Here is a 144,179-nt window from a genome sequence, read left to right on the forward strand (position 1 = left end):
TCCAGTTGACGGCCCTTGGCTTTGAGTTGGTGAAGATGGTCGGTGTACCAGGGGGCGGAGTGTGTGAAGGAGACGGGTTTGGTTTTTATGGGGGCAATTTCATCAAGACAGGAGGAGAGTGCGTCATTGTAGGAATTGACCAGGTCAACGGGGGAGACGTTCGGAGTGAGGGCAGAGTTTGAGATGGTGTTGGCCAGGATGGAGGAAAGAGAGGAGGGGTTGATGGACTTGAGGTTCCGGAATGTTATAGTGCGTTTCTGTTTGACAAGGGGGGTGGGGATGTCTATGTCCAGGGTGATAGCCAGATGGTCGGAGATGGAGAGGTCGGTGCTGGTTAGGTTACTGATGGTGATGCCAGAGGTGCAGACCAGGGCCAGTGTGTGTCCTTTCCTGTGGGTGGGGGAATCTATGTGTTGGGTAATATTGAAATAGTGCAGAATATCCAGGAGTTCTGTTGTGGTATTGGAGTCTGTGGAGTCGACATGGATATTGAAGTCACCTAGAAGCAGAACAGATGGTGAAATGGCACAGAGCTGAGTTAGAAATTCAGACAAGTCAGAAGGAAATGCAGGATTTGGCTTGGGGGGGCGATAAATGACAGCAGTGACCAGAGGTTTGGGACCAGGCAGTTTGAAAGCAAGGTGTTCAAATGAGGAAGGGGTGGGGATGGATATTGCAGTTGTTTTGATAGCTTGTCTGTGCAGTGTGGCTATTCCGCCACCATGCCCATCCTGGCGTGGTTTTTCCATGTAGGTGAATCCAACAGGTGCAGTCTGGTTGAGTGAAACGTATTCTGAGGGTTTTTGCCAGGTTTCAGTGAGGCAGAGAAAGTCAAGTTTGTTTTCCGTAATAAATTCACTGAGGATGAGGCCCTTGTTATTTAGGGATCAGGTGTTGAAAAGTGTAAATTTGAGATGGGATTGTTTCTGAGTGGGCTGGTTTGCTTTGACCAATGTTCATAGACAGGCGGAGTGCACGTGTTGTTTGTTGTGATGACGTAGTGGAGTTGCGACACTGCACCCACTGGACCACATGGACGGGATGTCATGCTCCGACCCAGAGTAAACAAACTTTCGCCGGGAGCCTCTATGGATGTAGCTGGATCTACGTAACAGCCCAACATTTTTGATGGCCGAGATGCATGGAGGTGGAGTGAAGTGGTTGCTGAGGTTGAGAAGTTGTGAGGTGGAATATTTAAGCATCATGTGAGCCGGGGAGGACGATTAGCACGATGCTAACTGCCTAGCTGCTGGCCAGCTGAGAGACGGCAGTCCCAGCCAACATGGGCTAACCGCACCGGGACAGCTGAAAGGCTGTCCGGGAAAGAAATCTCAGTAGTGGACAGCACTGAGCAGAGACGGAAGAATCCAGAAGTGCCGGTTTAAGGCTGAGGAGCGTGTGCTGTGGAGGGTAGCTAGAGTCCCAGCCAGGGCGGGCTAACCGTAGCAGGGACAGCTGAAGAGGCTGCTAGCTGACCAGCTAGCTGAAGAGGCAGCGGTCTCAGCCAGCAAGGGCTAACCGCACCGGGGCAGCTGAGGGCTGTCCGGGATAGAGCTCTCGGTGGCAGTGATAGTGCTGGGCAGAGATGGGAAGATCCAGTAGTGCAGGCTTTTGAGAGAGTCTCCAACAGCAACGGCAGCAGCGGCGGCCGCAAAGTGGCAGCCAGTGAGACGGAGGTTGAGTAGTCCAAAGTCGGGACCCACGGGAGAGTCAAGACGGAGCAGTCGGGCTGTGCTCGGATGGGGCGGGTGCGGCAGCAGAGTCCAAACACTTTGCCTGGAGCGGGAGCTGGTATAGCTGCTACATTAGCTGGTGTAGCAGGCTTGTGCAAGCAGGTATGTAACCACCAAATCCGTTGAAGTAGCGATCGGGTGGAGAATGAGTCCAGACAGAACGTGGTACAAAAAGGTACAAAACGGTTGACTCTGCGGCAGAATAAAAAGTCAGACAATAAAGCTAGCTAAAAGATAAGATATGTAGCCTTTTTGCCGTCTACGAGTGTTTGGCCTGCTCCTATTTTCATCTACCCCACACAGCCCATCTGTGTTTTGTTTTTGTTGATTTCTGCATTGGGCTTTCTTAATTTATAGGAAATTGCTTCTCTATGTGAGGATGTATAGGCTTGTACATTTGGATACGTGGGCTATTAAAATCCACCGCTCTCCTCACGTTAACTGTTATACCCTAGTGGACTGGATCCACGGATGTAGGGCGCGCAGTTATTATTTTCTTTATCATTATTATTATTATTATTTTCCCCTTTTTAATTTATTATTTTTATTTTTATTTATTTTTTTTTTGTGTATGTGCATTTTAGCTGAAGGATGTTTAGTCTGGTACAAATACAGCCCCTACACATTTCATGTTAACTGCAATTTGTATGTTTTTATCTTTTTTTTTTCTTTCTTTCTTTTCTTTTGGTCTTAAAACATTATCAGAGTTCAGTCTGCCTATTCTAATTCTGCCTGCTTTTCAATTCCTGTTGCAATGTGTTTCTAGTTAACTGTTACAAGTGTTCATATGGCGTATGTTCTGGACTGTCAGGAGGCGAAATCCACTGCATAGTAAACTGGTTGTGTGTAATCCACTCCTGCAACTCGTCTTGTTCTGTTATGGCGAGTTTACGAAACAATTTACTGATTTGTTTTGAGTTAAGTTATTGTCAAAATTTATGTTCGTGTTTTTGGGGGAACGTGTTGATTATTGCTGTGCACTGGGAGGCTTTTCATGTTTTTTATCCGATGATAATATTCTCTGGATGCTACCGGGATGCTCACTTCATTTCTACTCTTGTCATTGATATTTTCTCTACTCTACATGTGATCGATGGTTAATCCAAATATATCCCAGAGAGGAACAGATGGGTCTTCTATTAGGCTGGTGAGTTGGAACGTCCGTGGACTAGGGGGCCCAGTAAAGCGGTCCAGAGTGTTTTCGCACCTTAAGGGTCTTAACACTGACATTGCTTTCCTTCAAGAGACCCATATGCGTATGACTGATCATAACAGAATGCGTAAACCTTGGATTGGGCAAATATTTCATTCAGCTCTTGATAGCAAATCCAGGGGCGCTGCTATTTTGATTAACAAACATATCCAGTTCTCCCCTACACAGTTTATATCTGACCCCGGAGGGCGCTATGTCATAGTAAGTGGTGCTTTATATCAGACTTCAGTTGTATTGGTTAGTGTTTATGCCCCTAACTGGGGCAACCCAAATTTCATGACCTTTTTTCCAATATCCCAAATCTGGATACCCATCGTCTTATTTTAGGAGGGGACCTGAATTTAGTGATAGACCCCAAGCTTGACCGCTCGCACCCTAAAACACTCACACTCTCTGCCATGTCGAAGACACTGTCATCCCTCACGAGTCAGTTAGGTTGCATAGATCCCTGGCGCTTTCTCCACCCGGTCACAAAAGACCTTTCCTATTTTTCTAAGGCACACCAAGCTTATTCTCGTATTGATTATTTTTTTGTAGACAGGGCTCTTCTACCAGCTGTGAAATCTACTGAATATTCTGCTATTGTTATTTCCGATCACGCCCCACATATCTTGGATTTAGTGCTCTCGCCTCATACTAAGAGACAATGGAGGTTCAATACAGGGCTACTAGCTAATGAGGAGTTTTGCGATTTCATCTCAAAAATAATTAGTGTCTTCCTTGAGATTAACAGGATTGAGTCAACTTCACCCTCTTTGTTATGGGAAACTTTAAAAGCTGTAATACGGGGAGAGATTATCTCGTATAGCTCACATTTGGCCAGGAAAACTAAACAAAAACAGCAAGAGCTGATTGATGCAATTCTCATTTTAGATAGAGACTATTCCACCTCTCCCAATCCAGACCTGTATACCAAAAGGGTTAAACTACAATTTGAATTTGACTTGCTCTCCACAGGCAAAGCAGAATACCTTTTAAGACGGACTACAGGGACATACTATGAATATGGCGATAAGGCCAGCCGCCTCTTAGCTCTCCAACTTAAACATCAGTCAGCCCCTCGCCTCATATCCCAAGTCTATGACCCCTCCCACTCCCTAACTACCGATCCAACTGAAATAAACTCTTTTTACTCTAATCTCTATAAATCGGAACGCCCTGTAAATAAGACTACAATGGATAATTTTTTAGATAGCTTAGATATCCCTACAATAGATCACAAGATTTTGGATAATCCTATTCAGTTAGAGGAGATAGCCGCTTGTCTTAAATCAATGAAAAATAACAAAGCACCAGGCCCAGACGGATTCCTAGTTGACTTTTACAAGACGTTTTCCCACCTACTTGCCCCTTTATTGTTAGATATGTTTAACGATTCATTGGAACGTGGTTCCCTCCCCCCAACCTTAAATCAGGCTTCAATTTCGCTTATACTCAAGAAAGACAAGAACCCTGAAGAATGCAGCAGTTGGAGACCAATAAGTTTGTTAAATTCGGATGTAAAGCTTCTAACCAAGATCTTGGCATGCCGCTTAGATCCTTGCCTGTAAGACATCATTTCTGAAGATCAAACAGGGTTTGTCAGGGGACGGCAATTATTGTCTAACATTAGAAGGCTTTTAAATATTGTGCTTTCTCCTGGCACCTCTCAAGCTGCTGAAATGGTTATATTGTTGGATGCAGAGAAGGCTTCTGACCGGGTTGAGTGGGATTATTTGTTTTCTGTTCTGAGGAAATTTGGCTTTGGGTCTAAATTTATTTCATGGATACGACTTTTATACTCTGCCCCTACTGCTTGTGTGACAACTAACTCTCTAAGGTCTGACTACTTTCCTCTAACAACAGGAACCCATAGAGGTTGCCCAATCTCCCCACTGCTTTTTGCTGTAGCGATGGAACCTCTCTCCATTGCTCTCAAATCCTCCCCACGCTTCACTGGTATTTATAGGGCTGGACTGGAGCATTGTGTATCTCTTTATGCTGATGACCTCTTGCTCTATGTCACAGACCCAGGTAATTGTGTAGACGATATTTTGCAAATCTTGACCTTTGGGTCATTTTCAGGCTATAAGTTAAACATCAGTAAAAGCGAGTGTTTCCCTATTAATGAGGCAGCTAAACAAATTCCACTAGGTACCCTGCCATTCCGACTGGCCCACACTAGTTTCCGTTATTTAGGCGTTAACATTGCTCACTCCCTCCCCTCTCTCCATAAACATAATTTTACAAAGTTGGTTATGGAAATTAAATCTGATCTGGGGCGCTTATTATTGGGCGGCCAATCTTCAAAAAATTCATGCCTGGTGTAACTCTCCCAACCTCGATTGGTGTATAATGGAGGACAATTCTTTACGTCCATCATCTCTGGCGGCTTTGGTCTGTGCCCCTTTGACTTTGTGTTGTCCCAAATATATTAGAAACCCAATTGTACTGAAAACTTGGAAACAATTCAGGCAACATTTCAAGCTTTCTGCCCCCACCCCATGCAGCCCCATTTGTAATAACCACCTGTTTCCTCCCTCTAATTTAGATGCAGATTTCACTTCGTGGAAGTGAGTGAGTTTTGTTGTGTCTTGAGCTTTGACACTTGTGATTACTAATAATGATAATGGTACTTGTTTGAGTGAGTAATCTGAGTTGCTGTAGTAGCTGATGGGTAGTATCTAGGTCTACTTTTGTTTATGGTTAACAGCCATTGTTGGAGAGAGCATTTGAGTCATGCCGCCATGGAGCAGCTGTAGGCTACTTTAGTATGGACACTTAGATTTGTGCAGTGGTTCCTCCTTAAGTAAGCACACCTGTAGTAATGATGTGGCCATTTGCCTTTGGTTGTGAACTGACATGTCATTTAGTTTTTCAAGTGCTGTAGGTCGGGGTACTCTGCCAGACAGGGACATTCAGGTCTCTTTTGTACTTTCATTGTAACCTGTGATTGAGTTTTTGCATTGAGTGACTTGCTTAAGTCCCTCTTTGAAATGGCAACTATTGAAGATTTCATTCGTGACCCTTCTGAAGAGTTGCTAGAGCATCTCACTAAGGAATAGCTCCTAAAACTGGCAGCTCATTATGAGATAGAGATTACTAGCAGCGAGCGGCGCCTTAAAGAGAGCGTTAAAGAAGCTCTTAAGGCTTCAGGTAGTGTTTGAGCATCTGACTGCTGTAAACTTGATAGTGAATATTGCTAAATGCGAATTTGGACAGGCCACGGTGACTTATTTGGACAAGGTTGTTGGTTGTGGGAAAGTGTGCCCCATAGAGGCCAAGGTCGAGGCTATTGTGAATTTCTCTACTCCCTCTACTCGACGAGAGCTCAAGCGCTTCTTGGGCATGGCAGGTTACTACAGGAGCTTCTGTAAGAATTTCGCTTCTGTAGCTGCCCCTCTAACTGGCCTGCTCAGTCCAAAGGTCCCATTTGTTTGGACAGAGACTTGTGTGCAAGCTTTTGAATGTTTGAAGGCACTTCTGTCTAATGCTCCTGTTCTTGCAGCTCCTGACTTCAGCCGTCCCTTCAAGTTGGTTGTTGATGCAAGTGATGCAGGTGTTGGTGCTGTCCTTCTCCAGGATGGTCCTTTGGGGGTAGAGCATCCTGTGGATTACTTCTCCAAGTCTTCTCCAATTCTTGCCTCATGCGGTGGAATTTGTTTTTCAGGGGTACAACCTTGAGGTCTGCCACATCCGTGGGAAGGACAACGTCCTGGCTGATGCCTTGTCTAGGTCGTAAGTTGCCTTACAGTCCTGGCTGATACTGTTAGGTACTGTTGATACAGTTTAGGTCATAAGTTGCATTCAGTACAATACTGTAAATCATTGTTTTTCTTCATTTGTATTATATTCGTGCTTGATGTGAACAACCCTTTTAAGGGTGGGGGTGTTATGAATAGGACAGTTGGGTTGTGGAGTTTGTGTTGTTGTTTCAGGTGTCCTGGAATGGTGCCGCCCTAATTGGAACGCCTGACCAGGAAGGCTATAAAAGCCCCTCCTCCACCTCCAAACTCTCTCTCTTTGTCCGTGCAGCCGACACTGCAGCAGCAGGGTCTCCAGCCTCCACCATCCTCTCCTATATATATATATATATGTGTGTGTATATATGTGTGTGTGTATATATGTATATGTATGTATGTATGTATGTGTGTGTGTATATATATATATGTGTGTGCGTTACAATAAACAACTATTTTTTCTACCACTTAAATGGGTTTGACTCTATGTTATTGCCCTTGAGCTGGGGTTGTAACATCCGTCTAAGTTTATTTCAGTTTAAGGTCCTGCATAGGGTTCATTCAACTCACAATGTCTTCATAACTTTCCACAGTACACGGCGGGTCAGGTTCTGTCACAGCACAATCTGACAACTTCCAGAAGGTTTTAAAAGCGTGACGCTTAGCCAACGAAGCCATTTTTACCGCTGGAGGACAATTAAACCCGGGGAAAATCAAACATGTCAGTGTCACCATATATATATTCCGGTTCCGGTTCATCGATGACAACTTGAAGTATATATAAAACAAAGCTCATAAGCGGATTTTCAGTTTTTGGTACATTTTAAACCATTTATAAATGACGGGTGCTAGATTGAACTATAGAACGGGCGATGGAGCGTGCGCAGGGACAGCAAACAAGAGGTTACATCAGACCTACAGTAGCTGAGAAAAAAGACAAGAGGATATATTTCAGTTGCTCTTTGAATCATCGAGACCAGTAATATTATTACAGTACTTACAAAAGTAACTGTAATATTATTACTTGATTTAAAAAAGTAACTCGTTACACTACTTTGTAACTCAGATAAGTAATAATATTACGTAACGCATTATATTACGTAACTGTTACCCCCAACACTGGTTACAATACACAACTAGATGGCACTCAGTAGAGCGCATACCTCCGCCAACGCTATGCAGCCAGTTCCACATGTGTGCATGTGTAATTTTGTGCAATTTCACCAATTGGATTAGGAGATACAGTTTTCTGGCCTTTGTGGCACCCTTATTGGTCAATATTTGAATGGCTTTACACACATGTTCACTCATTATGAACATGTTGTCCAAATTTCATGATGATTGGACAATCTATCACAAAGTTATCACAATGTAGCTTATAAGCCACACCTCCTTCATAAAATTAAGAGTTAATATCTTCAAAACTATAGTAGATATCAACAATCTATGAACAAAATTTAAAGAGCATGGGACCATAGATGCTACTAACCGATTTTGGTGGTAATCGGTCAAACGGTGTAGGAAATGTTAAACATTTGTTTTTAAAATAATTCAAAATATCTCAAAAATGTTCCAGGCAAATCTTGAGGGTCCTTATGACAAATTTGTAGAGTACAGTTAGGTGGACATGTGTACCAAGTTTCATGTAAATCGGACAAACGGTGTGGGAGATACAGCCCTTTAAACATTTTATTTTTGACCGTTACTTAAAGCGCCACCATCTGGCCGATGGCAGTCATATTCGTTGTGCGTCTAATTGAAGCCATACTAGACCGTGGTGCAAAGTGTCATGGCTCTAGCATTTACCATCTCACAGGAAATTGAGCCCAAAGAGAAAAACGATAATAATAATAATAATAATAATAATAATAATAAAGTACCAGTACAAAAATTAATTAATTAATTTATTAATAATAATCACAGAAAGTGCAAACTTCAACAAAGTATGTTCATTGTGTTAAACATGTAATGAGAGTTGGAGCTCTCCTCACAGGTCAACTCATGAGCATTGTCTAGATACTTCCCAACTTTAACTATATATTACACTCAGAATTCTGTTTCTAATTTTGGTCAATTTGAAACCATATATGAGGGGATCGATAATTGGAGGAATGAAGAGAAACACATTGTGTAACTACTGTAAATGAATTAACATTATGCTAGTAGATGTCCTCTAATTGTCAACAGTCACAGATTATTCAACTGAAGTTTTGACATGAATAACCATGAACAACTATGTGGGTTTAAAATATTTTGGAATAACAAATGCATTTGATTTTAACGTGTATAGGCAATCCATATTATTACGTTTGTGGAAATTATATATGAAGTACACAGCATCTACCTGAACTTATATGGTTTGTTTAATTTTATTATCTGTTTGCTTGTAAAGGTTCATTCAAAGATATATCATCACACAAAAAACTCACTACAACTCTAACCAGAAATTTTCTGAAGCTGCAAAATATAGCTTTGGGATAGAATTACTGATGTATGGAATAATAATTTTCATCTTATGATGTACTTTTAAGTGTAGTACAAATGAGCAATGAGTTAACAATTGTTCTATTTTTTTATTTGAATATGTTGCATAATAAGATGTCCAGTCAACATGAACTGTAGAAATCGTAGTCTATAATAACAATGGATAAATCCTGATGCAGTTTTGAAACACAAAAATTAGAAAATTTTAGAAATCTCAGATGCAAGGTTTGGGCATAATGAATTCCGAAGTCAACAAACATAAATCAGAAATACATTTTGTAAATGAATACTATCCATGTCACAGAAGTGTCAGAAGACACTGAAACAAATATGAATACAGTGCATAACTGTGCAGGGCATAGAGGTATTCATTAAAGAGTGTAGTCCTTATACCCCTTGTTACCATATAACATACATTCCAATTATAAATTTTAGAAAAACATGTTTGGGGAAATTAAGGATTTGCAAGCATTTATTTTCTAACATTAGTAGGTTGAGAGTTGGAGCTGTCATCTCTGTTGATCTGCCTTGTCTAGACACTGCCCATCTTTTCTTTTATCTTGAATAAAACCCAGAATTCTGTTTCGAATTTTGGTCAATTTCAGCCCATATATTAGAGGATTCATAACTGGAGGAATAAGGAGAAATTCTATTGCGATGAAGTTCTGGAGACTCTGAGAAAAATCTCTTGAACCAAATCTCATGTACATTAAATCCAAAAGCACAACAACAGAATAAATGAATAAAGAGATTAAATGTGGCACACAAGTTTGCATAAACTTCCCCTTGTTCTTTTGGGATTTTACACATGTTCTGATCAGATATATATAAGACCAAACAATAAAAACAGCATGGGCACAATAAAAAAATATGTTAACATACGCAATAATACTGCTTGCTATAGAGGTTGAGCAAGCTAGTTTACCAATCAGCCAGTTGGAACAGTAGAGTTTATGTATGTGTGAGCCACATAACTTGTACTGAGATATTGCTATTGTGTTAATGAGCATGCAATAAAGTGGTAAGACCCAGGAGAAAAACACCAACAGAGAGACTCTTTGTTTAGTCATAACAGAGTGGTACATCAGAGGTCGACATATAGCCACATATCTGTCATAGGCCATTACAGCTAGAGTTGATAGGTCACCACCAGTAGAGGAGTGTATCACAAAACTCTGCAGCACGCATCCAGCGTAAGAGATGACATGAGAAGGAGACAGTAGATCCATTAGGAATTTGGGATAAAAGCCCGCCGTCCCATAAAGTCCATTGATACACAAATTACACAGGAAGATATACATGGGTTCATGAAGGCTTCGGTCCACAATGATGGTTAGAATGAGAATAACATTTAATATCCAAATTATTAAATAACACAGTAAAGTGAGAGAGAAGAGTGTGATTCTGTGTTCCACTGTGTAATTTAACCCTGAAAGAGTAAACAGTGTTACAACAGAAACATTTTCCATTATATGTAAGCTGACAACATTTTGTTCCTATAAAATGTAGTTCAAAAACATTTTAAATTTAAATCTTGGGCATGTCCAGCCCACACAGTGTCACTTCAGAAAAAAACATCTGACAAAGCTTCCTGGAGGGATGGTGAACATCCTGTTTCTGTGTCTCTAACCCTTCCAGAGTGTTTGTTCTTCTGTTTAAATCTTCTCTCTGACGACAACAACACAAGCTGGGAATTCAAACAGACCAATCAGTGGTCTAGTAGAAGTTGAATAGAAGTAGCTAAAACATTACTCAATATGTTGGCTTGAGTATTTGGTGGATCAGAACTGAACATATTCCAACATATTGTTTATTACAGCTAAAGTAACAATGGCAGTTCAGCATTTGGTATTACGGTACTGAAACGAATGAGAGAAACTATAGAAACCAAGAGTAGAGAAATCTTTATTATGCCCAGTGGCTCAATTCGATTCACAGCAAGCAGTTACAATCAGTGTTGGGGAAATTACTTTCAAAATGTAATATATTATTTATTACTTATTACTCCTTATTAACAGTAGTGTGATTAAATTACTTTATTACTTTCTGTATATGTTAACTAGTTATATTACTTTAGTACTTTCACTCAAGGCAGTTATGCTGATAAATCTAACCGGTGGTAGGGTACTGCAAATCGGAGACAAGCCCAAAATAATGTCTTTCAACTCTTCATTTAAAGAGATAAAACAACCTCTTCACTCCTAATTACGAACTTATGATTGGCAGCAAATGTAAACAAACAATAATAAAGTAAAATAAATAGAAAAAGTGCCTAAATGAGGATTAAGTAGCATAATGCCTAGAAGCTCACAGTGAGCTCTTGAAAAATTAAACAACATTGTGTGTAGGCAAAATAATTTTCAAAGCTGCTTTTTTAACCTTCCAGACCCCAGTAGAATTCTAGAATGTTGCTGCATTTTCTTGCTCACTCCAAACAAACAGCTATAACTCAAAAATAAAAGAAATTGGCAATCACAAGTTTTTCCATGTAAAAAAACACAACTTCCCCTTTAATTTGGTGCCAAATACATGGCAAAGTATTGGCGATTCAGGGTGTCTCCTTACTTCAGTCAGTGTCAACATTCACAGCATGACAACAAAACAGATCCTTCCTATCTTGGCTAACGATAAGCTTTCAAAATACATACAAAACCTCCAGCACTGCAACCTCCCACACAGTAATAAGATCAGACAATAATAGTTGCCAAGCAAATATGGAAAAAGTTGCCAAACTTATATGGAGAAAAGTGGCCGCAACCCGGTCAGTCCTCCTACCGACTCTTGGGCGTACTGCCTCCCAGAAAACACCGTCCGTCTGCGGCGGTGAGAGCCAGGTAGGTGCCGCTGTTTAGTGAAGGTGATCTTGTGTCTTGTTTTATCGAACAAGATCAAGCGATTTCGATCAAAGGACTTCAACTCACAATGTCTTCATAACTTTCCACAGTACACGGCGGGTCAGGTTCTGTCTCACAGCACAATCTGACAACTTCCAGAAGGTTTTAAAAGCGTGATGCTTAGCCGGCGAAGCCATTTTTACCGCTGGAGGACAATTAAACCCGGGGAAAATCAAAGATGTCAGTGTCACCATATATATATTCCGGTTCCGGTTCATCAATAACAACTTGAAGTATATATAAAACAAAGCTCATAAGTGGATTTTCAGTTTTTGGTACATTTTAAACCATTTAAAAATGACGGGTGCTAGATTGAACTATAGAACGGGCGATGGAGCGTGCGCAGGGACAGCAAACAAGAGGTTACATCAGACCTACAGTAGCTGAAAAAAAAGACAAGAGGATATATTTCAGCTGCTCTTTGAATCATCGAAACCAGTAATATTATTACAGTGCTTACAAAAGTAACTGTAATATTACTACTTGATTTAAAAAAGTAACTCGTTACACTACTTTGTAACTCAGATAAGTAATAATATTACGTAACGCGTTATATTACGTAACTGTTACCCCCAACACTGGTTACAATACACAACTAGATGGCACTCAGTAGAGTGCATACCTCCGCCAACGCTATGCAGCCAGTTCTACATGTGTGCATGTGTAATTTTGTGCAATTTCACCAATTGGATTAGGAGATACAGTTTTCTGGCCTTTGTGGCACCCTTATTGGTCAATATTTGAATGGCTTTACACACATGTTCATTCATTATGAACATGTTGTCCAAATTTCATGATGATTGGACAATCTATCACAAAGTTATCACAATGTAGCTTATAGGCCACGCCTCCTTCACAAAATTAAGAGTTAATATCTTCAAAACTATAGTAGGTATCAACAATCTATGAACACAATTTAAAGAGCATGGGACCATAGATGCTACTAACCGATTTTGGTGGTAATCGGTCAAACGGTGTAGGAGATGTTAAACATTTGTTTTTCAAATAATTCAAAATATCGCAAACATTTTCCAGGCAAACCTTGAGGGTCCTTATGACAAATTTGTAGAGTACAGTTAGGTGGACATGTGTACCAAGTTTCATGTAAATCGGACAAACGGTGTGGGAGATACAGCACTTTAAACTTTTTATTTTTGACCTTTAATTAAAGCGCCACCATCAGGCCGATGGCAGTCATATTTGTTGTGCGTCTAATTGAAGCCATACTAGACCATGGTGCAAAGTTTCATGGCTCTAGCATTTACCATCTCACGGGAAATTGAGCCCAAAGAGAAAAACGATGATAACAATAATAATAATAATGATAATAATAATAATAATGATAAAGTACCAGTACAAAAACGAAATTATTTATTTATTTATTAATAATAATCACAGAAAGTGCAAACTTCAACAAAGTATGTTCATTGTGTTAAAAATGTGTGAGAGTTGGAGCTCTCCTCACAGGTCAACTCATGAGCATTGTCTAGATACTTCCCAACTTTAACTATATATAAAACTCAGAATTCTGTTTCTAATTTTGGTCAATTTGAAACCATATATGAGGGGATCGATAATTGGAGGAATGAAGAGAAATACATTGTGTAACTACTGTAAATGAATTAACATTATGCTAGTAGATGTCCTCTAATTGTCATCAGTCACAGATTATTCAACTGAAGTTTTGACATGAATAACCATGAACAACTATGTGGGTTTAAAATATTTTGGAATAACAAATGCATTTGATTTTAACGTGTATAGGCAATCCATATTATTACGTTTGTGGAAATTATATATGAAGTACACAGCATCTACCTGAACTTATATGGTTTGTTTAATTTTATTATCTGTTTGCTTGTAAAAAATTCTAAAATTCAAAGATATATCATCACACAAAAAACTCACTACAACTCTAACCAGAAATTTTCTGAAGCTGCACAATATAGCTTTGGGATGGAATTACTGATTTATGGAATAATAATTTTCATCTTATAATGTACTTTCAAGCGTAGTACAAATGAGCAATGAGTTAACAATTGTTCTATTTTTTTATTTGAATATGTTGCATAATAAGATGTCCAGTCAACATGAACTGTAGACATTGCAGTCTGTAATAACAATGGACAAATGCTGAAGCGGTTTTAAAACACAAAAATGAGAAAATTTTAGAAATCTCAGATGCAAGGCGTGGGCATAATGAATTCCGAAATCAGCGAACATAAATCAGAAATACATTTTGATAAATGAATACTATCCATGTCACAGAAGTGTCAGAAGACACTGAAACAAATATGAATACAGTGTATAACTGTGCAGGGCATAGAGGTATTCATTAAAGAGTGTAGTCCTTATACCCCTTGTTAGCATATAACAAAATACATTCCAATTATAAATTTTAGAAAAACATGTTTGAGGAAATTAAGGATTTGCAAGCATTTATTTTCTAACATTAGTAGGTTAAGAGCTGGAGCTCTCATCTCCGTTGATCTGCCTTGTCTAGACACTGCCCATCTTTTCTTTTATCTTGAGTAAAACCAAAAATTCTGTTTCGAATTTTGGTCAATTTCAGCCCATATATTAGAGGATTCATAACTGGAGGAATAAGGAGAAATTCTATTGCGATGAAGTTCTGGAGACTCTGAGAAAAATCTCTTGAACCAAATCTCATATACATTACATCAAAAAGCACAACAATGGAATAAATGAATAAAGAGATTAAATGTGGCACACAAGTTTGCATAAACTTCCCCCTGTTCTTTTGGGATTTTACACATGTTCTGATCAGATATATATAAGACCAAACAATAAAAACAATGTGGCCAAAATAAAACAACATGTTAAAATATGCAATAGCACTGCTTGCTATAGAGTTTGAGCAAGCTAGTTTACCAATCAGCCAGTTGGAACAGTAGAGTTTATGTATGTGTGAGCCACATAACTTGTACTGAGATATTGCTATTGTGTTAATGAACATGCAATAAAGTGGTAAGAGCCATGAGAAAAACACCAACAGAGAGACTCTTCGTTTAGTCATAACAGAGTGGTACATCAGAGGTCGACATATAGCCACATATCTGTCATAGGCCATCAGAGCTAGAATTGATATGTCACCACCAGTAGAGGAGTGTATCACAAAACTCTGCAGCAGACATCCAGCGTAAGAGATGACATGAGAAGGAGACAGTAGATCCATTAGGAATTTGGGATAAAAGCCCGCCGTCCCATAAAGTCCATTGATGCACAAATTGCACAAGAAGATATACATGGGTTCATGAAGGCTTCGGTCCACAATGATGGTTAGAATGAGAATAACATTTACTATCCAAATTATTAAATAACACAGTAAAGTGAGAGAGAAGAGTGTGACTCTGTGTTCCACTGTGTGATTTAACCCTGAAAGAGTAAACAATGTTCCAACAGAAACATTTTCCATTATACGTAAGCTGTCAACATTTTGTTCCTATAAAATGTAGTTCAAAAACATTTTAAATTTAAATCTTGGGCATGTCCAGCCCACACAGTGTCACTTCAGAAAAAAACATCTGACAAAGCTTCCTGGAGGGATGGTGAACATCCTGTTTCTGTGTCTCTAACCCTTCCAGAGTGTTTGTTCTTCTGTTTAAATCCTCTCTCTGACGACAACAACACAAGCTGGGAATTCAAACAGACCAGTCAGTGGTCTGGTAGAGATTGAATAGAAGTAACTAAAACATTACTCAATATGTTGGCTTGAGTAATAAACATATTCCAACATATTGTTTATTACAGCTAAAGTAACAATGGCAGTTCAGCATTTGGTATTACGGTACTGAAACGAATGAGAGAAACTATAGAAACCAAGAGTAGAGAAATCTTTATTATGCCCAGTGGCTCAATTTGATTCACAGCAAGCAGTTACAATACACAACTGGATAGCATTCAGTACATGCATACCTCCGCCAACGCTATGCAGTTGTCAATATATGCCAGTTCCGCACGTTGGATTTTCACCAAAAGTTAATAATGTCTTTCATGCCCCATTACCAACTCGTTTCACATCAGGAGATTTACACAGTTTCATGAACCTGAGATCAGGGTCGAAGCCACGGGTAGACTTAGGTAGTCCGAGGCCTATCCAGATTGATGTCAGGCCTACCCAATCAAATGAATGTATTTTTGAAGATCATGAATTTGATTTGTTTTCTGTGTGTGTCATTATTGTATTGTGGCCAATAAAAACTGTGGAACATCAGTGTAGGGGGTTGTCCCTAATGTTGAGTCAACATTTTTTTAGGTTTGTATTTTTCCCACGGCACAGCTGAGGGCATCACAAGGCAAAATCAAGTCTTGCAGTCAGTCAGTCAGGTAATGCTTAGTGAGATGTCACTTCATGAGATGGCCTCTAGAGGGTGTCTTTGAATAAGAGATGGCCTCTCGCCTATGGGCTAAATGCCACATTGAGTTCCATACGCTGATAATGCCATATTGGATCTCACACATTGAGCCACACTCTTCTGCGTCAATTTACAGACATCTACATCTTCTGCTGTTCTTTAACGTTAGGTGACGTCATTACCTGTGGTATGTGACGTTGGTGGAATTATTTAACCGACGACCGTGTTGTAATGCTTCAGTGCATTGAATTGAATTGAACACACGTGCCATGGGTCTGTACAGGATCTGTGCTTGTTGAATTTATTTTTTTTCGTAGGAGACAGCAAAGGCACGTCATAATGTGAGCAAACACTAACAGTGCAAACAACGTGATATCACATATACCACCATAACTGTGTAGGTCTTGACGCCACTTCTCGCGCAACTTTCAACAATGGGTAGACAGTCAGTCAGTCAGTTAGCTAATTTCACTCTTCTAGGCCGGTCCCATGGGCCCGGCAAAAAATGATTATCTGGCGCATTTCCAGCAGCGGTGCCAAGCAACACTGGTTCTAACAATCCTCAGTGCGCAGCAGCTTAGTCTACCAAGGGAGACTATTTATAAATAAATAAAATTATTTTGAAAATATTTTTAGCATGGCATATCATGATTTTACCATGGTGTCCAGCCACAGTAGAATATATGTAGGGGAAACACTGGATTTACGTGAAAAGCTCAACAGACACACAGACTTATATCATGACTTATTTTCAATTCACTTTCAGTTCACTTTTGTTTTCACTGTCAGATTGAGTGCAAAGCCACAGGTCTGCTGGTGTTTCTCACACAAGTGGATGGGGAAGAAAGGCGTGTGTGTGCGGCGAGTTTACAAGCAGCAGCTGTGCGAGATTAGTCTTTGGTGTGACAGAGAACATAACGTGATGCAGCGTTTTTGCAACAAAGCGTGCTGCCATTTAATTTGAACAGACAACAGAAAACACATGCTTTCCCCTCTGACCTATGACTAGTTCCTGTTTACTACCCCGCCCCCGTTGTTTGACGGACAGCCTGCAGCACCTGCTACATATTGTAATGTTTTGAAAAACCATGAAGGTTCAGGGCTTTCAGAAGTTTGTTTTGGGTGGTTTATCCTGCTAACAGACAGTCGGACAGAACGGGGCGTAAACCCCGTCCAATTCCGCTGGCGGAGGTAAAAACATCAAGGGAACATAACCATACATTACAAAAACACAGGCAGTAGGCCTACATCCTACCCAAGCAGGGAACAGACGCCTAACTGCAGTTACATATTTAATCTGCCTCTGGGATAAAAGATACCCACATGGTCATCTGAGAATGTTATGTCCATTATATTAACTTTGAATTTTTTTTACAATTTTCCTGTGTGTGTTCCAGGTACAGAATCAATATCCTTGGGCAAAAAATATTCACATTAGATAATGTGTTATTCAGATACGATAAGATAAGGTAAAATAGCACTTTATTAATCCCCTTGGTGAAATTCAGGAAATTCACAAGCATACATGCCATAGTCCAGTCCTCTGAGCCATTGCCAGGACTGTAGATTGTACACTTAATGTAATCTATGACTCTGATGAGTGTCTGCTTGTATAAGTCTTTCAAAGAGCTAAATTTACCTGAACCTCACTGTAAATATGGCTTTAGATTATTTTACAAATGCATAGTGTAATTGGAAACAAATTACTTGTTAAATAGTCATTGATAGTTGCTCTGAACCCACCTTTATGCAAAACATAAATGCATTATAGACACTAAATTCTTGATCAGCCGTGGTGTTTTCAGGTTTCTGCATTCTATATTTTCAAAAGCGACAAGATACAAACATGCAAAACAAGATTTGAACCACAAATATACAGTATGAGATAAGATAACATGAAACTTAAAACTTATGTCAAAAACCTTGGTGTGATAGTTTGACAAGCAGGTCAATGCAGTCGTAAAAGCTAGTTTCTTCCAGCTTCGCATTATTGCCAAAATCAAGTCTTTTCTCTCATTCAAAGATGTTGAGAAGGTCATCCATGCCTTCGTATCCTCCCGCTTAGACTATTGCAATTCCCTGTATACTGGGATTAGTCAGTTGTCCCTGTCCCGCCTGCGACTGGTCCAGAACGCCGCTGCCAGGGTCCTGACAGGTACCCGGAAGAGAGACCATATCAGCCCTATTCTGGCCTCTCTCCACTGGCTTCCAGTGTGGTTCAGAATTGATTTCAAGGTTCTCCTGTTTGTCTTTAAAGCCCTGAATGGGCAGGCTCCCTCTTATATCACAGAACTCTTAACCCTGGAGGTGGAACTCTTATTCCACCTCCAGGACCCTCAGGTCGTCTGACTTGGGGCTCCTGGCTGTCCCGCGATCTAAACTCAAGCTCAGGGGTGACCGCACCTTTGCTGTTGCAGCCCCTAGACCAGGGGTACTCAAATACAAATCTTAAAGGTCCACAAAGAAAATTTTCAATTAGACAAAGGTCCATTTATTAAGGTCAGTCAAGCTTTTAACGAATTATAATGAAATTATTAAATTAATAATATAAAATTAAATATAAAATATATATAATATAAAATGTAATTATATAAAATATATAAAATAAAATTAAATAAAAGATAAAATTACATGTAAAATTAAATTAAATTAAAGCTGCAAATCACCATTTCCCCATTATCCCCCATCCCCCAAACCCGGTTCACACACCCAGCCACCAAAGGTGAATCAAACCATCCTAAGAATCAAAGTCCAAATAAGTCCAGAACTATTGAACATTGTGTCAAACACTGTTGCTTAATGAGAGAAGTGGCACCTTTGGTCTGCTGCCAAGACTTTGAACTTTGGCACAAAAGGTGTGATGACCAGGCAGAGACACTGATGCAAGTGTTCATGGTGAGTCGGCTGCGGTACTCGTTCTTCACCGTGTTCATTGTTGAGAATGCAGACTCACTGCTGCAGGCTGGCCACCTTTGAACACGCCATTTTAGATTGATTCACGTTCCAAATCTAGGCTAGTAGCTAACTGCTGACGAAACGAGCTGCGCTGTCAACTTGATTACACCGGTCTTTGTTCTCTTCTCTTGTAAAAAATAAAGTTTGAAAAAAAAAGTGCGGCTCTACAGTATGACGTCGCGTCCGCGACTCACCGCTGTCATGGAGATGACGGGAGGCTGAATGTGATTGGACCAAACCAAAGCAGAGCAGACGTCCTCACAGACAGCGGAGCAGTCGGACATTCAGAGCGCCGCTTGCAGTGGAGAAAGCGGAGAATTTTGACTCGTTGCGTTGCGGCGAAGTCTCGCAGATAATACAAATAATACATATGAAAAGTATAATTTGCTCAGAGTCCGGAGACAGTTGTGGTTCGGTCCGGATCCGGACCGGAGTCCGGACTTTGAGGATGACTGCCCTAGACTGTGGAATAGCATCGCCCTCTCTATCAGATTTGCCCCCTCCAATGATTCCTTCAAGTCCAGGCTCAAAACATACTTTTATTTTTTAGCGTTTGGATCCTCCTGATGTGGTTTGATATGTGCCTATGCCAGTGATTTGTCGATTTGTACCCATGCACTGTGTGTATTGGCGCTTATGTGGGTGTTTTTGTTTTTAGTCTTTTTTTCTGATTTTACTGCCTGCTCTGGTTTGTACAGTACTTTGTCAATGTGAGTTGTTTTTAAATGTGCTTTATAAATAAATTTGACTTGACTTGACTTAAATGATTGGGCAAAATGTATTGAATAATTATGCCTAATGTAATGTGATGTACTTGCATAAATGGACATCAATATGAGGAAACATTAATGACAGATCAAGTTAAATATGTAGGCCTACTGTATCTATGCTGCAAAATATTACCCCTATATTGTTTTCTTTGCTCTTAGCAGTGTGCTTTTGTTCCTTAAACGTTTTTACTGTACTAGTTGTACTGATGGTGTTGTGCAAATGTTAACTGTTTCTACTGATTACATGTATTGTTAGTTTGCCGTGACGTGTGCCGTTGTGTCTGCCTCTGTGTCTTTTTGGCAGGATGTTATTGTAAAAGAGAATGTGTTCTCAATAACCTACCTGGTAAAATAAAGGAAATAAATAAATAAATAAAAATCTAACTGCTGAAATAAGCACAACCATTGTAAAAATCAAGTACATATACAAACAACAAAGTATGTTCATTGTGTTAAAAACGTAATGAGAGTTGGAGCTCTCCTCACAGGTCAAATCATGAGCATTGTCTAGATACTTCCCAACTTTAACTATATATAAAACTCAGAATTCTGTTTCTAATTTTGGTCAATTTGAAACCATATATGAGGGGATCGATAATTGGAGGAATGAAGAGAAATTCTATCGCCATGAAGTTCTGGACGCTTTGTGACAACTCTTTGGTGCCAAATCGCATATACATTAAATCAAAAAACAAAGAAACAACAACATTGAATAATGAAAATAAATGTGGCACACATGTTTGCATAAACTTCATCCTGTTCTCTTTGGATGTTACGCATGTTTTGATCAGATACACATAAGACCAAACAACAAAAACAGCATGGATTAAATAAAAACTAATGCTAAAATATGGAATAATATTGTTTGTTGTGGAGGCAGAGCAAGATAGTTTACCAATGAACCAATTAGCACAGTAGATCTTTGGTATGTGTGAGCCACATAACCTTGATCTCATTGTTGTTATTGTGCTCATGAACATCAAATAAAGGGGTACAAGCCAGGCCAAAAAGACTAACAGACCAACCCTTTGTTTAGTCATAACAGAGTTGTACACCAGAGGTCGACATATAGCCACATATCTGTCATAGGCCATCAGAGCTAGAATTGAGAAATCACCACAAGCTGAGGAGTATATCACAAAACTCTGTAGCAGGCATCCAGCATAAGAGATGACATGAGAAGGAGACAGTAGATCCATGAGGAATTTGGGGTAAAATCCTGAAGTCCCATAAAGTCCATTGATGCACAGATTACACAGGAAGATGTACATGGGCTCATGAAGGCTTTTATCCACAATGACAGTAACAATGAGAGTCACATTTACCAGCCAAATCACGCAGTAACATAATAAAGTGAGAGAGAAGAGGGTCAATCTGTGGTTCGCTGTGCCATTTAACCCTGACAGAGTAAACACAGTTATAACTGAGACATTATCCATCATATTGAAAACTTTACAGTTTGCTTTGTCGTCAATCTAATTCCACAACAACAGCCCTCTATAGATAGAAAATTGCATTTGACCTAACCTACCAAGTTGCTGGAGAAGAAGTGGTCTCGCCCTCCCTTTCATGGTGTGTTTTCATTCTACCATTTGTTTATATCCTCTCACAGCAGCAACAACCAATGAGTTGGTTCTGATGGGAATTCAAACAATTCAATCAGTAAGCTGGAATGAGTTGGAGAAAACTGTCCAAATCATAGCGCTTGACTTTTAGGTTCATTGAAGAGCAATCAGTCTAAATGACTATGTAAATCCTATAAGCTTTTCATGCTATGTGGAGTTGTTTGTTCTAGTAGAAGACAACCATTTCTGGTCAACGCTCGTCATCTTGATCACAAACCGATGGGTCCAGCACTTGCAAACGTGATTCACAACCACTTTCAAGCTAAAACGGCTGGTGTTCTATGTAGACAGTAAAATGATAGTAAAATGATGATGACAATAGCGGGAGTGAGTGTTACTCCCCATTTCAGAATTCTATGTTCCCTGTGTAGAAAACATTTTCAAAGCCCCTCTGTCTTGTCATATTCTTTAAAGCTACACCATGTAACCATTTTCATGAAAAAATATTGCCTAATTTTCAATCAAAGTAATGTGTTTGGGCTGAACAAGAGAAAATGTATCCATCAGTGATGCATGAGACCCTGGTTTGGCCTACTCCAGCCCCTGTTATTGGGAAGTACCTGCGGCGGTAAACTTCTTGGCACACAGGAAGTGATGTGTTTTATGAATTAAAGTTACTAAAGCTGCAGAAAACAACAATTCCATGTGGTTGCACCGGCTTCTTTATTAACACTAGCCGTGCATCTGTTTGATGAACAAACTCCAACCAATGCTATTTAACGCTTTGGTTGCAGATTTTCCTCTGCCTCTGAGCATCCTGGATTAACCTCCTCAAGAGATGGATCGCGCCAGTGCGTCTGGGCTCAGCCCTTGCCACCACACTGCGGGAAGAGGTCCAGTTCGGTGAGCAGCTCTCCCCCCTTCGGCAGCAGGACCAGTGGATGTCTTCTCCCCGACCCAAGGCTGTACCAACGTGATCTATCATGACATACACACTCCCCCCAGAGTGATAGTGAGGCAGCGGCCCTACCAGATACCTGAGGCACGGCGACAAGCCATGGAGGAGGAGGTGGAGTGTATGAGGCAGCTAGGAGTCATTGAGGAGTCCAGGAGCCCTTGGTTTAGCCCTGTCGTGATGGTGCCGAAGCAGCACCCCCCCCCCACTTCTGCAATGACTTCCAGCAGCTGAAAAAGGTCCATGTTTGACAGCTACCCCAAGCCCCGGGTGGATGAGCTGATCTAGCAGGTAAGGCCGGCTTCCTTTCCACTCTGGACCTAACAAAGAGTTATTGGCAGGTGCCCACAGCCCGTGAAAAGACATCCTTTAGCACCTCCAGCGGCCACTGGCAGTACTGGGTGCTTCCCTTTGGCCTCCATGGAGCCTCTGTCATTTTCCAGCATATGATGGACATCATCCTCGAAAGTACACACCGGTCTACCTAGACGATGTCGTCAACCACTCGGAGGACTAAGGGGAACACTTTGTTTGGCTCCAGGCAGTCCTAGAGGAGCTAAAGCGGGAAGGGCGCAACCTTCCAAACCAGCTAAACGCTTGGGGGGGTGGACTGTAATGGTGGAGCCTCCCAGACCATGTCAGCATTGATGATGAGGCACACCTGCATCCCATCAAGCCTCATCACCGCTTCTATAAGGGACAGGGCTCTGGCAGGTCAGGGTGGAGATAACACAGCATTACGAATGAGACATGTTGCCTTATATTTTTCTCTACAGACTGGAGCAACTGATCCTGCTGCCGGAGCCCCGCACCACTCCCCGTCGCCTAGCCAGACACTCGACCTGCCAACATGATATCACACAAATACGTGATGAACACAAACTCTGACGCACAGATTTACGTGCTGTGGACCATGTGGACCACGTGCTGTGGAGGCTGTGGCCTCATATTCTTCAGTGGGCCAATGCCTCCCATCTGGCAAGTCATCCCGGTACCCAAATAACTGTTGAGTTCCTTAAAAGGAAGTTTTGATGGCCTACCATTGAGGTCGACACTCATGCCTTCATCGCGGCTTGCTCTGTCTGCGCCCGGAACCAGGACCTCGAGACCATCCTGAGGTGCTGTGTGTCATCCAACCAGTCTACCTGGAGTCAACATCTTGCCTAGGTGGAATATGTACATAACACCTCCACTGGTCTTAACCCCGTTTGAGTGCCAGTTTGGGTTCCAACCGCCATTTTTTCCGGACCAAGAGGAAGCGTTCACAGTCCCGAAGAACGCTCTTGGATTCCAGCCCTGGACATCCTGGGTCCAGAACTCATCAGGGACTTCCACCAGCTCTACTCTGATCGCCCTGTGGGAACGTCAGGTGCCGTTCCTAGGAGGGGGGGTCCTGTCACACTGCAGACTGCTGCTCCTGAGGACCGTTAGGTGGCAGCTTGATCCTTTTGTTGTTTTCCCGTGTTTTAATTAGGCTTGATTGTTTCCACCTGTTTTCAGTAGTATTTAAGCCCTGTGTTTGTGTTAGTCTTTGCTCAGTCACCAGTTCATTAGCCTTGTAAATAATTCTGACTTATGCTGACATTGCAAGAGGGAAAGCGGACAGTTTGTGCATATGGCCTGGAGATGTCCAAAACTTGTAAGATACTGGTCTATGGTTACCAAAACAGCATCATCTCTTTCAGGAATCAGAAAATCAAAAAGAATGATTTCAATAGCTTGTATATTCGCAAAGGCCTTCTTGCATTAAACTGGAAAAATATGATGCCGTGTCAGAGGAACTGTGGTTAAAATCATAGTATGAAATGGTGATGCTAGAAAAAATTAGCTGCAATCTAGGGGAAATTTACTCAGAAGAAAATGAAATGTGGGATAAGATAAATAAATCAATATCAGGTTTTAATTTGAGAACATGTTTGTGACACACTTATGTTGATGGTGGGTACACCGAGTTTGATGAAACCAAAGGTGAAATATTGATTGTTTGTTATATACAGGAGTTAAAGTGGGCCGGAACGATCCGGAACGGCGTTCCGGCACCTTCGATTAATAAGTAAATAAATCTGATTGGCAGTTTCATACATAATAATGTCAAGCGAGTTCACAGGGCTGCCAACTCTCACGCACTGACCGTGAGACTCACGCAATTGACATTTATCACACGCTCTCATGCCACAAGTCCATTTTCTCACGCAGTGAAAAACTAATTCATAAACGTCGCGGCGAGAAGACAGAGCAGCACCGTGCAGCAGAGAGTTATTCAGACCACTTGAATAGCGAGAAATATACTCAAGTCTGTTATATTGTAATTTATTCCCATGCATGCTGCTCAGAGTAATCTCAGTCAGCCGCTCTTCTGCGTCTCTCCCCCTCCTCTCGTGCCGTGCGCACGCAGGCAGGAGTGAGAGTGAGTTACCATGGTTACGGGGACGCTCTGTGTCTGTCGCTCTGAAACTTTCTCGTGATTCCCAATAATAGGTTTTTAGGTTAGTATGCTTATGCAAAATCTTGAATGTAAATCAATGCTGAAATCTAGTAATATAACATAATTTTACATTTTTGGTTAATATTATACAGGGTTGCTGTTTCTTAACTTAATCCAAGAGGTTAGGTGGTGTAGAAATGCAGGAAATTTGTTTTAAAGAGTAACTAAACCCCAAAAACACTTTTTTCAGCTGAAAACTGCTGTATTTGGGTATTTAGTAGTGTTGTTGATGGATTCAGGTCCAAATTCTAACCCTAACCCTCTACTGGTTGAAACCCGGCTATTACAATTGAATTTTGCTATTGGCTATTTTTTTCTGACCCCCCCACCAATTATTATGTAGTCAAGAGTGAGTCAAGTGAGTCAAGTACCAAATGTGTACAATGTCTGTAGCCTATATGGATATGTATATTACCTCTTCTTGTTTGTTTGTCTCCTTTTTCATTGATTGTTATTATTATTGTTTTGATTTTTTGATTTTTTCATTCATCCTCCCTAGTTTCTAAAAAGAAAAAAAAGATGAATAATACTAGAAACAAAATTATTAACAATAAATATACATTGTATGTGGTGGAAATAATAACATTAACAACATAATAACAAATAATAACAATGATAATAGTCCCATAATGCTAATGATGATAATCGCAGTGGTAACAACTTTGTACTGAGCTAATTTGTATAGCTTGTATGTGTGTGTGTGTGTGTGTGTGTGTTTACTGAATGTCCTATGTGGGTGATTCTACTTTTGACTGTTATGTCCAGTGTGAATAGTTGTTTTGTCTAGGCATGTTGTCTGCTTTTGTTACTGTCACTACTATGATATATTTATTATTATTAAGAAAAAAACTTTGAGTCAAAACAAAAAGAACCATATAGATCAACATATACTCTCAGATATTCAGATCAGCTTTTCTTTTCTGTTCCAAAGAAAGAAATTGATACGAGATAAGAGTATTTATTTTTAAGGCTCCATCTGACTGGAATAATTTACCAAATCATCTTTAATCCATAACTTCACTTCGTTTATTCAAAACTACTTACTACTTAATATTTTCCCATCTTAAAACAAACAATGTTCATGCTTTAAATTACCTTCTTTATACATTCATGCTCCATTGTTTTTGCTCATTTGTATTTATTTACAGTCTGTTGTTTGTATGTTATGTCTTATTTCGTGTGTTTCTAATTCATTTCAATTCTGTTAATTAATGTGTTGTATGCATGTACATAATGATCTTTGTATTTGTCCCCTATGATATAGAATTTTTACTGTACATGCATACCAACAGATTATTGTTGTTGTCAGGCAGAAACCTTGTATCTCCAAATTTGATGCCTTGTGTGTATCCAAAATGGAATATGAAATTTACAGGGTCCTTGGAGCAATACAATATATTGAAGAATGCATAAAATTAAACCTTAGGTTCATTGATGATTGTGGAAATCTGATGGTTTTCTTTTTCTGCTTTCTCAAGGGTTGCCTTTTTTTTGTGTTTATTGTTTTTTGGTTTTTTTTGTTGTTTGTTGACATCAATTGTTTCTGTATTGTGCTTTTATGTTGCAGGACCCCCTCAAAAAGATGCTTCACCTCAAGTGGTTTATCCTGCTACTGAAATAAATAAACGTACATACTACTTGGAATGATGGTGTACAAATGTTAACTTTTTCTACAGATTACATGTATTGTTCTTCATATTTGGTAATAGTGTCATCTATCTGCTGCAATACACACAACAAATGTAACATAGCTTCTTGTAAAAATCAAGTACATATACAAACAACAAAGTATGCTCATTGTGTTAAAAACGTAATGAGAGTTGGAGCTCTCCTCACAGGTCAAATCATGAGCATTGTCTAGATACTTCCCAACTTTAACTATATATAAAACTCAGAATTCTGTTTCTAATTTTGGTCAATTTGAAACCATATATGAGGGGATTGATAATTGGAGGAATGAGGAGAAATTCTATCGCCATGAAGTTCTGAAAGCTTTGAGGTAACTCTTTTGAGCCAAATCGCGTGTACATTAAATCAAAAAGCAAAGAAACAACAACATTGATTAAAGAAAATAAATGTGGCACGCATGTTTGCATAAACTTCCCCCTGTTCTCCTTGGATGCTAGGCATGTTTTGATCAAATACACATAAGACCAAACAATGAAAATAACATGGCCAAGATAAAAAGAAATATTAAAATATGGAATAACAGTGTTTGCTGTGGAAGCAGAGCAAGCTAGTTTACCAATCAACCAATTATAACAGTAGATCTTTGGTATGTGTGAGCCACATAACCTTGATCTCGATGTTGTTACTGTGCTCATGAACATCAAATAAAGGGGTAAAAGCCAGGTCAAAAAGACTAACAGACCAACCCTTTGTTTAGTCATAACAGAGTGGTACACCAGAGGTCGACATATAGCCACATATCTGTCATAGGCCATCAGAGCTAGAATTGAAAAATCACCACAAGCTGAGGAGTGTATCACAAAACCCTGTAGCAGGCATCCAGCATAAGAGATGACATGAGAAGGAGACAGTAGATCCATGAGGAATTTGGGGTAAAATCCTGAAGTCCCATAAAGTCCATTGATGCACAGATTACACAGGAAGATGTACATGGGCTCATGAAGGCTTTTATCCACAATGACAGTAACAATGAGAGTCACATTTACCAGCCAAATCACGCAGTAACATAATAAAGTGAGAGAGAAGAGGGTCAATCTGTGGTTCGCTGTGCCATTTAACCCTGACAGAGTAAACACAGTTATAATTGAAACATTATCCACCATATTGAAAACTTTACAGTTTGCTTTGTCATCAATCTAATTCCACAACAACAGCCCTCTATAGATAGAAAATTGCATTTGACCTAACCTACCAAGTTGCTGGAAAAGAAGTGGACATCCTGTTCTGTGTCTCTCCATCCCTTTCATGGTGTGTTTTCATTCTACCATTTTGTTTATATCCTCTCACGGCAGCAACAACCAATGAGTTGGTTCTGATGGGAATTCAAACAATCCAATCAGTGAGCTGACATGAGTAAAGCCTGTCCAGATCACAGCGCGGACAAGAAGTGTTTGGCTTTTGGGTTCATTGAAGAGAGAGCCGAAGTTGACGTCATTTCTGTCAACCCTTGGGTTGACTTTACCCTATGTCAGTGTATGGGAGGTTACTTCATATAAACAATCTAAAAACCTTATGGCTTTGATTTTGAAATGTGTTGTAGTAAGCATCAACACGTGGGTGTAGGTGTGTCTGCCAACACCACCCACCCATCCTAGTAACTCTACAAGCTACCAGTTACACAACCAAAGTATTTTCTGTAAGTTTCTACGCCCTAAAGCAGAAATGTCTAAAGGATCATGCTACACAGTGAGCCAAGAGGTGAATCTCAACACCTTTCATTGCTTTCTTTTATTGCCCAAGAAGGGCGTTAGCATTCAGGCGGCAATAGTGTCGGCCTTCTGATAACGTGTGGGAAAAGGACCTGTCCTTGCCATCTGTGGCAGGCTCAAGCACAGTGAAATCTATGGTTACAACCTCTTAAGGTGTGGATGCAAGAAAGCATCTCATTGGAGGGTGAATCTGTTTTACAGATCATTTTTTGGGGCATTTTGCCTTTATTTTGGATAGTTGACAGTAGAGATAGACTGGAAAGATTAGGAGAGAGGAGAGGATGACATGCAACAGAGGTCACAGGCCGGATTTGAACCCAGAATGTCACGGTTGCGTGGTATGCGCTTTAGCTAACTAAGCCACAAGGACACCTGGAAGGGGGATCTTTTTAGAAAGGATACAATGCTGACAGTTTTTGACACATTTCAGCATTCCCATACATCCCTACCCAGAAACATCACTCATCAAGTAAGTGTAAGGTGCTCTCTATGCTTTGGTGTCCCATAGAGTCATGCACACTCTCCAAAACCTGATTCTTCAAGCAGGTCAGTAAGAGCAGTTGAAAACACCCCCCATGACGTATATCATCAACCACCCGACACAATAACCCATCTCTCTCTTTGACATGGTTCCACTGCTTTAACACAGACTTATATATATATTATATTAACAGCTCTAGGTAGACTCTTTCTTTCCTGGCTATTTGGCTTTCGCTTTTGATCCCAAAACGGCCATAGCACACTAATGGGTCTTGTCTCTGGAATGTACTGCCAGAAGTTCAAGCTTCATGCTGCTTACCCTTTTCCTGTCACCCTGTTGCTGATACAGGACAGCTCCTTAACCGAGACTGCTAGCGTCGGTCCCAAGAAATTAGTGGGCGAGTGAAGTCAGCAAAGTCAAGAATTTTTAAGTGTTCCCAAGGTGTTCCCAAGGTCACCACAAAGAGTTTTGGAGATGCTGCTTTTAGCCACTATGCCCCGAAAATGTGGAACACCCTGCCTTTAAATATTAGACTGGCTGGCTCAGTGGACAGTTATAAATGACAACTCAAAACTTATCTTTTTAATCTAGCCTATAACTAGCTATAATTATTTAATGTTTAAATAATTATCTCTAATATTTTATTTGTTGTATCTGACTTTTTTATTTATGATTCTAACTATTTTGTATGGACTGTTTCTCTTTCATTCCAAAGAAATTGTTTTAAATGCTATATTATTAATAGTAACACCCATTGTTTTTATTTTCTTCCTTTTCCTTGTGTATGTGTGTGTTTTAAACTTGCTGCTGAATTGTAAAGCACTTTGAGCTGCATTCTGTGCATGAAAGGTGCTATATTCAAGAATGGGTGCAGTGGTGAGCTTTTCCTTTAAAGCATCGAAAGCATTTTGACATTCAGCATTCCACAATACACTCAGCATTTGGTTTACCTTGGTTGGGCTCCCTACAGTAAGACAGAGATTCACCAAGTCGTGAAGTGGACCTGCAATCCTTGAAAATTCCTCAAGATATCTCCTATAATAGCTGCAAAACCCATGGAATGATCTAAGCTCCCTCATCATATCAGGGACTGGCCATTGCACCACTTTTCCAGGGTCTGTTGCTATGCCATCAGTGGAGATTTGATACCCCAAAAACTTGACTTCTTGCTGCAGGAAATGGCATTTTTTCCAACTTTAAGGTGTCCAAGCACTGTATCTAACCTCTCTAAGTGCTCCTGGAAAGTTTGGGAATACACCAGAATATCGTCCAGGTACACCACCATGATCTGAACGACTGGATACAGACACCCATCGCCATATGCAGATATTCAAAGGGTGTTGAGAATGCTGTGTTATGTCCGTCACTCTCAGCTACTGCCACCTGGTGGTGTCCACTCGCAAGATTGATGGTGGAGAAAAACTTTGCGCCCTGTAAAGCATCAAAGCTCTCATCGATGCGGGGTAGGTGGAATGCATCTTTCTTTCTTTCTGCTATCAGTCTTCCCTACTCTTTGTACCTTTTACCACCTGGCTACATATGTATTTTCTTTGTATGTATAATACACTTGTGCAGTGTGTGTGAGGCTATTACAATATAATACTTCCATGGGCTACACACTATCACAACAGTTTTCCTCCGCTACTTGAGAGATTAGATTATATTGATTACTTGGGAAGGTTTAGATCCCTACTCTTAGTTCATATCACAAATAAAGAATTTTTTTGAACGTAAATGCTTATTTATCTCTCATCTCTCTTATCTTTTACTTTATGACTCCATACTCTAAATAGAAATAACATTCTAAGTAATAATTATCATTTCAAATAACACAAGCTAATTTTTGCAATGGCATTCAGTCTAAAAATAGAATAAAAAAATAAATGTTGGCAGGTATTGGAGTCTGGGGGCATGAGGGGGTTGTAGAACTGTCAAGTGCCCCAGTCAAAGCGGAGGATGATGTCTAGTGAAGATGGCTGGAGTGAAGAAGCACAATAACCCAATATTCCTTCATCTAGTTGCAACATATTTTCATACCAACAAATTAACTGAACAGGTAAATAACACCTTTTATTTTGAGTCACATCTGTTGAAGATCCATTGAAAATGACATTCCCTGAAATTCTGGTAATAATTGAATCTTTGCAACACAATGTATTGCTCATATTCATAGTATTCTGTTAAATCACCACATGGCCATCATAGTAGGGAAATAAATAGTGATTGCAATAAATTAATAGGTGATTATATGTGTGACCAGAGCTTAATTTGTGCCGGATCCTGCCGGAACAGGATCCGGCCCCTCGCGGTTTTGGAGTACCTGCATTCCGGTACTTTTTTGCGTGGACCCAGCACCTCTGGTGGCATGAAAGTTTTTCTTTTTCTTTTTGTCTGCCATGTAATAATCCCAATAGTTGACTCTTCCTTTCCCCTCCCTTCCAAAAACCGAATTGGTTCATTTCCATATGAAGACAGGTGATTACCCTATTAGAAAGTAGCAACAACGCATAGTAATCATGTCACACATGACTGAGCTGCTCTGCGTGTTATGGTAAACTTCAGACATTGTCATGGCTAAAAGACGGTTGAATGTGCTGTCCATATGTCCGCTGTGTGGACTATTTTTGGAAATTTAGAAAATTAGAGTTTGAGCTCTCCTCTCAGTCCTGTTAACGAGCGTTGTCTAGCTACCCCAGGTTCATAATTGGAGGAATGAGGAGAAATTCTATTGTCATAAAAATCTTCTAATCTAGCCTTCAAAATTTAATTAATTGTTCTGTTATTTCAAGATTAGTAAACAGTTGTAGTCACCAAGTACATGTCATGCAACATTAAAATGATCATTTAAATAGAGTGTATCACACTAAATACATGATAAACTGTGTATGATATGAATCATTTCTTAAATTACAGCAGAGTTAGTAGTTTTGCCACCTTCAGTGCAAAGACAGTACCACCGAGTGTATGGCGGCAGTTTGTGCAGCTGGGGAATTTGTGAAGTGCTGATCTATTTTGAGTTTTAGACTTCCAGTCAAAGATCGTGGTCAGTGAGCCTCAATCAGACTTTCCTACTATTTTAAGAAATTTGATTAAGATGCCCAGATATTTAATTCTATTCTCATAGCAGAATGGATGTTCTGTAGACCAGTTGTGTCCAGTTGTGTAATTTGTTTTCCACATAAAGCATGACATTTGTGAGATTAGTGCGGGTTTTTGTAATTTTCTGAGGGATCAATCTAAGTTTTTGTTTTTGACCATGATAACATCCTGAAAATATGTCTTCTAATTTCTGGTAACTTCAGGCCATACACAAGAGGGTTCAGAATTGGAGGAATCAGTACAAATTCCAGTGATACAATTATAGCAGCAAATGGATTTAGCTTTTCAATATTCAATCGACTGAGGGCAATATCACAATATCCTGTAAAGGAATAAATAACAAATGAAATAGTGTGTGGTAAACAGGTTTGGAACACTTTGGCCTTGAATTCTGATGAGCTTTTCCTACACACAAGCAGAATTCGCAAGTAAGTATACAAGACATAAGCCAGGGGCAGAAAGGCTGTAATTGTGGTTACTAACAAGCCAACAATGTTGTTGACGGCAGTGGTAACACAGGACAGTTTTGCAATATTCCAGATGGCACAGTATACTTTTACAATCTTATTACCACACAAGGGAAGCCTGATGGTCAAATAAAGACATACTGCAACAGAAAAGGCCGGACAGATCCATGCAAAGGCTGCCAACTTCAAGACTGTTTTGGAGGTCATCTTGTTGTGGTAGTGTAAAGGCTGGCATACAGCAACATATCTATCATATGCCATAATGCTCAGAATGGTGAGTTCATAGGATGCATAGGTATAAATAACATAGATCTGAGTGAAACAAGCTGGACGTGAGATCAAATGAGTATCAGATAAAAGGTCCATCAGGAATCTGGGGAAGAAGCCAGCAGAACCATATAGAGAGTTGATAGACAGACATGCAATGAAGATATACATTGGCTCATGTAGCGTTGCCTCTTGTGATATTACCAGTATAATCATGAGATTAGCAGAGACAATAATGGCAAACAGTAGGATGCACAATACAAAGGCTGGGTAGCGGTAGTAGCCTATGTTCACATGCATGGTGAGGTTGAAGTAAAAGGGAAGAGTACCGTTTTCCATTTAACCCAAAGATTGAACTGCAGATTCTTTGAGAAAAGAAAATAATCAATATTTATATCCTTCTTGTGATGCAACCTTTCGTCATTGTTTACAGAAATCACTGGTCTGATTTGACTGTGGTTGTGATTGCTGTATAGAGGAAAATCGAAGCAGACAATTGATTAATTTTTAACCAAAATAATTAGAAATAATGTAGAAATATGTACGCAATATATCTTTGAGCATGAATATATGAGGGCCTATTATCTGTAGTCTTTGGCCGATTTAGTTTACTAACCTGGTGCCTCAGAGAAGGTCTACATTTTGCTGTTTTCGAGACATCGCTTGCCAGACAGAGCAGAGTTGTGAGTTCATGGGAGGAGTTGAACAACTATTTATCTTGTTTGACTTTGTTTGATGTGATCATAGTCATCACACTCTGGAGAATTTAAAGTTTTTTCAACGCATTTTACGATTTTTGATATAGGATTAGCTTTGCCATGAATAATATTTAACAGGTTGGACCATTGTGATTCCCTATCCATGAATCTGAACTACTAAATATCAAATCACAGTATTTTGCGATCACAGAAGCCTTCACAGAACATGGTTTGTGCAATAAAAAAAGGGCAACATGTCATCCCAATGAATGATGCAGCCCTCCTCAAAGTCGTTCCATCCAGCTGTCATACCCCCTTTCAATTGTGAAATAACATTCGCTGCAGCCCTTTTGGCCTGCCAATACCTCTCTGCTGAATCAGGAGTTCTCTCCTCTGTGCCAACCATGCCTGACAGCCCTCCTATCGCTGAGATCCGTCCTAAAATGCTTAAGGCTCTGGATATTGTTGGGGTATCAGGGTTGACATGTCTCTTCAATGCTAGATTATGGTGATGTACTCAAGTGCCTTGAGATTCATCAATTGGTGTGATTATCACTAAAGTGACCGGCTTTTGCTTTCAGGGCCCCTCAGCTATGGAACAGAAGGTTACATTGTAACCCAGATTCTCTGAGTGGAGAGACTATCTCTCCACCCTACATATTCCATATGTACAGGGACTGACCCCCACGGGGGCAGCTGACGTGGATACTCTTTAAGACACATCGCCTGTGGTGGCCACGCACTGATTAGCAACCCGTGGTTATATAAGCACCACGCATGCGTGGCCTCTCCGGTTAACCTTGATTGGAATGCGTTTCTGATCGGCTCCTTAGCTGGAGAGATAGTCTCTCCACTCAGAGAACCTGGGTTACAATGTAACCTTCCGTTCTCTATCATGTCGAGACTATCTCTCCACCCTACATATTCCATATGTACGGGGACTCTGTAAGACACACCGCGAAGAAACCAAGCAGACACTGCTGCTCCTGCGGGAGCATGAAGCGGCAGTTGAGTTCGAATGAGACGTCACCACCACCAGAGTCACCCATGTGCTCAACTAAAGGAACTTTTTACAAATACATTATGCACACACCCTAGACCTAGGCGCAAGACACCACCAAGGCTTAGCTGGCCCTGCCAGACGCTAAGGCCAGCCGTAAATGGGTGGAAGGCACCTAGCCTGCCAGGTTGCAAGGCTAGCTCTGAAAGAAAAAGACATCACTCCGAGCCCAGGTCCGATGTAAGGCCATGTCCTACTGCACTGTGCCCAGCACACGCTCAGTGAATGGGGTACCGGCTGCCACGTTCATGCAGTAGAACCTGATAAAAGTGGACGGGGACGACTAAGAAGCCGCCGTATAAATCTCTGATAGAGGGGCACTTCTCCATAAGGCCACAAGGTAGCGAGGCCCCGCGTGGAATGTGCAAGCACCCCTGCTGGGGCTGGCCTGCCTGCCTGCCTTCTTATTGGATTGCATCCACAACCCAATGAGAAAGCCTAGTCTTGGAGAGTGGTTGCCCAAGGCAGTTAGGTTTGTAACAGACAAAGAGCTGGTCTGTTGTCCTGTGGGCATGTGTCCGATGAAGATACACCATTAAGTGACTGCTCACTCAACCCTGCTTCACCATTCTGAGGAGGGTGGTAAGGGTGCAGCTCAATAGACTGACTGGCATGGGACTCGGACCAGACCTTAGGGTGGAATGCAGGGTTCAAGGCGCAGCACTACCCCAGCATCACCTGGCAAGAAGCAGCAGCATTCCTCATGCACCAAAAGGGCATGGAGCTCACCCATTCTTTTAGCTGACACAATTGCCAACAACAATACCGACTTGAGAGAAAGCCATTTCAGCCCAACTGTTTCCAGGGGCTCAAATGGCTCAACCTCCAAATCCCATGGGGGGACAGCTGGCCTTCTGTGGTAGGGAGTAACCCTACGAGCACCTTTAAGAAACTGAGCAATAAAGTCGCAACAACCCTCTGCCAGTTTCTGAGGCCCAACACAGGCTGCCTTTATGGCTGCCACCATTCCCCTCAAAGTTGAGGGAGACTTGCCCACCTTCAACATTTCCTGGAGGAACTGGAGGATGTCATGGGCCATGCAGGAAAGGGGATCCACCTGTCGCGAGTTGCACCACGATTGAAACACTCCCCAACAATAGGAATATGCTGCCCTAGTTGACGGGGCCCGGGCTCCTTGCAGAGTGCTAACCACAGACTGGGGTAACCCCATAGCTAGAAATTCGGCCCTCTCAGGGGCCAGGCCCAAAGCCTGAGCCCCTGGGGAAAAGGATGAAAAAGAGTCCCATGGGCCTGGGACAGGAGGTCCCGCCAAACAGGGAGCTCCCTGGGGCGTCCTTGAAGGAGGGGTGCAATTGCCGAGAACCAGATCATCTGGGGCCAATTGGGGGCCACCAGGATGAGGCTTACCTCTTCCACCTGGACTCTCTGTAGGAGTGGGTGCAGGAGGATGAAGGGAGGGAAGGCATACAGGAGGCCCTGTGGCCACTGATGTGCCATTGCATCTGTGCCCAAGGGAGGATTGTGAGAGTGAACTGTCTCCCTGGAGGTGAAGAGATCGGCTATGGCTGTACCAAAGCGGTCCCAGATCTCGCTTACAACCTCTGGATGCAGCCTCCATTCTCCGGGGAGGGGTCCCCCCCTGGAGAGCTGATCCGCTGCAAGGTTCGCCTGACCCGGCATGTGCATTGCCCTCAGGGACTTGAACTGTGGATGTGCCCACTCCCATATTTTGCGAGCCAATCTGCAAAGGCGAGGGGAGCCCAGGCCCCCCTGCCTGTTTATATATGCTGCTGCCACTGTACTGCCTGTTCTCACCAGCACATGGTGGTTCCTCAGCTCTGGTAGGAAGTGCACAAGAGTTACATAGATAGCCTGCAATTCCAGAAGATTGATGTGCCATGCTAACCAGGGTCCGTGCTAATGGCCGCTGATGCCTTTGCCCTCGTGGACGGCTCCCAAGCTTACCAGGGAGGCGTCGGACACCACCTGGTGACGCAACACCGGCCCCAGTACATTGCCCCATGTTAAGCTGGCTGGCTGCTCCCACCAACAGAGAGTTACGCGCAGTCTGTGTGTCACCAACACTCTGGCTTGCAGATTTCTCTGCGGGCAAAATCCAAGGCTCAGGAGGCTGTGCTGCACTGGGCGCATGTTCAGAAGAGCCAGGGGCACAATGTTCACTGTGGCTCTCAAATCCAGAATGAGTCTGAGTCTCTCATCTTTTTTGGGAATGAGGAAGTACGGCGAATAAAACCCAGCCTACTGATCGTGCTGCTTCACCTCCCTGATGGCCTTCTTTGCCAGGAGAGTGTAAATCTCCGCAGCCAGTGGGGGCGGGTGCAGAAACTGCAAACGATAACCCTGAGTCATGGTGGACACATCCCAGGGGTCCGCCCCAAGGGTCTCCCAGGACAGGCGCTGTTCCGAGAGGCGACAAGGGGGGGCTGGGTTCCAAGAACCATCAGGACTGAGGGGAGGGCTTGGGGGGCCCCTGGCCCCGGCCCCACCCACTCCACTGACCACGTTTAGATCTACCACGCTGGTTGGCCTCCAAACGGACCCTTAGGTCACCTGAAGCCACAGAAGCCAGCTGGGGTGGCCCAGCCTGTGGGGCTGTCGAGACTCACTGTTCACGGCCCTGCCGGAGCATCCCCGACATCTCCCGAGCACACCAACGGGCATCTTGGACCTGCTGGAGCATTTTATTTGCATCTGGCCCAAACATGGCAGATGGCACCACAGGCAGCCTAAGCAAACAGGCCCGGTCTTCCCCCTGCAGCTGTGACTGAGACAGCACCACCATCCAGATGGAGGCCATAGCCCTGCCAGTTGCCACCGCTTGCTCTTTCATCAGCTTAGCTAGGACCGAGGACACTGCTGCACCTCTGCAGCTAGGTCGGAGCCTCCCTCCTCCAACTGTTTGGCCAGCTGGCGCTGATACAAGGCTAGAATATCCCCCGTGTTAACCAGCTGTCCCTGAATTGCCACAGCTCCATGCATTCTGGTGAGCATGGCATCCATCAGTTTAGTGTTCCTGCTCGGGCAGCTCGGCTTCCCCAAGACCGATTTGGTGGGGGACATCAAGGCCCCTAAAGCCTGATCCATGGGAGGTGGCGGTCCACAGCCAATCCTCTCCCGACCATGCACACATGCCAGCCGTCTACATAGACCTGACCAGCGATGGGCTTCAGATGGTTTAGCAAACTGTCCGAGTACCAGCTCCTCTACATCAGGAAGCAGTGGTCCAGAAAAAGAGCGTGACTGACCCGCTTCTTCATCATCAAAATGGGAGGCCCTCCGGCCTTGCTCCACTGGCATTCCGATTTCCAATGCCTCAGCCGCCCGAGTAATGAGCTGGTGATAGAGGGGAGGTGGCTGCTCCTGCTCCTGCTCCTCCTCCTCCTCTACCTGCTTTGCCTCCACACACACCTGACCTAGGGGGAGGTCTTCGCCCTCTGAGTCAAACCCCAGGATGTCAATTTCCCCTTCATCCGACGCATCCGACATGGGGCGTAAAAGATCCAGCTCCTCCTGCCCTACCAGGGCAGGGGCAGGGTGCTGGGTAGCAGATGGGGCTGATCCTGTAGCTGCAGGGGAGGGCATTGCCGACCCTTTCCTGACAGCCACACCCAGGTTATGAGGTGATTGAGATTTCACCCCCACTTGGTCATTCCAAACCACTACTCTTGGCCGCTTCGCCTGCTGCAGCTGCCCAATGAGAGCAGCTGGACGTTTGCGACAAAATGCTAGAGCCCTAGCCTCACTCACTCTAGCTGGCAGGATAAAACAATTCATGCAGGAGGCCGGGTCCTGGCTGGCCATGCGTGCGTGGTCCAGTCCTAAGCAATGCACACACTGATCGTGACCATCCTCCATAGGCATCCTTATCCCACAGCCCAAACAGGTGTGGCCTACTGGGCTTGCCATTTTCTCTGCACAACAAAAATATGTGATATGCTTGTGAACTGAAAGGAAAGTATGCACTCAGTGGCACTATTCACCCCTCATACCTCCAACACGCTGACACGGAAGCCTAAGTGGACCGTGGAGGCATGTCAGTCACTCGGCTTTTCCCGTTTGTTTTGTTTCCCCTTTGGAATTACCTGCGGCTAAAGTACACCTGTTCACGTCCTCCGACTAGGTCGGATTCCACGAGGGACTACGGCTGTGGCCGTTAGATGGCGCTGCCGCCAATACACCAAAGCCACACTTGGCCACGATGGTGTAGCAGTCAGCTGAGAAGCACGCCCGCCGCTTCCTCCGACGAGGTCGGATTTCATGTGAGACAATGGCTATGCAAGTAGACCGGCAAGCCGATGCCGCAAGCTGCCACGCTTTCACCAGCCTGTGTAGAAACGACAATGCAGCAATCCAGATAGGGGCCCATAGACCAGCTCTCCTACTCACTAGATAAGCGGACAACGCTGATGTCAAAACACACGCTAAAACATGCACAACTCAAATGCCAAGATACACACACATCTGACTGCTTGACTGTGGAAATCAAGTAATCGGAGAGGTTACGCATGCGTGGTGCTTATATAACCACGGGTTGCTAATCAGTGAGTGGCCACCACAGGTGATGTGTCTTAAAGAGTATCCATGTCAGCTGCCCCCGTGGGGGTCAGTCGCTAGATAAGCGGTGGAGAGATAGTCTCAACACGATAGAGAACTCCCTGAATCTCAGGCAAGCAAAATCAGTATCATCTTTTAAGTCACTTCTTAAAACCTATTTTTATGTAAAGGCCTTCTATTATTGTTTATTTTTATTTATTTTATTCTATTTTAATTATTTTTATTTGTTTTTTTATTCATTGTATCCCATCTCATTGTATTCTTTCTTTTAGATGGTGTTTTCTATTTTTAAGCACTTATCTCGTATGATGTTTCACTGACTTTTTAAACTCTGTTTTTATTGCTGTAAAGCAATATGTAACTTGGTTTTGAAAAGTGCTATATAAATAAAGTTTATTATTATTATTTGCTTTGAAGACTTGTGAAGAGTCTCATGACCTTGCCAGTGCCATGTTTTTCAAAAAATATGACAGCAATTGTGCTACAGTGTAATTAGGAACTTGTCTCTGGATATCGTCATGATGCCAGTTGTAGTAGCTACTGTAACTGTAATGATTACAATATTTCTGCTTGTAAATGTTATTTTATAGATGTCATCTTAGTGTCACTCTCAACTCGCAAAAGAAGACTCAATTTGGAATTAAAGTAATTGATTGACCACAATCTGAAATCTTTACAAAATCTATAACATCTGTACAGCTGGGATGTATCAAACCCTAGCCCTAAATAGCACAGATTCTAGGCATGCAAAAATGTGCTTGAATCCAATACAAAGAGACCTGAATAACAAATGCATTATTTTAATTATTGATTGTATCCGTGTGATATGGCTTGTACATATTTATAAAAACAATATGAATTAAGATGTGATTACATATATTACAAAGACAAAAAGAAAAATAAGAGTTTGAGCTCTCCTCTCAGTCCTGTTAATGAGCGTTGTCTAGCTACCCCTGGTTCATAATTGGAGGAATGAGAAGAAATTCTACTGTCATAAAATTTTCTAAACTAAAATTTTCTAATCTAAAATCAGTGTATCAGCCTTCAAAATGTCATTAATTGTTCTGTCATTTCAAGATTAGTGAACAGTTGTAGTCACCAAGTAAATGTCATGTAACATTAAAATGATAATTTAAATAGAGTGTATCACACTGAATACATGATAAACTGCGTATGATATGAATCATTTCTTAAATTACTTCAGCAGAGTTAGTAGTTTTGCCACCTTCAGTGCAAAGACAGTACCACCAAGTGTGTGGCAGCAGTGCAGCTGGGGAATTTGTGAAGTGCTGATCTATTTTGAGTTTTGGACTTCCAGTCAAAGAGCATAGTCAGTGAGCCTCAATCAGACTTTCCTACTATTTTAAGAAATTTGATTAAGATGCCCAGATATTTAATTCTATTCTCATAGCAGAATGGATGTTCTGTAGACCAGTTGTGTCCAGTTGTGTAATTTGTTTTCCACATAAAGCATGACATTTATGAGATTAATACAGATCTTTGTAATTTTCTGAGGGATCAATCTAAGTTTTTGTTTTTGACCATGATAACATCCTGAAAATATATCTTCTAATTTCTGGTAACTTCAGGCCATACACAAGAGGGTTCAGAATTGGAGGAATCAGTACAAATTCCAGTGATACAATTACAGCAGCAAATGGATTTAGCTTTTCAACATTCAATCGACTGAGGGCAATATCACAAAATGCTGTAATGGAATAAATAACAAATGAAATAGTGTGTGGTAAACAGGTTTGGAACACTTTGGCCTTGAATTCTGGTGAGCTTTTCCTACACACAAGCAGAATTCGCAAGTAAGTATACAAGACATAAGCCAGGGGCAGAAAGGCTGTAATTGTGGTTACTAACAAGCCAACAATGTTGTTGATGGCAGTGGTAACACAGGACAGTTTTGCAATATTCCAGATGGCACAGTATACTTTTACAATCTTATTACCACACAAGGGAAGCCTGATGGTCAAATAAAGACATACTGCAACAGAAAAGGCCGGACAGATCCATGCAAAGGCTGCCAACTTCAAGACTGTTTTGGAGGTCATCTTGCTGTGGTAGTGTAAAGGCTGGCATACAGCAACATATCTATCATATGCCATAATGCTCAGAATGGTGAGTTCATAGGATGCATAGGTATAAATAACATAGATCTGAGTGAAACAAGCTGGACGTGAGATCAAATGAGTATCAGATAAAAGGTCCATCAGAAATCTGGGGAAGAAGCCAGCAGAACCATATAGAGAGTTGATAGACAGACATGCAATGAAGATATACATTGGCTCATGTAGCGTTCTCTCTTGTGATATTACCAGTATAATCATGAGATTTGCAGAGACAATAATGGCAAACAGTAGGATGCACAATACAAAGGCTGTGTAGCGGTAGTAGCCTATGTTCACATGCATGGTGAGGTTGAAGTAAAAGGGAAGAGTACCGTTTTCCATTTAACCCAAAGATTGAACTGCAGATTCTTTGAGAAAAGAAAATAATCAATATTTATATCCTTCTTGTGATGCAACCTTTCGTCATTGTTTACATAAATCACTGGTCTGATTTGACTGTGGTTGTGATTGCTGTATAGAGGAAAATCGAAGCAGACAATTGATTAATTTTTAACCAAAATAATTAGAAATAATGTAGAAATATGTACGCAATATATCTTTGAGCATGAATATATGAGGGCCTATTATCTGTAGTCTTTGGCCGATTTAGTTTACTAACCTGGTGCCTCAGAGAAGGTCTACATTTTGCTGTTTTCGAGACATCGCTTGCCAGACAAAGCAGAGTTGTGAGTTCATGGGAGGAGTTGAACAACTATTTATCTTGTTTGACTTTGTTTGATGTGATCATAGTCATCACACTCTGGAGAATTTAAAGTTTATTCAACGCATTTTACGATTTTTGATATAGGATTAGCTTTGCCATGAATAATATTTAACAGGTTGGACCATTGTGATTCCCTATCCATGAATCTGAACTACTAAATATCAAATCACAGTATTTTGCGATCACAGAAGCCTTCACAGAACATGGTTTGTGCAATAAAAAAAGGGCAACATGTCATCCCAATGAATGATGCAGCCCTCCTCAAAGTCGTTCCATCCAGCTGTCATACCCCCTTTCAATTGTGAAATAACATTCGCTGCAGCCCTTTTGGCCTGCCAATACCTCTCTGCTGAATCAGGAGTTCTCTGCTCTGTGCCAACCATGCCTGACAGCCCTCCTATCGCCGGTGTCTTATCAGTAGATTCTTGGGTTGCATCAACTTCCTTGTCCCACAACTCCTAGCAGCCACTTCCATGGCAGAGGTTTTGAACAGTGTCCATTTTGAGCCAAACTCATTGGCAGAGGTCAGTGAGGTATTTAGAAATATCTACAGTGACATGGCTCCAGTGCTGAGATCTGTCCTAAAATGCTTAAGGCTCTGGATATTGTTGGGGTGTCAGGGTTGACATGTCTCTTCAATGCTAGATATGGTGATGTACTTTATATGAATGCTTCTGCACAATGTCTAAGGATGCTTAACACCATCTATCGCAGTGCCTTGAGATTCATCAATAGCTGTGATTATCACTAAAGTGACCGGCTTTTGCTTTCAGGGCCCCTCAGCTATGGAACGGAAGGTTACATTGTAACCCAGATTCTCTGAGTGGAGAGACTATCTCTCCACCCTACATATTCCATATGTACGGGGACTGACCCCCACGGGGGCAGCTGACGTGGATACTCTTTAAGATACAAGTGGTGGCTACGCACTGATTAGCAAACCGTGGTTATATAAGCACGACGCATGCGTGGCCTCTCCAGTTAACCTTGATTGGAATGTGTTTCGGAGCGGCTCCTTAGCTGGAGAGATAGTCTCTCCACTCAGAGAACCTGGGTTACAATGTAACCTTCCGTTCTCTATCATGTCGAGATTATCTCTCCACCCTACATATTCCATATGTACGGAGACTCTGTAAGACACACCACGAAGAAACCAAGCAGACACAGATGCTCCTGCGGGAGCATGAAGCGGCAGTTGAGTTCGAATGAGACGTCACCGCCATCAGAGTCACCCATGTGCTCAACTAAAGGAACTATTTACAAATACACTATGTACACACCCATGACCTAGGCGCAAGATGCCACCAAGGCTTAGCTGTCTCTGCCAGACGCTAAGGCCAGCCGTAAGTGGGTGGAAGGCACCTAGCCTGCCAGGTTGCAAGGCTAGCTCTGACAGAAAAAGACATCACTCCCAGCCAAGTTCCATTCTTGTAAGAATAATAATAATAATAAATTTAATGTGTAATGCACTTTTCATTAGAGGCAAATCTCAAAGTGCTACAGAGTAAAAGAAAAAAAAAAGCATAAAAACCGATAAAAACTAAACAACAGCAAAGATCATCAAAAGCCACACAAAGGAAAAAGGCCTGATTAAAAAGTTAATAGACAATGCATAAAGACAAAGACAAAAAAAAAAAAATCCAGCACAAATTTAAGGAAAGGCTTTGTTAAAAAGGAAGGTTTTTAGGCCCCTTTTAAAAGCATCAATAGTCTGTGGTGCCCTCAGGTGGTCAGGGAGAGTATTCCACAGATGAGGTGCAGCCGAGCAGAAGGCCCGATCCCCCATGGTGCGGAGCTTGGTCCTGGGGGGATGGAGAAAGTTGTTATTTCTGGATTGCAGGTTACGTGTGGAGGTTTGTGCTGTGAGCAGTTCCGTGAGGTAGGGAGGGGCATTTCCGTGGATGCACTGATGCGTTAGCAGAGATATTTTGTTATTGATCCTGAAGGAGACAGGAAGCCAGTGTAGTTAGTGTAGGATGGGTGTGATATGTTCATGTTTTCGCACTCTCATCAGGATCCTAGCAGCACTGTTCTGGATATACTGGAGCTTCTGGAGGCTCCTGCTAGGAGACCCGATGAGAAGTGCATTGCAATAGTCCAGCCTTGAGGAGACAAAGGACGAGTTTCTCCGCGTCTGACAGGCTAAGTGAGGGACGGAGATGTTCCAGAGGTGGTAGAAGGAGGTCTTGCACAGATGTTTGATGTGGGCGTCAAAGGTCAAGTGAGGGTCGAACCTAACGCCCAGGTTGGAGACTGATGAGGAGAGGGGAATGTCTTGGCCAGAAAAGGTGATGCGAGTTATGGGAGATGACTGGACCTGGTGTGGGGTGCCAACTAAGATAGCCTCAGTTTTGGAGCTGTTTAGCTGCAGGAAGTTGTGTTTTATCCAGGCCCTTATCTCCTCAAGGCAGGTGGTTAGTGATGATGATGATGACAATGATGATGATGATGACGACGACGACGACGACAAGGCTGCAGAGGGAGTTGGGACAGTTTTTAGATATAGTTGTGTGTCGTCTGCGTAGCAGTGGAATGATATTCCATGCTGGCTAATGACACGGCCGAGGGGGAGTATGTATAGGGAGAACAGGATGGGGCCGAGAACCGACCCTTGAGGGACACCACAGGTGACAGGGTGTGTCCGGGAGTTTGCACCTCCCAAGGAGACATATTCAGTTCTTCCAGACAGGTAGGACTGAAACCAGTTCAGGGCAGAGTCAGAGAGTCCGATGGTGCAATGGAGGCGCTTAAGGAGGATGTCGTGATCAACAGTGTTGAATGCTGCAGTCAGATCAAGGAGGATCAGGAGAGATGGGGAGCCAGCATCAGCCGCCATCAGCAGGTCGTTTGTAACCCTGACCAGAGCTGTTTCAGTGCTGTGGGCGGAACGGAAGCCAGACTGGAACTTCTCAAAGAGGTTGTTGAATTTTAGATGGTCCTCAAGCTGAGCAGCAACCGCTTTTTCCAGCACCTTGGACAAAAATGGGAGATTCAAAATGGGCCTGTAACTGGCAAGAACCTCTGGGTCTAGGGTGGGTTTCTTGAGAAGGGGTCTGAGGACAGCAGTTTTTAGAGCTGGTGGAACATGACCAGCCTGGAGGGAGTGGTTTATGACTTGGGTGATCAGGGGACATAGAGCACAGATGTTTGATTTTACCAGGGCCGTGGGAAAAGGGTCCAATGCACAGGTGGAAGGTTTCATCTTGTGGATCATGTCCTCAACCTCTCACTGTGAGACTTCAGAGAAGCAGCAGAGATGCTGGGAAATCCCAGGCTGTGGGTCAACAGTTGGGACAGGCAGAGAGGAAGAGCTGGAGAGAAAAGAGCGGATGGTGTCGACTTTTGCCCTGAAAAAGTCAATAAAACTGTTGCACTGCTCCTCTGTGTTTTCGGAGTGTGAAAGAGTTTGCGGCTTAAGGAGATGATTTATGGTAGAGAAAAGCTGGTTGGAGTTGCCTGGACTTTTGTTGATAATGCTGGAGTAAAACTGTGACCGTGCTTCTCTGAGGGACTTTGAGTAGGCCTTTTGGTGTTCTTGATAGGCTAATCTGTGAACAGTGAGCCCAGAAATTCTGAGACGCCGCTCAAGTACACACCCAGCTGCCTTCATTTTCCGCAGTTCGCAGGTGAACCAGGGGGCTGAGCGTGAGAAGGTGACTGCTTGAGTTTTCACAGGGGCATGGAGATCCAGGACACTGCTCAGGGTTTTATTGTAAAAATCCACCGATTCACTAGCTGATGAAAAGTTTGCAGATGAGATGTGCTGGAGGTCAAGATGTCTGAGTTGATGTTTTTCAGGTTTCTGAAGCACATTTGGCGCTTGGGCTTGGTATGGTGAGACAAAAATTGCAGCTCCATTGAAATGACCTTGTGATCAGACACACCCAGATCATAGACCAGCAGGTTGCTAATGGGGGCAGAGTCAGTGATGACCAGGTCGAGCGTGTGCCCCCTGGTGTGTGTGGGGACATCAACATGCTGTTTAAGATTGAGACAATCCAATAATTGTAGAAACTCAGCTGTAGGGTGGCAAGAGGGGGTGTCGACGTGAATATTGAAATCTCCAAGTACGACAATATTGGCAGATGTGGTACAGAGTGAAGTGAGAAGTTCATGCATCTCTGAGATGAAGGCTGAGTTTGGTTTGGGTCGCCGGTAGATGAGAAGTATTGTCATGGGGTAGGGGGGTTTGAATTTGAGTGCAAGGCATTCAAAGGAGGACAGCTCAGGCAGAGGTAGGGGAGACAATTTCAACTCGTTTCGGTGTATAATAGCTAAGCCACCACCACGACCAGTGCTGTGGGCTTTCTCCAGGTAACTGTAGCCAGGGGGACAGGCTTCATTTAACACAGAGTAAACCTCTGGCTGATGCCAGGTTTCAGTAAGGCACATGAAGTCGGTCCTCTTGTCCAAGATGTGGTTATGTATGAGACAGGATTTATTTGTGAGGGATTGTGTGTTCAAAAGTTCTATTTTGAAGTTTGATGGAACGGTGGGTAGGAGTCTCTGTAGAGGCAGCAGTAGACTGAAGTCCACTCCACGTTTTCTGTCCTGTTTGGTGCGTAGAGGTCTTGCGGTGTTTCCAACAATGACGTGGAGATTTGTTTTGCTTCCGCCATTTAGCTCAAAACTACGGTGTGATCCTCTGTGGCTGTAACGGAATCTGTTCCTTAGAATCCCAAGTAGATGACAGCAGGTCAGATCTTCTTTGCTAATGGTAACGGTAGCGTTTTGAAGTCTTCATAGTTTTAAAGCTGTGTATGCGATCATGGTTGGCGCAGTAAAAACCAGCAGCTCTGCAGTGTGTGTGTGCTGAGCGATAGTGTCAGCCACAGGCTAGCTAGCACTGGCTAATGTCACTTCACAAGACCGAAAGAAGCTCCAAAGCACACAAAAAGTCACAAGCAATGGAAATATAAGTCAATGAATAAACCCAAAGTCAATGAGTGAACGATCACAGACGATGGGGGGGGAAACCATTGAATCCAGGGCGTGCAGCCGGTCAGCGTCAGGCTGTGGAACCTCCGTATTGAGAAAGCTGGAGAAATCCGGGAGACGATCAAAGTAAGACTAACACACACTTGGCTTAAAAAGAAAAAAAAAATCACGAAAGCGTCTAAACGTAAAATAACTGCAGCAGGTAATCACAGAAAGTAGATACCACAAAGTTGCTAAAAAATATCTCAGAGAGGAGAGGAGGAGCGGCTGCCAGTATGCGCCAGCGTTCCCTCCGTCAACCAGCTTGTGCGGTCGGTTGTGTTCAATCAGTATCTGAAAAATGAACTCAAGGCCACCTCGAAGAGAGAGCCATGGTCCCGGAGGCATGGGATGTAAGGCCATGTCCTACTGCACTGAGCCCAGCACACGCTCAGTGAATGGGGTACCGGCTGCCACGTTCATGCAGTAGAACCTGATAAAAGTGGACGGAGACGACCGAGAAGCTGCCGTATGAATCTCTGATAGAGGGGCACCTCTCCATAAGGCCCACAAGGGAGCGAGGCCCCGCGTGGAATGTGCACGCACCCCTGCTGGGGCCGGCCTGCCTGCCTTCTTATTGGATTGCATCCACAACCCAATGAGAGAGCCTAGTCTTGGAGACTGGTTGCCCGAGGCAGTTAGGTTTGTAACAGACAAAGAGCTGGTCTGTTGTCCTGTGGGCACGTGTCCGATGAAGATACACCATTAAGGCCCTGACGGGGCACAACAGTGACTGCTCACTCAACCCTGCTTCACCATCCTGAGGAGGGTGGTAAGGGTGCAGCTCAATAGACTGACTGGCATGGGACTTGGACCAGACCTTAGAGTGGAATGCAGGGCTTGGGGCGCAGCACCACCCCAGCATCACCCGGCAAGAAGCGGCAGCATTCCTCATGCACCGAAAGGGCATGGAGCTCACCCATTCTTTTAGCCAACACAATTGCCAACAACAACACCGACTTGAGAGAAAGCCATTTCAGCCCAACTGTTTCCAGGGGCTCAAATGGCTCATGCTGCAAGGCTGACAGCACCACCTCCAAATCCCATGGGGGGACAGCTGGCCTTCTGTGGTAGGGAGTAACTCTACGAGCACCTTTAAGAAACTGAGCAATAAGGTCGCAACAACCCTCTGCCAGTTTCTGAGGCCCAACAAAGGCTGCCTTTGGGGAAAAGGATGAAAAAGAGTCCCATGGGCCTGGGACAGGAGGTCCCGCCAAACAGGGAGCTCCCTGGGGCGTCCTTGAAGGAGGGGTGCAATTGCCGAGAACCAGATCATCTGGGGCCAATTGGGGGCCACCAGGATGAGGCTTTTCTCTTCCACCTGGACTCTCTGTAGGAGGGAGGGAAGGCATACAGGAGGCCCTGTGGCCACTGATGTGCCATTGCATCTGTGCCCAAGGGAGGATTGTGAGAGTGAACTGTCTCCCTGGAGGTGAAGAGATCGGCTATGGCTGTACCAAAGCGGTCCCAGATCTCGCTTACAACCTCTGGATGTAGCCTCCATTCTCCGGGGAGGGGTCCCCCCCTGGAGAGCTGATCTGCTGCAAGGTTCGCCTGACCCGGCATGTGCATTGTCCTCAGGGACTTGAACTGTGGATGTGCCCACTCCCATATTTTGCGAGCCAATCTGCAAAGGCGAGGGGAGCCCAGGCCCCCCTGCCTGTTTATATACGCTGCTGCCACTGTACTGCCTGTTCTCACCAGCTCTGGTAGGAAGTGCACAACAGTTACACAGATAGCCTGCAATTCCAGAAGATTGATGTGCCATGCTAACCAGGGTCCGTGACACTGGCCGCTGATGCCTTTGCCCTCGTGGACGGCTCCCCAGCTTACCAGGGAGGCGTCGGACACCACCTGGTGACGCAACACCGGCCCCAGTACATTGCCCCATGTTAACCTGGCTGGCTGCTCCCACCAACAGAGAGCTACGCGCAGTCTGTGTGTCACCAACACTCTGGCTTGCAGATTTCTCTGTGGGCAAAGTCCAAGGCTCAGGAGGCAGTGCTGCACTGGGCGCATGTTCAGAAGAGCCAGGGGCACAATGTGCACTGTGACAGCCATCAACCCCAAGAGGCGGAGGCACAATCTCCAGGTTACCCTAGCCCCCGAAAGGAAATGGGACAAGCAAGCCCTGAGGGCGGGCTGTCTTCCAGGAGTTAGAGAAAGAGTTCCTGCTCTGGCATCCAAACACATGCCTAGGAACTCAGTGTGAGGGCTGGAGCCTGTTCTTCCTCCTGTTGAGGCGCAGGCCTAGGTGCTCTAAGTGCTGCAGGAACTGGGTCACATTGTTGCGGCACTGCTCCTCCGAGCGAGCACACACCAGCCAGTCTTCCAGGTAATTGATGTAGCGTGTAGAGTTGAAAATATCGAATTTTGAATTTAGTAAAGGTATAGAAATATTAATATTTTGATCAAGAGATCAAATTACACTCGTAGGGGCACCACTTTCGTAAATGAAGGAAATTAGACCTTTACTCATACTAATCAGTCATCAATCTAAAGATCATGAGATCTTTCCAGTTCAGGGATTGCTTTTCTCTGCAGACATGGAAACACAGAACAACGACTTTTATAATGAATATTTATTAACTACCTATTAGACACCAAACAACAAACAAACACAAACAAACATGTAGCCATGAAACGGGAAAATGTACGGTAACTGGACAGATGATAAACCAGAATAAAATACTAAACTATAGGTTGACTCATGAAATGAGGATGAAATAAAATAAAAGGAGGATGAAGTGAAAATAAAATGGAAAGGATAGAAACATTGGAATGAAAATTATTGACAACAGTAAATAGTGTTATGTCAATTTAGATCTATAACGATCGAGAAGGGTTGCCCTAAGGGATAACTCAGACTATACTAACTTTCCTGATTGGATTAAGTGATAACTTTAGTGAAGCTTTTGCATCAACTCTCAGCAGAAAGACATGGAAGTGTTTCAGCCTTACTTGCCGGGGTCCATCGTGAGGTTTCGACCGTAGGGGAAGCAGGTTTCCCGAAGATCAGTGAGTCGGGTAAGCTCGGCAATAGTCGGGTCGCCTGGCAACGGCAAACGATGAAGTTGGAGCGGGTCTTGAAAAAGACGCTCTTTTCAGGTTGATGTCTCTGCGACTGGCTTGCTGCTGTCGACTGGACTCCGGGCATGATGGAACCGGCTTCGGCAAATGGTGGAGTTGGAGCGGGTCTTGAAAAAGACCCTCTCTCTCTCTCAGGTGGATGTCCACTGGCTTTCCACTGTCGACTGGACTTCAGGCAGGATGGAGCAGGAAGCTTGGCTGGTCAGCTGAGAGGGTTGACTGGAGCTTCTGACTTCTCTAACTTTTACTAATTCACGGATTAATAACTCGTTCTTAAATTAACTTTGTAACAGTCTTCGCGGTTCAGCGAGGTTCAACTTTGTAGCATGAACGGCTTGAAAAACAGGGTCACATTAGTGACAAAGAGTAGTTAGGCCTACAAGACCGCAAGATCTGAATCTCCGCTTGTGCTAAATCTGGTTTGGTCGGTCTTTGAGTTAGTGACGGCATCATGGCCTCCGGCATGAAGCTCGGGGCATGAAGCGCGCAAGGTGACAAAGAACTGAGAGTTTTATAGTTTTTCCGAATTCCAAGGCGGGGTTTGCAGTGTAAAAAGATACTTTGCGCGGTTTTGAAGATTCCGCCTACATTTCTTTGTTCTGTACACAGGCAACGCCCAACAGAGAGACACATGAGGATACTTCTCTGAATTACTTTAGTAGCCTAACTAGTCTCTGTAATGATAAAGATTTAGAATAACGCGTTTGGATTTTACATACTCAACCAATTACTGTTGTCAATTGGTGAACATTATGAACCCTGTAAACAAACACTTATGGATTGTATAAAACCATTACATGAAACATGATTAGACAATAAAACGTACACTGTTCAAACTTTCCTGTGCACTGAGTTGTTTTAGCAGAGTAGCTTAGATACATACTTATAATCATATAAAACATGCACAACTCAAATGACAAGATACACACACGTCTGACTGCTTGACCGTGGAAATCACGTAATCGGAGAGGCCATGCATGCGTGGTGCTTATATAACCACAGGTTGCTAATCAGTGCGTGGCCACCACAGGTGATGTGTCTTAAAGAGTATCCATGTCAGCTGTCCCCGTGGGGGTCAGTCCCCCATACATATGGAATATGTAGGGTGGAGAGATAGTCTCGACATGATAGAGAACTCCCTGTATCTCAGGCTAGCAAAATCAGTATCAGCTTTTAAGTCACTTCTTAAAACCTATTTTTATGTAAAGGCCTTCTCTTATTGTTTATTTTTATTTATTTTATTCTATTTTAATTATTTAAATTTCTTTTATTCATTGTATCCCATCTCATTGTATTCTTTCTTTTAGATGGTGTTTTCTATTTTTAAGTACTGTATCTCGTATGATGTTTCATTGACTTTTTAAACTCTGTTTTTATTGCTCTAAAGCAATTTGTAACTTGGTTTTGAAAAGTGCTATTTAAATAAAGTTTATGATTATTATTTGCTTTGAAGACATGTGAAGAGTCTCATGACCTTGCCAGTGCCATGTTTTTCAAAAAATATGACAGCAATTGTGCTACAGTGTAATTAGGAACTTGTCTCTGGATATCGTCATGATGCCAGTTGTAGTAGCTACTGTAACTGTAATGATTACAATATTTCTGCTTGTAAATGTTATTTTATAGATGTCATCTTAGTGTCACTGTCAACTCGCAAAAGAAAACAACTCATTTTAGAATTAAAGTAATTGATTGACAACAATCTGAAATCTTTACAAAATCTAAAACATCTGTACAGCTGGGATGTATCAAACCCTAACCCTAAATAGCACAGATTTTAGGCATGCAAAAATGTGCATCAATCCAATACAAAGAGACCTGAATAACAAATGCATTATGTTAATTGTTGATTGTATCCATGTGATATGGCTTGTACATATTTATAAAAACAATATGAATTAAGATGTGATTACATATTAAAAAGACAAAAAGAAAAATAAGAGCTCTCCTTTCAGTCCTGTTAATGAGTGTTGTCTAGCTACCCCAGGTTCATAATTGGAGGAATGAGGAGAAATTATATTGCCATAAAATAAAAATAAAAAAATAAAAAAATAAAATTTTCTAATCTAAAATCAGTGTATCAGCCTTCAGAATTTCATTAATTGTTCTGTTATTTCAAGATTAGTGAACAGTTGAAGTCACTAAGTAAATGTTATACAACATTAAAATTATCATTTAAATAGAGTATATCACACTGAATTCATGATAAACTGTGTATGATATGAATCATTTCTTAAATTACTTCAGCATAGTTAGTAGTTTTGCCACCTTAAGTGCAAAGACAGTACTACCAAGTGTATGGCAGCAGTTTGTGCAGCTGGGAAATTTGTGAAGTGCTGATCTATTTTCAGTTTTAGACTTCCAGTCAAAGAGCGTAGTCAGTGAGCCTCAATCAGACTTTCCTACTATTTTAAGAAATTTGATTAAGATGCCCAGATATTTAATTCTATTCTCATAGCAGAATGGATGTTCTGTAGACCAATTGTGTCCAGTTGTGTAATTTGTTTTCCACATAAAGCATGACATTTATGAGATTAATACAGATCTTTGTAATTTTCTGAGGGATCAATCTAAGTTTTTGTTTTTGACCATGATAACATCCTGAAAATATGTCTTGTAATTTCTGGTAACTTCAGGCCATACACAAGAGGGTTCAGAATTGGAGGAATCAGTATAAATTCCAGTGATACAATTATAGCAGCAAATGGATTTAGCTTTTCAATATTCAATCGACTGAGGGCAATATCACAATATACTGTAATGGAATAAATAACAAATGAAATAGTGTGTGGTAAACAGGTTTGGAACACTTTGGCCTTGAATTCTGATGAGCTTTTCCTACACACAAGCAGAATTCGCAAGTAAGTATACATGACATAAGCCAGAGGCAGAAAGACTGTGATTGTGGTTACTAACAAGCCAACAATGTTGTAGATGGCAGTGGTAACGCAGGACAGTTTTGCAATATTCCAGATGGCACAGTATACTTTTACAATCTTATTACCACACAAGGGAAGCCTGATGGTCAAATAAAGACATACTGCAACAGAATAGAGTGGAGAGATCCATGCAAAGGCTGCCATCTTCAAGACTGTTTTGGAGGTCATCTTGCTGTGGTAGTGTAAAGGCTGACATACAGCAACATATCTATCATATGCCATAATGCTCAGAATGGTGAGTTCATAGGATGCATAGGAATAAATAACATAGATCTGAGTGAAACAAGCTGGACGTGAGATCAAATGAGTATCAGATAAAAGGTCCATCAGGAATCTGGGGAAGAAGCCAGCAGAACCATACAGAGAGTTGATAGACAGACATGCAATGAAGATATACATTGGCTCATGTAGGGTTCTCTCTTGTGATATTACCAGTATAATCATGAGATTAGCAGAGACAATAATGGCAAACAGAAGGATGCACAATACAAAGGCTGGGTAGCGGTAGTAGCCTATGTTCACATACATGGTGAGGTTGAAGTACAAGGGAAAAGTACCGTTTTCCATTTAACCCAAAGATTGAACTGCAGATTCTTTGAGAAAAGAGAATAATCAATATTTATATCATTCTTGTGATGCAACCTTTCATCATTGTTTACAGAAATCACTGGTCTGATTTGACTGTAGTTGTGATTGCTGTATAGAGGAAAATTGAAGCAGACAATTGATTAATTTTTAACCAAAATAATTAGAAATAATGTAGAAATATGTACACAATATATTTTTGAGCATGAATATATGAGGGCCTATTATTTGTAGTCTTTGGCGGATTTAGTTTACTAACCTGGTGCCTCAGAGAAGGTCTACATTTTGCTGTTTTCGAGACATCGCTTGCCAGACAGAGCGGAGTTGTGAGTTCATGGGAGGAGTTGAACAACTATTTATCTTGTTTGACCTTGTTTGATGTGATCATAGTCATCACACTGGAGAATTTAAAGTTTTTCCCACAACGCATTGTATGATTTTTGATATAGGATTAGCTTTGCCATGAATAATATTTAACAGGTTGGACCATTGTGATTCCCTATCCATGAATCTGAACTACTAAATATCAAATCACAGGATTTCGCGATCACAGAAGCCTTCACAGAACATGGTTTGTGCCATAAAAACAAGGCAACATGTCATCCCAATGAATGATACAGCCCTCCTCAAAGTCGTTCTTCACTTGTGAAATAACATTCGCTGCAGCCTTTTTGGCCTGCCGATACCTCTCTGCTGAATCAGGAGTTCTCTGCTCTGTGCCAACCATGCCTGACAGCCCTCCTATCGCCGGTGTCTATCAGTAGAACTTCTTGGGTTGCATCAACTTCCTTTTCCCACAACTCCTAGCAGCCACTTCCATGGCAGAGGTTTTGAACAGTGTCCATTTTGAGCCAAACTCATTGGCAGAGGCCAGTGAGGTATTTAGAAATCTCTACAGTGACATGGCACCAGTGCTGAGATCCGTCCTGAAATGCTTAAGGCTCTGGATATTGTTGGGGTGTCAGGGTTGACATGTCTCTTCAATGCTAGATTATGGTGATGCACTTTATATGAATGCTTATCAAAAACCATTGGTATACTCTATAAAACTAAAACTTTTCTGAAAACAAAGTGTCTGCATATATTGTACTCCTCTCTTGTGATGCAGTACTTATCATATTGCTCGGAAATTTGGGGAAATGCTTGCAAAACATATCTAGACCCAATAGTTAAATTACAAAAAAGGGCGATAAGAATAATAAATAACGCTGGATACCGAGAATCGACCAGTCGGCTTTTTATAAAATCCAAACAATTAAAATTTATGGATATAGTTAGGGTAAAATTGATGGAAATTCTGTTTCGAGTTGTGAATAGGAGCCTCCCCATGAGCATTCAATCCCTCTTCAAAGTAAGAAGAGGGCATTATAGTTTAAGAGGTTTGCTTCGGTTTGAAACAAGTAAAATATGAACCAATGTCAAACAAAGATGTGTTTCAGTTGTCTGGGTAAAACTATGGAATGATCTCAGTGATCAATTCAAGTTAATAAGTACTCTTTCAAAATTTAAAAAATCCTTAAAATGTGAAATTGTTAATAAATATTAATTGTGTGACTAATTGAATAATTTATGTGTTTCATTAATAAGTAATGAATTTGTTTAATTGAATAAAGAATCTAATTTACATATTGTTATGGAGGAATGTGAGCATAATGGGGAAAAAAAAAAAAAATTGAAAGTGTGTGGAGTTGTTTGATGTAATGTACAGGGTGGGCTAAAAAAAAAGCATTGCTTCTGCCCAACCCTTTTTTGGTTATAATAATTTTAATCTCGAGAAATGTACAGTTTTTTTTTAATGTGAACAACCAAAATAAAGTTCATTCATTCATTCATTCATTCTGATTCATCAATAGCTGCAATTTCCTTACGCACCATTGCACTTTGTATGCCATATGGATGCCATAAAAAGAGGGCCATCCATACATGGATGGCCTTCTTTGTACGTACGTAGGCAGACCCACTGGTTGACTTTTACTTACAAATCACTCCTTGGGTTGACCCTGCCTACTTATGTACATATTTATCTAGAAACGGCAGAGTTGTGAGTTCATGGGAGGAGTTGAACAACTATTTATCTTGTTTGACTTTGTTTGATGTGATCATATGTCGCGGATGGAGGCGACGTGATTTATATGACTACGGGTTGTCTCTTGGGTTCTGGGAACAGACTATTCAGCCAGAGCTAGAATATGATGTATATTGTGTCCATTGGGTGCTCTGTTTCTGTTAAAACTTGACTCCTAGGTGACCTCTCCCTCTGACCCGGAAGAGGGGTGGCGACATGACTATAAAAGGAGATGCAACCAGATTACTGGGGAGCTCGGGGGGACCAGACAGCCATGAGATTGGAAGCGGGGCGACGACACTCAACGCTCGCCATTCTGCGTAACAGGGACGGTCGATTCCGACTCAGATGGTGTGAGTGTTGTTGCGTGTGTTTATGCGGATGCATGTCCTTACTGCTTGCCTGCTCTGTGTCTTCCCAGCCTGCTACTGCTGCCGCTCCTGCTACTGCTACGGCTACCGCTCCTGCTACCATTGTGAGTCTCCTGATCTGCCTGCGCCACCTGCTGTCTGTCAGGCTGCTGCCGAGTGCTACCTGCCGTGTCATCCGCTGTTCCCGGGGCCGCCGCTGCAGGCAACCAGGCCCGCTGATCTGCTCTTCATTCTATCGTCGCTGTGGGCAGCCGATACCTGCCTGCGTTATCCTGTTGTTCGTCTGACTGCTGAGACAACTCAGGCCTGCCATACGCTGCTGCCTATAGATTGCTACTGTTGCTGGAATCCATTGTCCATTCCGCGCCCGTTCACTCGCCGAGCGGGGAAGGACACCAAGAGGACGCGGATCGTGCCTGATAAGTACATTTTATTTCCCAACTCACCAGGAAAGGACAGAGTGCGTTCCGGTTGTGAGTTGGAATGGACATTTTTAATCTCTTATCTTGTTTCTGTTTTCTTTCTTTGTGTATTAGGTGTAATGTTTTGTTTTGTATAAATGTGATAGGTTAATTACATTTATTTTACAATCGTTATAAGTTTCTGGGTTAAGATAGTCAATGGGGTTGCTCTTCTACAAGCCTTAACGTTGTAACTCTTTGTTTGTATTTCTGCAGTGTCAGCCATAATATCAGTTTGTAGTGGAGTGGAATTATGAGTGCAGTGAAATAGTAAATTCCAGTGAGGATCTGAAACTTTATTTGGAGTGGGCTGGTGTGAAGTTCACCTTGCAGACGAAGGGTTGTCAGTGTGGGTGAACTAATTGTGGGATAATGGCTGAACTCATGTTGCTGTCTTGACCATCTATGATACTTATAACCTTTGCTTATTCAGTGTATTTATTAGTTGACTTTTGTGTAGGAATATTTTAATAATAATAATAAAGATTGTATTTTTTTTACTCCTAACTGCTGTGTTGGTCATTGGGGGATCCAGAGAGCCATTCCCACAACGCATTTCATGATTTTTGATATAGGATTAGCTTTGCCATGAATAATATTTAACAGGTTGGACCATTGTGATTCCCTATCCATGAATCTGAACTACTACAAATCACAGGATTTCGCGATCACAGAAGCCTTCTCAGAACAAGGTTTGTGCCATAAAAACAAGGCAACGTCATCCCAATGAATGATGCAGCCCTCCTCAAAGTCGTTCTCCATCCAGCTGTCATACCCCCTTTCACTTGTGAAATAACATTCGCTGCAGCCCTTTTGACCTGCCAATACCTCTCTGCTGCCAAGACGCCACCAAGGCTTAGCTGGCCCTGCCAGACACTAAGGCCAGCCGTAAATGGGTGGAAGGCACCTAGCCTGCCAGGTTGCAAGGCTACATTTGAAAGAAAAAGACATCACTCCGAGCCAAGGTCCGATGTAAGGCCATGTCCTACTGCACTGTGCCCAGCACACGCTCAGTGAATGGGGTACCGGCTGCCACGTTCATGCAGTAGAACCTGATAAAAGTGGACGGGGACGACCAAGAAGCCGCCGTACAAATCTCTGATAGAGGGGCACCTCTCCATAAGGCCACAAGGTAGCGAGGCCCCGCGTGGAATGTGCACGCACCCCTGCTGGGGCTGGCCTGCCTGCCTGCCTTCCTGCTTCACCATCCTGAGGAGGGTGGTAAGGGTGCAGCTCAATAGACTGACTGGCATGGGACTCGGACCAGACCTTAGGGTGGAATGCAGGGTTCAAGGCGCAGCACTACCCCAGCATCACCTGGCAAGAAGCAGCAGCATTCCTCATGCACCAAAAGGGCATGGAGCTCACCCATTCTTTTAGCCGACACAATTGCCAACAACAACACCGACATGAGAGAAAGCCATTTCAGCCCAACTGTTTCCAGGGGCTCAAATGGCTCATGCTGCAGGGCTGACAGCACCACCTCCAAATCCCATGGGGGGACAGCTGGCCTTCTGTGGTAGGGAGTAACCCTATGAGCACCTTTAAGAAACTGAGCAATAAGGTCGCAACAACCCTCTGCCAGTTTCTGAGGCCCAACACAGGCTGCCTTTATGGCTGCCACCATTCCCCTCAAAGTTGAGGGAGACTTGCCCACCTTCAACATTTCCTGGAGGAACTGGAGAATGTCATGGGCCACGCAGGAAAGGGGATCCACCTGTCGCGAGTTGCACCATGATTGAAACACTCCCCAACAATAGGAATATGCTGCCCTAGTTGACGGGGCCCGGGCTCCTTGCAGAGTGCTAACCACAGACTGGGGTAACCCCATAGCTAGAAATTCGGCCCTCTCAGGGGCCAGGCCCAAAGCCTGAGCCCCTGGGGAAAAGGATGAAAAAGAGTCCCATGGGCCTGGGACAGGAGGTCCCGCCAAACAGGGAGCTACCTGGGGCGTCCTTGAAGGAGGGGTGCAATTGCTGAGAACCAGATCATCTGGGGCCAATTGGGGGCCACCAGGATGAGGCTTACCTCTTCCACCTGGACTCTCTGTAGGAGTGGGTGCAGGAGGATGAAGGGAGGGAAGGCATACAGGAGGCCCTGTGGCCACTGATGTGCCATTGCATCTGTGCCCCAGGGAGGATTGTCTCCCTGGAGGTGAAGAGATCAGCTATGGCTGTACCAACGCGGTCCCAGATCTCACTTACAACCTCTGGATGCAGCCTCCATTCTCCGGGGAGGGGTCCCCCCCTGGAGAGCTGATCCGCTGCAAGGTTCGCCTGACCCGGCATGTGCATTGCCCTCAGGGACTTGAACTGTGGATGTGCCCACTCCCATATTTTGCGAGCCAATCTGCAAAGGCGAGGGGAGCCCAGGCCCCCCTGCCTGTTTATATACGCTGCTGCCACTGTACTGCCTGTTCTCACCAGCACATGGTGGTTCCTCAGCTCTGGTAGGAAGTGCCCAAGAGTTACATAGATAGCCTGCAATTCCAGAAGACTGATGTGCCATGCTAACCAGGGTCCGTGCCACTGGCTGCTGATGCCTTTGCCCTCGTGGACGGCTCCCCAGCTTACCAGGGAGGTGTCGGACACCACCTGGAGACGCAACACCGGCCCCAGTACATTGCCCCATGTTAAGCTGGCTGGCTGCTCCCACCAACAGAGAGCTACGCGCAGTCTGTGTGTCACCAACACTCTGGCTTGCAGATTTCTCTGCGGGCAAAGTCCAAGGCTCAGGAGGCAGCGCTGCACTGGGCGCATGTTCAGAAGAGACAGGGGCACAATGTTCACTGTGGCTCTCAAATCCAGAATGAGTCTGAGTCTCTCATCTTTTTTGGGAATGAGGAAGTACGGCGAATAAAACCCAGCCTGCTGATCGTGCTGCTTCACCTCCCTGATGGCCTTCTTTGCCAGGAGAGTGTAAATCTCCGCAGCCAGAACCTCCCTGCACTGAGTGTCTGCCACCACTGAAAAGGTGGCTGACCTTGTCAGTGGGGGCGGGTGCAGAAACTGCAACGATAACCCTGAGTCATGGTGGAAACATCCCAGGGGTCCGCCCCAAGGGTCTCCCAGGACAGGCGCTGTCCCGAGAGGTGACAAGGGGGGGCTGGGTTCCAAGAACTGTCAGGACTGAGGGGAGGGCTTGGGGGGCCCCTGGCCCCGGCCCCACCCACTCCACTGACCGCGTTTAGCTCTACCACGCTGGTTGGCCTCCAAACGGACCCTTAGGTCACCTGAAGCCACAGAAGCCAGCTGGGGTGGCCCAGCCTGTGGGGCTGTTGAGACTCACTGTTCCCTGCTCCCTGCCGGAGCATCCCCGACATCTCCCGAGCACACCGACGGGCATCCTAGACCTGCTGGAGCATTTTATTTGCATCTGGCCCAAACATGGCAGATGGCACCACAGGCAGCCTAAGCAAACAGGCCCTGTCTTCCCCATGCAGATGTGACTGAGACAGCCAGAGGTGTTGCCTCACCATCCAGAGGGAGGCCATAGCCCTGCCAGTTGCCACCGCTTGCTCTTTCATCAGCTTAGCTAGGAGCGAGGACACTGTGGCACCTCTGCAGCTAGGTCGGAGCCTCCCTCCTCCAACTGTTTGGCCAGCTGGCGCTGATACAAGGCTAGAATATCCCCTGTGTTAACCAGCTGTCCCTGAATTGCCACAGCTCCATGCATTCTGGTGAGCATGGCATCCATCAGTTTAGTGTTCCTGCTCGGGCAGCTCGGCTTCCCCAAGACCGATTTGGTGGGGGACATCAAGGCCCCTAAAGCTTGATCCATGGGAGGTGGCGGTCCACAGCCAATCCTCTCCCGACCATGCACACATGCCAGCCGTCTACATAGACCTGACCAGCGATGGGCTTCAGATGGTTTAGCAAACTGTCCGAATACCAGTTCCTCTACATCAGGAAGCAGTGGTACAGAAAAAGAGCGCGACTGACCCACTTCTTCATCATCAAAACGGGAGGCCCTCCGGCCTTGCTCCACTGGCATTCCGATTTCCAATGCCTCAGCCGCCCGAGTAATGAGCTGGTGATAGAGGGGAGGTGGTTGCTCCTGCTCCTCCTCTACCTGCTTTGCCTCCACACACACCTGACCTAGGGGGAGGTCCCAATGAGAGCAGCTGGACGTTTGCGACAAAATGCTAGAGCCCTAGCCTCACTCACTCTAGCTGGCAGGATAAAACAATTCATGCAGGAGGCCGGGTCCTGGCTGGCCATGCGTGCGTGGTCCAGCCCTAAGCAATGCACACACTGACCATCCTCCATAGGCATCCTTATCCCACAGTCCAAACAGGTGTGGCCTACTGGGCTTGCCATTTTCTCTGCACAACAAAAATATGTGATATGCTTGTGAACTGAAAGGAAAGTATGCACTCAGTGGCACTATTCACCCCTCATACCTCCAACAAGCTGACACGGAAGCCTAAGTGGACCGTGGAGGCATGTCAGTCACTCGGCTTTTCCCGTTTGTTTTGTTTCCCCTTTGGAATTACCCCGGAGTACACCCGTACATATGGAATATGTAGGGTGGAGAGATAGTCTCAACACGATAGAGAATTCCCTGAATCTCAGGCAAGCAAAATCAGTATCATCTTTTAAGTCACTTCTTAAAACCTATTTTTATGTAAAGGCCTTCTATTATTGTTTATTTTTATTTATTTTATTCTATTTTAATTATTTTTATTTGTTTTTTTATTCATTGTATCCCTTCTCATTGTATTCTTTCTTTTAGATGGTGTTTTCTATTTTTAAGCACTTATCTCGTATGATGTTTCACTGACTTTTTAGACTCTGTTTTTATTGCTGTAAAGCAATTTGTAACTTGGTTTTGAAAAGTGCTATATAAATAAAGTTTATTATTATTATTTGCTTTGAAGACTTGTGAAGAGTCTCATGACCTTGCCAGTGCCATGTTTTTCAAACAATATGACAGCAATTGTGCTACAGTGTAATTAGGAACTTGTCTCTGGATATCGTCATGATGCCAGTTGTAGTAGCTACTGTAACTGTAATGATTACAATATTTCTGCTTGTAAATGTTATTTTATAGATGTCATCTTAGTGTCACTCTCAACTCGCAAAAGAAGACAACTCAATTTGGAATTAAAGTAATTGATTGACCACAATCTGAAATCTTTACAAAATCTATAACATCTGTACAGCTGGGATGTATCAAACCCTAGCCCTAAATAGCACAGATTCTAGGCATGCAAAAATGTGCTTGAATCCAATACAAAGAGACCTGAATAACAAATGCATTATTTTAATTATTGATTGTATCCGTGTGATATGGCTTGTACATATTTATAAAAACAATATGAATTAAGATGTGATTACATATATTACAAAGACAAAAAGAAAAATAAGAGTTTGAGCTCTCCTCTCAGTCCTGTTAATGAGCGTTGTCTAGATACCCCAGGTTAATAATTGGAGGAATGAGAAGAAATTCTACTGTCATAAAATTTTCTAAACTAAAATTTTCGAATCTAAAATCAGTGTATCAGCCTTCAAAATGTCATTAATTGTTCTGTCATTTCAAGATTAGTGAACAGTTGTAGTCACTAAGTAAATGTCATGCAACATTCAAATTATCATTTAAATAGATTGTATCACACTGAATACATGATAAACTGTGTATGATATGAATAATTTCTTAAATTACTTCAGCAGAGTTAGTAGTTTTGCCACCTTCAGTGCAAAGACAGTACCACCAAGTGTGTGGCAGCAGTTTGTGCAGCTGGGGAATGTGTGAAGTGCTGATCTATTTTGAGTTTTAGACTTCCAGTCAGTGAGCCTCAATCAGACTTTCCTACTATTTTAAGAAATTTGATTAAGATGCCCAGATATTTAATTCTATTCTCATAGCAGAATGGATGTTCTGTAGACCAGTTGTGTCCAGTTGTGTAATTTATTTTCCACATAAAGCATGACATTTATAAGATTAGTACAGGTTTTTGTAATTTTCTGAGGGATCAATCTAAGTTTTTGTTTTTGACCATGATAACATCCTGAAAATATGTCTTCTAATTTCTGGTAACTTCAGGCCATACACAAGAGGGTTCAGAATTGGAGGAATCAGTATAAATTCCAGTGATACAATTATAGCAGCAAATGGATTTAGCTTTTCAATATTCAATCGACTGAGGGCAATATCACAATATCCTGTAATGGAATAAATAACAAATGAAATAGTGTGTGGTAAACAGGTTTGGAACACTTTGGCCTTGAACTCTGATGAGCTTTTCCTACACACAAGCAGAATTTGCAAGTAAGTATACATGACATAAGCCAGGGGCGTAAAGGCTGTGATTGTGGTTACTAACAAGCCAACAATGTTGTAGATGGCAGTGGTAACGCAGGACAGTTTTGCAATATTCCAGATGGCACAGTATACTTTTACAATCTTATTACCACACAAGGGAAGCCTGATGGTCAAATAAAGACATACTGCAACAGAATAGAGTGGACAGATCCATGCAAAGGCTGCCATCTTCAAGACTGTTTTGGAGGTCATCTTGCTGTGGTAGTGTAAAGGCTGACATACAGCAACATATCTATCATATGCCATAATGCTCAGAATGGTGAGTTCATAGGATGCATAGGAATAAATAACATAGATCTGAGTGAAACAAGCTGGACGTGAGATCAAATGAGTATCAGATAAAAGGTCCATCAGGAATCTGGGGAAGAAGCCAGCAGAACCATACAGAGAGTTGATAGACAGACATGCAATGAAGATATACATTGGCTCATGTAGCGTTCTCTCTTGTGATATTACCAGTATAATCATGAGATTAGCAGAGACAATAATGGCAAACAGTAGGATGCACAATACAAAGGCTGGGTAGCGGTAGTAGCCTATGTTCACATACATGGTGAGGTTGAAGTAAAAGGGAAGAGTACCGTTTTCCATTTAACCCAAAGATTGAACTGCAGATTCTTTGAGAAAAGAGAATAATCAATATTTATATCCTTCTTGTGATGCAACCTTTCGTCATTGTTTACAGAAATCACTGGTCTGATTTGACTGTGGTTGTGATTGCTGTATAGAGGAAAATCGAAGCAGACAATTGATTAATTTTTAACCAAAATAATTAGAAATAATGTAGAAATATGTACGCAATATATCTTTGAGCATGAATATATGAGGGCCTATTATCTGTAGTGTTTGGCCGATTTAGTTTACTAACCTGGTGCCTCAGAGAAGGTCTACATTTTGCTGTTTTCGAGACATCGCTTGCCAGACAGAGCAGAGTTGTGAGTTCATGGGAGGAGATGAACAACTCTTTATCTTGTTTGACCTTGTTTGATGTGATCATAGTCATCACACTCTGGAGAATTTAAAGTTTTTCCCACAACACATTTTATGATTTTTGATATAGGATTAGCTTTGCCATGAATAATATTTAACAGGTTGGACCATTGTGATTCCCTATCCATGAATCTGAACTACTAAATATCAAATCACAGGATTTCGCGATCACAGAAGCCTTCACAGAACATGGTTTGTGCCATAAAAACAAGGCAACATGTCATCCCAATGAATGATACAGCCCTCCTCAAAGTCGTTCTTCACTTGTGAAATAACATTCGCTGCAGCCTTTTTGGCCTGCCGATACCTCTCTGCTGAATCAGGAGTTCTCTGCTCTGTGCCAACCATGCCTGACAGCCCTCCTATCGCCGGTGTCTATCAGTAGAACTTCTTGGGTTGCATCAACTTCCTTTTCCCACAACTCCTAGCAGCCACTTCCATGGCACAGGTTTTGAACAGTGTCCATTTTGAGCCAAACTCATTGGCAGAGGTCAGTGAGGTATTTAGAAATCTCTACAGTGACATGGCACCAGTGCTGAGATCCGTCCTAAAATGCTTAAGGCTCTGGATATTGTTGGGGTGTCAGGGTTGACATGTCTCTTCAATGCTAGATTATGGTGATGTACTTTATATGAATGCTTCTGCACAATGTCTTAGGATGCTTGACACCGTCTATCATAGTTCCTTGAGATTCATCAATAGCTGCAATTTCCTTACGCACCATTGCACTTTGTATGCCATATGGATGCCGTACAAAGAAGGCCATCCATGTATGGATGGCCTACGTAGGCAGACCCACTGGTTGACCTTTACTTACAAATCACTCCTTGGGTTGACCCTGCCTACTTATGTACATATTTATCTAGAAATGGATGTGTTCATGACCTACACTCACATGATTTTCTGCACGTCTGTACCCCGAGTTTGAACAGAGTTGGGAAAAGAAGCTTTTAAATATTCTGCACCCTTCTCTTGGAATGGCTGTCAGATTAATTTAAAATTGTCTAAATTGATTTCTATGGGTGAAGTCAAATTGATTTTAAAAAACTTGGAGGAAAACTTAATCGGTCAATGTCTTTGCCAGGTCAGGTAGGGTACCTGACCTGTTTTAATGAATATACATGTGTGTGTTAACTGTTGTTCTTGTTATACTGTTATTCTTTTATGTAACTTTGTTCAATGCTGCCCTCTTGGCCAGGTTGCTCTTGTAAAAGAGATTTCCTTTTAATCTCAATGAGACATTACCTGGTTAAATAAAGGTTAAATAAATAAAATAAATAAATATCGCATGAATTTTGCAAACAGTGCCTTTGGATTGGGAAACAGGGGTCTTTAAAAAAGGGGACCGGAGGGAGTGTTACAACTATTGTGGAATCACACTGCTCAACAACCCTTGGAAAGCCCATGCCAAGGTCCTGGTAAGGAGACTCCATTTAATAAGCAAGTCTCAGATTCAAGAGAATTCAAGAGGAACCAACCCATTCTCATTCCCAACTCGTCCTATGTTGACTCTTTGTCAAATCCCTTGGCGTCGCTATAACGATGCTAAAGGTAGCCTTGTGCGTCTGTGTAAGATGCACCGGGTGTTCCATAGACTCCATGGTAAAGCCTCTTGTGGCAGTATTAGACGCCTGCAACTTTCTCTCCTGGACCACGGAACACACAGTCTGGCTACATTTTCTGGCAATAAGGCATTCTGGTTTGATGCATTTATTTGCTTGCGCTCTTTGGTGATAATAGGCCTATTAATGAAAAAAAAAATGGTTGTAGATCAATTTTGAGGCCAAATGAAAAAAAAATCCCTTGCATTTACCATTTGATGTCACCTGCTAGATAAATAAATAAATTTGGCTCATAACCTATATAACAAGTTATTTCAGTGGTATCTCAATAAACTCCATAAAATGTAGCACTTTATAACGTCTGTATCATTACATCTACTTTACAATAAGCATAATTTAAAGAAGAAGAACGCAGTCGGGAGTTAACGTTTCTAAACGTTTCATAATCCGTTTCGTCATTGAACATACCTCTTTCTGCCCATGAAACACAGCTGATGACATTGCAGCAAAATAGCACCGACAAAAGTATATTTTTGTAATTCTTTTGATTATATTATTATACTTATAACATCAACCTGTTGGTTCAGATTGTATTGCATCTTTTTAAATATTGAGCAGTTTGCCTTTTCACAACCGCAACTTTCCACCCGGAAAAACGTTTGGCACTTCCTATGAGTACTTCACAATAAAAGCCCTGCTCCGTGGGTTTTGTTGTTTTGTTGCTGTTTTGCTTGTTGTTTTTCTTCTTTTTTTTGTAATTTATTTGATTATATCCTCTTATACCATCAACCTGTTGGTTCAGATTGTATTACATCTTTCTAATATTGAGCAGTTTGCCAGTAAACAGCAAACTACAGTTTGCACTTCCTATGAGCACTTCACAATAAAAGCCTTGCTCCGTGGGTTTTGTTGTTTTGTTGTTGTTTGTTTGTTGACGTGGCCTCGAAATTGATCTACAACATTTTTTTTTCCATTAATATCATCACCAAAGAGCTCAAGCAAAGAAATTCATCAAACCAGAATGCCTTATTGGGCAGAAAATGTAGCCAGACTGTGTGTTCCGTGGTCCAGGAGAGAAAGTTGCAGGCGTCTAATACTGCCGCGAGAGGCTTTACCATGGAGTCTATGGAACACCCAAATAAGCACAATAAAACTAGAATACTCCCTGAGAGATGCAGCACACATCACAGAGGTCTTGCTTGGTGAAGAGGAGATTACAGGAGCCTGAAAGAGACAACGCATTGTGTGAGTAATGATAGAACAATATTAGAGTGTATGGGAGCTGTGGGTATACAGTTAAACTATAATACTCAGTGATGGTCTGCGACAGCTGACCAACATAATGCTGGGGCCATAAGCATGAATGCTAACCCTAAAGAAGAATTATGAGTTCTAAAAAGTTGCCATAATCAGTGATGTTGTTCTCCAAAGTGTTCGCTGCCTCTGACCGCATCCCCCTGTAGCTGAGTCCTCTCTTGCCAATGACCTTCACTCATAGACTGTTAAAAAAAGATGGACGCAGTGAGTGTGATGTCACCCATAGGTTTCTGAAGGGCCGTTTTGAAGCCAAAAGATTGGGTTTACTATCGCCGCCATGTTGACATTTTTTGGAGCCGAGGGTTGTCCACAGAGCCACAGCGCCGCCTACTGTTGCCGAACCTGTCGATCACTGGACAGCCAATCTGTCAATCACCAGGAAAACGACCCCGTTATATCCCGTTATTGACGCAATTATTTTGAAGATCACCTTATGGATACATAAGAGGTGAAATTAGTATAACATAACCATAACTTCATGTCGAAAAAAATGATTGACTTTATATTTTGAGTGAGAAGTTGGGTTGTGGTCTCACTGACTTCTCATTGACAGCGGAATTGCTGCTTGCCGCCACTTCCTTATTGGCTTCAAAATTCACCTTCAGTATATCAACAACACGTTCCAAGCTGTCTGTTTTACACTTGATCTCTGTGGGCCAAAATCTAGGGACCATGCAGCAAGCTGGTTATATCTGCTTCAGATGTCCTTAAAAAGTATGCTTCAGCACAGCTCCTATGCATACTGCTGTTTCCATGCTCCTCTACTCTTTGGTGGACATGCTTTCAAATCTGCATTCCATTTATTAATTAATTGCTTTCAGTTGGCTTGTACTGTACAATACAATGAATGATTCTCTTCATAGTATGTCAGTCATTTCTTATTTGTGCCTCCCTGCAGCTCAGATTTTTGGACTTATGCTGGGGGTGGTAAGAAATAAAGTGTTGAATGCTGAAACTGTCTGACTTGGGGCGATTAAAGTAATGCAAGGTTGAGCTGGAATCCTCCTGGTTCTCCCTTACCCTGTCCTCTGATGCTGCACTGGGTCTATCCTCAACCTGAATAAACAAGTGATTGAATGGATGAAGTATCTTAAAACAGAGGGTTTACATGACAAGGTCTGCAGTGCACTCATGTGTTGAGCAGTGTTATAAATCTCAGATTTAAAACTTGAAAAACAGTTCCTGGAGAAACTGTGTGGGCTTGCTGCAAGCAGCTGGAAGTATAAGAATACCTAAGTTAGACAGGTCAGTGAGTTAGACAGGTTGTTATTGGCTGCTCTTTGAGCCAGGTGATGTCACCTTCTATAGAGTACAACAGGTGGTGACATCACCTGGCACAAAGACCAGCCAATAGTGGATGGCCAGTTTAGTATGCTATTTTTCACCATTAGGTGTCAGGCTTCACCAAAGATTTGGGTTTGGGGTTTAGTTACTAAGTGGCGCTCTTTCCCTCCCATTCCTGAAAAAAAATTCTCGTAATGGCGGAATCGATAAAGCGAGTGAGTAAACTAGTAAACTTGCTACCTGCCTCTTCACTTGTCATCGTGGGACATGTGACCTTCAGCGGGAGAAAAATATGGCAAAGCGAGACACGTAACCGGTGACACTTCTCCGCAGGTACGTACATTTAGCTTAGCTATTAGCCTTTATGCACGTTCCTTCATGAGGTTTGTCCTTTGGGGCCTCCGTAGCCCAGCTTTGCTAGGGTTTATTGGCTGGACCGCAACAGCGGGGCCAGCCCTACAAACGCAAATGTCTGTCACTGACTGACTGACTGAGTGACTGAGTGACTGAGTGATCAAGTTACACCATTGGTCGGCCGTGGCACGTGGCACATCATAGTATCACAGAGCCAGAAATGTCAGTTTCGTTTTCTCCGCCGTCTAGTTTCTCCGCTGAGATCAGGAGCCCGTTTCTCCCACACAGTAAGCAGGCTGACCAATATCATGCATGTAAGCTGAAGCTAAAGTGGAATCTATACAATTATTATGCGCGAGCTCAGTCCACCTGAAGCCCCTCTGTTCTGTCGGGGGAGAGAGAGACACAAACAAGCATGGAGGTTTCGTCACGCAGAGGGCTTATTTCCGACCTTCCCGAAGTTTCCCGGGGCCACAGTTCTGGCCAGTGCCGCTAGCTGGGCGCCGATTTGTTCCCGATGATCCGGCCGAGATTTTGGCCGGGGTCCCGATGACGATGCGACAGCGTTTTCGGCACCGACGGATAACAGAGCGCCTGGCGCTTGGATCGACAGGATCGATGCGGACCGTGGGCGCGGTGGAGACGACAGCGGTGGAGAGAGAGACGGGACACGCTGGAACGATCAGTATGGATGTATGGACTATTATTCTGTATTAGCAGTCTACAGCCAGGGGTTAAAGTGGGCCGGAACGATCCGGAACGGCGTTCCGGCACCTTCGATTAATAAGTCAATAAATCTGATTGGCAGTTTCATACATAATAATGACAAGCGAGTTCACAGAGCTGCCGACTCTCACGCATTGACCGAGAGACTCACACAATTGACATTTATCACATGCTCTCATGCCACAAGTCCATTTTCTCACACAGTGAAAAACAAATTCATAACTGATAACGTCACGATGTGAAAAAAGGAAACTGACAGCAGGACAGACGAGACAGAGCAGCACCGTGCAGCAGAGAGTTATTCAGACCATCTGAATAGCGAGAAATATACACAAATTATTATATTATATCATTATATATATGATATTATTATTATATAATTATTATATTGTCATTTATTCCCATGCATGCTGCTCAGAGTAATCTCAGTCAGCGGCTCTTCTGCGTCTCTCCCTCTCCTCTCGCGCCGTGCGCACGCAGGCAGGAGTGAGAGTGAGTTGCTATGGTTACGGGGACGCTTTGTGTCTGTCGCTCTGAAACTTTCTCATGATTCCCAACAATAGTTTTTTTAGGTTAGTATGCCTATGCAAGATCATGAATGTAAGCACCTCAATGCTGAAATCTAGTAATATAATACAATCTTTACATTTTTGGTTAACATTATACAGGGTTGCTGTTTCTTGACTTAATCCAAGAGGTTAGGTGGTGTAGAAATGCAGGAAATTTGTTTTAAATTACTATTTTTTTCTGAACCCCCCCCTCCGAAACAGGGTTCCCCCACCTGCCAAATCCCACTTTAACCCTGTCAACAGCGGAGTTAGTTACACCATTGGTCGGCCGTGGCACGTGGCACACTCATACACGGTCCGGTTTTGACCTAGTCTTGTTTACAAATGTGTTGCGGTTTCTGTCACCCTCTATGGTCGGAAAATCGCTTAGTGCATCTTTAACAAATGTGCAACATGCTTGAAAGGTTCAACCCAGAGAGCAGTGCAACAACAGGTGTCTGCTTTATGTGATTTAGTGTTGATTTGCTCTTTACACATATTCTTGTATGTATATAAATAGAGGAAATCTTTAATTCCTAAAAATAGGACCCCTTTGATGCATTGTTAAATTAGATTTTGCTTAAGTGTTACATTTTCAATTATATTATTAATTAATTTAAATAGAAAGTATTATTTTTTTATCATTTTAATGTTAAAGTTACTGCATTTTAATAAATCCACCAGTATTTAAGGCTGTTTTAGACTAACTCCTGTAACATTTGAACTGGAAAGCCTCCACTCAGCAGATTTACCTCATTTGAATTAGATTAGATTAGATAATTAAATACCCTTTTAACTACATTACATTTATTTGTAAAACATCATGAAAAACATTATTTTAATCCTGAGCCGTAGTACTGTATAGTTGAAAACAAAATTATGAAAACTGAAAAATTTGATTTAAGTACATGTCATATAAAATTTAAATGACCATTCAAATACAACATTAATTGAAAACACTGAATGCATAATATTGCTTTTGATCAATGCATATCATACATGATACAAATTGTTTCCTAAATTTCTGAACATAAAGCAATGTTGGTACACAGACTGTGCCAGTAAGTCTATGGCCATAACATTCCAGTTATACTATTTGTGCAGCCAGGGAATTTGTCACATACATCATAATCATTTTTTCAGCCAAGATCTGACCTCTGTTCACCTCTATTCCTACTGTGAGAAAGTTGAGTAAGATGCCACATACTTGTCCTTAGTACTAACACATTATTGATGGGCTATGTGGACCAATTTGGTCCCATAGTTTGTTTGTCCACATTAAAGCATAGTCATGAAATCAATGTAGGCTGTGGTAATGTTCTAAGTGATTGTTTTTGACCATGATAACATCCTGGAAATATGTCTTCTAATTTCTGGTAATTTCAGACCATACACAAGAGGGTTCAAAACTGGAGGAATCACTACAAATTCCAGAGATAAAATTCCAGCAGCAAATGGATTTAGCTCTTCAAGGTTATAACGGCTAAGGGCAATATCACAAAATCCTGTAATGGAATAAATCACAAATGTAACAATGTGTGGTAGACAGCTTTGTAATACTTTTCCCTTGAATTCAGATGAGCTTTTCCTACAAACAAGCAGAATTTTCAGATAAGTGTACAAGACATAACAAAAGGGCAGAAAAGCTGTAGTTATGGTCACTAACATACCAACAATATTGTTTACAACAGTGGTGACACATGACAATTTTACAACATTCCAGTTGGCACAGAACACTTTTGGTATCTTGTTACCACATAAAGGAAGTCTGACGGACAAATAAATGCATGTTGCAACAGAAAAGGCTGGACAGATCCATGCAAAGGCTGCCAACTTCGAGACTGTTTTAGAGTTAATTTTGCTGTGATAGTGTAAAGGCTGACATACAGCAATATATCTATCATATGCCATAATGCTCAGAATGGTGAGTTCATAGGATGCATAGGTATAAATAACATAGATCTGAGTGAAACAAGCTGGGTGTGAGATCAAATGAGTATCAGATAGAAGGTCCATCAGGAATCTGGGGAAGAAGCCAGTAGAACCATACAGAGAGTTGACAGACAGACATGCAATTAAAATATACATTGGCTCATGTAGTGTTCTCTCTTGTGATATTACCAGTATTATGACAAGATTAGCAGAGACAATAATACTGTACAACAGGAGGCAAAAGACAAAGGCTGGATAACGGTAGTATTCTATGTTCACAAACATGGTGAGGTTGAAGTAAAATGTAAGAGTACTGTTTTCCATTCAACCCACAGATTAAATCCGAGATTCTTTGGAAAAAATATAGAATTAAATATTTATATCCTTTTTGTTATGCAACCTTTTGTCCTTGTTTAAAGAAATCAACTGTATAACTGTGTAAAGGAGAATTGAAGCAGTTGAATGATAAAATGTTAAGCAATTGAAGATATTTCTGAGCGAGGGTATCTCTCTAGCCTTAGTCCCATTTAGTTCTATTATATTGACCAACCTGGAGGACAGTAATCGTCTCAGAGAAGATCTATATTATGCTGTTGGTAAGATCTATAGACAGACAGACTACAACTGTGGGTTAATTTGAGGACCTGAACGTCTTTTATCTTGTTTTACCCTGTAGATGTCACCACAGTATTTACACTCTGGAGAATTCTTTCCCACAATGTATGTAAAGATTTCTGGTCAAGGATTAGTTTTGCTATTAATAATGTATAACAATATTTACAATCAATTTAATTTCCTATCCATAAATATGAAATACTAAATTGACTTTTTTTTTTAATGCAAAACGGGTATCATCACGCAAAAGTGGTTGTGCCTTTTATGCTCCCACGGTGTCTGAGGGTCAGGGCGGGAGTGGGACTCATTTCTAACCTGGGATATTCATGCTGCAGACCACTGTGTATATGTGGTGAAGATAAAGATGAGATAAAATAGCACTTTATTGAATTAATCCCCAATTAAGATTGGGGATTGATTGGGGAAATTCAGGTGCCACAGCAGCAATTGGCGGACAATGCCAAGGAAATGTCAAGTATGATATGATAGGAGGAGGATGTGACGCAGTGTAGGATGGCTGCACAGAACCTCCACGTCCAAACTCCCTCTAAACCTTTTTGCAAATACTTCTATAAACCTTCAGACTCTTCAACTTTGTCAGTTATGAAATTCAATCGCTAAACAATGGCAGGAAGAAGTACTAAAAATAGTAGCAAGAAAGATCAAAACTGCACTGGAAAAACCGAACTTCAACTTGAATGACTGATACGAGCAGGAACGTGGATATGGCGATACTGCTGGAGGCAATGGACAAACATTTCGAGCGCGTGGATTTAAAATTCAACCAGCGTTTTGACAGAATGGAAAGTAGATTGGATGGTGTAGATCATTCTAGTGAATGATTATTGTTGGTGACCATCGCTGCTATGTGTGGACACTTTGAGACACCGTACTTCAGGAAGTGCGCTACTGGGCATGGGCAGTAGGTTACTTGTGGGTAATGTGTATCTCTCTCTCTCAATATGCCTGTTGCCTACATGGCTGTGTATTCCGTTAGTTGATCACTGCAAGTTTATAAAATAAACCCACATGCATTTAAAGTCATGGACTCATCACAGATTTCAACAGATGGAATGCAATATGCCATTCAGCAGAACACCGTGGATATTAAAGCAGTGCGTGCAGCTTCAACAGGATTTAACAAACAGGTGAGCGACGTGGAGGAATCTAACTCTCTCTTCTTGGACAAAGTTGATAAAATGCAGGTGAAATTTGAGGAAAAGATGGCAATGATGGAGGACAGACTGCAACATGACAACGTGCGTATCTTTGGGCTAAAGGAAGGACTGGAAGGGAACAATGCTATTTAATTCCTTCAGAACAGGTTTCCAACATGGTTCCCTTCCCTATTTGGCTGTGGGCCGCCGGTGGAAATTATGCACGGCCACCGCATTGGAGCTCAGAAGAAATCGTCCTTCTGCAGACCTTTGTCTTTAAGTGTGTCCGCTTCACCGACCGAGACCGAATCCTCCGAGTAGCAAGGGAATCTCCAATAGAATCGTCAGACAGGTCTTTGAGTGGGATATTATGATAAACGGAGCATGGGCTAGGGATATGCACGACATCTTTTTAAGAGCTGGGTTTGAAGACTTCTATCATAGAAAAGAAAAAGTAGAGATTAGTGTAGTGAAAGTCCTCCACACTTAACCCCACACTTAAGCTGTTTGATTTCTTTGGCTAAATCATTGATGTATACAGCGAACAGTGTGGGGGACAGAGCGTCGCCCTGTTTAACCCCTGATGGTGTAGGAAACCAGTTGGTTAGGGTATCATTTACTTATTAGCTTGAGGTGCGCTATAAAGAGAACAGATTGCATGACAGAATTTTCCATTGACGCCCGTTTGAATTAGTCTGTAGGCAAGGAGGTCTCTATTAACAAAATCAAAGGCCTTCTGGAAGTCAATATAGCATGCAAATGTGGATTTGTTATCATTCAGTCTACTTCTTACTATTGTGCAGACAGTATAAATATGGTCAATACAGGCCCTGGGCTTACGAAAACCATTCTGCTCCTCTACCAGTAGTTGTTCCTTTTCCAGAAATACCATCAGTCTCTCATTAAGTAAAGATTAATACAGTTTATAGACTGTGCTCATTAAACTGATTCCCCTGTAGTTGTGAGGCACTCTAGGGTTGTCTTTCTGTGATTTTGGGATGGGGCTTATGATAGACTTAAGCCATACTGATGGTATTCTACTAAACTCAAAACAATTTTTAAACAAATCAAACAGAATTAGGGCTAGCTTGGGTGATTTCAAAATTTCATTTGGTAGGTCCTCTATACCAGCAGCTTTTCCTACTTTTGCCTTATCAATCACCTTCAGGACCTCAGCCATAGAAATTTCAGTATTAAGATCTCCATTACCCTGGAAATTAACCTCTAGCATTTCTTTTTCAAGCTTGCTTTTCAGTAGACATATCTCTTGGTACAATCCCTCATCGAAACCTCTAGCATCATTTGCAAACAGACTAGCAAAATCTTTTTCCCATTTAGCAAGTACCTGAGAGGTCTCTCTTACTAAGTTTCCCTCCTCTCCCCATATTTCCATTGGAATGTACTTTTTCCTTCTGGGTCCTAATTTGTTAATTTCGTTCCAGAAATGCTGAGGACTTGACTTTTGGACTCTTATAAGTTGGCTGGTCTTTTCCACTGTCCCTGTAAACGCATAACATCCAAAACCATGAGAATGAGATATGAAGTAAATTTACTTTGAATTTGACTTTTTTTTTTATTTTTATGTATGCATGCATACAAGTTTACCCATACATATATATACATATACGGGTAATATCTTTATATCTTTTTTCTTTTTATATAGCCTATCTTTTTACGTGAGAAGGAATTTAAGAAGTTAACCAGAGCAATCCTTAATGGGATCTTAGAGCTTCAACTGTCAACTCAGATCACATTTCTCATCATGTCTCTGAGCTCTCGGTGAACAGTCTCTCAATACTTGATAAACGATTCAACAGTAGATTTATAGGAGACATCCTCAATGTTGGAACTAAAAAATGACATTACCTTACAAATACATTATATTGAACAAAGTTAAAGAGTTTATTTTTAATTGTATTCACATTTTACATTTTACCCTGTAAACTCTGATATTAGTAAATACATACAAAATGTTTGTAACAAATGCATGTTCTGTAACTCAGCACCAGAAGACATGGAGCACCAACTTTACTCTTGTCCTTACACTGCCTCCTTCTGGCTGGATTTTAAACTGGACATGACAAAAAGATTTGGTGAAGAATTACATCTGACCGGGCGACACAGCTGTGCTCTCCTAAACAGCTGTGCGAATGAAAGCAACGCAAACCACCTTGATATTTCGCCAGGTTTTTCGCTCAAAGTTCAACTTCATTGAACTTTGACCTCCAAATATGCTGACCTCTACGAAGTGCGTCCAATGGCATTCTGGCATTTACAGGAGGTTGAAGTTTGTGAAGTGAAGAGTTATATAACTCCACATTAAAGTCATACCGGAACTTGGTGAAAAAGTCACAGGCATGGCAGAAAACATGTGAAAATATCCGAAAGGATGGGGATACCAGGTTAGAAAATTTGTATTGTGTTGTTTATTCCACATTCTGATTCAAAACAAGCCTAATAATAATATATATGCTGAATAATCAGGGCAATGGCAAGGGCTTTTTTCTACTCTAAGCTCAAATACATTTTGGAGAGGAATGAATGAAAACATCCTGCTTTCTTCAGTCAACTTGCCTCTTCGTGACATAAAGCGCTTTAGCTTCTGCTCTACCAAACTATGCACATTGTCCTTTCTGGTGTGGAAGCCCTGTAAGAGTGATAAATACTATATTCAAAAAATGTATTCTGTATGTACATTCTGTACATTAAAAAAATGAAGATTGACCAAAAAAGCCTCTTTATACAGTATATTGTTCTGTAAAACAGACCATAGAATGTCTTTAGAAACCTTATCACACTTAACATCAATGAACTGGTATTGAAATCTCATGTAAATGTCCTCTTTTTTCTTTCTTTGTTGTTTGTCTATATTTCTGTAATAAAAATGTTCTTACCATAGTACATCAGTATACTGCTTGTACTGTTGGAATGTAAAAGGTCTGGATTTGAATTTGTTAATGGCCTATAAGAATAATTTTTCTCAATAATAATAAAAATTAAAAAAAGGCTGTTACTTCCTGCTCATAATTGACTCTTTCAAGCCAAACAAATAGGAGCTTGGGGGGTTGAAGGTTGTTAACGCCTGTAGCCAATCCAGTGTTAGTCATAGCTGTAATCCAACCACTTAATGGCGACAATAGGCTGAGACGGACTATAGCTCACTTCTGGTTTTAGAAGAAGGTAAATAAATAAACACTAGGAGCAAGCTTTAATCAAAAGGTTCATACAGAAGTTTTAAATGAGGGCCCACAAAGACTGTTTTCTTCTTTCTGTCTTTGTATTTTTTACACTGTGCATACTTTGCATTAAGCTCCTCAAATTAATATAGTGTCAATAAAATACTTTTATTTCTTAGTACATATTGGCATTGCTTTGTCTTCTTTTAATGTTTGGCTTTGGTTGCAGAAGGATAGGTGGAAAGAAAAATGTGTTACTATGTGTGAAATAGAAATGATATAAGATCTGTTAGTATTAGCAACTCATGTCAGCAGAGACTTTAACCCAAAGACAGTCTTGATTTGTCTAAGTCTTGTAGATTGGTGTGAAAAGTCATTCCTAGTTTTGAACGTGTCAAAGACCAAGGAAATTATAATTTCTCCAAAAAGTGACAATAGTTCACCAACAATTATTCATGGAGGAAGTGTTGAAATTGTCCAGAGTTGTTAATATTAGGGAACTGTGTTTGATAATAGATTGAGATTTAATGCGAATACAGAAGTTATTATAAAAAAAACCCAGCCACGTTTGTATGGTCTACGCAAACTTAACTCTTTTGGAGTTGATAGGACAATACTGAAAACATACATTTATTGAAAGCATTTTAACATTTTCTTCTATTTGTTGGTTTGCATCCCTCAGTCAAAAAGACAAGAACCTACTGCAACAAGTTGTCAATATTAGTTCAAAAATGATTGGTGAAACACAGAGATGCCTTGCACAGTTGAACTCTAAACAGACCCTCAAGAAAGCATATGCTATTATTAATGATCCGTTACATGTCTTACACAAATCTTTTGTATTGATGCCTTCAGGAATGCGTTTCAGAAGCCCCACTTGCAGTACAAATAGGAGAAAATTAGGTTTTATACCTGAAGCAATTAGACTGGTAAACAGTAAATGTAAAAGGAATGGTTCCCTCATTCAGCACCCCAATGTTAAAGAGATGCTCACCTGAGTCAGTACTTAGACCTGTTTATGCAATATACATGCACCTGTGCTTAATTCTAACTGATTCTACCTCCAATTTATTAACTTGGTTTTAAGAAGTATTAGATTCTGTCTTATATTTTTTTATGTATTTATTCATTTCACTCATTTATCTAATTTCTATTTTGAATGTGTATGATGAATGTGTGCTGTTTTGTTGTTCTGCTTCAAACTGCCCCCCCGGGGGATAAATAAAGTATTTGAATTTGAACTTTATTTTGTGAACTCTGGAAGTTTAGAGGAGGTCATTATGCAATACTATGGCAACACGGCTAACAGTAGGGCCCAGTGCATCCTAAAAGTGATGTAAGGTATTGTTTTGATTTCTTTGTGTGTCTATGTGTGTGCATGTGTGCGTGCGTGTGTCTCCGAGGGATAAATGGAAAGGCACTTTCATACTAAGTGACTTTCGAGTTGCTAAGTATGAAATACAAGTGATGTAATTACCCACATTCAGACTAATTTAAACAACTGTAATAGCAACAGGCCATACACAGAAGCCCACAAGTGATGTAAGATTAATCTAATGAGTGTCATTAGTCCACCACATTAGTTGAACCACAGGCCTCAGGGAAGAAGGGTTGGCTACAGACTTGGTGCAGCTAATTATGACCCAATGGTCACTGTACCGTGGCCTCATGGGAAGTTTTGCCAAACATCTACCTTCTACCTCTTTAAAATAAATTAGAAATAGAAGAAGCTAAACTATTCCAAATGTGGTATCATTAGAAACAGTCGATCAATCTTGTTCTTGTGATTGGTTTGATAATGACTACTTTGATTGCTGACATCAAAAGTTGTCAACAAGCTTCACCTCTCGATGTGATGCCTGTGTAATGAGTACCCCAGAGGGGAACTCCAGCTATTATTTTTCAAGAGGTTACATGAATGTGCAGTGATATTGGTATACATGGTCAACAGGTCATTATCTCCATTGTCCCTAGAGAGCAATTAAACAAATTACTCCACTGTGGAGGGCCAGCCTGGGCACCGACCAAAACAAAGATGCCCCTTGGTCCAGTGAAGTGCCAGGAGAATAATCAACTTTTGACTAACTTGATGTAAAAGAAACAAACAACAGGTTCACTAAGCCATTTTGGAAAGGCCCATTTACTTTCCCATGCGACCCCACACACTTGCATTGTGGATTTGTGATGTTGGCCTTTTTGACATTATTTGAACATCTTCCATTGACATTATTTGAACATCTTCCATGTTCTGTTCACTGCCAAAAAGGGAACCACACCAACACTTAAACCAAATGAACTGTACATTTTCATATTTAATATTGTTTAGTAAAATCGGGACTGTTGTCTCATGCCATCCTTCCTGTCTCTCTTCACTCATTAAAAAACATTTAATAAAGGTGTTTCATTTTTATTCTCAATATGACTGGCTAGTTATTGCTAATTACTGCAAAATGCACCAGATGACATGCACTAATTTCACTCTTTTTTTAAACTGAACATGACAAAAAGATTGAGGGAAGAATAACATCTAAAAGTGATGTGTTGTTTTATTGCAAGTGTCCATCTCTGTCTAATTACCAAATATTTGTCACTAATTTATTAATCATTTTAGAAAAAAACCGACATAAAAAAAAAAAGAAATTTGTCCTAAAAGAGCCTATTTATATATTGTTCTGTAAAACAGACCTCATAATGTATTTAGAAACCTTGTCACATTTCAGTGTGGAAATGAAAAATCTATATTTGAATTTGTTAATTGACTGTAAGAACAATTTTTCTCAATAATAACAATGAATAATAATAATTAAAAAAAAAAGGCTGTTACTTCCTGCCCATAATTTACTCTTTCAAGCCAAACAAATGGGAGCTTGGGGGGTCGAAGGTCGTTAACACCTGGTGCCAATGTATTTCAGCCATTGTGTTTCATTTTTATTCTCAAGACGACTGGCTAGTTATTGCTAGTGTACTGCAAAATCCAGATATGTTTTCACAATCATAATGGGCCATTTTCACAGATATGGATTGAGGTTGTTGTTGTTGTTTTTTTTGTTGTTTTTTTGTTAAGTTTTGCCACTTGCATACTGGCTAAGAAAGGTGTTGTGTGTGATGGATCTTTTTCATGACTAGGAAAATTCAATGTTATGCTCATCTCTCATTCTGACCTCAATTATCTCATTAATTAACTTCAGTTAGCTCATGAATTAGTATTAATTAGTATGACAGAGTTCAGCTGGAATGTTGCCAACATTAAAAAATTTAAACTAAAATAAATTGTTATTTTTTCCATATATTCTCATTTCCACATATCAATGACATAACTATGACACATCTAGCAAGCAGTGGATTTTCAAGAGATTTCTGCAGTATTCATTAAATAAATAAACACTTTATGTAAGGTTTGTTATGTACGGAGCCCCTAAAGTCCGGAAAGGTGATATTTTTTTATCTTGTGCGCACAAGTTATTATCTTGTGCGAACAAGTTATTATCTTGTGGGAACAAGTTAATTATCTTGTGCGCACAAGATATTTATCTTGTGGGAACAAGTTAATTATCTTGTGCGCACAAGATATACGGAGCCCCCAAAGTCCCGAAAGGTGATATTTTTTTATCTTGTGCGCACAAGTTATTATCTTGTGCAAACAAGTTATTATCTTGTGCGCACAAGACATTTATCTTGTGGGAACAAGTTAATTATCTTGTGCGCACAAGATATACGGAGCCCCCAAAGTCCCAAAAGGTGATATTTTTGTATCTTGTGCGCACAAGTTATTATCTTGTGCGCACAAGATAATTAACTTGTTCCCACAAGATAAATATCTTGTGTGCACAAGATCCATATCTTGTGCGCACAAGATAATAACTTGTGCGCACAAGATAAAAAAAATATCACCTTTTGGGACTTTAGGGGCTCCGTAGTTATGCTTTTCTATATCTTATTTTATTTTAATTTTATTTTTTAGTAAATAAGTTATTTACTAAATCACAGAGCTCAAAGTTACATTTCACAAGTTGATATGTAAATATTACAGGGGCCTCCCAGCACGATGATTCAGTCGACATCAACTGGCGAGCAAGCACAAACAGTTTATGAACTGAGGTAATAAGAAGTATAATTGTAATAGTAATACTCAAAGCACCTGGTGCATTGTGCAAAGACAGGAAGTCTCAAACACATGCAAATAAACCAGGTATCTGTGTTGTCTGGCTTTCAAACATTGTGAAATATCATGTATGTATGAACAAAAGTAAAATATCATCCCCACTATAAATTAGAGATTTATTTGTCTTCAAGGAAGAAATTCATTTACACAGTCTATCAGACACAGATACAACCATACAAGACCATGATTACTCAGACAGACGACTTGACACAGACCAACACATCGTGACAGAGGGAATAAAAAGACATTTCACAAAACTGTAAAAGAAAAAACAGTCCAGTGGGTTATCAGTCCAGGGTGCTATTGAGGGTGTTGATGGCATACGGGACAAATCTTTCTTTGAACTTGGTATGTTTACATAGTGGGACACGGCACCTGTGACCAGATGGCAGTCGTTTTAAACCGTTAAAGAGAATTTGGGACAGGTCAGAAAAGATGATGGTGACCATTTTTGACTGCAGTTTTATGGAGGTCTTGTATGTTTAGAGTCTATTATTTTTGTGACTGTATCGTTTTTTTTGGAGGAGTAGATTTTTACTGGCAGTAGTGACCAGTGAAAAAGAAACATATGAGTCCGTATAGCAGGATGGGTTCAATGATGCTGTGATTCTGAATAAATCTGCAATTGTTTGTTATGCTGGTGGTCCTTGAAGGAATTTGAAAATTTACTTTGGTAATGCTTTTTTTTTCAGTAATGAGTTATAATAATAGAGTTAAGACCCAATATACTTGTAATTCATTTTAAATCTCTTGGAGAGCTTATCTTAGACAGAGCGGAGAGTTTATGGAAATAAAGTGAGAAAAACTTGGCACCATCCCTAACATTTCAGATTTGGGACTGGCATGCCACTTAAATAATGTGGTCACATATTGTTTGCTTCATGCATTGAAATTCTACAGTCTGCTGTTTTATAATGGATAGTAAGGTGATCTGAAAACTCAAGCCTTCGGTCTCAACTTAAACCTTTGACCTGTCATCATACACAAATTGTTTATTCTGTTGCGAATTTTACTCAGTTTAAGCCCATAAATAATAGGATTAAGAATAGGCGGTATCAGGAGAAATTGTATGGACATGAAGTTCTTTAGACTCTGAGATACAGATTTTGATCCATACCTAACATACATAACATCAAAAAGCAAAGCAGCTGTGACATTAAGCAAACACAATAAATGTGGCACACAAGTTTGCATAAACTTCCTCCTGCCCTCTATAGATTTTAAAGATGATTTTACCAGCTGCACATATGTACACACAATAAAGACATCATGCCCCAAAAAGAAACAAATAATAATCAATCCAACAATGTCGTTTACTGTTGTTGAACTGCAGGCAAGTTTAACAACTGACCAGTTCTCACAGTAGAGTTTCTCTATGTGGGAGCCACATAATTCCAGCATGGACGTCAAAGTTATCACGATAACCTCACAGCCCAGAGGTATAAGCCAGGACAAACAAACTAACATAGCAATCCTCTGTTTAGTCATAACAGAGTGATACTCCAATGGTCGGCATATAGCCACATATCTGTCGTAGGACATCAGAGCTAGAATAGAGAAGTCCATTGTGGCAGAGGAATATATAACAAAGACTTGCATAAGGCATCCAGCATAAGATATGCCATGAACGTGAGACAGCAGATCAAAAAGGAATTTGGGGTAGAACCCTGTAGTCCCATAAAGTCCATTGATGCACAGACCACACAAAAAAATGTACATGGGTTCATGGAGGTTTTCATCCAAGATTATGGTTAAAACAAGAGAAACATTTACCACCAAAATTACACAGTAGCATAGTAAAGTGAGAGAGAAAAGAGTGGCTCTGTAGTTCATTGTCTCACTGAGCCCAGACAGAGAAAATACAACTATCTTGGATATATTACTCATTGTACATCCAACCCTCTAAAACAAAATTGTCAAAAGAGTACCTATAAAGTTGTTGATCCCATTTCTTTTTTTTCTTTTTATTAAACCGTCTATGTATTAGTGGTATAAACAGGATACACAGTATTTAGAAGACAGGACAGTAATGCTAACAACATAACAAAAAATGTTCATTGTTAGCCAGGAAAATGCCCAACTCTTTATTCTCTCTTTAGCGTTGTACAAAACTGAGTTGGGAATTTCTGTCCAATCAATGATGAGATTTCACTAGATCACTAGAGTTCTATTGCAACCATTGATTTGACGAAAGGTTATTCCTCAGAGCAACTAAGGCTGATGTTGACTTGCGCCATTGTGCTTTCTATGACACAACATGTTTTTATCAATACACAGGATCTGATGTAACCATCCTTAGTGCTGCTTTTGGATGGGCACCTATGCAGAAACCTAGTTTGGATTTTAGAGGAAAGGCAGTTGACTGATGACAGGTTGGAAGCAGTTGACTGATGAAGGTTGATCTATTTCATCTCACCTACACCAGTTTGAGATTGTAATGCCATCATTTTCCTTACGAATTAAATCATTGAGTATCGTTGTAATATTGGATCTTTGTGCTCATTCAAGGCACGAGCAAATTAGTGTGAGTTAACTAACCCCGCTTGGCCTGTGGCTAAACACACTCAAGAAGCCACTACAGATATGATTTCAAAAAATTCTGAGCAGTACTGATGAGCCAGAACCAATTCTCCAACCAACTGATCAAAATGCTGTGATCAACAGCATCAAAATTAATCATTAGTTACCCTTAGTACCCTTAGTACAGCAGTCTCAGTACTGTGGGAAGCTCTGAAACCCCAAATTTCCAAAGATGTTGTTGGAATTCATACATGACAGTAGCTTTAAAGAAATAATCTTTAGGACCTTGCACAAGAAATGCAGTTTGGAAATAGGTCTATAACTACTGACTATTATTGTTTCTTTTGGAGAGGCTGAACCATGGCAGGGGAGAACTGAGCCAGAGACAGTGAAGCATTTATGATACGTAAACTGTGTGGGCCAACTGTATCAAGGAATTTAATGGGAATAATGAAGATGAGGATTTCAAATGTTAGAGTGGGAAGGGAAGTAGGCTCAAAGTTGCTGAGAGAGGAGAGGCATACTGATGAGACTGGCAGATCAAATCTACTAGAGGAAATCTGTTGTCTGACGTTCTCAATTAGTTTTTTTTGTGAAATGAGTCAGAAATTCCTCACAGCGTTCTGGGGAATGGGGATGTTTTCACTTGAGGAGAGTATAATTCTTCATTCTCCGACACACATAATATAAGCTTCTCCTCCATGGTAAATTATTGTGTAAATTTGGCACTCACAGAATTTGTGCCTCATGTAAATGCAAGGTGGCTACTTTACAGGTTTTGTATGCTTTTCACTGTGTTGTTTTCTTAGCTTGGAGTGACTTTATTTTGTATGGGTTTTGCATGCTTTTCAGTTTGTGTTTATTTCCCTAATTTTGAGTGAATTATTTTGCATGTCTTTGTTACCTTGGGTTGTGTTGAGTTACTGTGTGATTGCATTTTTCTTTATTTTTGATTACCTGGTTGTAGTGTGTAACATTTGAGGCTGCCTGACTCACCTCCACCCACTGATTGGAACAAGGCAGTCAGCCTAATGCTGAGCAGGTGTGGACTCTGGGTTGGCAGGCTGCCAGGTCAGAGACTCTACCGGAGGATCACTGCCACATCAGCGGACTGCAGCCAGGAGAGGGGCAGCAAGAGGCACAGCAGCACCGTGTTCCCACCAAGGCCTTTGACACACCCTGGGTTGGTAGGCTGGAGCCTACCTCCCAGGCAGATTGTGGGTAGCGGATTTGGGACAACGGTGTGTGGGTGGAACACTGCAAAGGTGCCGGCTGTGGGTCCTGGTAATGCCCTAGTGGTGTGCTGCTGCGGAAGTGGTTCCAGAGCTGTACCAAGAAGATTGACCTGGTTGGGCCTGATAGACTAGCTGGGTAGTTACGCGCCAGTTTGTCTTCTATTCCCCAGGCCGAGCGGACCGACGGTGCCACACTGTCCCTGGGAGACCCTTCAAAAAAATCTGACAGCAACTTAGATTATAAATACTTCAGCTTTTAGCAAAACAGTGCCGTGTTTCAAGCAGGCTCAACTGTACTGGCCACACTGTCCAGACTACTTCTTAAAAATCCCATAAATTAAGTTTTCCCAGTTCTAAATCCAACAGGACGTGAACGTCAGAGTACATTAGACTACTTGGTCGGTCTACTTGCCAACTAGCTCACACTAGTAAAAATAACATATCTAATACTGCAATATAGTCACGTTTCATGCCATTTTAATCCCGTTTTGGGTTTGACTGATGAAAAAAACCTAGGAAAATAAGGCCCAGGTTGAAAAGAACTGGAATTATACAAGAAGCACATCCAAGTTTTTTTCAACTAGTGAATATTTTACTGACACAGGTTAACAAAGGCTTGCAGTTGCACTGTAATAAGGTCCATAGAAAAAAAGAGAACAGATTCCAGCACACAGACCAGAATCACCTCTGCATTGATTTATTTGCCAGCATTTCTTTTCAGCTGTTCTTTGGGGATGTCATTCCCAGATTCCCACCATCAAAATGATGAGAAAAATGACAGCGGTCAAAGGCCTTCGGGGAACCTTTACAACAGAATCTCACCTTTTTGAGTTTTGTGTTCTAAAATCTCCTTAATCCACCTATTGTATGTAGACATGGGAGACATGCTGTAATCTAAAAAGAATGGGACATTTAGCCAGTAAAGTGGTGAAGGCTAAAACTCTGCATAGCAACCAGCATATTAGTCAAGTCAAGTCAAAGTTTATTTGTATAGCACATTTAAAACAACCACAGTTGACCAAAGCACTGAACATGCTTAAAATACAAAAATAAACTAATATAAAAGTAAATAACACATAAGAATAAAAGAAAACAATAAACATGATAATAATAAAATAATTGCGGCACAACAGAAGATGAGGTCAAGGTGTCGAGCTCAACTCGAATTAAACGAGTGAATGCCAACGAGAAGAGGTGGGTCTTAAGCAGTGACTTAGAGGTTTCTACGGTCTGAGCAGTTCTTATATGAATAGGTAAACTATTCCAGAGATTAGGGGCAGCCACTGCAAAGGCTCGGTCGCCTCTGTTTTTGTGCCTAGATCTCGGAACATCCAAGAGCATCTGGTTGGTCGACCTCAGTGCTCTAACTGGAGTATGATGATGCAAGAGTTCTGCTAGATAAGGTGGCGCCAGCCCATTTAAAGCAACAAAATCTTAAAATCAATCCTGAAACGGACAGGAAGCCAGCGGAGGGAGGCCAATACTGGTGTTATGTGATCACGCTCGTTAGAAGACGAACGACTGCATTTTGTCATCTTAGTCACAAGGGGATTCTGAAAATGGCTGTAAGGGGATTAGGGTCAATAACGGTACCAAAAGCATTCTTTAAAAAACTACTTTTCTAATGTGCTCAGTAGAGCATAGACCTCCACTGAGAACACCCCGCAAGGAATTATGCACATTTTGGTGATAAGCCACACCCACCACCACACCCCTTTTTGGCCAATGGCCGTTCAGTTCTTCCTTGGCCCATAACCAACCTTCATACCAAGTTTTGTGCAAATCCGTGGCCAACCTTTTGAGATATCCTGCTAACGGACGGACGGACACACAGACACAGGTGAAAACATTTCCTCCTTGGCAGAGGTAATAATTTCAAATATATTGGACAAATATTGATTCAGTCAACACGAGACAAGACCAAATTGTACAGACAAGGCTTCAACCGGGTTCGCGGGACAGTGAGAAGCATCTGGTCAGAGGATCACATACCTGGAGCTGGACAGAGCAATCGGATCTCAATTGGATCTCAATGTGGACACTGGAGACACATATTAATACCAGATGTAAATGTAATCAGGTTAAATCATATCTAGATACAATCTGGATACGAGACACATTTTAATGCAAGGTGTAAAGGGGGCCTAAGTGACCTAGAAGTGGAATGGGGGCACAGGAGGTCAGAGATGTAAGGTGGTGCCAGTCCATTCAGGGCTTTAAAAACAAATAATAAAACTTTAAAATCAATTCTAAATTTGACTGGAAGCCAATGAAGGGAGGCCAGTATAGGTGTGATGTGGTCCCGCTTACAGGTGCCAGTCAGGAATCTAGTGGCGGCATTCTGGACTAGCTGCAGCCGGGAGAGGGAGGAGCTAGCAACTCCTATATACAGTGAGTTGCAGTAGTCCAGCCATGAAGAAATGAGAGCATGAATTACTTTCTCCAGATCATGGACAGAGAGAAAGGACTTGATTTTTGCTAGCTGTCTGAGTTGGAAGTAGCTTCCCTTTACAACAGAGTTGATCTGTCTGTCGAATTTGAGGGCCGAGTCGAACAACACACGTGTGGTTTAGTGAGGGAAGATAGTGGTCCAAGGGATGTACAGATATCATTGCTGTTGTCAGGGGGGCAGAATAGAATGATCTCAGTTTTATTGTCAATTAGCATAAGAACATTTTTGGACATCCAGGATTTTATCTATTAGCACCTTAAATAAAGGTTTACAAAAGGCTTCAAACCGCCAACTGAAAACTACCTTCTACGAAAATAAAGAAGGCGATAGATAAAACAACACGGGAACAGTTAAGTTAAATTAAGACTAAACACAAAGCTAACAAACACGCTCCCTCGGGGAAGGAGCCAAGAGTACCGATCCCGGTACACCAAAACTCGACTTGAGTTCCGACACACAGCTCGGAAGCTGCCAACCCCCCCCAATAAGAGCAAACAGGTAGTTTGTAAAAATAGGTGTAATCCATAACTTTTAAATTTACAATAAATGTGGAATCTAATACCACAGGTACCTCATCATATAACAGTTACACAGTGAGGTAGTCCCACTTTACCAATACATCCACCACCAAAAGATGTATGGATAAATTAACGCTTAGATTACCTCACCCACAGGACAGCGCATCAGCCACAACATTATCTGCCCCCTTTTTGTGCTTGATCTTGAGGTTGTAGCCTTGCACAAACAGGGCCAGACGCATCACCCGCTGGTTATGGTTGTACATCTGGGCTAGGAAGACAAGAGGGTTATGGTCGGTGTACACAGTGACTGGAGATGAACTGGAACCAACATACAATTCAAAGTGCTGAAGAGCAAGGAGCATGCCTAAGGTCTCCTTCTCAATGGTGGAGTAGTTCAGCTGATGACGTTTGAACTTGGCTGAGAAATAGCACACAGGATGGCGCACATCTCCCTCTCCGTCCTGCAGCAACACAGCACCGGCTCCGGAGGCACTAGCGTCAACCTCTAGTTGGAAAGGAAGAGAGAAGGTAGGCGCAGCCAGGACAGGAGCGCTGCAGAGGAGAGACTTAGCAGCATCAAAGGCATGTTGACATTCATCATCTCACACAAAAGGAACAGCAGGGCTACACAGCCTGGTAAAGGGAGCAACCACCAAAGAGAAGTTTCTACAGAAACACCTGTAGTAACCAGCCATGCCCAGAAAACGTCTGGTTGTAGGAGCTGGATAGGACAGCACAGCTGTGACCTTGGCATCGACTGGATGGACCTGCCCATGACCAACCTGTTTCCCCAGGTAAGTGACAGTGGCCTTACCAAACTCACACTTGGCAAGGTTAAGGGTCAAGGAAGCCTCAGCAAGCTGCTGGAACACCACAGTCAAGCTGTCAATATGGTCGACCCAGTTATCGGAGTGCACCACCACGTCATCAAGGTAGACATTAACACCAGGTGCATCATGCGCTGAAAGGTGGCAGGCGCATTCCTCATTCCGAATGCCATCACGGTATACTGCAAGAAATGGTCAGGTGTGACAAAGGCAGAAATGTCAGAGGCTCGGGACGTTAAAGGAACCTGCCAGTACCCTTTTAGCAGATCCAGTTTTGTGATGAATATAGCTGGACCGATGCTGTCAATGCAGTCTTCCATGCGGGGCAGTGGGAATGAATCTGGTACAGTAACTGCATTAACCTTACAAAAATCTGTACAAAAACGAGGAGTGACATCAGATTTAGGAGCCAGCAAACATGGTGAGCTCCAAGGACTGCGACTGGGCTTGGTTAAATCATTCTCTAACAGATGGCCTCTTTCTTCATTATCTCTCTTTTTGCTACAGGGCAACATCAAGCATGCTGTTTAATGGGAGCAGCAGTACCGACATCAATGTTGTGTTGTAACACATTGGTACATGATGGCACGTCGCTGAACAGAGTGGGATAGGAATGAAGTAAGCAAACTACATCATCCCGCTGACACTCAGGAAGGTAGGACAGATGTGACTCTATTTCAGACAGGAACTCAGAGTGTGTTTGCTGATGGTCAGCCACATGGCTGACCATCAGCAAACACTGCCAAACCAAGGAAGCAGAAGTCTTTTCGGGGGCGGCAGTCTCCAGAGTTTTTTCCTGCTCCCCCTGGGCAGCTTCTCTGGAATGATAGGACTTAAGCATGTTAATGTGGCACAACCGTGTTTTTCTTCTGCGCTCAGGTGTGTGGATAACATAATCTGGGTCAGACACTTTACTTTCCATCACAAAGGGACCTGAAAAACGGGCAGTAAGAGCAGAGCCGGGCATTGGCAGTAGGACCAGAACTTGATCACCAGGCTGAAACTGCCGTTCAACTGCTTTCCTGTCAAACCGCTTTTTCATACTCTCCTGGGAGGAGGAGAGAGCTTCTTTCGCCAATGAAGAGGCACGATGCAACCACTCTTTACACTAGGAGACAAAATCCAACACATTAGTCTTTGGAGAAGAACTGGACATGAACTGCTCTTTTAGCACCTTAAGTGGGCCACGCACGTTGTGACCTAACACCAGTTCAGCTGGACTGAACCCAAGAGACTCCTGTTTTGCTTCACGTATGGCAAAGAGAACAAAGGGGACCCCTTCATCCCAGTCTTTCCCTGTATCTTGACAGTACTTCCGTAACATCACACGCATTGCAAATACAATAGCACAGGACATCACACAGCCACTTAATCGCCACTTCACTGTACTGCCCTCTGGGCGCAGGTACAGGACCCTGAGGTGCAGAAGGGCTCGCTTTGGCAAAAGCCTGATACCCACAGCCATAGCAGCCCTAAACAGGGTGACTCGCTAAGGGAACTATGAGTCTTGTCTTTGTATGTTGTTTTTGTGATGATGTGTGTAAAGTGTATTGTTGGTTCTGCTTGTGATGTACAGTTTTGTGAAAAATAATTTCTCCCCGGGGACAATAAACTAACTAACTTAAAAGTTTGATGCCAACATTCAAGTGCACCCTGTGACTCTGGATGATATGCGCTAGACACTGAATGAGAGTCACCCAAAGACTGCAAAGTCTGTTTAAAGGTCTTGGAAAGGAAATTAGTTCCTTGGTCGGTCTGCTCAATTTTTGGTAGCCCAAAGGTGGTAAAGAACCTGGTCAGAGCTTTTGTGATGCCCGTGAAACCCACTTACGCATGAACACACTGTTTTCCACAAAGAAAGGCTGTTTCTCACTGCACTTACTAGTGTCCTTGACAACTGCGGCAAAACACTTGGCTAAGGACGGATCACCTTTCTGGGCGCTGATGAGTGCCTCACAGGTCAGCGGCAGTGAAACCTCAGGAGCAGTAGCAAGCTCTGTCACACCTTCAAGCTCCTTTGAAGTGCAATTCACCAACAGGTGGCAATTTTTCCTCAGACAAGGCAGAAGCGAACAGAGAGTCAGACAAATCAACACATTGGGCTTGCTTTCTGGCCTGAGCTCTGGTCAAGACACTAACTGCGAACACGTCTGGATGGCGATCATCATGATCATCATGTCCAGAGTCATAAATGGGAACATTAACAACCTCAGGAGAAGGATAGACTTTACCTCCAGCTATGTTGTTTCCCATGATAAAGTCAACGCCATCAATGGGAAAACAGGAGCGGACAGCTACTGGGAAGAAGTCTAGCTGACGCATCTTAATAACTGTGTCTGCCTCCAACTTTTTTAGCTCCAACTCCCTCTCTGCGAACCAGCAGTTTTTCCTGTGTCTCCAGCTGAAGATGAGCTAAACGCACGCCGGGCATCTAACCTAGAGTCAGGAGTTGTCTCCACAGAAAGTGGGTCAAACCGTGGCAACGTGAACGGCTTTCCTTCTACCTCACTACTCTCTACATGAGGAGTAAGATTAACAGGCTGTGGCTTGGTCACTTTTCCTGTGAGTTGAAAACCTCTTTTTCTATCAACCCATTTAAAAGAACAGCTTTCAGTTCTCTTTTAACAAGGGACCGTGAGACAGGAATACTGTAATACTCTGCAATTACATACAAGTCATTTTTCCTACAGTTATCAAGCTGACTCAAAGTAGGATTAGCCACAAACTCATCCAAGTTAAATGTTGCCATACTCACCAGGAAACAACAAATAACAGCATGCGTAGTCCGAAGCTAACAACGTAGCCTCTACTAGGCTAGGCTAAGCTAAAAAACAAGTAGCCTAGTTACAACAACTCACCGGTATGGAGAAGTTGCTTTCACATCCACCTGTGGTGAATGTGATACCTACTGATGCTGGATGCCACACACACAATAGGCAAATTCCAAGCCCAGCCTTACCGAAACAACTTCCCCAGCTCCTGCCTAACACAAACTATACCTACCTATCTTCTGGAGCTTGCCGGGCTTGAGGCGACTTGAAAGGCTCAACTTCAGCGGCCGGAGCCCTGAAACGCCTACCTCCGTCAGGGAACTTTATCCCAGCACAGGATTTACTCCAGAAATAAGAAAGGCAAAATAATAAAGTGCCCGAAGGGAGAACTGATACAGCCCAGCTGGACACTCACCTACCTAACCGAGAAAGCTGTTTAAATACTTAGTGAAGGGTGAAGATGGACATCCAGACAGCAACACTCACCGTGATAGCCACAGGAGATAATATTAACACAAAAAACTGATTTATCCACTAAACTAAGTCTACCAATCTCCTTTTGTCCATATCCCGGATGAGCCCCCAAATATGTTACGTCCCCAAAATTATCCAGGGGATGAAGGGAGTAACATATGAAATTAACCTGGGGAAAAAGAAGCAGGGAGAACGGAAATATAAACAAACCAAGGATTTATTAGCAACTTAAATAAAGGTTTACAAAAGGCTTCAAACCGGCAACTGAAAACTACCTTCTACGAAAATAAAGAAGGCGATAGATAAAACAACACGGGAACAGTTAAGTTAAATTAAGACTAAACACAAAGCTAACAAACACGCTCCCTTGGGGAAGGAGCCAAGAGTACCAATCCCGGTACACCACAACTCGACTTGAGTGCTGACACACAGCTCAGAAGCTGCCGACTGGCCCACTGGCACCGTCTGTCTGTTCCTCCTGTTCTTTTATACTCCAGGCCCTAATGAGTAACCCTGAGCCCTGAGCACACCTGTGCTAAGTAAGTGAGAACACCTGTGCTCACTTACGCAATTGCTGCAGCGGTAGGAGGCGGGGAAAGGCAGTAATCTGAGTAGAGACGCAGGTAAGAACAGGAAACACACACCTACACTACGGCCGTAACAGGTGTGTGTGCATGGGCTGGCATGTCTAGTGTTACGGCTCATTACATATGCATGAAACCCTAATTTTGGTTCTCAGATCTATCCAATATAATTGACTGTCATAACAATAACATTATTAAACTCAACACAAATTCCTGAACACTTTAATATCAAACATGGCTATCTAAGCCCCATGTAAAGATAAAGAAATTGAATAATGCAAATAACTATTGTATAAAACATCCCAGTTACACATAAAATTAGACATATACATTATAGTCCACCACAATGTGATACCCAAGGTTTCATGAGTCTGTATCAAAGATTTCTCCTGATTTTGGACACATTCCAATGTGTCTCCTTTCAGACTCTGTCTCTTTGGGGATTAACAAAGGCTGAGTGTTGGAGTTTTATGGTTATTTACTAGGACTGTTCCTTGATACCAGATTTTAGGGGTGGAAATGGGGTAATTTACGTTGCGGTCAGTGCCCTTTGCTTTCGATCTCACAGTTTTCCCCCACCATACTGATCTGTTATCAGGGAGGAGGCTCACACAAAATGCACAGGGCCTTTCCAGATTTGAGATGATAATGATGGTTTGGGTGCAGTTACTACATTCCCCCACTTGTCCGGTAATTGTGCGTCTCCTGGAAAGAACTGGAGCATCATTGCAGGACACAACCAAGCATCACTGGCACACAGTATGATCATTGTCAGACACATGGGCAGTGAGGTGTGTATGTAACAGTGGATTTAACAGAAGTGCGCTCTAAGGGTCTCTCCTATAATAAATCACCAATAAACTAAACCAACAAACAACATACGCCAAGTCTAAGTGTAAACTAATTGTTACATTCATATTCTAACCATAACTTGTGGTAGCTAAATGAGCATATATATCATTGCTAAACTAAGGTCATCATTGAAGGCATACTTCACGAATCATTGACAAGCTGGGTCAGTGCTGGAGTGGATGGCACGCAGGCTCAGGAGCTCTCCAGAGTCAGTGCCAAGGCCATCAAAATTATCACTGTTATAGGCTTGTTTTTGGCAGAGGATAAAGGCTAGGACATTGAATCCACAGTGTGTGGTGTGGTTGGGTAGAGTAATTCTGTTAGCCGTGTCATGTCTTCCATGCGTGAGAGTGGCAACGGACGCAAGCGAATTAACTAGCCAACACTTTCCAACAATTTCTTGGTATCAGTGACGTCAGAGTGGGAGGTAACCTCGGCTCTGTAATGTGAATGCCACACGATTGGTCAGTGTCATTCCTCACAAAGGTTCTGCTTGGACACAGAAATTGATTGTCTTTCATAAATGTGCACATTATTAGGTTAGGTATTACGTACAATTTGAAATTACTGTCATGGTTTGCCATAACAGAAGAAGCGTTCATTTTCACCTGGATGTCACTTTTCCACATGCCAACATTCATCACATCCTTCAACCTGTAGATATTCTTATGGTCTATACTTGGGAGGCTGAGCGGGAAGGCCACTTCTAAATTGGAGACTAGGTGCACTTGCAAGGGAAAGGATGTCATTCACCAGGCTAAAAGTCATCAAATATGGAAGGATGCAGCTCATGGTCAGGCTGTCGATGGAGGAACTGAATTCTCTGCGCATGTTCGTCATTAGCATGTTAACCTTTTGAGTACGGGCCAAATCACACTGTATCACCTCTAATAAGTGACTTACAGTGTGAAAAGTTTTGCTGAAAACAGTGCTGTGAGTGTTGAGAACTACAACAGTGCCTTGGAATTTTCTACCAATTGTTTGGGTTTGTGTAGGTTGATCGGTTGTCTGTTGATGGATTTTGGGCAGTTCTACTTGTAAATCATGAACCTGTTGTTTAACAGTGGACAATCTAACTGCGTTCACTATGGAGGTCCCAATGGAAAACAGGGAGTCACCAGAGGAGGCAGTTGTTACAACTACACCCAGAAAATGTTTGGAGCGCTGTGAGCCATGCAGCTTAGCTTGTGTGCACTTGAACGTCTCAAACTGGTGTAACCTGAGTTATGTCAATCTCAGCATCACTAAACTGATCTTTGGTCCAGCTCTGACCAGCCACATAAGTGCTGAATAGGAACACAAGCACCCAGAAAATCTTCCTTGTGAGGATGACACAGAGGGCATGCACGATGGTTAGAAGAGGCACAGTAGTTAAACAGCACAGCATACAACAAGGCTTTGATCAATTGGAATTAGTGCAGTTGAAGATAGTAGGCTATAGATCACAGCAGTTACTATTGAGGGCTGCAATTAGACTATGCTGTGGCGTCTATTACCACCAATGAAGCAGGTGTGCTCTGGCACACAGAGTATCAACTTACTCTACCAGTCAGTTATATCTGTCAGGGAATAATATTCTTACTAAAATGATCACAAGCAAACTGGACAGTTAAATGTATCAGGCATTAATAGCTGCAACTATTTAATGCAACAATGAATTAACACTTTAGAAGAGGGAATGAGCACACAGGGTGCTTTAAAATAAATCCTATGTGGTGTTTATTTGACAACAGGAGAATCTCCTGCGTGTCCCATGGGGTTTTCGAACACTTCATTCTGGTTCCTTTGAACCACTTTAAAGATGAGGTCTGACCCCCACTAATTTTGCTTTGGTAGGTCATTGCGAAGCGTTTGTCTGTGATCTTCTGTGGGTCTGACCAATGGGGCAGGAATGTCTTGGAGACCTCCACTGGTTGACTTAAGGTGTCACAGACCTTGGCCCCACTTGGCGTTCAAGACTGATGGAAGACTTTTCTGTCCAGATGCTCAATGTCACATCTTCAACATGAGCGTTTTGCAAGTCAAAGCCATTCACCACAAGGGGGCATTGTCCTTCAGAATGTGAAGGGGCCAAAGAGCACCTCTCTGGACGCACTCTGCGTCTTGGTTGTGGAAGACCTCAGCAGGTTGCCATGGCTCTCGAGCCTGGCTGGGTTCATCTGGAGCTGAGTCAAGAAGGGCATCGTCAAGGATGTTTTTCTGAGCTAGAATATCCATGCATAGAGCATCGTATTGGTCGTAGTGGCTCTCTGACCTGAGTGTAGATTTTCAAGCGTTTGAGGTCGATCAAGGCTTCAAATCGATCAAGGAGGTCCATACCAAGGATCAGAGGAAAAATGTCCATCTCTGACACGTAGACGGGATGCATGAGGACCATGGGTCAAATTTTCAGCTCAACAAGCATCACCCCGTCAATGTGAGTTTGGTTTTCCATGAAACCTGTGACATTTAAATCACAATGGTCTATGTCGGGGTATCTACCATTTCAAAAAAAGGCTGTCTGCAGCTGGTCATACAAGGAACTGGACATGACTCAAGTCAGCTCCTGTGTCCACAAGAGCATCACAGAATAGGGAGTTTCAAGCATGGTTAAAAGAAAGGGCTTTCGCTTTGTACCCTTTCTGGTGAGGTTGCACAAGAATCGTCAGAAAGGCGGTCTTCTCTTCAGTGTTGCAACTTCAGCTTTGGCAGACATTGGCACATTGTCTGTCCTCAAGTACAAATCATCATATGTTTCTCCAGGATCCAGGGTTTGGCTGCTGCCAATGTTAGGAACCACTGTCTGAGTTGCACATATGTTCTGTTTAGTTTCAGTTGTAGTAGGCAAGTCGATTCTTTGGTGGATCATAGTCCACCGCCGCTAGTCAACTGCTTTGCTCTGAGCATTTTCTCAAGAGCTTTGCAGATGAATTCTTTACACATGGATCTCACTTCCTCAGCTGACATGTTGACTGACTTACCATGATCCTGACTTTCTCTATGCGGTGCATCATCTTCTTGGGATCTGTCACGATGGTGGTGGCGGTATGACCTTTGGCGCCACCTATTATTCTGGGACACATAACTATGGTGGTGATCACCTGATCTCTGACAAGTCCTATTGTTTCCGTAGTCTCGCACTGACAGACGGTCATGTGCGGGCTGGCATTCGCATTGGCCAGTTGGATGGTTTCCAGCTCTAGACTTACCTGACTGAATGTCAGTTTGCTTGGAGCGAAACCTAGAATTCTTACTGTATGATGGGCACAATGGCGTAATGAGCATGGGTGGAGTGTGCGAGGCACACCTTCAAGTCATAGGCCTGCAGCCTTTGAGTTGAGATTGTTAACAACAACATGGTGCTCAGCAGACTTACATTGTGGCACTTTCAATTTGTTGAACACCCTAGTGGCAAGTTTGTGCAATTGGAGACTAGTCATTATGCTTTCGTCTGCGGCAACGCCTAGGTGGAGGCGGATGCAGATTGCGAATGAAGAATTGTAAAAATGATTTTTCTTCTTCCATTCCTGGTTCATTCATATTACTGAAGAATGCCTTTCACAAGAAGTGGTAATAGGCCTGAGGTGTTTCATTTTTGGACTGTTTAACAGTCATGGAGGTTATTAAGTCAGCTTCATTATCACTGACATTTGAAAATTCCTGTGTCAGGGCCTGAGCCAACAAGTCGTAGTTAGCTTAGACTTCAGGGGCTTGACATTCAATGAAGCTGTTGACCTCTCGACTGGAGGTGCCTTTCAAGAGGTACACCTTGTCATCCATTTTTGCTTCTGGATGTCTCCGAAGGTGGTACTCCAACTGACTGAGGTACGTTGCTGTGTCGTTTGAGCCACCCAGGACAGGGTTAAATTTCAAGATGTTCCTAGCGATTTTGTCTAGGTCTCTTGTATACATGCCCAGTGGGGCTGGAGGCTGATGTCATTGATATGCATCTTCAATATCAGCTCGGGGAGTCTGAGGAGGAGAGAAGGTTCCTCCCACAGCTGGGATGGAAGTGACTCTGTCCACCGTCGGTTCAACTGTACTCAAGCCATGGGGAGGCGCTCCGTTCTCATGACCTTCATTCATCAAGATGGTAGCAGGGAGGGCATCTTTCAAGATATCCTGCCGCTTCATCTTCTCAGATAAGATGAACTCATTCTCCTTTTTAGTGATGGCAAGCTCCAGTTGAGCTGCCTCATGCCCCTTTAGGAGGTCTTCATACTTACCTTGTGTGGTGGCACACTCCAGTTGAGCTGCCTCATGCTTCTTTAGAAGGTTTTCATACTTACTTTGTCTGGTGGCACACTCCAGGTGAGTTGCCTCATGCTCCTTTAGGAGGCCTTCATACTTACCTTGTGTTACTTGCAAGGTTTCCTTTTGTTGTTGAATCTCATTCAAGCATGTATTGCATGAGTCATTTTCTGCAGTATATCTGCATTTCACATTTCTCAGTTCCATCTCGGTCTCCCAGGTTGAAACTGATCGAGATATCGAGTGAGTTGAGTGACCTGGTCTTTAATCATTGCAATTTCGTTACTATGGTGGGTCAACTCTGCTATTTATTTGTCTTTCATCTCAACCTGGTCTAGGAGGTCAGTCATGGCCATGGTGGCCTTCATTAGAGCTTCATTCTGCTTCTCTAATAGTTCTGACTCCAGGTCAGTATCATTTTACATTTTTTCCATGTTCATAGGGTTGAGTGTGTCAGTTGGAACACTCACAAGTTGTTCTATGATAAGAAATTTGCGTACTTCACTTATTGGTTGATTCAACTCTATACTAAGTGGGTCACAATTGCTCAGATTGCTTATCAAAACACTAATTAGAAATAATAGTGAATGTGTGCATATGCAGGCAGGCAAGAAGCATGCATTTAAAACAGATAGCTAAGGAATGCAGCAGGCCAAACTGTTAGAATAGTGTGCTATAGTTGCAAGGCTGCAATGAAAGGTTGAGGTGGGAAGTTGTCGATCCCAACTTAAAGTAGATTTCAAAATTAAATCGGATGTTCCAATTGAATGGATGCAATTAGTGGAGGAGGGCATGCATTCATATTACAGCAATCTGTGCTAAAGGCTAACCAGGATGTTAGCACAATTTATTCAAGCAAATGTAATACCACTGCTAAGGCAAGCAGGCCTTGAACTCTGCTAATGAGTGGGTTAGCAAGACAGTCTGTTCAAGCACATGCAGCTAGCATTAGGCTAAGGCAGTTAGCTTAGGCTAGGATAAGGTGGATGTTAGCGACATTATTGTTCAATGAATTAGAGCTATGCTAAAGGCTAGTAGCTTAGCTTATGTGAGCATGCATAAAGGACACAGATAGTCTGTCTGAATTTAGAGTCAGTCACTTTAATCTAAAGTTAGGCACCAGTGATCAGGGGGCCCCAGGTTGTTGTTGACAACAGGCCTAATCCTTTAACCTGTTTGCTCTCCATTCACAAACTTAACATTCTGTTGCGAACTTTAATTTTCTTTCATAGAATGCACATGTAATCCTTTTTTAAAAATGTTTGACAAATTAGTTTTAGCAGTGTGAGATAGTCTGGTCAAGAATTGTCTGAATAAATTTGTTTATTTTCCTTTGATAACTATAATCCTTTGATAGATGGCTTCATCACGTTCTACTTGTTGTGTGTGTGTTTACCTATGGACCACTATAAAAGTTCAGCAACTGGTTCTGTCTGTCTCAGTACGGGTGGGGGGGTGGGGGGGGTTACAACAGTCTGGAGGCCTTACTCACTCTGCCATCGCTGAGATCTTTTTCATCACGTTTGGTGATTATCTTAGGAAAAGGGCATATGACTGATGTGTGTTAGCGCTGAAGGCTGGCTGTTTATTTTAATGATCTGATAATCTTATGACTGACAAGTACAAGACATCTCCAGCATGACTCTCAGTACTTAGATCCCACACATGTTTTTTTTTATCTCTGATAATTTCTTTAATTGTTGATGTTTTGTGTGAACTCTGAAGACATTTCCATATAGAATAACCACCATTTAAAAAATCTTGATTGATAGTAAAAGAGCAAAGTAAAGTACCAGTTTCCTGTACAAAATGATCAATGGCAAAATAACCACTACTAAAATTATATGAATGAATTCCTCCCATGTTAGATTACATCTCTATTTTCTTGGTGCATTACTTTTCAAAAGTTGTAGTCGCAGGTTCAGTCTGCCTAAGCCTGTATGTTATTACTGCTGACATGGGAAACTCAACACAGATTGTGTCATTTGTGTTGGCTATGTATGGTAACATAGGAAACTTAAAGTACCTGTTTTTCACCCTGGCAATGCTATTATACACATCAGTAATTTTTGCCAACATAGTTCTCATTGTCATTATATATGTGGACAGAAATCTGCATGAGCCCATGTACCTATTTCTCTGTAGTTTGTTTGCTAATGAAATATTTGGTAGCACAGCTTTGTTGCCCTGCTTAATGACACAATTATTGTCAGAGACACATGACATTTCTGTTTTTTACTGTTTTATACAAATATTTTCTAGTCATGTATATATAGGTGTTGAATATGCAAATTTAACAAGCATGGCATATGACAGATATGTGTGTATCTGTAAGCCTTTACATTACAATGTGATCATAACCAAACGAAGAGTACAACAAACCATTGTAGCTATCTGGATCCTTTGTTTTATGGAAGTTGGAGTTTTGTTGTCTTTCACTGTTCGTTTAAAGCTTTGTGGAAATATTATCAACAACGTTGCTTGTGGGAACCATCTTGTAGTGAAACTTTCTTGTTTCGACACAATAGTGTCAGAGATTCATGATCTGCTTTTTGGTCTTGTTTTTGCCGTTGTTATCCCTACAAGTTTTATTTCATACACATATATAAAGATTCTGGCTGTATGTTTAAAATCTTCCAAAGAGACCAGACGTAAGGCTTTCAGTACCTGCACTCCACATCTTGTTTCTCTCATTAACTTTGCTTTTGGCTGTTTTTATGGGTTAATAACTCAGAGACATGGCACAATGTTTCTTCCATATCCACTGCGTCTTATGTCAACTATGTACCTCTTGATTTGTCAACCTCTTCTAAGTCCAGTCATGTATGGTCTTAAACTGTCAAAAATTAGACATGCTTGCTTAAACTTTCTGACATCAAAGATTATGTAATTTTACATTGTGATGCAAATTATTTGAAATCTTTAATAATATCTTTAATAATCTTTAATATCTTGTCTGGACATGAATCTCCAGACAAGTTGCCCCCTAAAGAGACAGTAATAAGTGAAAACAAGTAATAAAACGAGAAACACAATTACAAAGTGAAAAATAAAATGGTGAAAATTAAAAAGTGTGTTTTAGACGATGAAACTGGGTTAGCTAGCCTAACTTCCCAGGCAGGACAAGACGTTCATTCATGAGTGTCTAAATTTTACAATGCAATACTAAGATTGTTTTATAATATGACCCCTCTTCTTTGTGTTGGTGTGTGTGTAATATGACCTCTATTTTGTGTGTGTGTGTGTGTGTGTGTGTGTGTGTGTGTGTGTGTGTATGTATGTATGTAAATGTGTATCAATGTATCTGTACGAATGTATGTACTTATGTGTGTGTATATTTGTGTGTATGTATATATGTATATGCATATGTATATATATATATTCTAGTATTTTTTATGTGTATTATTTTTAGCCTGTGTCTCATAACTCTAAATGAGTGGTCCTCAACTTTCTTTTTTATTGGGGTACTGTGTTTGTTGCTCTGTTTGACCTGTACGTTGAGGAGTGACACATAAATAAAATTCTATCTATCTATCTATCTATCTATCTATCTATCTATCTATCTATCTATCTATCTATCTATCATCTATCCATCAACCAAAGTCTAGGAGTTCTAACAGAGACACAGTCTAGTCTTGAGCCTAGACTGTGGAACAGACAAAAGGGCCTTGCTTGAGGATTGAAAGATGCGTTCTGGCTCAAAAGGAGTTAAAAGGTCAGCAATATAGCTAGGGGCTAGACCTTGCCGTGCTTTAAATGTATTCACTAAAATCTTAAAATCAATTGAAATCAAACTGGTAACCAGTACAAATGTGCTAAGATTGGGGTAATATTGTCTCTACGTTTGGTTCCAGTTAAATTCCTAGCTGCAGCATTTTGAACAAGCTGGAGATGTGAGAATGATTTTTGACTGAGGCAGGTATAGATAGAGTTGCAGTAGTCTAGATTAAATGAAATAAAATAATTTAATTACCTTCTCTCAATCAGAGATAAAAATGACTTGATTTTTGATATTTTTCTCAGTTGAAGGAACAGGACTGCACGGCTGTCTTTACCTGCTCCTCAAAACTCAGATCACTGTCAAAAATCACTTTCTGGCCACTGATTGCATATTTGATGAAGATGAGGTCACCTAGATCATGTAGAATAAGATTTCTAGAGTTGGGTCATCCGAGTGGCAGGGCTCTTAACTAACTTTTTTCACCATCCTCCCGGAACCGTCCCGAAATACAATCTAAACCGTCCCGAAATAAATGTGGGCCGACACAAATTTAAAATCTTTGTTTTTCTACATTATCATTAGTTAAAATCATTCAAAGTGACCTTTAACATAAATAAAACATCATACAAATGATTAGATGATCAATCATCAACCTTTTTATTTAAATTCATCTGAAATGATTAGAGACCCATGGCTTGTAGCACACAAGCCATGGATGTTCTGCTTGGGTTTTCTTTCGCAGCCTGAGCGCCTTCACAGTCAGAATGAGATGTTGTTCTGCTGTGTTCTTATAGTGTTTTTATCCATATTTTGCCACCGTCCACACCAACGAAAAGGTTGTTCCCTTTTGCAAGACTGGGAAAAGCACGACAGCTTTTGCAAAACATCATGCCCGTCTCTGCATCAAATGCAGCAATTTGGAAGGTTTTCTTCCACTCCGGCAACCATTTGCGTTTTCTTTTTGCCTCATATTTGCTTGAGTTTGAGGCATTTGAGGCAATCTGCAAATAGAAAAGTAAAAGTTTTACTATACATTGTATAGCCTACAATATACTCACATGGATTTACAGAAAATACTTGCTGCATCAATTTAACTTAATCAGTAGAAAAGTGGTTTGTTTATTTTTGTTCATAAATGTATTATTTATTCAAAAGTTTTTTCAAGTCATTTTATTGGTTCACTATTTACACACAGAGAGGTCTGTGTTCCAGCTGTTTGACAAAGAGGGCAAAGGCAGTCTGAGTGCAGTGGAGCTGTCAGACCTCATGGGGACACTGCTGGGTTTTCCACAGTACCACATTACTCAACTTTATGCTGAGGCCTCCAGTAAAGGCTAACTTACTGAAGGTGAGTTTGTCGTTTGTTTTACCATGTGATCGATTAAGTTGGGTGTAATCATCGATAAAAAGTAATCATATGGATCACTGGCACTTCACACTCTCTCTCTGCGGGCCGTGTCTAGGATGTCGGTAATCAAAAGGAGTCTCCTCCCCTCAGAGCTCTTCCTCACCCCCTCAGTGGCTACCAGCTTGCCTGTCACCTCCCGCCGGCCGCCACTCCCTCCGTTCAGCCCCTTGTCGACCGGGCCAATCCTGTCTTTATCCGCTTCATTTCCCCCGTCATCATTAAACATTTCCTCCAATTCAACAAAAAGTCTCCCTCAGCCTCAGCCATTTTTCTAGTATCGTAACTTGCTTGTTCGTATCGTAAGTTGCTAGTTAGCTTTGTGAGTTTAGCTTTGTCATATGTCCATTACATTACATTACAATACATTACATTAATACTAGCAAGCTTACCTCATTGACTTGGGTTGAATCCCCATTGCAGCTGCGGCTGTCGTGAGGTCAGAGGCTGGCGGTTCAGGGTCTGGCTCCGCTGTGCGTTTTCCTGATGTTTGCTTTCTTGATGTAATGTTAAAAAATTCCAGTATCCCACTACGGGACGTCATTGCCATTGTGTATCACTCTGACAGTCAATACCGGTGGTGACAGGCGTCTGGCAGGATTTTGCGGGTCTAGATAACGTTACTTAGCAACGTTTGTGCGCGTGTGTGTGTGTATGTGTATGTTGTCAAGGAGGTTTAATAAGAACTGTGTGTGCTACACAAAACGTGCAGTCAGTTTCATTTCCTTCGCCGTTCATTGTAATGTTAGCAGTTTTTTTTTTTTAACTCTTGTTCCAAATTCATCCCAAAATTAATTTACATCCTCCCCGATCCTATTTTTATCTGCCCCGGGACGACGGGAGGTCCTTACGCTCTAGCCCTGTGAGTAAGACTATTTCAGTTTTGCTTTCATTTAACTGAAGAATCCATTTGTGCTTCTGGATGTCTCCGAAGGTGGTACTCCAACTGTCTGAGGTACGTCGCTGTTTCGTTTGAGCCACCCAGGACAGGGTTAAATTTCAAGATATTCCTAGCGATTTTGTGTAGGTCTCTTGTATACATGCCCAGTGGGGCTGGAGGCTGATGCCATTGATGTGCATCTCGGTTTTCTGATAACCGAGTGAGGTATCTCACTATACTATGGGAAGCGCCTTCTGGCGTGACCAATCATGGAAGCTCCAATAACACCACGTCTGTCATGAGACAGACCAATCATCTTGAGATGCACGGGCCAGCCCGTCCCCCTTTATAAGCGCCTGTGGCGCTGCACCCGTTATTCTCAAGCATATTTCTTTCACGTACCCTACATATGCAAGCAGGGCAGTGTTGTGAGATACCTCACTCGGTTATCAGAGAACCAGGGTTACCCTAGTAACCTAAAGTTCTCTTTCAAACCTCATTCGGTATCTCACTATGGGAGATGTGGCCCACTCCCGAATTGCATGCTCCGAAGCCCATAAGACCTCGACCCGAACGGGTTGACACCACAAGCCCTCCCCATGGGCTAGCACACAATTAACATGAACCCACACTCAGGACAGAGTGAGCCAGTGAAGGCTCCGTCACGTCCAGGCCGTAAAACCGAATGAATGTGTGTGGGGATGCCCAACTGGCAGCGGCACAGATGTCTCTCACCGAAACGCCCCTGAACAGGGCCCATGAGGTGGCCATACCCCTAGTGGAGTGAGCCCGTAGGCTCTCCAGGGGCTGCAGTCCACGACTCTCATAAGCCAGAATTATAGCCTCTACCACCCAGTGTGACAGGCGCTGGCGTGTCAGAGCTCTCCCTCTGTGAGAGGGGTCCCAGGATACAAAGAGCTGGTTACTCTTTCTAAGTCCCTTAGTCCTGTCCACATAGATGCGCAAAGCTCTCACAGGACAGAGTGAATTAAGCCGCTTCTCACTCTCCTCCGCAAAAGGCGGTGGGTGAAAAGCAAGCAGCACCAGCGTGGGGCAGCTGTAGGCAGAATCGCTAACCTTAGGCACGAAAGTCGGGTTAGGGCGCAGCATCACCTTCCCATAGTCCGGGGAGAACTGCAAGCAGGATGCGTGCACAGACAGCGCATGTAGTTCACCTATCCGTTTGGCTGACGTCAGAGCCAGCAACAGGATAGTTTTTAGAGAAAGCAACTTTAAATCAGCACAATCCAAGGGCTCAAAAGGCAACCCTGAGAGTGCCGCAGCCGGCGGGCTCCCTTCATAAACCTCTTTATCAGAGAATGCTGTCCGACCGGCGCATTCCCAAAACCCACATGGCAGGCTGAAATAGCGGCCAAATAGACCTTAATAGTGGAAAAAGCTTTACCATTGTCCAGTAAGTCCTGCAGAAAGCATAACACATCCGGGACAGAACTCTGGAACGAAATGATGGCTCTAGCCTCACACCACCTCTCAAATACGCGCCACTTATTATCATATAATGATCGCGTAGATGGCGCCCTCGCACTTTGAATAGTCTCAATCACCCTCAACGGGAGACCCGACTCAGATTTACCCTCTCACGTACCAAGCCCAGAGAGCCAGCCGTTCGGGGTGTGGGTGAAAAATCTGTCCGTGCGCCTGTGACACCAAGTGTGCGCGTAACGGCAGCGGCCATGGCTGGCTGTGAAGGAGCTGCACCAGCTCCGCCATCCACGGTCTGGGCCAATACGGGGCTATCAGAATCAAAGACAGCCGCTGCTCTCTCACTCTGATTAGTATCGGAGTGATGAGGCTGAGCAGGGGAAGTGCATACAGCAGCACGTTTGGCCATGGGTGAGCCAGTGCGTCCGCTCCTAACGGTGCGTCCCTGTTTCTTAACGAAAAGAACAGAGGACACTGCGCGTTTTCGTGCGATGCGAAGAGATCTACGGACGCTCGGCCGAATCTCTCCCACACCAGGCGAAGCACCTCGGGGTTGAGCCTCCACTCGCCGTAGAGAGGATTTCCTCTGGAAACTAAATCCGCCCCGCTGTTCAATACGCTGGGGACATGCGTCACGCGTAATGACAGCAGGCGCTCACTGCTCCACAATATCAGACTCTGGGCCAGTCTGTGTAACTTTACGGAGCGCATGCCTCCTTGCCGGTTTATATAAGCCATGGCTGTCGTGTTGTCCGTCCTGACCAACACATGACACTTTCCCAGGAGTGGCAGGAAATGTTTGAGTGCCAGGAAAACAGCCAACAGCTCCAGGTAATTTATATGAGCATGACGGAGCCTCGGGGGCCAGGTCCCATTTACTGACCTCCCCTCGAATACTGCTCCCCACCCTGTCAGTGATGCATCCGTTGTCACTGTTTTCCTCATAACTACTGTTCCCAAGGGGACACAGGTAGTGAACACTTCCGGGTCTCTCCAATGACAGTTCATGGGAAACCCCCACCATACGTCTGAGATGACTTTGTACGTCCAGACGCAGCGAGGATACCCAGCGCTGGAAATCCCTCATTCTCAGTAGACCCTGAGGAACGACAGAGATGGTCGACGCCATCAGCCCTGTCAGGCGGAGGCAAGCTCGTAGCGAAGGGGAGACAAAACACTCTTTGCGTGATTGACACTGAAGCCCAAGCTGTAGAGCCTGCCTAACAGCGCCTGAGTGTCTCTCTCTACTTCCCCCCTGCTGGGAGCGCAGAGGAGAAAGTCGTCCAGATATGCCAGCACTCTGAGGCCCGTGGCTCGCATCGGATTCAGAGCTGCTTCCACACACTTGCTGAAGACTCTCGGGGCAAGTGACAGCCCAAATGGCAGGGTCTGATATTCGTAGGCTACGCCCTTGAAGGCGAACCTGAGATATTTTCTGTGTGCTGGATATATGCTTATGTGAAAATAAGCATCCTGCAGATCCACTGATGTGAACCAGTCGCCTGGTCGAATCGAGCGGAACAGAACATTGTGTGTGAGCATCCTGAATTTGTATTTTCGGAGGTGTGAATTGAGGAAACGTAAATCCAGAATTGGACGTAATGAACCTCCCTTTTTCAGGACGAGGAAGTACCGGGAGTAAAAACCCAGACTCCTCTCCTCCTCCGGCACAATTTGAATTGCCCCTCGACTTAAGAGAGAAGAAATTTCGTTCTCTAAAGCCTCTGCGGCTTCCCCCGTGGCTTCCGAGAACAGCACACCGCGAACTGGAGCCTGTATCCCCTGACAACGGCTGTAAACACCCAGAGGTGAGCTGCGCATGCGCGCCATTCTTCTGCTTTGACAGGGAGAGGACCTGGCGGCCTGAAGCTCAAAACTGGAGCAGCTGCGCCCTCTTGCGGCGACAGACTGTCCTGCACTTTTTGTTTTTCTCTTTTCTTTTCTTTTTGAACTGCTCGCTGCGCCCTTGGCTTTATGAACGAGCCTGGCTGCAACAGCGGCTTCTTTATTGAAAAACCATGTAAAGTGCTTGGTGTAAGACACTTTCCCACTTCCCTCTGAACTGTCCCCGCAGGGTGTTGAGGGGGTGTATATGAATTGGGTAGCACTGGGGTAACATGTGGTTTTTTCCCGTCTGTGAATGGGGCGAACATAACGGGCCGTTACACAGCGCGGGCTGGGACACTGGTCTGGATCCTCTCTTCTCTGTCTCTTGGGGGGAAGAGGAAAACGCCAGTCTGTCCTGGGGAGGCTCAGAGCAGGGATCTCTCTGAGTGCTGACTGCTGAGCCTCTGTCTCCACTAACCATAGCTCCTAAGTCGACCGCCTCTTCTTCCCCTCCGGCGGGCGGGATGGGCGGTTCGACCTGGTGGCGGGAGCGGCGGCGGCAGCGGCGAAGGACTTTTTGCCCCAGTGCTTTTGGCCCTGGGCTCCACGTTGGTGAGACGCTGGCTGCTCAGGTGCCTGGGGTCTGGGTCCCTTAAAGCCCCCGCTGTGCCCTCTGGCTGCCATAGCCGCAAAACCCAGGCGGGTTGGCGGTGGCGGGTGAGGTGTCGTCTTCCGGGGAAGGCAGAGGTCGAAGGCCTCCCCCTGCTTCTTCCTCAGGTCACTAGTCTGTTGCATTGTAGTAACAGCTTCCCCAAATAAGCCCTTAGCCCGTGACGGGTTGAACGGGGAGTCCACTATGACCTGTTTATCCTGGTCCGACAGGCTGGAGAGGTTGAGCCACAGCGATCTCTCCCCCGCCACAGCCAGGCCCATGACGCGGCCACAGCCCTGAACCACACCTCTGGAAACACGGAGGATAAGGTCAGTGACGAAACATATCTCCTCCCAGATAGCCGGACTCGGGGATCCCTTATCTAAAAGGTGACCCATGTCCTGAAAAAGTTCAGCCTGGTACGCTGTCAGCAGGGTGATAACGTTTAGGTTTTTCACCGACTGGGCTGCTGATTTGTACACCTTTTGGTACATGGAGGCGGTGAAGCGCTCCATCTTGCCCGGGAGGGCGGGACCTGCTGTGGCGAGGGTGGACCGGTGGCTGGGATGGAGGTGATGAGTCACCGACTGCTCCACTACCGGGGGGTCTGCGAGTCCCAGCACCTCGCTGTTGATGACATCCAGGCCAGAGTAGCCCTTGACGGGAACTCTGTGCTGAAATGGTTTGTCCCAGTACCGCTTCATCTCCTTCATGCATGCCGGGACGGCGGGCATAAGTTGTTTCGCGGAGGCCTGACGAGAAGGCAGGATTTTACCGTCGTATAAATCCCTCTCCTCCCCCTTGTCATCCAGTGATGCGGGCCAGTCAATAGCCACACCTCATGTAAGTCGACTTCACGGGGTGCAGGGGAAGGCTGCGCCTCCCCACCAACAGAGCTGCCGGGCTGCGACTGAGCGGGGGGAAGGATGGCGTCGGCCGAGGAGATCCAGGTTAACATCATCCTCGTCCTCCTCTCCGCCGTCACGCTCGTCCTCCGAGCCGAGGAGTCGGTCGAACAGCGGGGGAAAGTCCATATCGGGGTCATCCACCATATCAGCCCAGCTAGTGCTAGTCGTAGCTGGCTTGTCTCTGGGCTTCGCCGCGGTGTCGGAGAGGCAAGGGTCGGCTTTTGAGGCCGCCGACACTCTCAGGTAACGCTGCAGGATCCTCGCCGGAATGGCGCAGCAGTATTGACAGCACTCGGAGTCCGCAAGCAATGCCTGTGCATGCTGAACTTCCATACATGCGATGCAGAGGTGATGGGGGTCCTTCCCCGATATGGTGAAACCGCAAGCGGCTGGGCAAAGGCGGGACTTGACGTCCTTACTCTTGCCGCCACTTGGGGTCCCCTTAGAGGATGCAGTCGCCATGGCTAGCTAAAACCTTGACGGCTAGCAGCAGTGAAAAAACGCACGGCTAACTAAAAACCTTGACGGCTGGCAGCAGTGAAAAAACGCACGGCTAACTAAAAACTCTGACGGCTAGCAGCAGTGGTGGAACTAAAAAACCTTGACGGCTAGCTAGTTCCAAGAGCAGTATAAACAGGTAGAAGTCCGCTACAACGCAACGACCCCACCTGAATAAAATAACTTTCCGTAACAAGTTAAACAAAGTTAGTCCAAAAGCAAAATCCCGACACCGGATATCCATGCTCGGTGACTACCTTGACGGCTGCGTCGGAGAGCAGTTAAATGAAAATCCGGACGGTCGGGACAGCTGAGGAGCTTGTACGATCTTCACGGTGGAAGAAAGCGAGAATAACGTGTGCAGCGCCGCGGGCACTTATAAAGGGGGACGGGCTGGCCCGTGCATCTCAAGATGATTGGTCTGTCTCACAACAGATGTGGTGTTATTGGAGCTTCCATGATTGGTCACGCCAGAAGGCGCTTCCCATAGTGAGATACTGAATGAGGTTTGAAAGAGAACCTGCCACTTTGTCTTCTCAGATAAGATGAACTCATTCTCCTTTTTAGTGATGGCAAGCTCCAGTTGAGCTGCCTCATGCTTCTTTAGGAGGTCTTCATACTTACCTTGTGTGGTGGTACACTCCAGTTGAGTTGCCTCATGCTCCTTTAGGAGGTCTTCATACTTACCTTGTGATACTTGCAAGGCTTTCTTTTGTTGTTGAAGCTCAAGCATTTATTGCATGGTGGTGGTTTGCTTTCTAATTTCCTCAAACATTGGTGGCATCTTTGACATATCTAGTCTAATCGGCCGGTTTTCAGCTGATTGGCCATGACCGGTGACCGGCAGATCAGTCTCATATATCCGATTCTATGCCGGTCAGATTTAAGACAACGGTAAAAACTTTGCTGTTCCAGCGCGTCCCGTCTCCTCTCTACGCTGTTGTCCTCTCCACCGCGCCCACGGACTGTATTGATCAGCACCGTGCCCCCGGGAAGTGCCGGTAAGTGTCGGCCGATGCACCGAAACCACCATACTCTGTATGTCTCTCTCTCCGCCGACAGAACAGACGGCTGTCAGGTGGACAGAGCTCGCGCATATGCATGGAAATAAATGGTGATATGATATAATCAGTGTTGGGAGGGTTACTTTTAAAATGTATTCCACTACAGATTACTGAATACATGCCCTAAAATGTAATTTGTAACGTATTCCATTAGATTACTCAAGTTAAGTAATGTATTCTAAATAGTTTGGATTACTTTTGGAATACTTCAAAATCATCTTGCTGAACCCATTTGTCTGGGTCACTCTGAATGTAGTTAACACTTGCTTAGGAATGACCTTATTACTGTGAATGATGTGTGATGTGTGAATGAATCCTGGATATCCCATGTAGGCTGTTCACCACTTGCTCAGACCTTTGACCTATCGGTGACTGTGGCTGACAGGAGCACACCAAGAACAATTTTACGCTACACTTTTAGATCCTGGATGTATTACCAATATGTTTTAACAAGGTAAAAGATTTTAGTCATCGGACGTTTTGATCTTAAATTATAAGTAATCTTAAATTGGCTGTCAGCTGGATGTAGCCTACTGGACTGCCTCAACTGCTGCTAGTTTAGCTAGGTTTGTCTTTAGCCTGGTGGCTAGGCTAGCCGGTTGCTTGGATCCCTGGATGCTTACCTCCTCGCTGGTGTCATTCCTGGAGTAACTGAGGATATATTTCCAAGTATGGTCACCTCCTCGTTTATCTCCGAGATCAAGGGTGAGTTACGGCCGAAATACATGGGACACGGACGCGGCGCGTCACGTAGGCGGGGCGGAGCGGGGTTTTTTACCTGCTACACAGACTCCGTCTTTGTAGCGTGTGGTTGCATGGTTTTCTGAGGAGATATCAAGTAGGATACTTTGGTTTGGTTTGGAAGTATAGGCTATATTAACTGGTATTGAATTAATTAACTAGATCGTTTTAACTACAGGATCATGGATACACATTGATTTGATTGATTTATTTTAATGTGCAATGTAAAAACACCCACAAGGTTGCTCTGCTGCGTCACATTGCCTCTGGTACAATGAGGTATTTATTTTAATCATTTTTAAACAGATTGTACTCGTTTTTTACACAGTTCTATGGAGTTTTTACCTGTTTGAGGGCCGCGTAGCCGCGCGTAGAGGGGGAAAAATAGACCAGATGCGCAAAAATAGAGAAGAGCCGCGCGATGCCCGCGCGGGTGCGTGCGGCTTCCGTGGTCCGTGTAGCAGCTTCAGTTGATTATTATGGACGCGCTCTGTTGCGGACATTCCGCGGCAGACGTGTCGCGCCGCGTCCATGTCCCATGTATTTCGGCCGTAAGCCTCCATCGAGCGGCTCATCTCGGTCCTTCTCCAGCGGCAGACTGACCTTGGCTCCCGGCTAGCATCGCTGGAACGTCCCGAGTCCACCAGTCTACCAGCGAAGGAAAAACACCTTGATACAGTCGACCCATCTCCTGGCTGTTCCACTTGGGCTTCAGTAGTTAAGGGCAAGAATAGACTCTCCCTTCCCCTCTATGATTCCCAGGATGATGCCACTGATTTGGAGCTGTCTAACTTCTTTGCTCCTTTGGCTGCTCTACCAACGTCGCCTTCTCCGCTGCTGAGTGGAGGTTGTGCTGAAGGAAATCGCAAAGTTCCATCTAACGTTATTTCCAAAAGGCGCAGATCTCTGCCCTCCAGAGCCATCTCTCCATCTGACAAGTGCTGTCGAGTGTGTACTTTATCACCGGAGGGCAGCGATGGAGCTCCTGCTGCCACACCCAGAGCTCCACTCGCTCCGGCTGGTCTCTACTCTCCGCCTGGCCTTGGTCCCTCCGGCCAGGGAGCTACACTGCTGGATCTGCTGAGCACGACCAGCGCTGATGCTAATCCAGCTAGCCTGGTTAGCGCCGTGGGCCAGCTTCCAGTGAAACTAGCCACCTACAACAGCTGTGTGGTAAGCAGCAATCCGGAAATTTTGATAGTAGGTGATTCTGTAGTTAGGGATTTAACTCTCCCGGGTGCTATCACCTATTGTCTCTCCGGTGGCAAGGTGGTCAACCTAATTGAACTCATTCCAACTCTCATTGACCTGCATCCCACTGTCAATATGGTTCTAACGCACGTGGGAACGAATGACGTCATGGCTAGAAATTCCAGCAAATTACACGCAGACTTTGAATCCCTGTGCTGCACAATTGAGAGTCTGGGAAGACGTTGTCTCATGTCTGGCCCCATTCCAACTCTTTCCAAAAACTCTGAACGTTTTAGTCGACTCTTCAGTCTCCACCACTGGTTAAAAAACTTCTGTTCTGCTACAGGATATGACTTCATCTCAAAGATGGTGTGCACCCTAATAGAAAGGGAACAAAGCAGTTGACTGATAATTTTATCCAGTTTATAGCTTTTAACTTGTTCTGATATGCACCACGGCAAGACCTTATCCAGACCCTTGTGTCTCCTATTACTGTATCCAGTTCTAACAGTGTGGGTCCTGCCTCTGTGTGCACTGACTCTCAATCACAGTTTCTGAAAAACTCTAGCCATCCTAGGCCTGACTCTGCCACAGTTGACAATTCTACCTTTTCGGCAAGCTCTTTAAAGATGGCACTCCTCAATGTCAGATCCCTTACTAATAAAACTTTCATTGTTAATGATATTATAAGATCTCATAGGCTTGATTGTATTCTCCTTACCGAGACTTGGCTTGATGAAACTGGTAGCAAAGAACTGATTGAAGCTTCTCCATCTAATTTTTCATTTTCACACTGTAACAGGCCTAACAAGAAGGGTGGTGGTGTTGCTGCTATTTTTTCAGATATTTTATCATGTAAAAGTGTCATTTAAAGGTGTTATTTGGTTCTTACTCTACTTTTGAGTATTTAGCTCTGGTGATCAGATCTGTATATCCCTGTCTAGTGCTCACAGTTTACTGCCCTCCAAGGCTTAGACAAGACTTTATATCTGAATTTGCTGAGCTTTTATCTAAAATTACTGTTGAGTATGACTCAATTCTTATCTCTGGTGATTTTAACATTCATATTGATAACACCACTGACCATTTTGCTAACCAGTTTACTGACATGTTATCAACCTTTGAGTTCATACAGCACATTGCCGGGCCTACTCATAATCAGGGTCACACTCTTGACCTGGTTATTTCTAAAGGCCTTGATATAACCCCAAAGTGCACTCTAGATGTTGGGATTTCAGATCACTTTTGTATTTTTTTCAATGTTGCTTAGATGACCAAACATGTACCTGGTTTAAAATTAGTCAAAAGATGCTCCATTTGTGCAGATACATCTGATAGGTTTATCACTAGATATAATAACTCTGTTAGGTGTACCTGGTCACATTCTGATTTTAATTTGTCTTCCTTGTCTTTGTGTGACAATTTGGTCAATAATTTTAACTTTTCAGTGACACAGATTATGGATGACATTGCGCCTATAAAAACCAGGATAATTTCTGGAAAAACAAAAGCTCCTTGGAGGAATGTAGAAAGAGTGAAGGAACTAAAAAGAACCTGCGCAAGTGGCATAAGACCAAATTGCAGGTTGATTATAATATCTATAAGGACCTGCTCAGTAAATATAACAAAGAAATGAAAACATCTAGACAACATTACTTTTCTCAAATTATTACTGAAAATTTGAATAATTCTAAGTTTCTGTTTAGTACAATTGATAAACTGGTTAATCCTCTTAGACCAATACCTGCTGAGCTCCACTCTTCAGAGAACTGTAATGAATTTGCCTCATACTTTAAATATAAAATTTCCAATATTAGGAATAATATTGTGGCTTCCACTGCTGGTGGGTGTGACCGCTCTTCTTCCACTCAGTGCCATGTTGCCAACACTCTGTCCAACCTCGCCCTTATTCAACATAGTGAACTACAAGAAGTGGTGCAGCATATACGTATAAATCAGAACTCAGAAGAAGATGCAAGGTATTTATGGGATGCTATTAAGGGTTTCATCAGAAATAATGCAATAGCATTCGCCTCAGGTGCTAACAAAGCTCAATTGAAAAAGATATCTGAATTAGAATGTATTCAGTCATTATTAGTTATAGAGCAGCAGAATAACTTTGACCCAGAAAAAGAGAGAGAATTATGTAAAGTCAAAACAGAGTTAAATGTACTTTTTACTCAAAGGGCTGAATTTTTAGTCCACAGAGTGAGGCAGGCAGCTTATCTTGATGGAAGTAGACCCAGCTTTCTACTGTCCAGCAAAATAAGAAACAATGATTATCTAGCCCATATAACTTCAATCAAGTCAGAGGATGGAATCTTGTTACATGACCCAGAATTAATAAATCAAGAATTTCTGCTATTATATAAGAAATTATGGTAACACTTTATAATAACCATCATTAATAAATGGTAAATTGATAGTTAATTAAACTTTAGTTAATAGTTATTTTACTGTTAACAAACAATGAAATGATCATTAATAATGTTTACTAATTATTAGTAATGCTATAATTTATCTTATTTTATCATAAACAAATGATTTTATATTACACAAACTAATGATAAAATAACATAAATTATAGCATTACTAATAATTAGTAAACATTATTAATGATCATTTCATTGTTTGTTAACAGTAAAATAACTATTAACTAAAGTTTAATTAACTATCAATTTACCATTTATTAATGATGGTTATTATAATGTGTTACCGAAATTATATACCTTAGAGTCACAATCTACAAGTAATATGCTGGACACTTTCTTTGCTGATCTTAATCTTCCTAAACTATCCACTGATGATGTTAATTTTCTAGAAGCCCCTTTAACTCTTAAAGGGTAACTTCGGTATTTTTCAACCTGGACCCTATTTTCCCAACTGCGGGTGTCTAAGTAACTAATGGGGACAACAATTTTTTAAATTGGTCCAGTATTGAGCGAGATCGCTTCAGCCGGCAGCCGCGAAACGGGCTGCAATGTAATCCGACGGGGCAAATGCGAACCGTCAATGTACGTCCACTAAAAGTGCTTGTTTTTGCCACTGACAGGCTCAGATTGTTATTATAAGTGTCTGACAACATTATGGAAAGGACTCTATACAGAAATGAATATAGACTGGAACAGAGTGTGGAACAATATCCATCTCACATCTAGTAATTATAATCATCAATTAATTCATTACAAACTCATTCATAGGTTCTATCTATCACCAAGAAAATGCTGTCAACTTGGAATAACTACAAGCCCAGTCTGTTCCTTATGCTCTCTTAATGAAATTGGTACATATATTCATATGATGTGGGAATGCCCAGGTGTTAACTCCTTTTGGAGGCAAGTTGTAATATTATATCTGAGATAGTGGGTCTCCGTATACCCTGTCTTCCAAACATCATATTGTTAAACGATGACTCTTCCATCACTTTAAATAGTCATCAGAGAAGAATGTTATTCTGTGGACTAACAGCAGCAAAGAAAATGTTAGTTATGAGATGGAAAGCCCCAAATGTTTTGAATACATGTCATTGGCATCTTTTATTCTTGGATGTACTCTCAGTAGAATTGTCAATTGCACGATCACGTGGTGCAACGAGTCAAACTGTAAAGGCCCTATCTAAGGCAGTTGAAAAGGCACAATCTTTCTTATAGACAACTTTGTTTGACACAAATATGTGTGATGATGAGAGGGATGTATGGGAAATGTGTATGCTTTATATGAAACTGTGTGTTTTCTTCTTATTTAATTGTTTGTGATTTATTTATTTATTTTCTTTATTTTGTTTTTCATTGGTGTTCATGACTTATAAAGGGAACACTAGAAAATCATTGTGCTTACATAGGAACGGGAAGGAGGTAGGGAGGGAGAGGGTGGGGGAGAGGGTGGGGAGATCAGTCGCAGTCACATGTGGGTAGCGGGTGGATGGGAGGTAGGACCAGAATGTGTGTATACATATTTATCGAACATGCTTTTGTGTACATGCTCTTATATTTTACAGTGTGTGTGTGCATGCATGTATATGTAGGTAGATTATATTTGCACCTGCATGGACATGCGCCCCTATGTAACATTTCTAATATAGAGTATGGCAAACGCATAGAAAGTAAATGTTCTGCATGTAAAGTATTAGCAATGTTTTGTTTTCACTGTCATCTTCCTACCCCCCATGGCGTAAATCAAATCAAAAAACAATAAAAAGTTGGTCATAAAAGTTGGTGCAGCAGCTAAGTTCTGCAACATGTGCTCTTGACCCAATGCCTATAAGTTGTTCAAAAATGTTTTCAGCTGTGTGGTAGATGATGTCTTTGAGATTGTTAATGCCTCCCTACTCTCTGGAATCTTTCCCACAGGTCTCAAACATGCTATTGTAACACCGTTGTTGAAAAAGGGTAATCTTGATCCATTTGTTTTTGAGAACTACAGACCAATCTCAAATCTTCCATTCCTGGGAAAAATTCTTGAAAAGGTTGTATACCAACAATTACATATGTATCTGTCACATAACAATTTGTTTGATGTTTACCAGTCTGGTTTTAGAGTTAACCACAGTACAGAAACTGCCCTGGTCAGAGTTGTTAATGATCTTAAAATTAGCTCAGACAACCATAAAGTTTCTGTTCTGGTACTTCTTGACCTCAGTGCAGCCTTCGATACAGTTGACCATACAATTCTTCTTCAGCGCCTTGAACACTGGTTAGGCCTTAGAGGCACAGTTCTTAACTGGCTTTCTTCCTATCTTACTGGAAGATCTTTCTCTGTTTCTATTGGTAACTTTGAATCAGATGAAGTAGGCATTCCATATGGAGTCCCTCAAGGGTCGATTCTTGGTCCACTGCTGTTTAATTTGTAAACATCGCACAAAAAGTTCGGAACTTTGTGTTTGGTAGATTATTTCTCTGTTGTAACAATGCTTCTTGGCAATACATTTTATACCGTTGGAAAGCCTGTTTATTTCCCTTTTAAATGGTGCCTCATTTGTAAGGAACATGCATTTGTGGGATGAGCAGCACAGCTGAGTATGTGGGTTGCGCTCATGTAAAATGTGCCAAATCTTCTCTGCCAATGCCAAACAGCTTATTCTGCTGTTGCTACTGACTCTTGTTTGGTGTTGTTTGGTGGATTGGATGATTGAAGTCTATCAGTAACAAGGAAGAAACAAGACATATTGGCAATTTTACAATTTATTCATTTAACAAACAGTCAGGAGCCTCAGTAGCGTGTGGAAGAACCATACACAGCCACAACAGCCTGGCACCTCCTCCTCATGCTGGTCACCAGCCTGGTCACACACTGCTGTGGGATGGCATTCCACTCCTCAACCAGGATTTGTCGCAAGTCAGCCAACGTGGTTGTGTCGGTCACTCTAGCACGAACAGCACGCCCAAGCTGATCCCATAAGTGTTCAATTGGGTTGAGGTCAGGACTGTTGGCAGGCCATTCCATTCTCTCTACTCCCAAATTCTGGAGGTAGTCTCTGATAAACCCCGCTCTGTGGGGGCGAGCGTTGTCATCTTGGAGGATGGAGTTCGGTCCCAGACTGTGGAGATATGGGATCGCCACTGGTTGCAGAATCTCATCTCGATATCTCTCTGCATTGAGATTGCCTCCAATGATGACAAGCCTCGTTTTTCCAGTGATGGAGATGCCGCCCCACACCATCACACTGCCTCCACCAAAAGGTGTTACTCTATCGGTGCAGCAATCAGCATAGCGTTCTCCCCGTCTTCTCCACACTTTGACCCTACGATCCAACTTCCGTAGGCAGAATCTGGACTCATCGCTGAACATAACGTTCCTCCACATGTTCAGGTTCCAGTGCAGGTGCCAATCAGGTACAAGATTGTCAGCACCTGGGGGTACCGGAAGCTCAAAACAAGAGTCAATAGCAACAGACTGTTTGTTAAATGAATAAATTGTAAAATTGCCAATATGTCTTGTTTCTTCCTTGTTACTGATAGACTTCAATCATCCAATCCACCAAACAACACCAAACAAGAGTCAATAGCAACAGCAGAATAAGCTGTTTGGCATTGGCAGAGAAGATTTGGCACATTTTTCATGAGCGCAACCCACATACTCAGCTGTGCTGCTCATCCCACAAATGCATGTTCCTTACACATGAGGCACCATTTAAAAGGGAAATAAACAGGCTTTCCAACGGTATAAAATGTATTGCCAAGAAGCATTGTTACAACAGAGAAATAATCTACCAAACACAAATTTCCGAACTTTTTGTTCGATGTTTATATGCTCCCACTTGAGTCCATCATTCAGCAATACATTTCATATCACTCCTATGCTGATGACACACAGTTATACATATCTGTTTCTGCCAACTACCTTAGCCCAGTGAATGACCTCATCCAATGCATTGCTGATATCAAATATTGGATGGCCAAAAAAAATGTTTACAGCTAAATGATGACAAAACAGATTCTTTTAGTAGGTCCCAAGGCTTTAAGGCACCAGATTCACTCTTTGTTATCTCCCCTGTCGGTCAAACCTTGTGAGCATGCCAAAAACTTGGGTGTGATTTTGGATGCTGATCTTAACTTCCAGGAGTACATATCCAATATCTCCAAGAATGCCTTTTATCATCTGAGGAATATATCTAAAGTTAGATGCTTCCTGTCACAGTCAGATTCTGAAAAGCTGGTTCATGCTTTTATTTCCAGTAGACTAGATTACTGTAATGCACTTTTTGCTGGCCTGACAAAGCAGGTGTTAAATAAACTCCAGCTTATTCAGAATGCTGCAACCAGAGTATTAACTAAAACAAAAAGGTTTGAACACATCACTCCTATTTTAACTTCTCTTCACTGGCTCCCAGTAAAACAAAGAATTGATTTTAAAATACATCTTATTGTTTTTAAATCTGTGAATGGCTTAGCTCCTTCTTACGTTGTTGACATGCTCACTGAATACACACTGGACAGATCCCTTAGATCATCAAATAAAGGTCTCTTCACTATACCTAGAATAAACTCTAAATCAGCTTATGGTGCCTTCAGTCATTATGGTCCTACTCTCTGGAATTCTCTACCACATGAACTAAGGTCTGCTACAACAGTGTCTTCTTTTAAAAGCAGACTAAAAACATATCTCTTTTCGCAAGCTTTTAGTTAGGTTTAAAGTGTGTGGTAAACAGGAAAACTTTTATTTTATTCTATTTTAGAATCAGTATTATTACTATTATTACCTTTTTAATAATAGTAATAATACCTTCCTATCTTATTCCTTTTATTGTAAGACCTTATATATTTTTATTTTTTTATGTTTTTATTTATGTAATTCCTTCTTATGTTATATGTCCCTATCTTATATGTTTTTGTCATGTATGATCTTTGCCTATTTTTTGCTTTTTATTTTGAAGCACATTGAGTCTACGCCTGTCGTATGAAATGTGTTATATCACCGACCACCTCATCCTGAAGCAACGGCTGCTCAATATATATAAAATTACCTCTCTGAAAGGACACAATGTGTCAAATTTGATGGCACTTCCTCCATTGTACTACATGTTGCGTCAGGGGTCCCCCAAGGTTCTGTTTTGGGTCCACTTTTGTTTACTATCTATATTAACAACCTGGGTCAAAATGTTCCTAATGCGTTTCATTTTTATGCCGACGATACTGTCATTTACTGCTGCGGTGCCACCCTTGCTCAATCACTTGAGTATTTGCAGTTTGCCTTTGGTATTGTAGAGTCACAGTTGTTTGATCTGAAACTTGTGTTGAATGCTGCAAAAACTAAATTGATGTTGTTTTCTAATGCCAGGAAGACATTAGCTCCTCTTCCTGACATTGTAACCTTGCAGGGCAGTCAGATTGAATTAGTGTCACAATACAAGTATCTAGGTATTTTAATTGATGATCGTTTAACTTTTAAACTTCACATTGAAAACTTAGTAAAGAAACTGAAGCTTAAGCTAGGTTTTTATTTTAGAAATAAATCCTGCTTTTCCTTTGTTGCCAGGAAAAAATTGGTTGAGGCTACGTTCCTGCCCTTGCTTGATTATGGCGATCTGTTGTATATGCACGCCTCTGCCCAGTGCTTGCATTGGCTGGATACTGTATACCACAGCGCTCTGAGGTTTGTCACAGGCTGCAAAGCTCTCACTCATCATTGCACCCTATATGCCAGAGTTCAGTGGCCCTCATTGGCCTTGCGCAGACTCACTCATTGGTACATATTTATTTATAAGTCCATCCTCGGTCTGCTCCCCTCTTACCTTTGTGAGTATATCTCACTCAAAACCAGTAATTATTGTTTACACCCTCTTACTGTCTGTCCCTAAGGTTCGCACTGAATTTGGCAAACGGGCCTTTATGTTCTCCGCCCCTGCAGCCTGGAACCACTTGCAGACAGATTTGCAGCTTGATGTGCTGATCCCGATTAGGGCATTCAAAAATGTAGTGAAGGGTTTGGAGGCAAATTCATTTGGAACTTGCACTTGCTTCCTTAGCTAGACCTGTTTCCTCCTGTCTGTCTTTTAGGCATATGGTTCTGCGAGTTGCATGTGTGTATGTTTTGTTTTACATGCTTTTAATGTTTGCTTGTATGTTGTTTGAAACTTTGTATTGCTGCTATCTTGGCCAGGGCTCCCTCGAAAAAGAGATCTTGTAATCTCAATGGGACTCACCTGGTTAAATAAAGGTTTAATAATAATAAAATAATTGAACTTGAACTTGAACTTGTCTTCAGAGAAAGTTTGCAAGTATGTAAACACAAATGTGGTATGTTTTGTCCTGCAACTGATACTGTCTAAAGAATGGCATCCACCAGAGAACAAAGTCTTCAGTTTTCCTTTACCCTTTCTTTAATTTCTATAGCATCAGTTAACCGCAGCATCGAGTGGAGTAAAACACATCAGACAAACATTAAAGAAAAAAAAATTAATTTAAAACAAATTTCCTGCATTTCTACACCACCTAACCTCTTGGATTAAGTCAAGAAACAGCAACCCTGTATAATGTTAACCAAAAATGTAAAATTATGTTATATTACTAGATTTCAGCATTGGGGTGCTTACATTCATGATTTTGCATAGGCATACTAACCTAAAAAGCTTTTATTGGGAATCGTGAGAAAGTTTCAGAGCGACAGACACAGAGCGTCCCTGTAACCATAGCAACTCACTCTCACTCCTGCCATGTGCGCACGGCGTGAGAGGAGAGGGAGAGACGCAGAAGAGCCGCTGACTGAGATTACTCTGAGCAGCATGCATGGGAATTAATTACAATATAACAGATTTGTGTATATTTCTCACTATTCAGATGGTCTGAATAACTCTCTGCTGCACGGTGCTGCTCTGTCTCGTCTGTCCTGCTGTCAGTGTCTCTTTTCGCGTCGCGACGTTATCAGTTGTGAATTTGTTTTTCACTGCGTGAGAAAATGGACTTGTGGCGTGAGAGCATGTGAAAAATGTCAATTGCGTGAGTCTCACGGTCAATGCGTGAGAGTTGGCAGCCCCGTGAACTCGCTTGACATTATTATGTATGAAACTGCGAATCAGATTTATTTACTTATTAATCGAAGGTGCCGGAACGCCGTTCCAGATTGTTCCGGCCCACTTTAACCCCTGTTTGTAAGTAAAATGTTCTTTATATTTCCATGTCAAAAACGCATTCTTGGGAGTGTCCTGGCTGTGTGTCTCCTCCAACATTGCCATTGTCTTGTGGTGTGTGGCAGGTGCACCGTGCGCGCACACATTTTTTAAATCTGTTTATGGGAAATGCGTGCCTCATATGAATTTTAGAGCAAATAAAACAAAACAAACAAATAAAGTAATCCCTTCAAGTAATCTATTTTTAAAGACAGTAACTGTATTCAGAATACCACCAATTTAAACTGTAACTGTAACGGAATACAGTTACTCATAGGCTATTTTGTATTTTAAATACGTAACGCCATTACATGTATTCCGTTACTCCCCAACCCTGGATATAATTGTATAGATTTAGATCTAGATATTTTACTTTTCAAGCTTCAGTTTATCACATGCATGATATTGGTCAGCCTGCTTACTGTGTGGGAGAAACGAGCTACCTCCCGATCTCAACGGAGTCAAAACAAAAAGTCATTTTTTTCACCACAAGATGGCACTATGACTCTTTAAATCTCCATTACATTGGGCTGGGCTCCATGGATAACCTTTTGATGTAAATAAATGACATTAGGTGTGTTGTTATATAGATCTGTTGCACATGTTTTCTTTTGGGAAAAGTAAAACATGTTAGATAATGCGGGATATAGGCTGCAATTCATTTTCAGTTGGATTTTATTTGTACAAAAAAGCTCAGTCCAGTAACCTGGAGCACTTTTTTATTTTGAGATTTGTTTGAGTGAGAGTGAGAGAAGGTCCTGTAACCTGGTGCAGTTTTGGAGAAAATGAAAGTTCAGCTCTTGATTTTAACAGAAAGAATATCCTACATTATTGTGTAATGCATGAAATGCACTTGACTAGCATTTATTTGTTTATAAAAAATCTGTGAATGTAAAAACATCTTTAGTGATTATCTTAATTTTCCGGGGAGTACCCCCCTGAACCCCACCCACCCCACCGAAGTATGGTTCCCCCAGTAAAATATGGCCATTTCCACCACTGGTAATACCACTGCTAAGGCAAGCAGGCCTTGAGCTCTGCTAAGCAGAAGTCAGACCAGTGAGTTGTGGACATTCTGTCAGAGCTTTAGCCTGCATTTTTAACGTTCTTGATCCCTTTGATTGGAATTGGTCTTGGTGTTTTTTTACTAGTCTTTTACCATTTTTATTACACCTCCGTTGGTTTTATGAGTCTTCCCTGCTGCCTTCCTATCTGATTATACCTCTGTTCTACTGCTTGGCTAGGCTCGTTTTAAGCCTGGTGGCCAAGCTAACACACACAAATGCCAACTATGCCCTATGAGGATTGTGTTCTACTCAAAAAAGCAAACAAAAAGATTGCTGACCTTAAGGAGGACATTAAACGGCTTTCTGATGAACTCCAAAAGAAAGACTCTCTTCTGACCAGCTTCATGGATGTGGCTTCTCGGCAGTCCAAACAGATTGCCTCCCTCGGCGCAGCCATGCAGGACACAGCCCTGTGGGACCCCTCCACCTGTCCACGGCCTTCCTCCTGCTCGACACCGAACCATCGGTCGTCCTGGGCCGAAGTGGTGATCCGTGGTCGCAAGAGAGACTTGGACGGGGCTGCCTCACCCCCTCGCATAAGCCTCTCCAACCGTTACACGGCCCTGTCCGACGACACTCCGGTCCTCCCAGCTGATACTCCTGCGGTTCCGACTCGTCCCGATCTGGACCCTTCTCCAAGGACGGCGCTTGCCGACCCTCATCCCGGCTAATGACCTCCGCTTCCCGTCGTGGAATCCTGAAGGAGGCTGTGCTCAGATGCTCTGGAGGTCTTCTTCTTCCTCGCCCTGTACCGGCAGGGAATCCTTCTCTCGGATCTGATGTCGCTGCCTCGCCGCAGCACTCGCCTGCTCGGACACCCCATCCTCAGTCAGCGACTTCAGTGCGCAGTGAGGCAGATTGTGCACTCTCCAGCCCCGAGAGCCTACAGCCGTCTTCTCTTCGTCCCCTCTTCTCCCCAACCACATTGATAGTTGGGGATTCCATAATCAGAAACATCCGTTTCTTCAATGCAGCCACTCACTGTTTCCCTGGAGCCACAGTCCCGGTCATCCTGGATAAGCTCCCGGGACTGCTGCACTCACTCCCGTCCTCAACAAATCGTGTGATTGTCCATGTGGGGACATATGACACAGCTCGTAAGCAGTCTGAGCTGACTAAAAAAGATTTTAATGGCCTTTTTAGCCTTTTAAGTGCCTGTGGAAAATCTGCTTTTATCTCTGGTCCTGTTCCTACACTGGCCCGTGGAGCAGGGCGTTTTAGCAGAATCCTCAGCCTCCACACCTGGCTCCAGTCCGCCTGCAGAGCTCACAACATAGGTTTTATTGACAATTTTAATCTGTTTTGGGATCATTCCTCCCTCTTCAGGAATGACGGAGTCCATCCCAACTGGCTGGGTAGCCGAATGCTAGCGGCTAACTTTCAGCACGCCGTACAGTCCGCTCCACGTGACTGACTGTTTACGTCCCTCACCCCCTCCCCAGAACCCCCATCTCCGCCCATAGTGGCACCTCAGACTACTGTTCCCCCCCCTTGCTCCCCCAACCGGCCTCATCTGTCATTAACCCTCTTACCGGGAATTCTCCCCATCCAGACCATTATTAGGCATAGAGCCTCCCGCCCATATGGCATATCTAAAGGAGCTAACAATAACAACTTGCGTCCTATTCGCTGTATGCCCATTTCTCTTCCCTCAACTTTGACACCTTACAATTTTGGACTCTTGAATGTGAGATCTCTTGGTAATAAGTCCTTTATCATTAATGATTTTATTGTTTCTAATGATTTAGACTTTCTTATGATTACTGAGACATGGCTATCCCCAGGGGACACTGTTCCCCTGACTGAGGCTAGGCCCCCTGATTTTGCATATTTTCATGTTCCCAGGCCCTCTGGAAGAGGAGGTGGTCTAGCTGTTTTTTATAAGTTAGGTTTTAAGTGCCATCTTGTTACTTTTGGTAATATTATTTCCTTTGAAGTTTTTAGTTTCTTAATCACCGGTCCTCCCCCTTTTCTTTGTATCTTAATTTATAGGCCACCTAAATCAGTTAATTTTATCTCTGAGTTTTCTGAGCTTTTATCCATTGTCATACCTAGGTATGACAGGGTGCTTATTCTTGGTGATTTTAATATTCATGTATGTTGTCCTTCCCTTTCCCTCACCTCTCATTTTTTTAGATCTTATAGACTCCTTTAACCTCATTCAATCTGTTAAGTGGCCCACACATTCTAAAGGTCACACCTTAGACCTGGTACTCTCATCTGGTTTCTCTCTCGAGTGTCTTAATTTGGTGGATATGCCTGTAACTGACCATAAAGCTGTTGCTTTTAAAGTTCCTCTACAGCTTTCTATTTCTAATCCCCACCCTACAACACAGTCTTGCATTCTCAACCCTGGTTCTGCAGGTAAATTCTGTGATGCTTTTAATACATCCTTTAATGTCACTATATCTCCTCTCAATCCAGATGCACTGTTAAATTCATTTAACGATCAGTGTCTATCAATCCTCGACCAAATTGCACCTTTTAAAACAAGGAAACAAAAATCAAATAACCTCCCCTGGCTGAACGATCACACTCGAGCTCTTAAAAGACTGCAGAAAATCTGAACGACAATGGAAGATCAACAAGTCCGAAATAGCACACAACACCCTTAAAAACCAAATGTCATTATACCAGATAGCAGTTAAGGAGGCGAGATCGGCTTACTTCTCTGAACTGATATCTAGAAATAACCATAATCCTAAAGTTCTTTTCAGGGTAATTGATTCGGTCATTAATGGTCCCTCCACTTCTTCTCCTGCACCCGATGTTGAGCTCCCAGAAAAATTTCTCACTCATTTTGTAGAAAAGGTGGAGAATATCAGGTCCCAAATCCAGCCCGACCTTTGCATTCTTTCTATTCCCCATCTTAATTCTGCCTCCTTTTCCCAGTTCCAACCCATCACAATTTCAGTGTTAGAGAGTACGGTCTCCCACTTGAACCCATCCTCCTGCATCTTAGATATTGTCCCCACTAAGCTGCTCAAGGAGGTCTTTTCCACTGTTCGCCCTGTTATTTTACACATTTTTAACAATTCCCTGACCTCTGGTACTTTTCCTGACAGTTTTAAGCATGCCATAGTTCACCCACTGCTAAAGAAACCTAATTTGGACACCCTGTCCTTAAGCAACTACAGACTTATCTCCAAATTGTCTTTTTTTATCTAAGGTTCTGGAGAAAGTAATTTCATCCCAACTTATATCTTTTATGAATAATAATAGTGTTTTTAACAGTTTCCAGTCTTCATAGTACCGAGACAGCACTTGTTAAGGTTACTAATGACCTACTACTATCTGCAGACAGAGGTGACTGCTCGATTTTAGTTCTTTTAGATTTAAGTGCCGCCTTCGACACAGTTGATCACACTATCCTCTTACATCGCCTGGAGTCCTGGGTTGGCATCAAGGGCTCGGCTCTTAGCTTATTACGCTCATACCTCTCCAACAGAACTTTCTCTATCGCTCTGGGTAACTGTACTTCCTCGACGGCCCACTTGAGTTGTGGAGTCCCCCAAGGCTCAGTTCTTGGCCCCCTTCTATGTTCTATATACATGCTGCCTCTTGGCCAGGTTATTCAGAATCATGACGTGCTCTACCATCTTTATGCTGATGACACTCAGTTATACTTGCCGTTAAAACCCACAGATCCTAGCAGCCTAGCTAATCTCATAACTTGCCTCTCTGATATTAAATCCTGGATGTCCCAAAATTTCCTTAAATTGAATGATGATAAATCTGAGGTCATTCTGTTCGGTCCCCCAGAATCCATCAGCTCTTTTAGTGCTAATCTTGGCGATCTCTCAAATAATATTACGCAGGCTGCTGGGAATCTAGGGGTAATATTTGATGCTAACCTCTGTTTTGATGATAAAGTCAAACATGTTGTTCAGTCATGTTTCTTCCAGCTCAGGATAATCTCTAAAATTAGGTCATTTTTATCAGTTGCTGATCTTCAAAAAGTTGTACATGCCTTTATCTATTCTCGGCTTGATTATTGCAATGCACTTTACTCGGGTATCAGCCAGGGCTCCCTCCACCGTCTCCAGTTGGTACAAAACGCTTCTGCTCGTCTCATTACCGGGACAAGGAGGCATGAGCACATTACCCCTGTGCTTGCCTCCCTACACTGGCTCCCTGTTAGTTTTCGAATTGATTTTAAAATCTTATTGCTTACTTTTAAGGCCTTAAATGGCCTTGCTCCGAAATACATTTCTGATTTATTGACTTGGTATATACCCTCTCGACCATTAAGATCCGCGGATGGAGCCCTGCTGGTTATTCCCAGGTCACAGTTTGTGACAAAGGGTGATCGGGCTTTTGCTATCAGAGCCCCCACTCTATGGGACTCTCTGCCTACTGAACTCAGACACACAAACTCTCTAGCTTCTTTTAAATCTCTTCTTAAAACTTTTCTTTTTGTGAAAGCCTTTGGAAATGTTTGATATATGTTTTTGTTTTTATTTTATACTATTCTACTGCTTCTATTTATTTGATCTTATTTCATTTTATTGTTCTTACTTCCTTGGTGCTCAAAATGAGAATAAGGCCAAAGCCTTATTCTCATTTTATCTTCCTTGTCTGGTTTTATTTTCTTCTGTAAAGCACTTTGTAACATTGTTAAGAAAAGTGCATTATAAATAAAGTTTATTATTATTATTATAATGAGTGGGTTAGCAAGGCAGTCTGTTAAAGCACATGCAGCTAGCATTAGGCTAAGGCAGTTAGCTTAGGCTAGGATAAGGCGGATGTTAGCGACACTATTGTTCAGTGAATTAGAGCTATGCTAAAGGCTAGTAGCTTAGCTTATGTGAGCATAAAGCATAAAGGACACAGAATGTCTGTCTGAATTTAGATTCTGTCCCCTCACTTTAATCTAAAGTTAGGCACCAGTGATCAGGGGGCCCCAGGTTGTTGTTGACAACAGGCCTAATCCTTTAACCTGTTTGCTCTCCATTCACAAACTTAAAATTCTGTTGCGAACTTTAATTTTCTTTCATACAATGCACATGTAAATGTGCATTCTACGAATGTGTACTGTGTATGTGTGTAAATTTAAAAATGTTTGACGAATTAGTTTTAGCAGTGTGAGATAGTCTGGCCAAGAATTGTCTGAATAAATTAGTTTTTTTCCTTTGATAACTATAATCCTTTGATAGATGGCTTCATCACATTCTACTTGTTGTGTGTATGGCACGCTATAAAAGTTCAGCAGCTGGTTCTGTCTGTCTCAGTACGGGTGGGGGGTGGGGGGGTTACAACAGTCTGGAGGCCTTACTCACTCTGCCATCTCTGAGATCTTTCTCATCACGTTTGGTGATTATCTTAGGAAAAGGGCATATGACTGATGTGTGTTAGCGCTGAAGGCTGGCTGTTTATTTTAATGACCTGATAATCTTATGACTGACAAGTACAAGATATCTCCAGCATGACTCTCAGTGCTTAGATCCCATACATGGTTTTTATCTGTTACTTTCTTTAATTGTTGATGTTTTGTGTGAACTCTTAAGACATTTGCATATAGAATAACCACCATTTAAAATAATCTTGATTGATAGTAAAAGAGCAAAGGAAAGAACCAGTTATATTTCCTGTACAAAATAATCGATGGCAAAATAACCACTACTAAATTTATATGAATGAATTCCTCCCATGTTAGATTACATCTCTATTTTCTTGGTGCATTACTTTTCATAAGTTGTAGTTGCAGGTTCAGTCTGCCTAAGCTTGTATGTTATTACTGCTGACATGGGAAACTCAACACAGATTGTGTCATTTGTGTTGGTTATGTATGGTAACATAGGAAAGTTAAAGTACCTGTTTTTCACCCTGGCAATGATATTATACACCTTAGTAATTTTTGCAAACGTAGTTCTCATTGTCATTATATATGTGGACAGAAATCTGCATGAGCCCATGTATCTATTTCTCTGTAGTTTGTTTGCTAATGAAATATTTGGTAGCACAACTTTGTTGCCCTGCTTAATGACACAATTATTGTCAGAGACACATGAAATTTCTGTCTTTTACTGTTTTATACAAATCTTTTCTATTCATGCATATATAGGTGTTGAATATGCAAATTTAACAAGCATGGCATATGACAGATATGTGTGTATCTGTAAGCCTTTACATTACAATGTGATCATAACCAAACGAATAGTACAAAAAGCCATTGTAGCTATCTGGATCCTTTGTTTTATGGAAGTTGGAGTTTTGTTGTCTTTCACTGCTCGTTTAAAGCTTTGTGGAAATATTATCAACAACGTTGCTTGTGGGAACCATCTTGTAGTGAAACTTTCTTGTTCATTAGACACAATAGTGTCAGAGATTCATGATCTGCTTTTTGGTCTTGTTTTTGCCGTTGTTATCCCTACAAGTTTTATTTCATACACATATATAAAGATTCTGGCTGTATGTTTAAAATCTTCCAAGAGACCAGACGGAAGGCTTTCAGTACCTGCACTCCACATCTTGTTTCTCTCATTAACTTTGCTTTTGGCTGTTTTTATGGGTTAATAACTCACAGATATGGCACAATGTTTCTTCCATATCCACTGCGTGTTATGTCATCTGTGTACCTCTTGATTTGTCAACCTCTTCTAAGTCCAATCATGTATGGTCTTAAACTGTCAAAAATTAGACATGCTTGCAAAAACTTTCTGACATCAAAGATTATGTAATTTTACATTGTGATGCAAATTCTTTGAAATTTTTAATAATATCTTTAATAATATTTAATATCTTGTATGGACATGAATCTCCAGACAGGTTGCCCCCTAAAGAGACAGTAATAAGTTAAAACAAGAAACACAATTACAAAGTGAACAAAACTAGGTGAGAACCTAGTATATGGCTGGACCGTGTATGAGTGTGCCATGTGCCACGGCCGACCAATGGTGTAACTTGATCACTCAGTCACTCAGTCAGTCAGTCAGTCACTCAGTCAGTCAGTCAGTGAGTGACAGACATTCGCGTTTGTAAGGCTGGCCCGCTGTTGCGGTCCAGCCAAAAGTAAAATGGAGGTACAAGTATAAGGAGAAATTCCCATAAAAGCCAGTCTTAAAAAGTGTGATTTAGAAGATGAAACTGGGTTAGCTAGCCTAACTTCCAAGGCAGGACATTCCAACAGAACATCCTTAACAGAAGACGTTCATTCCTGAGTGTCTAAATTTTATAATGCAATACTAAGATTGTTTTATAATATGACCCCTCTTCTTTGTGTTGGTGTGTGTGTGTGTGTAATATGACCTCTATTTTTTTGTGTGTGTGTGTATGTATGTATATGTATATATGTATATAAATATCTATATATATAAATTACTAGAATACATATGTAAATAAACATATATATATATATATTCTAGTAATTTTAGCATTTTTAACATTTTTAGCAACTCTAAATGAGTGGTCCTCAACCTTCTTTTTTATTGGGGTACTGTGTTTGTTGCTCTGTTTGACCTGTACATTGAGGAGTGACACACACATAAATAAAATTCTATCTATCTATCTATCTTTCTATCTATCTATCTACCTACCTACCTACCTACCTCCCTACCAAAGTCTAGGAGGTCTAATAGAGACACAGTCTAGTCTTGAGCCTAGACTGTGGAACAGACAAAAGGGCCTTGCTTGAGGATCGAAAGATGCGCTCCGGCTGAAAAGGAGTTAAAAGGTCAGCAATATAGCTAGGGGCTAGACATTGCCGTGCTTTAAATTTAAATGCTTTAAATCAATTGAAATCAAACTGGTAACCAGTACAAATGTGCTCAGATTGGGGTAATATTGTCTCTACGTTTGGTTCCTGTTAAAATCCTAGCTGCAGCATTTTGAACAAACTGGAGATGTGAGAATGATTTCTGACTGAGACAGGTATAGACAGAGTTGCAGTAATCTAGATTAAATGAAATAAAATAATTCAATTACCTTCTCTCAATCAGAGATAAAAATGACTTGATTTTTGATATATTTCTCAGTTGAAGGAACAGGACTGCACGGCTGTCTTTACCTGCTCCTCAAAACTCAGGTCACTGTCAAAAATCACTCTTAAGTTTCTGGCCACTGATTGCATATTTGATGAAGATGAAGTCACCTAGATCATGTAGAATGAGATTTCTAGAGTTGGGTCATCCGTGTAAGGCAGGGCTCTTAACTAATTTCTTTCACCATCCTCCCGGAACCGTCCCGAAATACAATCTAAGCCGTCCCGAAATGAATGTGGGCCGACCCGAATTTAAAATCTTTATTTTTCTACATTATCATTAGTTAAAATGATTCAAAGTGACCTTTAGCATAAATAAAACATCATACAAATGATTAGATGATCAATCATCAACCTTTTTGTTTAAATTCATCTGCAAAGATTAGATTAGAGACTAGAGGTAAATCAGTCACACCACAGAAAACTTTTAACTTTGGTAAGTATAATACATATAATATATCCTGATAAAACATTTTAATGGAGCTTGTCAAGCTGCTGCCGAGCCAGCAACGGAGTGGGTCCAGGCCTAATTAGTCTTGGAACTGGGGTCTTCTGGTCCTGCAGCCACTACTCCACCACTTGGTGACTGCTTTCTCTCCATTGAATTGCTGTGCAGGAGGGCCATGAACTGAGATGTGCCGGAGGAAGCTAAGCATCTTGTTTGACAAGCAAGATCTCCAGTCTGACTTAATTCTCTTCATGCTGGAGAATCCACGCTCGCAGCAAGATGAATTCATGGGGAACACTTGCATGATCTCCATTATGACCTTCATGTGCTCAAACTGGTCTTCCCTTCCAACAGCACCCTGAAGTAGCCGCTGCCACAGCACCTGGGGTTCAAGGTGCCTGTAGTGACGCTGAACGAGGACTTTCAGGTCAAGCCACTCTCTCTTAGCTGCCGCTACAGTAGTAAAGTCCCCACATGCTGCAAGGATGGATTGGAAATGCTCCATGAATTGGATGAGCTCCGCATTGCCAATTGTTGCCAGTTCAGCTGTGTCTTCTGGCCAGCGAGACAGAATTCCCATCTCCAGATTCCCAAAGCGTGCTGACAGAAACCTACACAGGTCGTTGATGAGGCGGAGCTTTAGTGAGTTGAAGGTGGAATTATCCGTTTCACTCCTGTTGAGCTGGACATTCTGCCAGATGTTTCCAGGTCCAACCTCATCCAGTACCTTCTGGAGCCTTGGGCCTGGGTCTGTCTAGGTTTGTAATAAAAGGAAAGAAAGAAAAGTTTTACCCAAATATTTCTTATTATATAATCACAGCACAATATACTTGTACAGTTTTTCAATAATATAATCACAAGTTACAAAATATCTTTACAGTTTTTCATATTTAGGACTTATATAAATACCAGTTTTAGCAATTCACATAGAAAATAATAATGTTCAACAATTAAACAAAATAAATGTTACTGACCTGCATGGCTACAAGTGACAGTGTTGTTGTTTGTAGTCCATCAGAGACCATCTGCAAGGTCAGTCCATCCCTCTGAAACAGCAGGCTGAACTGCTTCAGCTCCTGAAGAATGTCCAACACCAAGTGAATGAACATCACCATCTTGTGCTGTGTCAGGGGCCGATGAATGGAACGTGCTCTCCCTTTCATTACTGCACTGGCCTCCCTGTCATTTGGATCACTAGCATGGTTCTCAAAGTGAACCAGGGTAACTTTGAAGTTCTTCAACAATACTTCAAGGGCCCTGGACATATGTGGAAGCCATCTTGTCCCATCAGTGTTGCCTGGTTTGACCACATCTATGCCCATGGCTTTTCCCAGTGCATGGAGCTCACGGGAAGCATTTGCAGAGTGGGAATAGTGCTTGTAAACACCATTCAGTGTCTCCTTCAATTCAGCCAGCAGAGGCACTGATTTGATGCTGTCAAGCACTGACAGCTCCAGTCTGTGAGCCACACATCAGATTGGTACAAGTGAGGGACACAGTTGTTTGAGCTTGGCTGCCACTCCATTGTGAACTCCCATCATCACAGATGCACCATCACAGCCGTCAGGCCCACATTCCTCAAACCAACAAGTATGGCAAGGATGCCTTGGCTGTGGGCATGCTCCAGTGAAACAATGTCAATTTTGCCACCGTCCACACCAACGAAAAGGTTGTTCCCTTGTGCAAGACTGGGAAAAGCTTTTGCAGAACATCATGCCCGTCTCTGCATCAAATTCAGCAAATCGGAAAGTTTTCTTCCACTCCGGCAACCATTTGCGTTTTCTTTTTGCCTCATATTTGCTTGAGCTTGAGGCATTTGAGGCAATTTGCAAATAGAAAAGTAAAAGTTTTACTGTACAGTGTATAGCCTACAGTATACTCACATGGATTTACAGAAAATACAAGATGCATCAATTTAAAGACCCTATAGACAACTTTTTTGCTTTATCATTATGAAGTAAATGTTGATTGCACAGTGTAATGGCTAAAGAATAATGACACCATCGGCGTTTAGATTGGTTCTCTATAAGCCTCGCTTTCACTATGCAATTCTGTCTGCCACCGGGTACGATCTCCCAGGATAATGAAGGCTCGATTTACGGCACAAAGGAAGTGCATCATCCATTGCGCAACCAAAAGAAGAATAGGTTTTCCCCGGTAGCTACCAGGGAAAACACACAACCTGCCTACTTATTAATACTACCGGATGTTTTACTCTGCCTTTATAATAGCACTGAGATCGGGGTTTCTAGTTCAAATTGGAATTCTTACGGTTGTTTCTTGCTTTGGACAGTAGCCAGGCTGCTGGCGGTAGCGTGAGCCATGTTGCTAATGGCGTTAGCCATGTTGCTAATGCTACCGCTAGCAGCCAGAAATGAAGGTACATGGAAGCCAGGACCAGCCAGAAACAAACATCTATGTTTGTTTCTGGAACAAAAGAATCAAACATCTAACTATGCCTTTTTCTGGCTGCTAGTGTTAGCAACGTTAGCCATGTTGCTAATGCTAGCTACGCTAGCTAACGCTAACGCTAGCAGCCAGAAATAAACAAATGATCCATTGTCAGTTTCATAATCTAAACAAAGAACATGTTTTCTTGCGGTGGTGAAAGTTACTATATTGTGTTATGATCAAGGAGTTGATAAGCAGACAGATGGTTTGTTCTATTGCACCGAGCTAGGCTCTAACAGAAAGCGATCTGGTTGTCTTTGCGACACCGGTGCAAACAACAATACCACTTGGAAACACTAGGGGGGGACAATGGGGGGAAAGCTGAAAAGTTGTCTGTATCCACTTTAACTTATCAGTAGAAAAGTGGTTTGTTTATTTTTGTTCATAAATTTATAATTTATTCAAAACATGTTTTGTTTTTTTTAAGTCATTTTATTTGTTCATTATTTATACACAGAGAGGTTTGTGTTCCAGCTCTTTGACAAGGAGGGCAAAGGCAGTCTGAGTGCAGTGGAGCTGTCAGACCTCATGGGGGTGCTGCTGGGTTTTCCACAGTACCACAGTGCTCAACTTTATGCTGAGGCCTCCATTAAAGGCCAGCTTACTGAAGGCGAGTTCGTTGTTTTGTTTACCATGTGATCGATTACGTTGGGTGTAATCATCAATAAAAAGTAATCATATGGATCACTGACACTTCACACTCTCTCTCTGCGGGCCTGGTCTAGGATGTCGGTAATCAAAAGGAGTCTCCTCCCCTCAAAGCTCTTCCTCACCGCCTCAGTGGCTACCAGCTTGCCTGTCACCTCCCGCCGGCCGCCACTCCCTCCTTTCAACCCCTTTGTCGACCGGGCCAATCCTGTCTTTATCCGCTTCATTTTCCCTGTCATCATTAAACATTTCCTCCAATTCAACAAAAAGTCTGCCTCAGCCATTTTTCTAATATCGTAACTTGCTTGTTCGTATCGTAAGTTGCTAGTTAGCTTTGTGAGTTTAGCTTTGTCATATGTCCGTTACATTACATTACAATACATTACATTAATACTAGCAAGCTTACCTCATTGACTTGGGTTAAATCCTCATTGCAGCTGCAGCTGTCGTGAAGTCAGAGGCTGGCGGTTCAGGGTCTGGCTCTGCTGTGCGTTTTCCTGATGTTTGCTTTCTTGATGTAATATCAAAAAATTCCAGTATCCCACTACGGGACGCCATTGCCATTGTGTATCACTCTGACAGTCAATACCGGCGGTGACAGGTGTCTGACAGGATTTTGCGGGTCTAGATAACGTTACTTAGCAACGTTTGTGCGCGTGTGTGTGTATGTGTAAGTTGTCAAGGAGGTTTAATAAGAACTGTGTGTGCTACACAAAACGTGCAGTCAGTTTCATTTTCTTCGCCGCTCATTGTAATGTTAGTAGGTTTTTTTTTTTCAACTCTCGTTCCAAATTCATCCTAAAATTAATTTACATCCTCCCCGATCCTATTTTTATAGGCCGCGGGACGACAGGAGGTCCTTACGCTCTAGCCCTGCGAGTAAGACTATTTCAGTTTTGCTTTCATTTAAGTGAAGAATCCATTTGTGCTTCTGGATGTCTCCGAAGGTGGTACTCCAACTGTCTGAGGTACGTCGCTGTGTCGTTTGAGCTACCCAGGACAGGGTTAAATTTCAAGATGTTCCTAGCGATTTTGTCTAGGTCTCTTGTATACATGCCCAGTGGGGCTGAAGGCTGATGCCATTGATATGCATCTTCAAGGTCCGCTCGGGGAGTCTGAGGAGGAGAGAAGGTTCCTCCCACAGCTGGGATGGACATGACTCTGTCCACCGTCGGTTCAACTGTACTCAAGCCATGGGGAGGCGTTCCGTTCTCACGACCTTCATTCATCGAATCTTTCAAGATATCCTGCTGCTTCGTCTTCTCAGACAAGATGAACTCATTCTCCTTTTTAGTAATGGCAAGCTCCAGTTGAGCTGCCTCATGCTTCTTTAGGAGGTCTTCATACTTACCTTGTGTTACTTGCAAGGCTTCCTTTTGTTGTTGAAGCTCAAGCATTTATTGCATGAGTCATTTTCCACAGTATATCTGCATTTCACATTTCTCAGTTCCATCTCGGTCTCCCAGGTTCACTGGTGAAACTGATCGAGATATCGAGTGACTTGAGTGACCTGGTCTTTAATCATTGCGATTTCGTTACTATGGTGGGTCAACTCTGCTATTTGTTTGTCTTTCATCTCAACCTGGGCTAGGAGGTCAGTCATGGCTATGTTGGCCTTCATTAGAGCTTCATTCTGCTTTTTTAATAGTTCTGACTCCAGGTCAGTATCATTTTTAATTTTCTCCATGTTCGTAGGGTTGAATGTGTCAGTTGGAACACTCACAAGTTGTTCTATGATAGGAAATTTTGGTGCCATTGTGTACTTCACTTATTGGTTGATTCAGCTCTATACTAAGTGGTTCACAATTGCTCAAATTGCTTATCAAAACACTAATTAGAAATAATAGTGAATGTGTGCATACGCAGGCAGGCAACAAGCATGCATTTAAAACAGATAGCTAAGGAATGCAGCAAGCCAAACTGTTAGAATAGTGTGCTATAGTTGCAAGGCTGCAATGAAAGGTTGAGGTGGGAGGTCGTCGATCCCAACTTAAAGTAGATTTCAAAATTAAATTGGATGTTCCAATTGAATGAATGCAATTAGTGGAGGGGGACATGCATTCATATTACAGCTATCTGTGCTAAAGGCTAACCAGGATGTTAGTGAGCACAATTTATTCAAGCAAACACTGGCTAATGTAATACCACTGCTAAGGCAAGCAGGCCTTGAGCTCTGCTAATGAGTGGGTTAGCAAGCCAGTCTGTTCAAGCACATGCAGCTAGCATTAGGCTAAGGCAGTTAGCTTAGGCTAGGATAAGGCGGATGTTTGCGACACTATTGTTCAGTGAATTAGAGCTATGCTAAAGGCTAGTAGCTTAGCTTATGTGAGCATGCATAAAGGACACAGAATGTCTGTCTGAATTTAGATTCTGTCCCCTCACTTTAATCTAAAGTTAGGCACCAGTGATCAGGGGGCCCCAGGTTGTTGTTGACAACAGGCCTAACCCTTTAACCTGTTTGCTCTCCATTCACAAACTTAAAATTCTGTTGCAAACTTTAATTTTCTTTCATACAATGCACATGTAGTCCTTTTTTAAAAATGTGTGACGAATTAGTTTTAGCAGTGTGAGATAGTCTGGCCAAGAATTGTCTGAATAAATTAGTTTTTTTCCTTTGATAACTATAATCCTTTGATAGATGGCATCATCACATTCTACATGTTTTGTGTGTTTACCTATGGACCACTATAAAAGTTCAGCAGCTGGTTCTGTCTGTCTCAGTACGGGTGGGGGGTGGGGGGGTTACAACAGTCTGGAGGCCTTACTCACTCTGCCATCTCTGAGATCTTTCTCATCATGTTTGGTAATTATCTTAGGAAAAGGGCATATGACTGATGTGTGTTAGCGCTGAAGGCTGGCTGTTTATTTTAATGATCTGATAATCTCATGACTGACAAGTACAAGACATCTCCAGCATGACTCTCAGTGATTAGATCCCACACATGGTTTTTATCTGTTACTTTCTTTAATTGTTGATGTTTTGTGTGAACTCTTAAGACACTTGCATATAGAATAACCACCATTTAAAAAATCTTGATTGATAGTAAAAGAGCAAAGGAAAGTACCAGTTATATTTCCTGTACAAAATGATTGATGGCAAAATAACCACTACTAAAATTATATGAATTAATTCCTCCCATGTTGGATTACATCTCTATTTTCTTGGTGCATTACTTTTCATAAGTTGTAGTTGCAGGTTCAGTCTGCCTAAGCCTGTATGTTATTACTGCTGACATGGGAAACTCAACACAGATTGTGTCATTTGTGTTGGCTATGTATGGTAACATAGGAAACTTAAAGTACCTGTTTTTCACCCTGGCAATGCTATTATACACATCAGTAATTTTTGCCAACGTAGTTCTCATTGTCATTATATATGTGGACAGAAATCTGCATGAGCCCATGTATCTATTTCTCTGTAGTTTGTTTGCTAATGAAATATCTGGTAGCACAACTTTGTTGCCCTGCTTAATGACACAATTATTGTCAGAGACACATGAAATTTCTGTCTTTTACTGTTTTATACAAATATTTTCTATTCATGCATATGTAGGTGTTGAATATGCAAATTTAACAACCATGGCATATGACAGATATGTGTGTATTTGTAAGCCTTTACATTACAATGTGATCATAACCAAACGAAGAGTACAACAAACCATTGTAGCTATCTGGATACTTTGTTTTATGGAAGTTGGAGTTTTGTTGTCTTTCACTGCTCGTTTAAAGCTTTGTGGAAATATTATCAACAACGTTGCTTGTGGGAACCATCTTGTAGTGAAACTTTCTTGTTCATTAGACACAATAGTGTCAGAGATTCATGATCTGCTTTTTGGTCTTGTTTTTGCTGTTGTTATCCCTACAAGTTTTATTTCATACACATATATAAAGATTCTGGCTGTATGTTTAAAATCTTCCAAAGAGACCAGACGGAAGGCTTTCAGTACCTGCACTCCACATCTTGTTTCTCTAATTAACTTTGCTTTTGGCTGTTTTTATGGGTTAATAACTCAGAGATATGGCACAATGTTTCTTCCATATCCACTGCGTCTTATGTCATCTATGTACCTCTTGATTTGTCAACCTCTTCTAAGTCCAATCATGTATGGTCTTAAATTGTCAAAAATTAGACATGCTTGCAAAAACTTTCTGACATCAAAGATTATGTAACTTTACATTGTGATGCAAATTCTTTTAAATCTTTAATAATATATTTAATAATCTTTAATATCTTATCTGGACATGAATCTCCAGACAAGTTGCCCCCTAAAGAGAAAGTAATAAGTGAAAACAAGTAATAAAACGAGAAACACAATTACAAAGTGAAAAATAAAATGGAGGTACAAGTATAAGGAGAAATTCCCATAAAAGTCAGTCTTAAAAAGTGTGTTTTAGAAGATGAAACTGGTTTAGCTAGCCTAACTTCCCAGGCAGGACAAGACGTTCATTCATGAGTGTCTAAATTTTACAATGCACTACTAAGATTGTTTTATAATATGACCCCTCTTATTTGTGTTGGTGTGTGTGTAATATGACCTCTATTTTGTGTGTGTGTGTGTGTGTGTATGTATCTATATGTGTATCAATGTATCTGTACGAATGTATGTACTTATGTGTGTGTATATTTGTGTGTATGTATATATGTATATACATATGTATATATATCTATATTCTAGTATTTTTTATGTGTATTATTTTTAGCCTGTGTCTCATAACTCTGAGTGGTCCTCAACCTCCTTTTTTATTGGGGTACTGTGTTTGTTGCTCTGTTTGACCTGTACATTGAGGAGTGACACATAAATAAAATTCTATCTATCTATCTATCTATCTATCTATCTATCTATCCATCTATCTATCTATCAACCAAAGTCTAGGAGTTCTAACAGAGACACAGTCTAGTCTTGAGCCTAGACTGTGGAACAGACAAAAGGGCCTTGCTTGAGGATTGAAAGATGCGTTCTGGCTCAAAAGGAGTTAAAAGGTCAGCAATATAGCTAGGGGCTAGACCTTGCCGTGCTTTAAATGTATTCACTAAAATCTTAAAATCAATTGAAATCAAACTGGTAACCAGTACAAATGTGCTAAGATTGGGGTAATATTGTCTCTACGTTTGGTTCCAGTTAAATTCCTAGCTGCAGCATTTTGAACAAGCTGGAGATGTGAGAATGATTTTTGACTGAGGCAGGTATAGATAGAGTTGCAGTAGTCTAGATTAAATGAAATAAAATAATTCAATTACCTTCTCTCAATCAGAGATAAAAATGACTTGATTTTTGATATATTTCTCAGTTGAAGGAACAGGACTGCACGGCTGTCTTTACCTGCTCCTCAAAACTCAGGTCACTGTCAAAAATCACTCTTAAGTTTCTGGCCACTGATTGCATATTTGATGAAGATGAGGTCACCTAGATCATGTAGAATAAGATTTCTAGAGTTGGGTCATCCGAGTAAGGCAGGGCTCTTAACTAACATTTTTCACCATCCTCCCCGAACCGTCCCGAAATACAATCTAAGCCGTCCCGTAATGAATGTGGGCCGACACAAATTTAAAATCTTTGTTTTTCTACATTATCATTAGTTAAAATGATTCAAAGTGACCTTTAACATAAATAAAACATCATACATTAGATGATCAATCATCAACCTTTTTATTTAAATTCATCTGAAAAGATTAGAGACTAGAGGTAAATCAGTCACACCACAAACAAAGGACTCTCCAGGCCTAATGAGTCTTGGAACTGGGGTCTTCCGGTCCTGCAGCCACTACTCCACCACTTGGTGACTGTTTTCTCTGCATTGAATTGCTGTGCAGGAGGGCCATGAAGTGAGATGTGCCGGAGGAAGCTAAGCATCTCGTTTGACAAGCAATACTTCCAGTCTGACTTAATTCTCTTCATGCTGGAGAATCCACGCTCGCAGCCAGATGAATTCATGGGGAACACTTGCGTGATCTCCATTATGACCTTCATGTGCTCAAACTGGTCTTCCCTTCCAATAGCACCCTGAAGTAGCCGCTGCCACAGCACCTGGGGTTCAAGGTGCCTGTAGTGACGCTGAACGAGGACTTTCAGGTCAAGCCACTGTCTCTTAGCTGCCGTTACAGAAGTAAAGTCCCCACATGCTGCAAGGATGGATTGGAAATGCTCCATGAATTGGATGAGCTCCGCTTTGCCAAATGTTGCCAGTTCAGCTGTGTCTTCTGGCCAGTTCGACAGAGCAAAGAGGGTGGAGGTTGTCTGCAGAATTCCCGTCTCCAGATTCCCAAAGCGTGCTGACAGAAACCTACACAGGTCGTTGATGAGGCGGAGCTTTAGTGAGTTGAAGGTGGAATTATCCGTTTCACTCCTGTTGAGCTGGACATTCTGCCAGATGTTTCCAGGTCCAACCTCATCCAGTACCTTCTGGAGCCTTGGGCCTGGGTCTGTCTAGGTTTGTAATAAAAGGAAAGAAAGAACATTTTACTCATTGTAATCCATAAAAATGAAGAACTTTTCAAGTATGTTATATTGTGATTATAATAATAAATATTTGAAATGTGTATAATATATGAAATATGGAATATTTACTATGATGTTGAAAATTTGTAACCTTCCATATTGCATTGGCTTACATTATTCACATTTAAAATATTTCTTATTATATAATCACAGCACAATATACTTGGCTTATATAAATACCAGTTTTAGCAATTCACATAGAAAATAATAATGTTCAACAATTAAAATAAATGTTACTGACCTGCATGGCTACAAGTGACAGTGTTGTCATTTGTAGTCCATCAGAGACCATCTGCAAGGTCAGTCCATCCCTCTGAAACAGCAGGCTGAACTGCTTCAGCTCCTGAAGAATGTCCAACACCAAGTGAATGAACATCACCATCTTGTGCTGTGTCAGAGACCGATGAATGGAACGTGCTCTCCCTTTCATTACTGCACTGGCCTCCCTGTCATTTGGATCACTAGCATGGTTCTCAAAGTGAACCAGGGTAACTTTGAAGTTCTTCACCAAACCTTCAAGGGCCCTGGACATATGTGGAAGCCGTCTTGTCCCATCAATGTTGCCTGGTTTGACCACATCTATGCCCATGGCTTTTCCCAGTGCATGGAGCTCACGGGAAGCATTTGCAGAGTGGGAGTAGTGCTTGTAAACACCATTCAGTGTCTCCTTCAATTCAGCCAGCAGAGGCACTGATTTGATGCTGTCAAGCGCTTACAGCTTCAGTCTGTGAGCCACACACCAGATTGGTACAAGTAAGGGACACAGTTGTTTCAGCTTGGCTGCCACTCCATTGTGAACGCCCATCATCACAGATGCACCATCACAGCCGAAACCAACCATCCGGGATTTCAAGTCTTGCTCCGTCAGGCCCACATTCCTCAAACCAACAAGTATGGCATCAAGGACACCTTGGCTGTGGGCATGCTCCAATGAAACAATGTCCACAAAGTGATTGACGGTTTTGCCATCTTCCACATATGTCATGTAGACCATCTCCTGTTCTTTCACGGAGCGGTCGACACTGGAATCGGACATGACAGAGAAGAAGCGTGAGTTTTTTAGTTTCTCCACCAGGTCATCCTTCATAGATTGACCAATGGCCTGGACAAAGGTGCGACAGGTGTTGTCGGTCTTGTAAGTGTTGCCTAGGTCCAGACCATTTTTTAGATGTAAGTCAACTAGGTTTGGAAACATGGTGAAGGGTGCTTCTTCTCTTGCCACAAAGTAAGCTATATTAAATAGATTTGTCTTCTCTGACATTCTCTGACATCTTTTGTAGCACACAAGCCATGGGTGTTCTGCTTGGGTTTTCTTTCGCAGCCTGAGCGCCTTCACAGTCAGAATGAGATGTTGTTCTGCTGTGTTCTTGAAGTGTTTTTATCCGTATTTTGCCACCGTCCACACCAACGAAAAGGTTGTTCCCTTTTGCAAGACTGGGAAAAGCACGACAGCTTTTGCAAAACATCATGCCCGTCTCTGCATCAAATTCAGCAAATCGGAAGGTTTTCTTCCACTCCGGCTTGAGGCATTTGAGGCAATCTGCAAATAAAAAAGTAAAAGTTTTACTATACAGTGTATAGCCTACAGTATACTCACATGGATTTACAGAAAATACTTGCTGCATCAATGTAACTTAATCAGTAGAAAAGTGGTTTGTTTATTTTTGCTCATAAATTTATTATTTATTCAAAACTTTTTTTTGTTTTTTTTTAAGTCATTTTATTGGTTCACTATTTACACACAGAGAGGTCCAGCTGTTTGACAAAGAGGGCAAAGGCAGTCTGAGTGCAGTGGAGCTGTTAGACCTCATGGGGACACAGCTGGGTTTTCCACAGTACCACACTGCTCAACTTTATGCTGAGGCCTCCATTAAAGGCCAGCTTACTGAAGGTGAGTTCGTCGTTTGTTTTACCAGGTGATCGATTACGTTGGGTGTAATCATCGATAAAAAGTAATCATATGGATCACTGGCACTTCACACTCTCTCTCTGTGGGCCTGGTCTAGGATGTCGGTAATCAAAAGGAGTCTCCTCCCCTCAAAGCTCTTCCTCACCACCTCAGTGGCTACCAGCTTGCCTGTTGCCGGCCGCCACTCCCTCCGTTCAGCCCCTTTGTCGACCGGGCCAATCCTGTCTTTATCCGCTTCATTTTCCCCGTCATCATTAAACATTTCCTCCAATTCAACAAAAAGTCTCCCTCAGCCTCAGCCATTTTTCTAGTATCATAACTTGCTTGTCCGTATCGTAAGTTGCTAGTTAGCTTCGTGAGTTTAGCTTTGTCATATGTCCGTTACGTTACATTACAATACATTACATTAATACTAGCAAGCTTACCTCATTAACTTGGGTTGAATCCCCCTTGCAGCTGCAGCTGTCGTGAGGACAGAGGCTGGCGGTTCAGGGTCTGGCTCTGTTGTGCGTTTTCCTGATGTTTGCTTTCTTGATGTAATGTTAAAAAATTCCAGTATCCCACTACGGGACGCCATTGCCATTGTGTATCACTCTGACAGTCAATACCGGTGGTGACAGGCGTCTGGCAGGATTTTGCGGGTCTAGATAACGTTACTTAGCAACGTTTGTGCGCGTGTGTGTGTGTATGTGTATGTTGTCAAGGAGGTTTAAGAAGAACTGTGTGTGCTACACAAAATGTGCAGTCAGTTTAATTTCCTTCGCCATTCATTGTAATGTTAGCAGGTTTTTTTTTTTTAACTCTTGTTCCAAATTCATCCCAAAATTAATTTACATCCTCCCCGATCCTATTTTTATCTGCCCCAGGACGACGGGAGGTCCTTACGCTCTAGCCCTGCGAGTAAGACTTTTTCAGTTTTGCTTTCATTTAACTGAAGAATCCATTTGTGCTTCTGGATGTCTCCGAAGGTGGTACTCCAACTGTCTGAGGTACGTCGCTGTTTCGTTTGAGACACCCAGGACAGGGTTAAATTTCAAGATATTCCTAGCGATTTTGTCTAGGTCTCTTGTATACATGCCCAGTGGGACTGGAGGCTGATGCCATTGATATGCATCTTCAAGATCAGCTTGGGGAGTCTGAGGAGGAGAGAAGGTTCCTCCCACAGCTGGGATGGACGTGACTCTGTCCACCGTCGGTTCAACTGTACTCAAGCCATGGGGAGGCATTCCGTTCTCATGACCTTCATTCATGGAATCTTTCAAGATATCCTGCTGCTTCGTCTTCTCAGACAAGATGAACTCATTCTCCTTTTTAGTGATGGCAAGCTCCAGTTGAGCTGCCTCATGCTTCTTTAGGAGGTCTTCATACTTACCTTGTGTGGTGGCACACTCCAGTTGAGTTGCCTCATGCTCCTTTAGGAGGTCTTCATACTTACCTTGTGTTACTTGCAAGGCTTCCTTTTGTTGTTGAAGCTCAAGCATTTATTGTATGAGTCATTTTCCACAGTATATCTGCATTTCACATTTCTCAGTTCCATCTCGGTCTCCCAGGTTCACTGGTGAAACTGATCGAGATATCGAGTGAGTTGAGTGACCTGGTCTTTAATCATTGCAATTTCGTTACTATGGTGGGTCAACTCTGCTATTTGTTTGTCTTTCGGCTCAGGGAAAGGGAAACAAGTAGGGGTTAATAGTTCTGACTCCAGGTCAGTATCATTATTAATTTTCTCCATGTTTGTAGGGTTGAGTGTGTCAGTTCCCAGCTAGCAAAATCGGTCTGGCCCAGATCTGGCCCGAGTACGGCTAAACCTCTGGCCCGCATCCGGCAGTCCGACTCGGCTCAGTTTTGGCCGTGAATTACGGCGTGAGTCTGGGCCGAGTGATGTGGCCCGAGTCCGGCTGGCCGGATCTGCTCCACATGTACCATAACTGCGCCACACCTGGGCCGCATCCGTGCCGGATTTGGGCCAAACCCGGACCAGAACTGGCCCGAGTGTTATTTATTCATTTGCACCCCCCACCCCAGCCTGCCTGAAACAATTAACGATAGTCTGTATACATGTAAAATAATTGTTCTTTAATATAAATTAGAATGAATTAGAATCCATAACAATGTAATATGCGCAGTATACTGCAATAACTGTAGTTCTA

General features: G+C 42.3%; 12 protein-coding genes and 2 pseudogenes across 12 annotated transcripts; 3 read left to right on the forward strand and 11 right to left on the reverse strand.

Annotated features, from left to right (window-relative positions):
* Positions 1–9,658: 9,658 nt before the first annotated feature.
* LOC139650087 (olfactory receptor 1D2-like) lies at positions 9,659–10,627 on the reverse strand. Its single transcript, XM_071526642.1, has one exon. The coding sequence runs from the start codon at positions 10,616–10,618 to the stop codon at positions 9,659–9,661; it is 960 nt and encodes a 319-aa protein (XP_071382743.1). The 5' UTR covers positions 10,619–10,627.
* A 3,892-nt stretch (positions 10,628–14,519) lies between these two features.
* LOC139650088 (olfactory receptor 1D2-like) lies at positions 14,520–15,491 on the reverse strand. Its single transcript, XM_071526643.1, has one exon. It carries the CDS (start codon positions 15,477–15,479, stop codon positions 14,520–14,522), a length of 960 nt encoding a protein of 319 aa, XP_071382744.1. The 5' UTR covers positions 15,480–15,491.
* Positions 15,492–20,668: 5,177 nt separating this feature from the next.
* Positions 20,669–21,586, reverse strand: LOC139650089 (olfactory receptor 7C1-like). Its single transcript, XM_071526644.1, has one exon. The coding sequence runs from the start codon at positions 21,584–21,586 to the stop codon at positions 20,669–20,671; it is 918 nt and encodes a 305-aa protein (XP_071382745.1).
* A 1,848-nt stretch (positions 21,587–23,434) lies between these two features.
* LOC139650090 (olfactory receptor 52E8-like) lies at positions 23,435–27,944 on the reverse strand. The gene is made up of 3 exons (XM_071526645.1): positions 27,038–27,944; positions 26,960–26,994; positions 23,435–23,506 (listed from the first exon to the last, which is right to left on the reverse strand). The coding sequence occupies exons 1-3, from the start codon at positions 27,939–27,941 to the stop codon at positions 23,435–23,437; spliced, it is 1,011 nt and encodes a 336-aa protein (XP_071382746.1). The 5' UTR covers positions 27,942–27,944.
* A 4,320-nt stretch (positions 27,945–32,264) lies between these two features.
* LOC139650091 (olfactory receptor 4B13-like) lies at positions 32,265–33,200 on the reverse strand. Its single transcript, XM_071526646.1, has one exon. It carries the CDS (start codon positions 33,198–33,200, stop codon positions 32,265–32,267), a length of 936 nt encoding a protein of 311 aa, XP_071382747.1.
* A 7,478-nt stretch (positions 33,201–40,678) lies between these two features.
* Positions 40,679–41,614, reverse strand: LOC139650092 (olfactory receptor 4B13-like). Its single transcript, XM_071526648.1, has one exon. It carries the CDS (start codon positions 41,612–41,614, stop codon positions 40,679–40,681), a length of 936 nt encoding a protein of 311 aa, XP_071382749.1.
* Positions 41,615–52,633: 11,019 nt separating this feature from the next.
* LOC139650093 (olfactory receptor 13F1-like) lies at positions 52,634–53,569 on the reverse strand. The gene has a single exon (XM_071526649.1). It carries the CDS (start codon positions 53,567–53,569, stop codon positions 52,634–52,636), a length of 936 nt encoding a protein of 311 aa, XP_071382750.1.
* An 8,894-nt stretch (positions 53,570–62,463) lies between these two features.
* On the reverse strand, positions 62,464–63,399 carry LOC139650094 (olfactory receptor 4B13-like). Its single transcript, XM_071526650.1, has one exon. The coding sequence runs from the start codon at positions 63,397–63,399 to the stop codon at positions 62,464–62,466; it is 936 nt and encodes a 311-aa protein (XP_071382751.1).
* Positions 63,400–70,909: 7,510 nt separating this feature from the next.
* LOC139650095 (olfactory receptor 10A7-like) lies at positions 70,910–71,845 on the reverse strand. Its single transcript, XM_071526651.1, has one exon. The coding sequence runs from the start codon at positions 71,843–71,845 to the stop codon at positions 70,910–70,912; it is 936 nt and encodes a 311-aa protein (XP_071382752.1).
* Positions 71,846–81,570: 9,725 nt separating this feature from the next.
* Positions 81,571–82,518, reverse strand: LOC139650096 (olfactory receptor 10J5-like). The gene has a single exon (XM_071526652.1). It carries the CDS (start codon positions 82,516–82,518, stop codon positions 81,571–81,573), a length of 948 nt encoding a protein of 315 aa, XP_071382753.1.
* A 16,536-nt stretch (positions 82,519–99,054) lies between these two features.
* LOC139650097 (olfactory receptor 10A6-like) lies at positions 99,055–99,987 on the forward strand. The gene has a single exon (XM_071526653.1). It carries the CDS (start codon positions 99,055–99,057, stop codon positions 99,985–99,987), a length of 933 nt encoding a protein of 310 aa, XP_071382754.1.
* A 3,731-nt stretch (positions 99,988–103,718) lies between these two features.
* LOC139650099 (uncharacterized) lies at positions 103,719–105,675 on the reverse strand (annotated as a pseudogene).
* Positions 105,676–127,930: 22,255 nt separating this feature from the next.
* LOC139650100 (olfactory receptor 10A6-like) lies at positions 127,931–132,154 on the forward strand (annotated as a pseudogene).
* Positions 132,155–136,857: 4,703 nt separating this feature from the next.
* On the forward strand, positions 136,858–137,793 carry LOC139650101 (olfactory receptor 10A6-like). Its single transcript, XM_071526654.1, has one exon. It carries the CDS (start codon positions 136,858–136,860, stop codon positions 137,791–137,793), a length of 936 nt encoding a protein of 311 aa, XP_071382755.1.
* Positions 137,794–144,179: the final 6,386 nt, after the last annotated feature.

Source organism: Centroberyx affinis, unplaced genomic scaffold, assembly GCF_046629955.1.
Source record: "Centroberyx affinis isolate AG114_WGS23_722 - 3 ecotype Tasmania unplaced genomic scaffold, CSIRO-AGI_Caff_v1 ptg001437l_1, whole genome shotgun sequence".
Classification (NCBI taxonomy): Eukaryota; Metazoa; Chordata; class Actinopteri; order Beryciformes; family Berycidae; genus Centroberyx; species Centroberyx affinis.

Excerpts from the sequence above, each read along its gene's own strand:
- LOC139650092 (XM_071526648.1), bottom strand. The coding sequence starts at position 41,614 with ATGGAAAACGGTACTCTTCCCTTTTACTTCAACCTCACCATGCATGTG.
- LOC139650088 (XM_071526643.1), bottom strand. The coding sequence starts at position 15,479 with ATGGAAAATGTTTCTGTTGGAACATTGTTTACTCTTTCAGGGTTAAAT.
- LOC139650097 (XM_071526653.1), top strand. The coding sequence starts at position 99,055 with ATGGGAAACTCAACACAGATTGTGTCATTTGTGTTGGCTATGTATGGT.
- LOC139650091 (XM_071526646.1), bottom strand. The coding sequence starts at position 33,200 with ATGGAAAACGGTACTCTTCCCTTTTACTTCAACCTCACCATGCATGTG.
- LOC139650095 (XM_071526651.1), bottom strand. The coding sequence starts at position 71,845 with ATGGAAAACAGTACTCTTACATTTTACTTCAACCTCACCATGTTTGTG.
- LOC139650090 (XM_071526645.1), bottom strand. The coding sequence starts at position 27,941 with ATGGTGGATAATGTTTCAATTATAACTGTGTTTACTCTGTCAGGGTTA. Across the intron at positions 26,995-27,037 it reads TAGAAACAGAATTCTGAGTT|ATTTGACCTGTGAGGAGAGC; the intron begins TTATATATAGTT and ends ACAATGCTCATG. Across the intron at positions 23,507-26,959 it reads AGAGCTCCAACTCTCATTAC|GTCGAGTGTCTGGCTAGGCG; the intron begins GTTTTTAACACA and ends TCATGTTGGCAG.
- LOC139650093 (XM_071526649.1), bottom strand. The coding sequence starts at position 53,569 with ATGGAAAACGGTACTTTTCCCTTGTACTTCAACCTCACCATGTATGTG.
- LOC139650087 (XM_071526642.1), bottom strand. The coding sequence starts at position 10,618 with ATGGAAAATGTTTCTGTTGTAACACTGTTTACTCTTTCAGGGTTAAAT.
- LOC139650101 (XM_071526654.1), top strand. The coding sequence starts at position 136,858 with ATGGGAAACTCAACACAGATTGTGTCATTTGTGTTGGCTATGTATGGT.
- LOC139650089 (XM_071526644.1), bottom strand. The coding sequence starts at position 21,586 with ATGATGGATAATGTCTCAGTTATAACTGTGTTTACTCTGTCAGGGTTA.
- LOC139650094 (XM_071526650.1), bottom strand. The coding sequence starts at position 63,399 with ATGGAAAACGGTACTCTTCCCTTTTACTTCAACCTCACCATGTATGTG.
- LOC139650096 (XM_071526652.1), bottom strand. The coding sequence starts at position 82,518 with ATGAGTAATATATCCAAGATAGTTGTATTTTCTCTGTCTGGGCTCAGT.